The sequence below is a fragment of the Corvus kubaryi genome, unplaced genomic scaffold (assembly GCF_017639235.1).
Source record: "Corvus kubaryi isolate FWS band 111438036 unplaced genomic scaffold, C.kubaryi_AGA036_p1.0 37249, whole genome shotgun sequence".
Taxonomy (NCBI): Eukaryota; Metazoa; Chordata; class Aves; order Passeriformes; family Corvidae; genus Corvus; species Corvus kubaryi.
In genome coordinates, this window is record NW_024581072.1 from 5,981,480 (window position 1) to 6,106,152 (window position 124,673).

General features: G+C 45.7%; 6 protein-coding genes and 1 long non-coding RNA gene across 15 annotated transcripts in view; 5 read left to right on the forward strand and 2 right to left on the reverse strand.

Annotated features, from left to right (window-relative positions):
• The window catches only part of LOC121662441 (beta-1,4-galactosyltransferase 1-like), a 28,197-nt gene extending 26,685 nt beyond the window's left edge, over positions 1-1,512 (forward strand). The window contains exon 6 of the mRNA XM_042023587.1: positions 1-1,512. This exon is cut by the window's left edge and continues 1,772 nt beyond it. The gene's annotated coding sequence lies outside the window, so the exon portion shown is untranslated.
• A 14,767-nt stretch (positions 1,513-16,279) lies between these two features.
• On the forward strand, positions 16,280-22,784 carry LOC121662442. The gene is made up of 2 exons (XR_006015293.1): positions 16,280-16,727; positions 18,879-22,784. It is a non-coding gene; the product is annotated as an uncharacterized LOC121662442 (long non-coding RNA).
• A 4,552-nt stretch (positions 22,785-27,336) lies between these two features.
• Positions 27,337-35,228, forward strand: SMU1 (SMU1 DNA replication regulator and spliceosomal factor). Its single transcript, XM_042023588.1, has 12 exons — positions 27,337-27,463; positions 27,698-27,908; positions 28,016-28,168; positions 28,798-28,908; positions 29,285-29,413; positions 30,423-30,542; positions 30,939-31,055; positions 31,252-31,379; positions 32,158-32,284; positions 32,669-32,836; positions 33,123-33,275; positions 33,918-35,228. Exons 1-12 carry the CDS (start codon positions 27,438-27,440, stop codon positions 34,014-34,016), a joined length of 1,542 nt encoding a protein of 513 aa, XP_041879522.1. The 5' UTR covers positions 27,337-27,437; the 3' UTR covers positions 34,017-35,228.
• Positions 35,229-42,635: 7,407 nt separating this feature from the next.
• DNAJA1 (DnaJ heat shock protein family (Hsp40) member A1) lies at positions 42,636-50,353 on the reverse strand. Its single transcript, XM_042023596.1, has 8 exons — positions 50,031-50,353; positions 49,734-49,911; positions 48,547-48,651; positions 48,218-48,445; positions 46,723-46,837; positions 44,668-44,783; positions 44,006-44,106; positions 42,636-43,234 (listed from the first exon to the last, which is right to left on the reverse strand). The coding sequence occupies exons 1-8, from the start codon at positions 50,160-50,162 to the stop codon at positions 43,019-43,021; spliced, it is 1,191 nt and encodes a 396-aa protein (XP_041879530.1). The 5' UTR covers positions 50,163-50,353; the 3' UTR covers positions 42,636-43,018.
• Positions 50,354-50,460: 107 nt separating this feature from the next.
• On the forward strand, positions 50,461-60,541 carry APTX (aprataxin). Of its 4 annotated transcripts, none has more exons than XM_042023592.1 (8): positions 50,461-50,821; positions 51,528-51,664; positions 52,383-52,429; positions 54,089-54,400; positions 55,783-55,842; positions 58,722-58,948; positions 59,762-59,865; positions 60,168-60,541. In XM_042023592.1, exons 2-8 carry the CDS (start codon positions 51,535-51,537, stop codon positions 60,320-60,322), a joined length of 1,035 nt encoding a protein of 344 aa, XP_041879526.1. In that variant the 5' UTR covers positions 50,461-50,821; positions 51,528-51,534; the 3' UTR covers positions 60,323-60,541. The 4 variants fall into 4 exon arrangements, with proteins under 4 accessions (XP_041879526.1, XP_041879528.1, XP_041879527.1 ...); XM_042023594.1 differs by lacking the exon at positions 50,461-50,821 and adding an exon at positions 50,877-51,021; XM_042023593.1 differs by lacking the exon at positions 50,461-50,821 and adding an exon at positions 50,877-51,014 and having other exon boundaries at positions 51,527-51,664.
• A 2,058-nt stretch (positions 60,542-62,599) lies between these two features.
• ELP1 (elongator acetyltransferase complex subunit 1) lies at positions 62,600-95,570 on the reverse strand. Of its 3 annotated transcripts, none has more exons than XM_042023591.1 (36): positions 95,340-95,570; positions 94,088-94,240; positions 92,389-92,470; positions 90,399-90,479; positions 89,961-90,046; positions 89,289-89,388; positions 88,316-88,406; positions 87,707-87,830; positions 87,001-87,091; positions 85,732-85,962; positions 85,271-85,441; positions 84,579-84,678; positions 83,752-83,934; positions 82,835-82,941; positions 82,243-82,346; positions 81,365-81,418; positions 81,162-81,267; positions 80,363-80,478; positions 79,558-79,631; positions 78,867-78,945; positions 78,517-78,596; positions 77,531-77,671; positions 76,350-76,435; positions 75,131-75,279; positions 74,175-74,298; positions 73,643-73,740; positions 72,279-72,480; positions 71,256-71,317; positions 70,668-70,730; positions 70,488-70,548; positions 69,583-69,696; positions 68,821-68,932; positions 67,559-67,686; positions 67,004-67,158; positions 65,947-66,025; positions 62,600-64,946 (listed from the first exon to the last, which is right to left on the reverse strand). In XM_042023591.1, exons 1-36 carry the CDS (start codon positions 95,487-95,489, stop codon positions 64,879-64,881), a joined length of 4,005 nt encoding a protein of 1,334 aa, XP_041879525.1. In that variant the 5' UTR covers positions 95,490-95,570; the 3' UTR covers positions 62,600-64,878. The 3 variants fall into 3 exon arrangements, with proteins under 3 accessions (XP_041879525.1, XP_041879524.1, XP_041879523.1); XM_042023590.1 differs by having other exon boundaries at positions 75,131-75,330; XM_042023589.1 differs by having other exon boundaries at positions 75,131-75,333.
• Positions 95,571-97,933: 2,363 nt separating this feature from the next.
• Positions 97,934-121,373, forward strand: TBC1D2 (TBC1 domain family member 2). 4 transcript variants are annotated; one of them, XM_042023599.1, is made up of 15 exons: positions 97,934-97,976; positions 98,326-98,495; positions 100,169-100,656; positions 101,293-101,425; positions 102,332-102,473; positions 104,141-104,277; positions 104,866-105,050; positions 106,122-106,508; positions 107,352-107,462; positions 110,157-110,344; positions 111,299-111,769; positions 112,913-113,033; positions 115,026-115,211; positions 115,839-115,960; positions 116,648-121,373. In XM_042023599.1, the coding sequence occupies exons 3-15, from the start codon at positions 100,249-100,251 to the stop codon at positions 116,847-116,849; spliced, it is 2,793 nt and encodes a 930-aa protein (XP_041879533.1). In that variant the 5' UTR covers positions 97,934-97,976; positions 98,326-98,495; positions 100,169-100,248; the 3' UTR covers positions 116,850-121,373. The 4 variants fall into 4 exon arrangements, with proteins under 4 accessions (XP_041879533.1, XP_041879532.1, XP_041879534.1 ...); XM_042023598.1 differs by lacking the exon at positions 97,934-97,976 and adding an exon at positions 98,024-98,246; XM_042023600.1 differs by lacking the exons at positions 97,934-97,976; positions 98,326-98,495 and adding an exon at positions 98,024-98,281.
• The last annotated feature ends 3,300 nt before the right edge of the window (positions 121,374-124,673 follow it).

The following is a 124,673-nucleotide window of genomic DNA, read 5'->3' on the forward strand; positions in this document are numbered from 1 at the left end:
TGGTTTAGTTTGGTTTTTTGTTGCATTTTTTGAGACCTGAAGGTTTTGCTGAGCCCTTGCACTGCAGGGGTGGGATCCTGCAGGGACCAGGGAACAGTGCATTTTTTCTTGGGCCAGCAGTGCCTCACAGGCTGCATAGAGACTTTAAATACTAGATGCCTTTTCAGTCTCACTTTGGAAAAGTCTTCCCCTCCTTTGGTTGAAAGCTCGCTCTGGCTAGCCTTGCTGCTCCAGTCATGCTGGGAGCTGAGCAAAGATGGGCTTGCATGGAGCAGGAGCAAAGTGCAAGGAAGGAGGCTTGTGATTAAGAGCTTATCCTTTGTGCTTATCATTGCATTAAAAAAAAAAATACAGTATAGTAGTCCTTTTGGCAGATCGGGCTCCAGGTCTTAAAAATGCAAGGGAGTACAAGATGTGTTTTACAGAAATTAGGTCAAATGTCTACCTGTAAAACAGTGCCATGGGTGTAGTCTATAACAGTAATGGAGACACAGGAGAGCACTATTTTTTTTTTTCCAAAGCTGCCTTACAAGGAGGGCCCCATTCCCACAGATAGGAGCAGATCACCACCAAAAATTTATCAAGGCTGTACTTGAAAATGCCATGTCTTTGCCGAGAGCACCTCAATTTTGTGCTGAGCCTTTTGTAAGTTGAAGAATTGGGACCTTCAGCTGTAGTGGTGTCTGCCTGCTACCAGGCGGGTGGGGGAGACGCTGGGAGCATTCCTTGCAGTGGGATTTTTTGACCATTAGAAAAAAGTTGGTCCAACAACTCATTGTTTGGCTGTATGCTGAAATTATTGAATGTTATGGAGGTGGGATGGCTGTTGTGATCAAAGGTTTCTACAACATGTGCCTTGAAAGAGGGAAGAAATGGAAACTGGAAAATCAGGCAACCTGAAAACCCTTTTCAGCAGAGAGATACTAGCAGTGCAAGAAGCTGCTGTGCAGTTTCTCTTCCAGTGCTAAAGCCACAAGCCATGTAAAGAAATGAAGCCACCTTTTGTACTCATATTGCCCTTTGGTGCTGACCTGTGATTTCTAGATCTCATTGTCTCTCTGTAAACTGTATCAGTCAAACTCATTAAATGCTCTTGACTCGACCTGGCCATGAAATTTCTCTCCCTGGGATTTTCAGGGGCTGCATCTACAAACACCTTGCACAGAAGCCAATTCTGACTGTGTCCCAGGGTGGGTGGTGTTTTTTCCTCTCCCCTACTGGTGAAAACACTCAAAGTGATACTGATGTAACTAACGGTTGGAACCCAGAAAAAACAGCTCCAAAGGAAACACTAATGCTTGGATTCTTTGAGATGACTGTCTGCATGTTGGCATGAGAGAGTGTCGTGATACGCTGCTTTTCCCCAGGATGCTACTTGTATACTGGACTGCTTCTGGGTTTCCTATAGGTGGTTTTGCTTTTGCATTCTTATCATTTATATATCAAGGGATGTGTAATCCAATGTTCCTTCTTTACTATTAATGTCAAATAAAAGTATTTTCATTTACAACATTTGGCAGCAATTGCTCTGGATTACCCTCTGTCTGGGTGGGTTTCTGGCTCAAAGGGTGGACTAGACCATGCCTTAATCTCCTTGCATTAACTTTCTCCAGCTTTTCCTCCCTCTGGCTGCCCCCTGAATTAATTTCTCTGTGCTGCAAAATTTTTCCCCATTACAGAAAGAGACCTAAGAGTCCCCAGATCTCACCAGAAAACTGTAGGGTAGGGTGGTTCCTTTACCTCTGGGTAGGGGGACAGCATGCAATCCATCCTGAAACCAGGCAGGGGATGAAACTCTCACTCAGGCTGTGACTGCTTGGGGGAGCAGGCCACTGCTTGCTCCCTGAGTGCTTGTGGGTTTGGCTACAGTGTGGAAATGGAGAAGTAATTCCTGGGAAACTGATGTAAATATTTGCCTGTGTTCCTTGGCAATTTCTCACAAAAACAGTTTCTGTGGGAGAGATCTTTCTGGCCAGACTGTGGCTAAGGCTAGCCATGAGCTCCCCAGTGCTCTCCAGGGAAAGGTGGGCTTGTTTCCAGCTGAGACCAACTACCAGCCTCTGGGCCCAGGCTGGCACAGTGGGCAGGACAGCCCCAAGCCCCTGCAGTTGCTTGTGGGTGTGCTCTGTATTGACAGAGAGCTCTGGAAGAGGGCAGCCGCCTCTGCCTGCTTTGTCCCTTCACAACTGCTTCCAAGGGCTTTGGGAACAATGCAGGACCATCAACACACGGAAGTTGCCAGCAAAGTGGGGTACTGCAGCAGGCTTGGGTGGTCCCTGTAGCATCTTCTGTTGACTCTCGAACTCTGAAATGTTGCACAGGAATCATGGGTGTTACCTTCTCACGCTTCCAAGTTTGACATCTACTGTGGGGATTTGTTAATCCATTGCTTTTCATATTTCACATGTTCCCCCTGTTCCCTCCCTAGCCCTGGCCACTCCCTCGGTTTCTCCGTATTTGCTCCTGTATCCCAACCCCACCCAGGGACCGCCCCTGGGCCCCTGACAAAACCACCCTGCACTCAGACCGCGCTGTCTCTCTACCTCTGAACATCGCAGGGATGAGGTATGATTAAAGCCATCTCAAACCCTCATGAGAGACCCTTCTCTACCTTCTTTACCACCACTGCGTTGTAACGCTGCTGGCTGCCAGAGCCAGATCGCAGGGCTGTCCGAAATGGACTCCGGGATGCGACTGATCACACAGCCCTAGGAAACCCTCGCTGAGCTTTCAGGCCACAGCAGCCTGCTAGGCATAGTCCAGCAGTTACAACAATCTACAGGCAGAAAAATAGTCTGAGAGCAACCTTCCACTTCCTCCTGCAAAAGGGAGGAGTATTCTGTGAGCAGAATACTAATGCCCTCAGAGTATTGAGCTATTCCTCCTCTCTACTGCCTGAGTGGGTGAGGAGTACTCAGTGGCTGGGAGAAACTGTGTGTGGAAATTTTGTCCCTTGCTGAAACCATGAGCTGAGAAGTGTCAGCAGGATTTCACCATTCTCCCCACTAGTTACCAAGGCTTCCCTGGATCAGATCAGCATGTGGCTGGTAAAGGATCCCATGACTCTTGCTGTGAGACTGTATTTGCTCTAGCAGAGCTTTTTCCTCCTTATACTCCACCTGCCTGCCAAGAGCCAGGATGGGAGAGCAGAGGTTTCTTACATTTATGCCACATGTTTACCCTACACTTTCTGTTCTGCAGCCGACAGGGGAAAAAAAGAGCCAAAAACCCACAACAAAAAAGAAGCTGTTGTTAGAAGGCAGAAAAATTCTAAGCTGGAGTTTGCTAAACCTTTTCACCCTCTTGGAAGGAGTCTGAAGTGGGTGTGCTTGTACTTTGTTCTTGCTTTCTGTCTTAGCACAGCAGTGTTGATGCTGGATCTGTTCTTATTTGACTACATCCCATGTGCGTGTCTATATACTCAGGGACAATGCAGTCACGAGACCTCTGTCTACCCAAGGCAGCAACCCCACTCCTGAAGCCCATTTTCCTTTTCTATCCACTGCTCTAAATATAACTACCAGCAATGCAGATGAGTGCACAAAGATCTCTGTAGAGTCAGAGGTGACTGACTTCCCAAGTCTGCACTAGATCTTGCAGTGATGAGCTAAGTGTGGGAAATAAGGGATTTGGGTTAAGTCCAAAGGCTGGACCGGTGGACTTCTTCTTGACTACTTTCCTGCCTTTCACATGCATGAAATTATTTCCAAGAATTCTTGCTCCTTGATTTTTCCAAGGATGGAGGTATTGCTTATCATAATTTTTGTAATTACTATACAAGGACAGAGGTACTACTGCTGTTTCACATATCTTTCTCCTCGCCCTCCCTAAAGGTGGGCATCATTATTAGGTTTTTCATTCAGCCTTTTCCCAGTTGCCATGATATTCCACCATGCCTGATAGCAGCTTCATTGACATGAACTGATAACTCGTCTGGGTTAGTCATTCTCTAAGCAGTCCTTAAACCCCACATTTGGTCTTCCCACCTACTTCCAAAACCAAGCTGGTGAATACAGAGATCTGGGAGCAGGCTTTGCCTCTGAAGATGCTACAAAAATCCATTGATCACTGTATTTTTTTCCATATTGTCCAGTACCACAGTGTTTTCTCTATCTGTCAGTGGATGTGCATTTTCCCCAATTTCTAGAAAGCCTGTAGGGTCCTGTTGTACTACCTTTGATGATGCTTTCTAGTCTGAGTTGTAGGTGGAACTTGGGCATGCTCAATACCACCTCTAACTGCACAAGCAAGCAATGTTTACTACGTTCTTTTGTTTTCTATTTTATTTCCCATTCTTACATGCTGCTTTTTTGTTGGTGGTGGTGTTTTTTGGGGGGGTTGGTGGGTTTGTTTTCTTTTCTTTTGTTTTGCTACAAGAAGTGCCCTTTTTAGTCAAGCAGGACTTCTAGTTAAATTCCCAATCTTCCTAGAGGGGAAGGCTTGGGATATTCAGGATGGACACTGTAAAAAACCCCTTCCCAAGGAGGGTGATGTAGCCCTGGGACAGCATACCGATGTCCTGGGGGTCTTGACACCTTGGGAGGTTTCAAGGGTTGATCAGTGGTTCCCAGGCTGTGTGACTGACACAGCAATAAACCAGCCCCTCAGGAGCTCCAAGCCAGAGCCAGTGGAGCAGCAGGACTGCAGTCCCTGTGTGAAGGGACACTGCTGCACCAGGGTCATGGACAATGCCAACAAGCCTGGAGAAGCCTGCAGGGTACTTCCAGGGAAAGAGCAGGGAGTCACACGGTTGCCTGTGCTTTCCAAACCTTCTTTACACTGCATTTTAATAACCAGAACTTGGCATGGTGTTTACACTGTGACCATCTGCCATGCTGCAAGAGAGAAAGGGAGGAGCTGTGAAGCTTTCCAAGGTTGTGTCCAACTCATCCAGAGCTGGCAGACAGATGCTAAGCCCATGTCTAGGAGCATGTGGAGGTGCTGCTGACTGTTGGCACATAAGACATCACATTAAGAGCTCACTGACCGTTTTTTTTTTAATCTTCCAACTTTCTAAGCCCCATCCAACCTGACAACAACTTAGTCAAAAAATGCAAAACGTTGGTAGATTCATATGTGAAGAAGAGGCTGAAAAGTCATCCCTCCAGCAGCACCCGACCCAGCAAATGCCTGTTTTCTTTTACCAAACCACAATCTGGAAAGAAACAAAACAAACAAACAAACAAACAAAACAAACAAACAAACAAAAAAAAACCCAAAAAAACAAAAAAAACAAAAAAACAAAAAAAAAAACCCCAAAACCACCACCACCACCAACAACAAAAACCAAAGAAAAACCAACAAAAAACCAAGAAGGCATAGCCACCATTTCTCTTTCCCATGGGATCTAGTGACGCCTTTAAGGGTAATGTGCTGACAAGTATTCACAGGGAAGAGCAGCACTGATGAAGGGGCTCTGGGATCTGAGGTCACAACACTCCAGAGCAGCATGTGTTCCAGCATTGTGGGAGAAGATGTCTCTGCAGTGTAATTGTTCTCCCCACTTCCAGAAATACTGTCAAAGATACACAGGCCCAAGGAAGAGTGAGATGTGCTGGAGACGAGACCAGGACTGGAGAAAATCTGCATTGAAGGGAAAAGAGATTATTCTTCTGCTCATGGTCCAAATTTCTTTGTCTTTCTGCCTGTAGTATGACCAGGGCTGATGTGTTCTTACAGAGGAGGCAGTGCTATGGTCAGCCCTGGCACTGGAGTCTTTATGAATTTAATGCATTCACTCACTAATCAGCAGTGCCTGGGGATGTGCTTGACCTAAGGAAGAGCAAAGGCTGTGTAAGGAGATCAATGGCACAGGTGAGTGGGGTGTCAAGTGGTGGTGAAACAAGTCCACAGACACAGCCTCAGAATGTCACAGAAGCATAGAATGGGTGGGGTTGAAAGGGACCTTTAAAGACCTTCCAACTTACCTGCCATGGGCAGGGACACCTTCCCCTAGACCAGATTGCTCAAAGCTCCATCCAACCTGACTGTGAACACTTCCAGGACTGGGGCATCCATGTGTCTCCAGGTTTTAGAGGCATCATGTGAAACAGTGTCAAACTCTTTGTAACAAGTTCAGGTAGATGATATCTGGTGCTCTGCAGAATAACCAAGTTTTGCTCATTGCGGGTGGAAAACACTGACTTTCTGCCTGTGTTTCTAAAACTTGCTTTCTCACCCCGCTGCTAGAAATTTGCCTCACATATTTACCAGGCCTGGGTGGTTTTCCAAACTTCGGTCTAAGTAGGAGTTTTACAAGGGAGCATGAAGCTAAGGGGACGAGTTGGATGTCTCTGAAGCAATAGGAGGAGGAAGACTACAGCTTCCACTTCAACTGGGCAAATCCCTGAGTGATGATAGAGTGTGAATTCAGATTTACACTAGCTTTGAGTAAAGGGATCGAGCAAGACCCCTCAAGAGATCCTTCCCTGCCATAATCATTCTAAACCACCATCATACCCTTAGAAAACACAATTACAGAGGCAGCAATTGACTGTGTTTTGGTGACCTCTAACTTACATGAACATCGTGGTACTCAGCAAGAATCCTGTAGAAACAAGGCCTCAGCACACCTTGTTGATGTAACAAGGATTGCCCAGACAACATAGAGAACAGGAGTGGAAAGTGGGATTTCTCAGAGAGATCTACTTAGCTGTCCTTGAAGTTGTGATCTCACTGCAGTGAGAGTTTCTGGTGGACAAGATGCCATCTGATTGCAGAGGTGGTGAGGGCCTTTAACATGTAAAGGGCTGCTGACTATCACAGTCAATGTTGGCTACTGCAAGCAGCAGGGCTGTGACTGGCTGATGTGGGTCTCTGCAAAATTGCTGCTTTTTAAATCAGCATGTCTAAACCACTGCCACTGGCCCACCTTTGAAGCATTTTGCTAGGAAGTGCTCTGTCCCACGTGCACTAATTATAATACTGCCCAAAATCATGATTAGACACATTGACACATACATATTAAAGCTTCATTGAGAACTGGAGCATTAGATGGGCTCAAAAAGCCATGCTCAGACACACTCATGGCACCATGCACCTGCTACTACCAGCTCAAAAGCATTTTGCAACCAGGGAGATGATGAGAATATCCATCCTTAGAGATGTTCAAATGCCATCTGGACATGTCCTGGGTGACTGGTTCTGTGTGGCCTTGCTTGAGCAGAGGGCTCGGACCAGATGACCTCCAAACTTCCCTTCCAACCTCAGCTGCATGTGGTCCCCAGAAGAGCAGAGCTGTGTGGAGCAGAGGTGCCCACAGCTGTGGCACAGAACCCCCCAGAATCACACCACATTCAGCATCCTGGCACTTCTTCAAGGTGTCTGAGTTTCTAGACAGCTCTTCGCCCTTGTCCTCCACCCCCTTTCCTGCGCAGCACTGGCAGGTGTTGCTTTCCCACATCACAGCAGGTGCCTGACCCTGTTGCTCAGATGTGTTTCTCATTGCTCAGCTGCCGCTGCTTTTCTTTGGAACACTAAACACAGGCTCTTGCCCAGCTTTTGAGGCTGCACACCTAACCTGCTGCCAGTGAATTATTTATAGTCCTGGAGCCTCTGCTTCTGGCCTGTTCCAAAACTCTCAAGGCCCCTGCTGCTATCGTGCTTACATCACACATTAATAACAAGAGACACCTGGCACCAGAGGCCAGTTCACACACCAGGCACTCATAAGGAGCTGGCAACATGTATAACAGGCCACAACAGGGTCTTGGTATGCTGAGCATACACTGTTTTAGTGTAAAGGCTGGGACTGTTACCAGCAGCAGCAATGTCCTTCCTCGTGGAGCCCCAGGTGACAGCAGCAGATGGCAAAAAGCAAATCAGAAATCTCAGAGCAAAAGCTCATCTTACAACAACACAGCAAAGCTCACTGTGGGACTCTATGGGAAGAGGGCATACTTATTTTGAAACTAAGCCAGTTTCTCCTTTTTCACAAGGATATTCAAGACGAGAGCATCTGAGCGGTCTGTCCAGGATGCAAGCACCAAAATGCAAGCAGCCTGTCCAAGGACACTGAATGGTGATGCAGAATAAAAGGGACACTCACTACTGAGGGCTTATGATGGCTCCTGTGTTGTTACCTCAGGAAATGTGTGCTGCTTTTGAGTCTTGACTTTTGGTATCTGTTAGGAGCTGATGGTGATTGTGGTCTCTTGTGTCTCCATTTTCTTCATCTCTGCTCCTCTTCTGGGAACCATTAAGAAATACTTGCTGCTCTTTGTCTCCTTATCAGGATGCTTCATGTCTCGTCTTCCAAACACTATTTTTAATGGCTTCAGTATATCCTCCTTTAGGCTGTCACATATTTGAGAGCATCCCTGTTTTGGAGTGGTCTGGAAAGCAGCTGGAACTCGTAGACAGCTAATGCAGATGCCATCCATGACTGCCCACCCTATGGCTGCTCCTGCCACTTGTTCCTGCAGGTGCTCCTGCACCCACATACTCTCCATTCACACCAGTCAACGTTTTCCTTGAAGAATAAAGAAAACCAGCATAGGATTTCCATGAAGATAAAAGAAGTAAGGGCAAGAGAACAGTTTGCCCCTTACACAAATGTCAATACTCAGGATCAACAAAGAGGCTGAAGATTGCTACCACAGTCACCCATGAGGCACAGTACTGTCAAATAAACTTGTTTTCTTCTATTTTTCTTCCTTAAAACAAATACACAAACCCCCCCAACAAAACAAAACAACCAACACAAAAGAATAAAAAGCAAGCAGCACAGGATTACTGCTTCAATCCTATAAAGGGAACGGTGTTTCTGTTATATAACCGGATTTCCTCAAAGCATTTTTTTCAATATCACATGATGCTTCGGTAAGACCCATGTCTTATACAAAAGAAACAGGAGTTTAAAAATGGTCTGGTGACCTTTCAAAAAGTAGCTGTTACAAAACCTTTAAGAAGTTTGCAGATGGCAGAAACATAGTGGCATGGCAAATAATGTCTCTGTGTTCCGGGAGGCTCTGGATTGAACCAAATCATTACAGTTTGTGAAATAAACTTTAATAAATTACAGAAATGTAACCCGGAGACAAATAACGTCAGATGTGAGATCTGCCTTGGAAAGCAGTGTTGCCGAGAGATTGAAGTGTATCTGTGGGTAACACCATGAGCTCTTTGTGCTGCAGTTAATAAGGATAACGCAACCTCCAGCTGTAAAAGTGGGTAACAGCATTAGAAACAGACAGCTTTTGCTTCTGTGCACAGCCCTGGTAGGAAAAGCAGTTGGTTGCTGTCTGTATTTCCAGAGGAACAAGGGCACATGCATATTCAAAGAACTGCAGAAATGAGCAAGGAGCGCTACAAAAGTTCACCTTATGCTGCACGTGCAAGAGGGAAAGAGTGTCTCCAACCCCTGTTCAGAGGTGCAGCGCAGCAAAAGGGAGAAGGCTGTAACAGTCCCCTCTAGCCTTAGGTCAATAAAGTCTCTGCTGTGCTCCTCCCTCACACGGGGTATGTCTCTGGGGAGCAGGCATTGACAACTCTTCAGGAAACTTCTGTGTCTCTTATGTTGCAGCAAGACTATAAACCAGGGCTCAGGCTACAGAGCTGGACACTAGGAGGAGTCAGGAAGAATGACCTCTGGCCAACTGCATTTTGTATTTTAGATTCTTACCAATGTTTTGTCAGAGATGAAAGTGCTGAGCAAGTTTGAAAAGCAGTGAGTTAAAATGACCAGTGTGAGCAGTATGCTTGAATGGCACAGGGTGGACAAGCAAAGCTGAGCATACCTATGAGCCGAGATAGAACTGCAGATCTGAAGCCATTCCTTTGGGCGGATAATTTCACTTCAAAGGGCTGAAATTATTAATTCCTAATGTTGTCTCAATACTCAAGGCATTTCCTTAGTTTCTGTGTGTAGAGTATGAGCCCCATCACTTGAGTGTGTTGGGGAAAGCCAGGTGAATGCCATGCATCCGCCTGCCTGAGCACTATCTGTCCGTCTTCCCTTCTGCAGGTTGTCCAGCCAGTTAACCTTTTTTTTAACATAATTTATTTTCCAAGCTACAGATATGCACAGTCCTGGGATATCAACCTTGGCTCTGACAAATCCCTTGCCACCTGTCAGTGAGAGAACAGCCCCTCTGCAAGTGTCAGGTGCAAAAGCCCCAGTGTGGGGTCAGCAAAAGTGGATGCAAACATTTGGTTTTAGCAAACAAATTCTTCCTGAACTCCAAGCCAAGATCAATGCAGCTTTTTCTCTGTCCCTGGGAGGAGGGGACAAGACCTTGGAGCCCAGATGTTTTATAGCAGACCACTTATACAAAGCCTTCAGTAGTCTGCCAGAGGAGTGCCACGTGGCCAGATAGATGTTAAGCAGAGCTGGTCCCTGAGGGGATTGGTGGTGAAACGGAGAATCTTGGCAGCTGAGAGCAACATAGCCCAGGACCAGGAGAAAAGCAGATAAGCCCCCAAAATCCCTGCAAGAGTGCAGTACAACTACTTGGCTTTCCACAGAAATGCCTGAAACCTGCACGTGCTCTTAGTGAAAGAGCCTTGTGACCAAAAAGCCAGAGGAAGCCCAGTGGATGGCTCCAAAGGAGAGGAGCTCGGCTAGCTCATTTGCAGAGGGGAATGAGAACAGATGCCCCTCTACTGCCCTGACCCCTCTAAGCTGTATTTCATCTTCCCTTGCATCTGCCTCAGAGCTGCCTCCCCAGCCCCACCAGCAAAGCTGATGTTACGGCAGCACTGTGTCACCTGGGGCAGAGGGAGATGGGCTGAAGTCTCATCCTAAACAAGCCAGGAGCCACAGGAACTTGCACAGTTGTCAAATCAACCAACTTCTCCTTATCTCTGTTGTGATTATTTCCTCCCCCTGCTGCATTCCTTGAATAGCAATACTTGTTTTGGAAATTCCTCTCCCCAACAGTTTCTGGCTGGAAATCTTGGAGGATGCAGGAGCAGCCTGGTGTCAGAAGTCGCACTTACCCTGGATCTGTGTGACAGGCTGCCCTGCCCATGTGGACCCACAGGGGTGTCTGGGGGAAGCAATACCACAGTCTGGCAGCTGCTGAGGATGTCGGTTTTGTTTTTGTTGTCTCATAACTTACAGCCCCTCTATGATTGAGCACCTTGCTGCGCAGCAGTGGTGGCACAGCAAAGCAGCTCACTCCTTCCAACCCTGCTGCTCCAACTCCAAGCCTCTGCCTTGGCTTCAGGACTGTGCAAACCAAAGGAGAAACTACCTCCTAAGTACTGCAGCTCAGCAGAAGGGATCTGGCAGTACTGCTGCCAAGCCCTTTGGCATGTTTTGCTCTCTCTGGTGGCCACCATATGGTATTTCATGTTTTGCCCACTAAAATATTCATATCTGTACTGGTTGAGAGGAGACATGCAGTTACAGGTGAGTCTGTGAGCATGGGTGTTTTGGAAAACAGACAAGGGGGGGCTCCTGGCCTGTGTTTGAATATGCTGGCAGGAAGAGAAGACTAGTCTTTGGGCTGAAAACTGCCTTCTCGGAAGTCAAATATCAAGGGAGGGAAAGGAGCTGTGGCATAGTTGTATGCTTTTCAGCCCTGGACAGCTGCTTGGTGTCCGGGTCTCCTCAAGAGACAGTTGCAAGCCAAGTACACAGGGAACATCCTGACCCAAATAGGACTCAATAGGGAAAGGGGTTTTGGCACTGAACTGGGCAGATGTGCTCTTAACCTTAGCCTGATGCCAGCAATAGCTTGCATGACTAGAAAGCAGATCAGTTTCACAGATCAGGGGCTTGTCTGACATGTTTCTGGGGAGCAGAAGACCCAAAATGTGCTGAGGCACAGGACAGAGCCATGCTGCAGCACATACAGAACTCATCCCCACCTCTGAAACCCTGGACAGGCTGAAGGAGGGACACCCAGGTCCGTCACTATGCACACACAATGAACGCACACCTCATGCCAGCAAAGACCATGCAGATGTCTACAGGCCAGACTGCCTGGGGGCACTGCTGTCAGGACCCCCAAAATCTGCCTGCTACAAAGCTGTACTGCTACCAGCAGACTGTGGACTTCTGCTTCAGCCAGAAACAGGCACTTCATCCACATGGAAGATCCCTAAAGTAAGAGAGCAAGTCCTTTGAACTGCAAACTGACCCAAATGGGTGAGCAAAAAGAGATGGGAAACAGCCTGCAGAGCACCCAGAAAGCCAGACAGCATGGAATTGGATCAGAAGCTGAAAACCTTTGGCCATACCTACACTCTCTCTCACCTGCCCAAACACTGCGTTGTGCTGTGGGTCCACACTGCGTATGGAACATCTCTGTGTATCTTACCCTGGGCCTACTGTACCTGGTAAAACATCATCCTGAGGATCCTGTGTGTCTCTGTTCATACAGGTGGTTCTGCAAGGTCCTTGTGCATAAGAAGGCAGCGGAGACATCTTGCACTGGAACACAGGACAAAGAATAAGGCTGCTGGGCTAGGGATGTACCCTGGCTCCAGGCAAATCTGGGTAGTTTTGGAGGTGAAAACCCCATTACAGGAGTGTCAGTCCTGTGCATCAGTGTGTACAGACAGACAAGGCAGGGGTTTGGGGATGGACATGAGCCCTGAGGGATGGACATGGGACAGGTTTTTCCACACTGTGCTTAATTTGAGCTGGTTCCTGCTAGCAATGCTGTGATGCATCCAGAGGCAGCAAATGACCTTTCTCAGAGGAGTTTCATGTTTCAAGCACAGCTTGCTTCCCAGCACACCAGTATTTACAAAGTGCTTACTGGTCTCAAAATAGAGCACATAGAGAAACACTGGGGGCTTTCCCACATCCTTATAGTGCCATTTCACACTGGTTGTGCTGTACGGGGGGACACAGTGAGCTGGTAATTTGAATCTGTTCCCCCATTCATCGGAAGAATGCCCCATCAGAAGAAAACATGTTCTGCTGCACAGGTAAGACTGACCTTTATTTTGAATGCCAGAAAGGTTGATAGTGCTCAAATGACTAGTTATGTCTTTTCTCAGACCAGGGAGGGGGAGTTACCTCTCCATTTCTAATTGGATTGGTTTTGGCCATCCTAGCAGAGATACCGAATCTCTTCTCACTGTGTTTGCTCTCAAATTGCAGCTGCAAAGACAAACACAGTTATCTCTGTGCCTAAGGGAGAACCATGCTTCAGCTCTCCTGCCAGCCAGGAAGTTTGAGCCAGTGTGTATCTGGACACAGCATTTTGCACACTTGCACAGCCCCAGCCAGAACATGGCAAGAGCGCAAGCAGATATGCTTGGAAGAAGCTGAAAGGAGCTTCATGCTAAGGAGAGCACTCATCCTTCAGGTGGGCATGGGCAACCCCCATTCTTCAAAAGGGATCCCCACATTTAACTGTGAGAAAAACTGATTTGATCCTCTCTTTGATATATTTCCTGCCCTCAGGGTAGCTCAGACCTTATACACACTACCCTTTCCTACCCCAGTGTTGTGTTTTCATGTGCCATACCTGGAACAAATCTCCCAGCCACGGCAGCAGGCAGGTGCTGACTCAGGCCTGCAGGCTGCTATGGAAACCATAGTCATCATGCCTGAAATGTCATCATACTCCCTTTGCAAACCCTTAAAACCCAGGGTAAAAGTCAGCTGTGGGCCAAACCCCTGACTGGAAGGCACAACTCCAACCCACTAGCAGCAGCTGAAACTGCAGAGAGAGACTCACCCTGGCACTGCTGCCTGTGGGAAAGTGAGAAAGCCCTATCCTTGCCACTGTCTCTCCCACCAGCCCTCTGTTGGCAGGCACAGTAAGAGGGCAGACGAGGCTGGTCTCAGCTTCAAGAAGGGCTTTTTCTGTTTCAGCTCCAGCCCCACCACAGGCTCCAGTACTGAGTTTCTTTGCTACTTCCTCACTCAGTCTGAGTCACAGATGCCTCCCCGCCCCAAGACTCCTTCCTAGTGGGCACACAGTGCTTTGTGGCCTTACGTCTCACTGCTGTCCCTGTATGCCCAGGGAACCCCAACATAAAAAGGACACGGACCTGTTGAACTGACTCCAGAGCAGGCCACCAAGATGATCAGAGGGACGCCTCTGCTATGGAGAGTCCAAGTGAGTTGGAGTGTTCTGCCTGAAGAGGAGAAGGTTCTGAGGTGACCTTGTAGCAGCCTTCCAGTACCTAAAGGGGCTACGAGAGAGCTGGAGAGGGACTTTTACAAGAGCACACAGTGATAGGTGAAGGGGAAATGGCTTTGAACTGAAAGAGGGCAGGTTCAGATTAGGTATTAGGAAGAATTTATTTACTGTGAGGGTGGTGAGGTACTGGAACACGTTGCCCAGAGAGGCTGTGGATGCCCCAGTTCTGGAAGTGTTCAGGGTCAGATTGGATGGAGCTCTGAGCAACCGGGTCTAGGGGAAGATGTTCCTGCCTAGGCGGGGCTGGGATGGGGGGAGGGGCGGCTGGACTGATTGTTAAGTTCGCTTCCAACCTAAACCATTCCATGATGCTGTGATGCCCCACCGTTAAGTCGCTCGTGCTACTTTAACACTGCAAAGATGCAGGGCTAACAGTCCTTCAAGTGACTGTTGTCTGGTGGCTGCTGAAGGTACCAGCCACAGCAAACCTACCTGGAGATGGGGGTCTCATGATTTAGCCTATTTAGATATATTTGCCTTCCCCAGAGAGATAAAAGAGGGACAACAGCTGTTGTCAGATGACATAACGTTTCACCGTTTGGGTATGTGACCCAGAAAGATAATTAGTTCACAGCGGCTGCAAAAGTCCAGCCTGCAGGTGGACTATTAACACCTGATTGATTTGGCTGCCTCTGGCAAGGGGCCCGTGAATCATCTGAAAATGTGAGGGTGCAGGGAGAAAGAAAAGGCCACATAAACATCACTTCAGGAATTGAGGCTGTGAAAAAGTAACCTGGGCACTTCCCAATACAATTAACCTCAGGTGCAGCCTTTAGGGAAGACTGAACGCATGCCGCCCCTGCCCTCACTCTCGCTGCTTCCCGATGCCTTCTGGCGGTGCTGCGTCCTGCCTGAAAACACAGGAGATAGGCAGAGGCGACTCTGGGTGAAGCCCCACGCGCGTTTTTCTGCTCCGTTTCCAGAATGACGGTAGGAGGAGAGTGGTCTGGCCCCAGGAGGGTCTGGCCCTTCACTTTGGGGCGTCTCCCGTTGCTGTGACCCAAGCTGAGCCATCCCCGGGCAGCACTCTCCACCCCTGTACCGCACCACAGCTCCAGCTCATGCACCAGACCTACGTGGGGACAGAGACCCAACCCAGCCCCTCCACCCGTCCCTGAGACCTGCTTAGCTACCATGCAATGTCTCTCTGCACCAGCATTTCTTCCTGCCACATCTCCTCAGTTCCAGCCATGCCCATGGGCAAACCGCTCTACCCCCGCTCACCACAGCTTCATTCCCCTTGGGAAGCTGACTCCTCCCGGGTCTACTCCTTCTTAGGTCTCAGTCCTAGGAATCCTGACCCAAGGATGCCCAACCTGTTGGACATCTTGAGGGTAATTAATTACCCATGCTGATTATGCATTCCTGGTTGACTAATATCCCCCAAACCAAACACCCATCTGTCTTCACATTCAAACATAGAAATGTTTCTCAGACCTGGTGTTAATAAATGTTACTGATTTGCATTTGGGAGAACAAGAGGAAGACTGAAGAAGAGAAAAGGGGAGCTGGTTCTTCTGTAAGCAAATCTTTCTGTCATAAAATGCCTAGTTAGCTCTTGAGTCCTCTTGTATCTGTGTGCAGAGAGGAGACAGATGTTGCTGATGCTCTGCTGTATTAGGTTTTGGTCCAAAATTTGTGCCTGAACCTGATTAAACTGAAATCTCATAGCTTCTCCGAAGTATTCCATCTATGGTAATGTGAATACACTAGACAAAAGGGTCCAGAGAAGAAAAAGCTTCACCATTCTGGCATTTTTGGGCTAAGAATAATTACCCACAGAAAAAACTTCAGAACAAGGCTCTTATTATAATACTGAAGAACCGTATCTTCCATCCCCTCACTGGGCTGACTTGTAAGTGAGAATAAACACAAAAACCGGGACAAAGGGATAAATTTAATTACTATGTTTGGGGGATTTTTGTTGGAAAAATAAAGCATTAAGGAGTTCCTTTGTTAGCAAAGAAACTTCTGCTTCTTTTGTGAGCAGCTTCCATGTGGTCGTTGGTTGCACATGAGTAAGTGATTATCCTGTTTCAGTAACATCCAGGAAACTCTGAAAAAGCCCAAGACATAATGCCATTGCAATGTCTTAACAAATCAAATTTCTAACCCCTGCTGTCAGAGTTATAGTAGTTCTGGGACTACAATAGAAAATAAGGGCAGAGCTATAAAGATCCCCCTTTAGGGGAAATAAGCAACTTCTGCTAGTGTTTAAAGCTGTGGCTGCTGCTGCACAAACAGCTCAGGGCAGAGACTGTTCCAGCCATTTCAGCAAGCCCTGCTTCATGCAACGCGAGATGGTATGATAGTAAGAAACCCATCCAGCAGGAACCACAGTGGTATTGGAAAGAGCGACACTGGAAACATGTTGTGGCCAAGGACCCCAGGCCTTCAGAGAAAATGCCACCTAGCAGCAGCAAAACATAAGAACAAGCTGAGGGACAGTAGACAGTGCCAAAAAAGTGCCATTTTGACTTAGAAAAGAACAGGCTGTGTTCTAAGACTCAACCTAAACTTTACATCACCAGCATACTGGAAGTGATGGCCCTGGGAGGAAGCAGAAAGTGCTGCTGGTACCCTGCACCCTGGCACAGCTCTCACAGCTGCCCCATCCAGGTAATGAGTTATTTAGGCCACGCCAGCAGGCTGTGTGTTGTTCATTCCAGTGCCTAACATACAGCAAGACATCTTGCCTGCTGTTTTCTGCTAGCATGCCTGCCTTCAGTCTCCCTGCTTAAACACTTGGGTTTCCACTGGTCTGACTGCCTGTAACCTCAGCAGTTTTGCAGAGGGCTGTTAAAGAATCTCTCTTGAACTTCGCCAGCATCATTATCCATTTCTCCTTACTGTAATGTATAATCTTGAAAAGCTTTTTGGAGTTGCAGCTACACAAGAGTCTCCAACACCCCTCCACTGGGCTGGCTGTGGTCCTCCTTGCACAGCTTAGTAAGCGGTTTGCATTATACACAATGAGAATTACTTTTGGCCCATGTTCCAGCTCTTTTAACAGTTACCTCTAAGTCCTATCCACCAGTCATTTCTCAGCCTGGACCAATGCTCAGGGTTATTCCTCCCTCACCTCTGACACTTCTGCTTGCTGAGCTCTGTAGAAGTCCTGGTGGTCCAGTCCTCCTATTTAGAGGCTTCGGACTGAGGCTCTGCCTTTCACCATGTCAGCCTCTCCCTCATAATGATTATTCCAGCACTGTAAAAAACAGAAAAAGGATATGTAAGGATATATCTGCGTATATATGTATGTGTGGTGAGAGAGAGACGTAGAACATTCCTGTCTTCTAGAACTTAATCTTTCGTCTGCACACGTGTACTGTTGCACTTCTGGTTTTTTATGGTCCCTGGCAAAGAAATACTTCCACTAAAAGCAATAAATACAAAAATACTCAACAAACAAAAAAAGTACATAACAGGAGCCAAAGTTTTCTTGAGATTCATACCTGTAGATGCCAGTAACCATCTGGGACCTTTACTGGGTCCTCTGCCAACTCCATGGCCTCTGTGTTGGAGCGGTGCTGTGATTTGGCCAACAACCACAAAAGGCCCCAGGTGATCAAAGGAGTGATACTGGATGGCAACCTGCCCTTTTGGTAAAGCTCTTCTAATAGTTAATGAAAAAGGCTCTGTACAACCTTCCCACCCCAACAGTACTCCTACTATGTCAAATTTGTTCTCAAAAAATTCTTGTTTAGAGGAAAATGAACAAAACCTTAGTGCACCTGCCATTACAGCAGAATCCTGTGAAAATTTAGGTTGGAAAGGAAGCTCTGGAGATGCCCAGCTCCAAAGCCCTGCTCATAGCAAGGACAGCTTCAAGGACTTGCATAGCCAAGCTGGGAAGTCTCAAAGGTCTCCATCAGGTCTCCTTTCCTTGTAGTGCAAGCATCAGACTCACAGCCAACACCCATTGCAAGGTGTGCCTCCTCAGATACCCTCAGCATAGGCAGGCATTGTGAGTGTGCTTATTGCCACTGTTGCAAGTACAGAAATCCACCACCCACGCTGCCACAACTTGGGTAGGCAAATGTACAGTGCACCAGGGAGGGAGAAGGTCTCCACCCCAGGGGAGTGGTTCATGGACATGGCTGCACAAAGCCACAGCTGCCCTGACCTTATTCTGAGGAGAGAGCTGCTGTATGCCAGGGCGGGAGACCTTCATAATGCCCTGCTGGTGTTTGTGCTGCTGGGCCCCATGCGACCTTACATGTCACGCTGGGCTCAGCTGCAGCCCCCGGCCATTCTGTGCAGGTGACAGTAGGAGGAGTTGTGTACGCACAGAGGTGCACCGGGGGCTGCCGCAGGTGTTCACCAGGGACATTTCCAGCCCCTGTAACCTCTGAGCTGAGCTGCTTCACATTACTCATCCCTAGTTTGAACGGAGGGGTGTGAACTGGAGACTCCCAGAGGCTCCACCACCAGCAGCACTGCTGGGGGTCTGAAAGCAGTCAGGTGAGACAAATTGGTCATAAAAGCAGTGGTGAAGGTGCTTTACTAAGTTACTCAGTGAAGCGTAAAACACGGTCTATGGTACACAACTGAAATTAAATCACTAGGTATTGCCTACAGCTTCTCACATTGCACAGATAAAAGAAAATCCTGCCTAGGTGCAAATGCCTGCAAAGTTTGTCTTTGTTCTGCGATGGGTGCAAACTGACCCCCCTGGCAGCTGTGTGTTCCCACCTTGGCTTAGAAAGTATTCTGCAGGCAACTGCTTTTTTTCTGCAGTCAAATAGCTGGCTTTCCTCCCTTTCCCAGGAGGAGCTGGGCTTCCACCACTCGGCTTCGGGTTCTGACTGTGAAAACAGCAGGAGGAGGGTGCCAGCAGATATTTCCAAGACTCTCAGACTTTGACTTCAGCCCCTTGTGAGGTCTATGTGTGTGCTTCCCAGTGACAGGGACAGGATACTCAGGGATCTCCTCCAGCCACCCTGCTGCATGATGATATTACAGGTATTGATTAAAAACCAAACAAACTGAAGAGCGGACAGAACTCCACTACTAAATAAGTAGTAAAGTAGGTATGTTTATTTCCAGCTGGGACGCACGGGGGATCGCTCCTCCAAAGCCATGCGTGTCGACAGCTGCATTCAGCTCGGTATTTATCGGGTTACAAGTTCCATATTCATTAAGTTTCGCAACACGCCTATACATATTCATCACCTAGCCCCACCCAGCCTCGCTTCGTATTATAATGAACCCAAAAGTCATTTACATCCGCGTTGCGCTTGCGCAGTGTGGTTTGGTGGCTTTGGTAGGGGTCTTCCGAGGGTCTTTTTGATGAAGTCAGGAGTCTTCATCATCCTGAACTTTTCACCTTTCTTCTCTACGCATGCTCTTTTGTACCCCTGGCCTGGGTTTAAGCTTCGAGACTGGTTTGAGCTAGTTTTGGGATGAGGCAGGATGTCTGTCTGAGACTCCCTCTGCCCTTATCAGTGGTCTCTTATCTTCCTGCCCTGGTATGCTGACCAAGCTGGATGCATTGTTCCTAACAAACTAATTCTCCTGCTTCCCATCCCCCTGATTCAAAACCACTTGGAGTTGAAGGGTTGTTCGAGTCAACCAGTTGTACCTTGTCCACTCTGAGGCTATACACAAAGCAGCAGGAGGACACCAGTTCCCATGCTGCCTTCACAGCCAAGCAGCAGTACAGGCTGCTGGTCTGTCTCTGACCCGGTGGCAGTCCCTCCTGTCAGCCCATCCTGGAAAAAATGCCAGGTGAGTTCCGCCCCACCCCGGGCCAGGCTTCTACACAAACAGGTGAGAGGAGCTGTGGTTGTTGTGCACTCCCTTAATCTGGGAGAAACTACCCTTCTCCAGTTGGACACTGCCCATCCTAAGGGACAGCAGCTGGTCTCCTGCACTGAAGCCTGCAAGAAACACCCAGAGGTAGAGACACGGCTAAATGAGGGACAAGCAGCTTGGACATTTTGAGTCACCGAGACTGCTTTTGTTTGGAGTACCAGGGACAAATGGCCTGAAGGGACAGCTCTTGTTCCCAAAAGAACAAGAAATTCCAGCCACCTGGATGCTTTCTTGTCATGGGGCACAGGGCATTGTGGTGGCCAGTGTGTGCTATCAAGCCCCAGCCCACCAAATCTGCAAACTGGGTGCAGATTCAGCCTCGCCATGCTATCAGAGAGTTTGGTTTTCTCTAAAGCCAAGCGCCATCATGGGCAAAGGCATTTCACACTGGTGACAGAGCAGCAAGACCACTGCTCCTGGAGTGCAGACTGAGTGTCTTGCTGGTGCTGACAATCTCAAGGCAAGGACTGGGACTGGGGCTAACCCTGAAGAAACGCTGCCGCCTGCCAAGCCACAAACACCATTTCCCGTCCCTTCCTTACTTCTGCTCCTCATTTTATTGCCTCTTGCCTCATTTGTAAAAGCATCCAAGGGCCCTGCCCAAGATTACAGCTTGGAAGTATAACACAGGCTGCAAGTTAAATATACTCAATCCTAGCAAATATCACCAGGGAGTGTCGTTACTCGTGATTAGTCTACAGTTACATGGAAATTAGTCTTCTCACAGTTCTCCCTTGTCTACAGTCCTTACAAATGAAAGATTAATTTCTTGAATCAATTTTTGCCTGTGAATAACAGCTTTTCAGCCTAATTTTTAATTTCACTTCTAACCTTGAAGCAGTTTTGACATGACTCACACATTAAAATCACTCAAATGGCTTGGAAAATCCAGCTTCTAAAATAAGGCTGTAATGTGGCCTCCCCCTCCAAGGTGATACAACCGAAGTACAACATGCCACATTTTGCTTTCACGAGGCCTCCTCTGCTCTCTATGCGCCCAAATCCATCCCTGTCTGTCCTCGCATCAGAAGCTGGTGTAGGACTTCAAAACCATGCAGATTAGAACCACAGCAACCACCTCTGTGAAAACTCTGCAGGGGTGCTTGTGGCTTTATAATGCATCTGTGCCCCTGCATAGCTGCATATGTGGCTTCTGCAGACATTTTCTGCTAATTGCATGTGGAAACACTACTTGGAAGCTGTCCTCTCTGGGAACCCCAGCAACTGCCTGCCATCTGCAAGCTGTGCTGGATCTCCCCTTGCCCTCACTGCAAACAGCAGAAAACCAACCTGCATGAAGCAGCCTCAGGTCAGCTAGCTGCTCCTCACAGTCTGGGCAAGGTGCCAGTGCCTCCAAGATGTCCAAGGCAGGAGTCAGCTGGGCAGATGAACTCAGGTGAAGCCAGTGGGCAGTCTGAGCACGGGCCCTTTACATGCTGGTGCAGACTCCCATATAGGCACATTGAGGATCATGAGGCAAGCTGGAGACTCCCTATCACCAGCTGTTTACCCAAACCAGAGCTCAGCCCCTGCTGCGGCCGGATCCAGTCCTCTTTCCTGCAGCTGTGGGGCGGGCTTGGTATGAAACAGGATATGAAACCTCCAGCCTAAGGACTGCAGATGGGCACTAAATGTAGGTGTAGGAAATCTCTGACCACTCTTGGGCCATCTTTTCACCCTCAAAAGGAGAAGTAAGGATGACTCCAGCTCTAAATACACTCTCTGCCATTCACCTTTTGCAGCAAGGCCACCTTCCAGGGAAATAGTAGTTCTGACTGCTCTTTCTGAATCCCTGGCCAAAAGTGGAGGAAACCCTGGGCAGTTCTCAGGACCCTTGCCAACCCATTGCACACACATCTGTTGGAAAGGGGATTTCAACCCATACCAAGGAGAGATAAGAAAAAGCCCATAACTAATACCAACTGGCTGCTGTGTTTCAGGAAGAAGGCCTGTCACCAGATGAGATCTCAGCAGGTTGAAGAAAGGGGCCAGAAGCAACTTTGCCAATTTCCACATAGGAGAGGTGATTCTTCCTCACCACTTAGTGCTGCTAAAGACTCATCTCACTACTGCATCCTGCAGTTTGGGCCTACCCAGTACAAGGAAAACACTGACGAACTGGAGAGAATTCAGCAGTGACCACCAGAGTGGTGATGAGGCTGCAGCACAGGGTCTATGAAGGACCATTGAGGGAACTGGGCTTCTCCAGCCTGGGGAAGAGACTACTGGGGATTTCTCACAGGGGTCATCCACTTCCTGAATGGTGGTCATGGAAGAAACAGACACAGACTCTTCCAGAGGCAGACAAGGACAGGACATGGGTAACAAACATGCTTCAGGATGGGGCATTCCAACTGGGCATGAAAAAATTCCTCCACTGAGGGTGGTATGACTTGGAAGTCAAGTCTCTGTCCTTGGAGGTATGCAGAAGTCAACATGGCTGAACACAACGTGATCTAGCTTTGGACTGGGGAGTTGAGCTGTAGACCTCCAGAGATGCCTTCCCACCAAGACCTCCTGGAAATTTGATATTACAGGGAATACAGCTGCCTTATTTTGGAGTGTTGGGCTTCCCCCTGCTCTGAAACATCCCTAGTGCCTAGGACAGATCTGAGACACTGTGTGCCTCTCCCTCACCATCCCTGGGCTGCTTTCCTCCTCATGCAATGTTAACATGGAAATGCGGATTTTCAGTATGGTTTCTTCACGGAATGGCAAAGGCTGGAAGCTGTGTGTCCCAGCAGGCTGGCCTGGAAAAAAGGTCTCAAAACCCAGAGCTGAGCTGGAGCAGGCACCACTGTACTGCATAGTGCTGTGCACTTCCAGCTGGCCCAGGAAATAAAATAATGCTGCAACTCAGAGCCCTCTAACATGCTTTTGGAGATCTTCTCTACTACCTCTTTGAGAAATATCTGTGTCTATGCATCTACAGTTTTACTGATGCAGAACAGTGACAGAGCAGCCAGGGGAATGAGACAAGGGTGGAAAATGACTGCAGGCATGTATTAAAGTATTCAGCTTGTCCAGCTGAAAGAGATTTTTGCCAAACAATTTTATAAGGAATGAGGCATTTTACAGGAAAAGCGGGGCCTCTCCTCTCATTTCCTTTCCCCTCTCCTCTATGAACTTCAAAGGAAAGAGGGTCAAAACAGAGGCCAGGCAAACTGGAACTGAGTTCCTGAGCCCTAAGGCCTAATTAGTCCAAGATACATTTCATTGGGTATCTTTCAGAGCCTGGCCTAAATTACCAATCTTCCCTGCTGTGCTGCTGAGGGTCGGATAAAGACACAGTGTGGTCTGCAGTTTGCAGGCCCCCAGCATCACCAGAGCTCTTGGGGGGAGGGGGAAATGTCTCAGTCCAAGCCCCACTGATGACAAAGCTCGCCTAGCCCCCTCCAGGCTTTCTGTGGCCACAACTAAAATCCTGTCTCCAGGACAGGGAATGTCTCCACAACTAAACCCCCCTCTCTCCGATGCCCCTACCTCCCTGGTGCTTGTCCCAGAGCTGCTGGTGACTGCTGCTGGCTAATAGACCCAGAGCTAGGTGGCTGCTGCCCCTCCTTGGGTCAGCTGAGGCTATCAAAGAGCCTTCAGCCATTTGGAATTACCCTTCCAGCACTTACAGGCTGATGTTAAACCTCCCTCCTGCCTCACCTTATCCAGGCAATCCAAGCCCAGCTCCTGCCAGCAGACCGTGTGCTGCTCCACGCCCTTTCCTGCCTTGCAGCTGTTTGCTGGTCCCCCTCCAGTTTGTCCATATCCTTCCCTAATGGATACCTAGAAGAAGGGATAACAATGTCCCTTTATCTGTGTGTCCTCACATGGCCCAGCACGTGGTCTGCCTCACCAGTAATGGCAAACAAAGCTTGGTTTTGCACAGGTTTAACAACTCTCTGGAACCACACATCAATCTCCCTTCACAGGTCTCTCCCTTCGAGACAGACCAGTCTTGGGGTGGGGTTTTTCTTTAGGGACCCACGAAAGTATTCTCAAGAACTGAGAAACAGAAACTATGCAGGCTGTTTCCCCTGCACATCTCTCAAGAGGCTGGCCTCAGAGGGGTGCATCTTATTTTGAGACTACAGTAAATGCACTTTGACAGAAGGACTAATTTCTGGCCTTGTGCTCTGAAAGCTGAGAAAAGCCAAACTTCACTGTAGATCACTAGAGTAAATCAGAGAACAGCGAAAGGACATCACTGTCACTGTAAGCTTACGTGGCTTCCTGGTGCCATAGCACAGCTCTGGTGCATAGGAAACACGCCTTGCAGCTTGTGAGGCAGCCGACAGTTGCACATTAAGTCAGATGTCTGACTGGCGGGGAATGTGACGTCCTCATGGATGTGGGGTGGGCTGTGATTCTGCACCCCATCTGCTTCACGGATCCTGCTCCACAGCCACTGCAGACTGGTGACCTGGTTGGCATAAGGCACACCTCATGCCTGGCTGGGTGCTCAAGCTGCTCTGCCAGAGAAGCAAGAGCAGGATGCATACAGGAGGGGAAAGAAGGAACCTGACTACTTTTGAATCAGGAGGAATCAAAAAAATATTTTATTAAATTTTCTGCCAGGAAGAAAGGTAAACATCTTGCCTTAAAAATTTTGATTTCAAGGTGCTTGCTCAGCTTCCATTTAAAGAATGGGCCTGGGACCAATGGAGGACTGGGTTCAGCTCCAGTGTACTGCAGATATCTGTGCTGCCTAACTGCATCAAGACTATTTATTTCCCTTTGCATCCACTTCCCTATGGAGCCAAAATATAAAATAGAAACCTTTCCTTCCCTTATGTAATGCACTGCCAGAGCTGGCATCCTGTGAGTGCTGGCTGGAAGGATCTTTGGAGGTCTCCAGACACTGGAGTGCTGCCAGCACCAGATCAGATTGGCCGTAGCTGTGTCCAGCCACAAAGTCAAGGTCTGATTCTTGTGTGCTTGCATAGCACTTGGAGCATTGAGACCCTTTTCTCAGATGAAGTTCATGGAGTGCACAAGAAGGCTTACCTGAGGTGTCCACCTCCCTCTGCATCTATCAGGGAAGGAGGACCAGAAGGAGGGCCTATATAAACCAGCATGCATCCAGTCTATTAGCATGTTCCTGTGCTGAATTCATCTCTCAGAAAAATGCCATCCTGAGGACGGGGATCCTGCTCCACAGCCACTGCAGACTGGTGACCTGGTTGGCATAAGGCACACCTCATGCCTGGCTGGGTGCTCAAGCTGCTCTGCCAGAGAAGCAAGAGCAGGATGCATACAGGAGGGGAAAGAAGGAACCTGACTACTTTTGAATCCAGTCTATTAGCATGTTCCTGTGCTGAATTCACCTCTCAGAAAAATGCCATCCTGAGGACGGGGACAGTTCAGGACCAGGTAGCCTGCCTGTTGGGTTTTTCCTGCTAGGGGCCATTAACACTGGAGGGAGAACAGCAAGAGAGCACCAGTTGAGTTTACTGAGGAATTTAGCCAGACTTCTATGTGCTGCCAGCACAAAAATAGCTTCCATCTTCAGATTTTACGGCTTTTCTTTGTTAAAGTCTGGATCAGACTTGTTTTCAAAACAAACTTCTAACAACATAAATATACCTGTCATTGAAAACAAATATGCCTGGAACAATTAAACAATACTTTCCTGATGTAATCCCTGCACCTGTGTAAAAGCAGTTAAAAAATTAGTTGGGCTCACAGAGAGGAAACAACAGAACACGGAATGTTAGCCGTGTGCCTCACTCACTGTTTTTTCAACTTCATGCTATTGGATTACTTTCTTAAGCACTCTGGGGACAGAGACAGCAACGAACAGCTTTCCTTGGCAAAGGGAGGCAGTTTCTCACACACGGCTCTATTTTCCATGGCTCATCTAGCAAAGCGCACACGCCTGAAAAAACAGCAAGGAAAAGTCCATCTAAGAGGGGCCAAGTACCGTGGCTTCCACATCCCCACATATATCAGTCTAGCACTGGTATCAGGCTGGGTGGTGTCACTGGATCATTGGATGCAGGTGGGAAGTGCTGCATGCCAGAAAGGCATGAGCAGCATGATCTCAGTGCTGCCCAGGGAACAAGGAGCCTCTCTTCCTGACAAGGCCAGCTAACCTTATGTGCAGCCAGGAGGGTTACAGTCATTTTTACTCATCTTGTAGCACTAGCCAGGTCTACAAGACTGTTGGCCTCAGTCAGAGACCAAGCAGGATGGATAGACTGCCAGAGCCACCTTAAGTGTGTTTAAAGGAGAGTTGTCCTCTCATGCTCATCCAGGCACCACTGGAGGGCTCTGCCCAGTAGAGCAGCATTTTTCCAATTCTTAGTCCATAATTAAAGCAACCAAGATGTGCTATTAATTTCCCTACTAGTATTGGTTTGTGCACTGTCATTCTTTCATATGTGACCACACTCTTGAGATGAAGAGCTCACAGTGGCTTTTTAAGGCGTGCAAACTGCAAGTAACACCCCAGACTTACACCTGGAAACCTGCACGTGCAAAGAAACAGATGGCCAAGGAACTGTTGAGTGTCCCTGACAGAATGCCTCACCTGCAGCCTGACATGTCTGTGTCACCACAGGAAATCTTCAGAGATCCCTATGAATTAAAGACAGCGGGTGGAATCACAGAATCAATTAGGCTGGAAAAAACTTCTGAGATCATTGAGTCCAACCTATGACTGAACACCACCTTGTCCACCAGACCATGGCACTAAGAGCCACATCCACTCTTTCCTTAAACACCTCCAGGCATGGTGACTCCACCACCTCCCTGGGCAGCCCACTTCAATGCCTAACCACCCGTTTTGTCAAGAAATCTTCCTCACGCCTGACCTGGACATCCTCTGGTGCAGCTTGAGGCTGTGTTCTCTCATCCTGTCACTGGTTGCGTGGGAGGAGAGGCCAATCCCCACCTGGCTATACCCTCCTTTCAGGGAGTTGTAGAGAGTGCTAAGGTCACCCTACAGCCTCCTTTTCTCCAGGCTAAACAACCCCAGCTCCCTCAGCTGCTCTTCCTAAGGCTTGTGCTCTACACCCTTCACCGGCTCCCTTGCCCTCTGGGGTCTCAATGTCCTTCCTGAACCGAGGGCCCCAGAACTGGACACACTGGAGGCTGTGGCCTCACCAGTGCCTAGGACAGGGGGACAATCAGTGCCCTTGTCCTGCGGGTCACTCTATTGCTGATACAAGCCAGGATGCCATTGGCCTTCTTCGCCACCCGGGCACACTGCTGGCTCACGCTCAGCCGGCGGGAGCTATACTGCGGCTCTGCGGGAAGCCGGCCGGAAAACCCGCGTTCCGCATTCCCACAGGGAAGCAGCAAGGCCGCACCCGCGGGGCCCTGCGCTGGCGCCGCTCCTCCGCCGGGGGGCGCGCGAGCCCCGCCGCCGCCGGGATGGGCGGTCCCGGCCGCGTGACGTCACCGCGCCAGGCGTGGGGGGGGGGGGGACGGGAAACGGAAGCCGAAGCCGAAGCCGTGGCGGAAGGCCTGGCGGCGACACCGACACCGCTGTGCTACCACCACTAGCGGCGGCTCAAGATGTCGATCGAAATCGAGTCCTCCGAGTACGTGTAGCGGCGGCGCGGGAGGCACGGGCGGCGGCCCCGGCGGCTGGGGGGGGTCAGGGAGGGAGCGGTTTGGCGGCCCTGGCCCAGGCGCCAGCGCCGAAGGGGAAGGGAGGCGAGACCCGGCGGCCCCGGGGCCGTGAGGGGGCGGAGGGTTGCGGACGGTGCTCGCCGCGGCCGGGGAGGGCGGCCCGTGTGTCCGGGGCTGACCGTGCGCTGTGCCGTCGCCCGCAGCGTGATCCGGCTCATCATGCAGTACCTGAAGGAGAACAGCCTCCACCGGGCGCTCGCCACCCTTCAGGAGGAGACCACCGTGTCCCTCAACACCGTGGACAGCATTGAGAGCTTCGTGGCAGATATCAACAGCGGGCACTGGGACACGGTGCTGCAGGCAATACAGTCTCTGAAACTGCCCGACAAGACCCTCATTGATCTCTATGAACAGGTGAGCGAGCGCGGGGTTCCTGTGGACTCTTCTGGTCCGTGTGGAAGCCTTTGTGTGGTGTTTTCCACTAACCCTTTGCTGAGGTAGATATTTGTCTCTTGGTGCAGGTTGTGCTGGAGTTGATCGAGCTCCGAGAACTGGGTGCTGCCAGGTCTCTTCTGAGACAAACAGATCCCATGATCATGCTGAAACAAACTCAGCCAGAGCGCTATATCCACCTCGAAAATCTTCTGGCCAGATCTTATTTTGATCCTCGTGAGGTATGTAATTCCCTTCTGTAGAGACCTCTCCTGCATGACCCTAAGCATCATTACAAGCTGCTGATGGCTCACGGCACTGGGGTTTTTTTCTTGTCTCTGGGAGTGAGAATGTGTAGTTTCAGAGTTTGATGATGTTACACCTTCTGTGAAGTGTTTGGGAAGTAGTACATGACACTTGATTGTGAGGCAGCAGAGCAGTGGTTTTGAAGTGTGCTGCAGTTGGGAGTTTGGGGATTTGTACCCGTGTCCTGCCACAGGATGGCATCTGTAGCTTGCTTTTTTCAGTGTTATATAGGCAGCAGAATAAAACATGAGTTGTGTGAACAGAAATACTGCTATTTAATAACAATAATAACAAGGCATTATTTCTGACTGGTTACATCAGCCTGATAGTTTTGGTGAGAGCATGTTAGGTTAATGGTTAACGTAGCGAAGGGACTGATTTTAGAGATCTTTTCCAACCTTGGTGATTATTTGCTTTTAAGGTTAGTATTAAAGAGAAAAAGTCTTTTGGAGGTCTAATAGAAAATTGATATGTAAGGGGTTCCAATTTCAGAACAATTGAGGTCTTTTTGGGAAAAGAAAAATAATTATTTAGAACAATAACCTCATAAAAATAACTTCTCTAGGCATACCCCGATGGAAGTAGCAAAGAGAAACGGAGAGCTGCTATCGCACAAGCTTTGGCTGGAGAAGTCAGTGTGGTACCTCCATCTCGTCTTATGGCATTGTTGGGGCAGGTGAGTCTTGAAAAGTATTTTAGGAGCCATGTCTTTATGTTGTTGGTGCATAAAACTAGTTATGATGTAGTTGAGTTTCCAGCTCTATAAAACTGAAGTTTAAATGTGGTATAGTTAGAAAGATTTTTCACGTGTCAAGGATTTTGCAGTTGTAGGAAAACGTGTCACTCCAGCAGTAGATTTCTTCCAGTAGAGTAAATACGCAGCACATAGTGTGCACTTTGAGAATAACATTCTGTAACACGTTTTCTGTTGCGTTTTCAGCCCTTTCTGATTGTCAGAATGTATTCATTGGCACTCTATGCAGACAGTGTTTCCTATGTCGTAGATCTGTGTTAACTGATAGCTAACGGTGTGGCTTTCAACTCCTCTAAAGGCACTGAAGTGGCAGCAGCACCAGGGCCTGCTTCCTCCCGGTATGACAATTGACTTGTTCAGAGGCAAAGCAGCTGTGAAAGATGTAGAAGAAGAAAAGTTCCCCACGCAGCTGAGCAGGCATATTAAGGTAGTGTTTGCTTTTGTGTTTCTGGTGCTTGTCCTTCCTGTGTTTTGCGTTGCGAGATAAGGGGAAATCTTCTGAACGTTTCTTTTCTTTGTTGTAAATCATTCCCCTCCTCCCTCGCACCCCCTCCCCCCACACACCTGTGTCTTTTCCTCCTTTTTCCATGCTTTCTTTATCTTATCAGAAGACTTCTTCCTGGGAATCTGAGAGGAGGTCTTTTAACAAGTTTGTGTGCTTATGGTATTTGTGGTTAAGATAACTGCGTAGTTTCTTTGCTTCCACAGTTCAGAATCAGTCAGTTTACAGGAATTTGCATAGTCCCCTGCTTTATATGTGCAAGGAAATCCTTGTGTTCTAAACTGTTTTTCAGAAGTCATGAGCTGGAAATTCTGAAATCAATTTGTGGTGTTCAGTAACAACTTGCTAAAAACGCTTTATTAGAACTTGTTTTTTTTGTCATTGCTGATCTTGTATTTTTGTTTGGGCTACTGAAGATTTTTTTTGTGTACTGAATTGTCATGGCCACTTGTATATAAAAATTTAGAAATTGCAAAATTGGATATTAGAAAAAATACCAAATGTTCTCTAAAAATTACCCTGGAGAAACATCACTCCAAATGAAGCAACTTCAGGAATTCATAAATTTCTGAAGTCTGCTTGGGATAAATGTGAAGTATTGGAAAAGTGTTTGTTAACAGACAATACACTGCAAAAACAAAAATATAAAGACAACCAATTTAGCTCCTGCTTGTACCATGGAGTGTTTGTTGTAAGTTTCATGGACATTAGCAGACCAAAATAAGGTTTTGGGTTTTGTTGTTCTACCGTTTTAAAAGAGTGCTACTCTGTATGTATTGACAGATTTTTTTTGTACCTCTGCATTAAATTTGTGAATACATATTTCTAGAAGATACTGTATTTTTACCATCATAATAATACTATGGTTTTGTTTTGATGAGTTGTGTCTTTTAAATTGCTTATTAAGCTTTGCTTACATTTTTCTTTTAAACAGTTCGGGCAGAAGTCACATGTGGAGTGTGCTCGATTTTCTCCAGATGGACAGTATCTGGTTACTGGCTCTGTTGATGGCTTCATTGAAGTATGGAACTTCACTACTGGAAAGATTAGGAAGGTGAGTTACTCCTTATTTCACACAGAGTAACTTTGACTTGCCAGAGCACCTGAATTTATTCTTTGAGATTGTTAGGTTCACAGTCCCTAAGAAATTGAAACAGAGAGGGTTATCTGCTTAGGTGATTCAAATATCAGTCTGGAATATTTATGTGGGTTTAGTTGTTCGGTTTGTCACAGATTTTCCTCTGTGATAACTTTGGTACCTTCCTGCATTGTTGTTGTTGCCTTTAAAATGGTGATAATGGTAGTACCCTGTATTATAAGGCTGTGAAGTCTGATTTACAATAGATTGTAAAATGTAACTGAAATTAAAACTGTTAATACTTTTGCACTTTCCCTTAAAATAAATTTCATTGATTTCACTACTTTGACTGATGAATCTGCTTTTGTTTAGGATCTGAAGTACCAGGCACAAGATAACTTCATGATGATGGATGATGCAGTGCTGTGCATGTGCTTCAGTAGAGATACAGAAATGCTGGCAACTGGAGCACAAGATGGAAAGATCAAGGTACAAATCTTTTTGTATGGTATGCTGGGAGAGGTGGTGACCAAAAGGACTAGTTTGCAATAGCAGTAATGTTCCCATTCCATAAAAACCCAAAGGAAGTTTAGCATGGCTCAGAAACAGGTGTGTGTTGGCTCTGATGCTTAAGCTCATGTGATCTCACAACAAAATAATCACTTACTTGCTGTGTCCTTTTCAGGTGTGGAAAATCCAGAGTGGTCAGTGTCTGAGAAGATTTGAACGGGCACACAGTAAAGGTGTTACGTGCCTCAGTTTCTCTAAAGACAGCAGCCAAATTCTGAGTGCTTCTTTTGATCAGACAATCCGGTAAATAAACGGAGAATGTGTGAGCTTTAGTGTGGGGAAAAAAGAAAACGGATTTTTCACATTAAGCAGTTTAACCATAAAATAGTGTAATCTAGAAGGTACCTGTAGAGGTCTCTAGTCCACTGTGCTTCTCGAAGCACAGCCAGCCTTTCAGTTAGGACAGCCTCTTCAGGGTCTTGTCCTGCTGAGTTTTCAAAATCTCCAGGGTTGTTCCGCTGCTTCTCTTGGGGAAAATCCTGTTTGGATATAGGAAAAGATATTTTGGGTTGGTTTGATACTGCTTTTTTTGTTAGGTTCTTTTTGGTGTTTTTTGGATTTTTTTTTTGGTTGGCTGGAGTTTTTTTGGTGTCTTTTTGTTGGGGTTGGGTTTCTTGTATGCTTTACCTTTTGTACTTCAGCTGTGCACCTTTTGAGGAGTGTAACTCCATTTATTCTGTAAAGACATGTTGGGTAGTGATGGTAACCCAATAGTTAGAATTTTTTAGGTGTTTAGGTGTTACAATTATTTAGGTGAATATCCCCCCTCTCTTTTCCTTTTTTTTTTTTTTTTCTTTAAATATCAGTGCAAGATAGGTTAGAAGAATAAATATGCTCAGAAAAATACTCAAACACTTTTATAATCTTAGCAGGCAATAGGAACCTCATCAAACCCATTTTCCTGTAGCTCTTAGCATCTGGAAAGTGCTGATTATTGTTTGTGTAATGCAGTAATTCTGATCCTGCACCTTGGTTACTGAGTGGAGTTTGCTCACTCATTTGCATCTATGTTGTCTGACAGGATTCATGGTTTAAAATCTGGGAAAACCCTGAAGGAATTCCGTGGTCATTCTTCCTTTGTCAATGAAGCTACTTTTACCCAGGATGGCCACTATATTATCAGTGCATCCTCTGACGGCACAGTGAAGGTAGGATGGCATTTACCCCTTGTAAGAACACCTTCAGACTCTTGCTGTGTTATAGCCCGTTTGTTACAATTGTTGCAGTCACTGGAGAAGACTGGGTTATCTGCAGTAATGGGTCTGCTTGTGACTTTACTGCAGATTTGTGTGAGAACTGATGAAATTTCTTACTCCACTTACAGTGTCTTGCAGGGCCTGTCTCTGCTGCATTCATGAAATGGGGGCATAAGTGCAGTGCTTACTGCCTGTTCTGTTTTATTCTAGACATGGAATTGATTGTGACACCTCTTCTCCTAGGATGTGGGGATTACCTTATCTGAAATAATTGCGTATCAGCTCTTTATTTTTAAACTTTTAAAGCTAATTTAGTTTTTTTATTTCTTCTACTAGGTTTGGAATGTCAAGACAACAGAGTGTTCCAACACCTTCAAGTCTCTTGGTAGCACTGCTGGGACAGACATTACTGTGAACAGTGTCATTCTGCTGCCTAAAAACCCAGAACACTTCGTTGTTTGCAACAGATCGAACACAGTCGTCATCATGAATATGCAAGGACAAGTATGTGCTCTTATTGATGTCCTTTCAAGTCTCTGTCATTTCAAGAATGCAGAAAACCTAGTTAAAAACATAGCCCTAAGCTAGCAGGGTTAAACCTGATTTCTCTGGTTTGCTTTCATGACAAACTATTTTGAACTTGAGTTTATAGAACACAGGAAAGCTCTTGCAGCTATGGACACATCTGTGTTCTAAACAAACCTAATACTTCAGTATTTTTGCCCTAAACATGGTATTGATGTGCTACTGTTTAATCCTGACAAATGTTTTTGGGGGTGTGTCTTTACAGATTGTAAGAAGTTTTAGCTCTGGTAAGAGAGAAGGTGGTGACTTTGTCTGCTGTGCACTTTCACCTCGTGGTGAATGGATCTACTGTGTTGGTGAAGATTTTGTGCTGTACTGCTTCAGCACAGTGACAGGCAAGCTGGAGAGAACTCTGACTGTAAGTTTTTAGCTCTGAGCTTTTCCAGAGTTTTAAACACAGGGATGATGTAAATGTTTATTATGAAGTCCATAAGGAGTAATCTCAGACCAAGGAATCTTTCGTCTTTAGTGGACATGATTGGTAACAAATGAATTTCAGGGCATTGGGCCATAGAATGTGTTTTGGTTTTTTAGAACAATTTAATTGTAAAAATTAGGGAAGTATTTACCCACCAAGCAAAGGGTGAATTGGTTCAGACTTCTGTGAATGAGAGCTTGTCTTGACCTGGGCTCCAGCTGGTGGAGAACCTGACCAAGCTGTCAGATTTAAAGGTGTTGGGTTTAAATTTGCTTTAGATTGAACTAAAGAGGAATACCAGCTTGAATGTCTAAATTTAATGGGGAACACTTAGGTGTTGTGGGTTTCAGTGGATGTAAGCCTTCACTGAACCTTCCTTTGCCCAACAAAAAGTAACTGCCATGTCACAAAAATTGTTGTGACTGGAATTTAATGTTGGGGCTATGTACCCCTGCTTTTGCTCTATGCACAAAGCACCTTAACCCTCAGTCCAGTTTTCTCCAGTTGTTTTTTGAAGAGAGTATTTGTCTTGAATCCGCTAAAGGAAGACTCTCCTAATGCATCTTCCTGCTTACTCTTTAGGTCCATGAAAAAGATGTCATTGGCATTGCTCATCACCCCCACCAGAACCTGATTGCCACTTACAGTGAAGACGGCCTCCTCAAGCTCTGGAAGCCATAGATGGACTTTGCAGCGAGCTCTGAAGCATGCCTGTTAGTTGCAGGTTACTAGTGTTTGTGCTTTAACACCGGTCTAAATATGCAGAGTGTGATACTTACTCAAGTTTCAGTTCAGGTTTTCAGAGAACTACATTTTTGCCTACCTAGAGTGGATTGATGCATAGATATAGCATCACTTAATTTGATATACTTTTATTTTTACTAGAGTAGTTGAAGCAGCTTCAGTGACAATGCTTTTTCTGTCTCCTGAAGTCTGTACTCCTCCTATAATGTTTGTAAAAGTTCTATGAGACAGCAACTATACACACTTCTGAGTGGTTGCTGACTTCTAGAATACTTTCTAGAGTGCTTCTTTTTGAGTGAAATGTGGAATGGGGAAGTTGTCTCTTCCCCGCTGCTGAAACAGGAATAGTTTCCTAGAGTGCAGGTGAGGATACAGTATCCTGAGCTTGAAGATGGGGTCATTTCTAGGCCATTGGGTTTTGCTGTGTTCAGTTTTCACTATCAGTTTTCCAATTATATTGGAAAGTGGTGTCACACAGCTGCCTCAGAATGAAACTATCCTTCCCCATCTGCCAGCACTTCTTACTAGAGATTGTAAACCTGCCTAATGTGGCAGTGAGATACAGTTGATTTTGTTTGGGGATTTTTTTTGTTTTGTTTGTTTTCTTTTGTTTTACTTCAAGACTAAAAGGAGTTATTACCGGGGCCCTCTTCCTGTAAGTGCAAAATGTCTTCAGACCAGCTAGAACTGAAATAGGCTCCAGGGGATCAATATTTTAAAACATGCAAAAGTTGGTTTACATAGGCTGAGTTCCTAGTGCTGTGATAATGCTTTAAATCATTATTTTTAAGTTTGTGGGGTTTTTTTTTTTAATTTCATATGCATGTGGACCTAGCTGATGCTATACTTAGGTCCCACAAGATGGTAAAAAGATACTTTCAGGCTCTTCAGTTTGGAGCACATGATTTTTTTGTTGAGAGATTCTGACTAATGTACACTGTTCTGAATGTACATCAGAATCTTCTGAAGTCTGTGTCTTTTCTAGGATGCAGAAAAATGAGGCTTTTCCTGTAATGATGACTCAAACGCCTGTAGATTTGAATCTGCTGCACCGTGTTCTGTCCTCATCTTGTAGAATGCTTTCCTATTGCAGTAATGTTTTGAACAGTAATAACTTGCCTTTGACTTAATAAATTAGTTCCACTTTAATTATTTCGTGTGTGTCTTTAGTGGTGTGGGGAAATGCAGAAGTTCAGCTGGAATTCTCACACAGCACCTTTGCTCCAAGTGTAGTGTTTTAGGTCTCTGTTTAGCTGTGTCATCTGAATTCCCAGGTTGTTTTTTACTTCCTTAGATATATCCACAGAGGGGGTTTTTATATAGTAAAAAGTGATTATTTTTCCTGCCTGAAAAAACCAGAAATATGTGATAATGATACATATTATAAGCTCCTTGGGCAGTTAGTAATTCTGTTAAGGGGGAGGATCTTGACAAAGTATTTTTACCTACTTTCCTTGCAGGGGAGATGCTCCTATCCCTTCAGCATCTTTGTGACCCTTTACTGGTCTCTCTCCAGTACAACTCTGTCCCTTTTGTATTGGAAGACCCAAAATCAGACACAGCATTCCACGTGTGTCTTCACTCCTGCTGAGTAGCTGGGAAGGATCACCTTCCTGCACTGCTGGCAACCAGAACACAATAATTGACTTCCTTCCAAAAAGGTGGCTCATGTTGAGCTTGGTGTCCACCAGGACCCCCAGGTTCCTTCTCAGCTGTTTTCAGCCGAGTGGCCCCTAGCATGTGCTGTTGCATTGGGTTGCACTTCCCCTTGAATTTCATGGTATTCTTGCCAGCCTATTTCTCCAGCCTCTCCAGGTCCCTCTGGATGGCAGCAAACCCTGCTGTTGCATCAGCTACTTCTCCCTCTTCAGTGCCATCTGCAAACTTGCTGAGGGCTGAGGCAGTACTGACCCTGGGGCACTGCCCTCCAGTCGGACTTGGTTGCACTCATCACCACCCTCTGGGCCTCGCATTCAACTGGTTTTCAATCCATTTCACTTTTCATCCATCCCATATCTCAACACCTTCTCTGTATGGATCTTACGGAAGGCGGTACCACAGGCCTTACAGAAGTCCTGGGACACAATACCCACTTCCCTCCTGTTGTGTACCAGGTCAATCATTGCATTGTAAAATTTATCAGGTTGGTTAAGCATGATTTCCTTTTGGTGAAGCCCTCCTGACAACTTCTGATGGTTTTCTTGTTCCTGATGTGCCTGGAAATGGTTTCTATGTTTAGATGCACCTTTACCTTCCAAGGGATTGAGGTGAGGTTGACAGACCTTTAGTTCTTTGGATATCGCTATCTTGCCCTTCCCAAAGACAGATATGACATTTACTTTCCACCAGTTTTTGGGCACTTTTCCCTGTCACCATGATCAATCAAAGATTATCAAGAGGGGCCTTGCAATAACATCTGTCAGCTCGCAGAGCACTTGTGGATGCATCCTATTGGGGTCCATGCTTCTCTGTATGTTCAGTTTGCCTAAGTCTTCCCTGACCTGATCATCGTTATACCAAGCGTACCTCCTTCTTGCTCCAGACTTTCTCCCTTGATCTCTGCAATTGAGAGGTCATTAAATAAGACTGAAGCAAAGAAGGTACTCAGCACCTCAACCATTTCCATGTCCCTTTCCATGTGTAACCAGATGCCCTATGTAATTCAGTAATGGCCCCACATTTTCTCTGCCCTTTCCCACTTTTGTATTTATAGAGGCCCTTGTTACCCAGTTAAGCTTTAGCTTCCATATCTTCATCCCATCTGTGTTCCTCCCAATCTACCCAGCCTTCACTACACCCTCCAGATTATTCCTTTTTGTGTTGTAGTTTAGCCAGGAGTTCCTTGTGCATCCCCACAGACCTCCTGGCCATTTTTGCCTGACTTCTTGTTCACTGAGATGGACGGCTCTTGAGCCTGGGGGAGGTGAGCCTTCAATATTAACTAGCTTTCTTGGGCCATTCTTCATCCCAGAGCCTTATCCCTTGGGGTGCTTCCAAGCAGATCCTCGAAGAGACTAATCTGCTCTTCTGAAGTCCGGAGTTGAGAACTGCCTTTTCATCCTAGTCCTTCCTCTCAAGACCCTGGACTTCACCATCTCATGATTACTGCAGCCAAGGCTGCCTTTGACAGTCCCAACAAGCTCTTTGGTTTTGAGTACAAGGTCCACCAAAGCACCTCTCCTGTTGGTTCCCCTATCAGTTGGGTCAGGAAGTTTCCATTGATGCACTCCATGAGTCTCCTGGATTGATTATCACAGAATTGTTAGGGTTGGAAGGAAATGCTGGAGATCATTTAATCCACACACCTGCCAAGGTAGGGTCACCTAGAGGAGGTGGCTTTTGAATGTCCCTGGAGAGGGAGAGTCCATGTCCAGTTCCAGTGCTTTGCCACCCTCAAAAGAAGTTCTTCCTCATGTTGAGGTAACCTCAGCTGTTCCTCATATGGCTTCCCCTCAAGGCCTTTCACCATCTTCGTTGCCCCCATTTGGACACTCTCTAAGAGCTCAATGTCTTTCTTATATTGTGGCACCCAGACCTGCCCCCAGCACTCGAGGTGAGGCCACCCCAGTGCAGAGCAGGACAATCCCCTCTCTTGCCTGGCTGGTGATGCTGTGCCTGATGCACCCCAGGACATGGGTGGCCCTCCTGGTTGCCAGGGCACATGGTGCATTTCTCACCCATAAACTCTCAGCTTGTTCATTTGTCTGTGGGTAGAGCTAGATACCATTTGCTCTTTCACGTAAAGAGAAACTCCACCACCTTGCTTCTCTGACCTTCCTCTGTTCTTTCTAAAAAGGACATACCCATCCATGACGATATTCCAGTCACGTGAGCTATCCCACCATGTCTCAGCAGGCATTGCAGTAAGATCATGGCCCTGTGATCGCACATATATTTCTAGTTCTTGTTTATTACCCATGCTGCGTCATATACAGACACTTCAGGGGTTATCAAAGAAAGGGGTTCCCTAGAAGAGGTGTGAGAGGGCTCACCATAGCCATGAGCACCAGTGAAGTGTTTTGTGCTTTGATCCTCAACTTCAGGGGCAGCCAAGGTATATCTATCTCTGCAGTGGTTGCTATGACCTGCTCCCGAGGAGGAAACAATGGCACAGTCATTGCCACCTTGGCCCTCACTCCTCGAGTCCTTCAGTTTAAAGCCCATCAGACCACACTGGCCAGCGTGCTGCCAAAGATTCTCGTGCCCTGTTTTGGCCAGGGGGATGCATTGCCCCCTAACAGGCTACAATCACAAAAACACAACCCACTGTTATAAAAGCCAAAACCTTCTCAAATGGCACCCGCCATGCAGGCAGCCACTGGTATGCACAGTGTGTCTGCCTCTGGCTGTCCCGATTTCTCTAACAGGGAGGACAGATGAGGAGATGGGCATGGGGATGTTTTTGGGATGGGACTTGGGATGTTTTTCACCTGCCTCACCAGGGCTTTATAATCTTCCTTGATCCCACCTATTTTTTGGTGTGTTGTGTCGTTTGTACCTATATGAAAAAGTGATGGAGATAGTGGTCCATGACAAGTCAGGATACCCTCTCAGCAACACCATGGATCCCAGCTCCTGGATGGCAGGATATCCCTTGTGACTGTCTATCAGGCTGGCAGATGGACAACTCAATGCCCACTAAAATTACTTGATGTTTCTTTTTACAGTAATCACCATGCACTGCTGGTGAGGTTCTCTTTGTTTGCCTTGCTCATGGACATCTAAAGCCTTTAAAGCACCAGATCTGCATTTTTTGTCTGCATGTTGAAGGGTGGAGATTGAACTGGAGCCCTGCTTTTGTGCCAGGGTGCAAGGTGCCTCAGGCTCAGTGGTATCCATTGCAGGTATGTGGTTCTGAACCCACATACCTATCTCTGCTTCAGCCTCTCTAGTACTGCATAGCCAACTGACTGTCTCTTGCCATCCAGCCACCTGCCGCAGCTGGTCATCCACCTGTGCATGCTTTGTGCAGGTACCAGCCTTTTCTTCAGAAGTATCTGGGCATCCATTGAAAGTTACCACCTGTACTGACACCTCCTTCCTCACCAGTTCTGTCTGAGTGGAAGCATCGGGCTTCCCAGGGGCTGTTTCAGTAGACACTGGCTTTGGCTCTGGAATGCCCACCATGACAGCAGAGACCAAAAGCACTTAGCACTTGTCTGAGATGTGGATCTACTTGTATTACAGCTGGTGACGGGTCTGTGGCTCTGACCCAGGAAGAGGTGACTGGTCCGGGGAGATGGTCCCAAAAGGAATCGCCTTCCCGAGGTCCGGTGTCTTCCCTCAGCTGCTGGCAGGAGGGCCCTTGCAGAAGCTGTCAGCTCTTTAGTGATACCAGCTCGTGATTCCAGCTCAGCTCTGCAGGGCAGCCTCCAGGCCAAGCCAGACCAGAGAGAGACGAGAGGCTCGTGTGGCTGGTTCCGCACAAAGGTAGCTTTATTGTGGGTCCCCTCCGGCGAAGGGGAAAGCCAGGGACGAGAACCGTCTCTCTCACAGGGGCCCATTGGGCTTGCTTTTATAGGGATACAGGGGATCAATAAAGGCCAATGGGTTACAGAGGATCTGGGATGGGAACAGACCAATGGGTTACGACGAAATCTGCATAGGGTCTCCTAAAGGATTGTGGGTCTGCCTTTCCTGGCTGTGACCAACGTGGTTGCCTTTCCAGGGAGTCCTGCTGGGCAAAATCTCTTATCTCAGCAGAAATCCCTCCAGGGCAAGGGCTGGGCATACCCCACATACTTGTATTATTAATAGTAGTATTAATAGTATTAATACTAATAGTATTAATAGTAGTATTCTGTGCTGTGTTTTCCTGACAGCACTTTACAGGGTAGTTGAAGTCCCCCCATTCTTTGGGCACTCTAACAGTGCTCATCTTACCCACTAAGAAAACAATGAGCCTGGCATTTGCTTATGTGTGGTTTTGGAAAAGAGTGGCTTAAATCAAACCTCACTTTTCTTAGTGTGCTTTCCTAATGCTCTGAGCAGGAATCAGTCACAAACATCTCTTCCCAGGTGAAGCTGCTAATGAGAAAGTCATAGGGCAAGTTGCTTGCTTGCTTGACCTTGCCTCACACTGCAAAGGCAGAGCAGATTTGGGATGACTGAGTTTACACCCCTGGGTTGAGCCAACCTCTTCCACTGCTGCTGGGTAGCACGTATTCAAAACTATGGCAAGGAGAGGACCTGTAGTCTAAGGGCTTTGAAAGCAGAAGCAAAAATCAGAGTCGGTTCTTAAATGAGTCCGCAGTGGGTGTTCTTAGTTTCACAGCCAACCTGTGCAATAGTGGAGCTGCTAGTTTTATGAGAGAAAAATAAAGTCCTAAATGCCTGGTGCATGGTGAAAAGCATAATTGTAATAGACTAAACTATAAGCTTGATCATATGAATTAGGTGGTGTTGAAACACTGGAAGTAATTGCAAACTCAGATTACAATAGGTCAGGTTACTACACCGGTACTTACAGAAACAGCCATTTTGTGCTACTGTATCCTCAATTTCTAGAGCTGTCCATTCGCTTCATTTCCCCAAATTGGAAACTGTATCCCACATACAGCAACAAGTCAGAAAAAAAATCCTCATTTTTTGGGGGCATAGAGCACCTCTGCTTTCTCTAACTGTATGATACCCAGAATATCACAGAACAAAGCAGCTTGGAAGAGGCCATACCTTGTACTTGAAGCTGTAAGGCCTGGGTCCTTCCTGCTAGCTCTTGCCATCCAGTGCTTTTTGCCAAAAGCTTACTCTACTGCTGCCAGTATTTGTTTGGGACACAGATTTTATATAAGTAACCAGCTCATTTCAAAACAGAATACTAACCTGGTGGTGTTTCTGCTGCCCTTCCTGCACTAGCAGTAGCATCTTCCCCTGGACTGCTCTGCTAAGGCTTCTAGAGGCAGCTTCTGGTCAGCCACTCTCCTCCTGGAATCTGGACCTGGCCCATCCTCTGTGGTGTCAGCAAGAATGAAGCACAATTGTCCATGGTCGCCAAAGTCAAGAATATGACCTCAACTGCGCCAATGCAGCTATGGGTGTGGTGAAAGGAAAACCAGTGTTCCTGAGAAAATAAGTCTATGGAATGGGGTTTTTTTACTATAATACGCAGTCATCTGAAGCAAAACCATTGTCATCCTCAAGGCTGTGAATGGAGTGTTGCTTGCCCTTGCTGTTTTGATCTAATAGTTAAGGAAAAAATAAACAAGGATGGGTACTGAGCTGAAAAGAAGCAGTGTATTTTACTGCTGTTTAAGTCTCAAGACAGCTGTGCAGGATTCAGCCCTTGCCAAAGGTAATTACTTTCAGTTTCTCCCTTCAACTCAGAGAAACCATCCTAGTGATAAGAGCACACAGGTGCCTGCAGGTCACATTTTTCAGCTCGTTGATGAGCTCACTCAAGTAGAATTTGGAAAAACACTTGGCCTACAGAATTTTATTTCTGTTGAGGAAGAAAACAAGAAGTAGGTGAAAGATCACAGTTCTGTAGGTATCTAAAAGGGACTATACTTGAGGTACAAAACCCATTGCATACCAGCTGTCTTCATAAAATGAAGCCTGTTAACGCTTAGATGAGCTAGAGATGTTTTTATGTAAGAGCTTCCAGATATTCAAGTTACAACACATGTACTGCCACGCAGCAGCTACTTAGACGAGTTCTCATGATACTTTTGTTTCAAAGCAGTATGAAAAGCGTAAGCTCTGTCCCAAGCCAGATGGTTGAGCAAGACTAAACTACCACACTAGAGATTAAATCTGGACCTGTCGTCTCAGCATATTTTCTGAAAGAAGATTTTTAAGATTTTTCTGTGAATAGCTGTCTAAAAAGATGGGGGTGGTGTTTTTAAACCAACATCTGGTCTAAGAAAAGAGGCAATGAACAATTTTGTAATTATATCAGAAATGCTTCATCTACAGTAATTAGAACATTCATACAGAAATTTCAAGAGTCAGCTTGAAATAATGCACACAATACATTAATTTCAGAACATCCTAGATGCATTGGTTGGTGGTACTCACTAAGCTTCTCTCCTCTGCAGGATCACATATACCCACTAAGAGGGCTAGTACTGCTTTCCGTAACACACACACACACACACACACACACACACACACCCCCCAACCAATGAGGGGTTATCTGATTTCAGTAATCAAGGTGGAAATCAGGCTTCACCTAGCAGCAGTCTGACATTCCAAGCCACCTGTGCGCTGCCAAAGCCTAGAGGATTTTACTAATGTGCAATAGCAAAGGCAGCTCCAAGCAACCACTGGCTCCACAGGCACAGGACAGCAGCCAAATGGGAGTCACCCATGAAACACAGCGAGCTCTGGGGTCAGGACCGGTGCTGGCACAGGAAAGGGCTATCTGACCTCATGTGGAATAGCTTGGAGAGCTTGGGGATGGCATGATTTAACGGGCCTGTGAAGATTGACCACATCTGTGTCAGCCTCATGTACCATGTGGTTGCATTAGAGCCGGTTTGTACTTAACAAACACCAGTACAAGCCCAAATACTGTTATCCTAATTGGTACAAAACTTAACTACATCTTACCATGGATTATAAGTACTTGTGCATACTTTATTCACAGAGTATAAGATCTAGAATTCCTAAAAAGCACACCACAGAATCTTAGTTTAAGCCTGGGCAATTGCACACATACAGGAATTACAAGGTTTGGAATAAAAGACAAGCAGGTAAGGGAGTTTTCTGGACCAAGAGGCAGGGGTGAAGTGCAGTCAACTTCATATGAGCTTGCATCCTTGATCTTTATACAAACTGCAAAGTCAGTTTAATTACTTAGTTTATTTCTTTATGCTTTTAGAAATAACTATGGCTGGATAGAACAACAAATAGCAGGAGGTGAGGGCAAACTGCTTGTAGTCCTTCACTCATCCACTACTGCATACAAAACAAGCATCACAAGTTATTCACTGGCCCATTTATGATGTCTGGCACTGAACACCACCTCTAGGCTGATGGTCATCTTCATACACTTCTCCGTTATAGTGGTGTTTTTGCTTTTGAGATGGATCAAAGTCTACTAATTCCACCTGTTCCATTTCCTCAGTTTCTTCTATCTCCTGCCTTGCAGGTAGCAGTTTTTCGAGTAAGGACAGCTTATCTGAGGAGAGGAAGCCACTCTCTGGGAAGATGACCTGAAATCATCAAGAACTAACGTTACTCAAGTCTATCAGAACTGGTCTTTTATTGGGTTAAATAGTCCTTCAGGTTAAATATCTGCCAAAGTCGGCTTTTTCATCATAGGTGACTTTAATTTAGAGCTTAAAAAAATTATCAACATTACTAAGATGTTTTTTAATGCCTGCACAAAGTTAGCTTCTAACTCTGGCAACTCGATCAACACCTTTCTTCTGCCTCAGGCTGCCCTCTGGAATCACCCACAAAAGCAAAGTATATATGTAATATAATAGCACATACAATTACATATTTATAATGGCATATACAACTATGTATTTTTATATATATAAACAAAATGTCAGCATTAGAGATGTGGTTCAATATCTTCTAAGCCATAGCAGATGGGGCCCACTGCTATAACTCCCAGCATTAGCTTCTCCCCAGGGAAGAAAATCAGCAGTTTCCAGCCTACTCTTCTGCTCCAGCACAGAAGTCAGTTACTCATCCATCCTTCCTACAGGACAATAGAAACTAAAGAATATGTCAAGCAAATGGAAATTCACAAGGTTGCTAAAGAAACTCCTCTGGTACCTAATGTACTTTGAGCACATAGTGTTCCGGAAGTTTTCTCTTTGTTCTGAACTGTAATTCTGTTTGATGGATTGCATGTTCTCACCATTGTAAAGAACAAATACCAAATCTCTTCTTGACTGAGGTAGTGTTTATTGGTAAAATTTTGGATGGATGTTCAGTCCTGAAATGCTGTGGAAGTGAGTTGATTCACTTACCCTGAATTCTATGATCAGACGGCCTTTTTCATATGGTCTGCGATAAATTGGCATACCTTCATTCAATACACACTTAATAGCCCAATGCTCAACAACCTGGCCTAAAAAACCAAAACAAAAATTACCAGAAAAGGAAGGGATCCATGCAGGCAACAGAAGCAGCTTTAGTTACAATCTCCTTCAATATTTACGTAGCTTTCTACGTTGTGTTTAGGCAGCAACACCAACATGTAGTAGTCTGATAGGAACTTACTGCCTGGTAACGTCTGAGTAGGAAAGCAGACTGATGTCTACATTACATTCCTGTAACCTTGTTATGCTTCCCAAAGGAAGCATACTTACAAATTTATTAAGTGCTCCATCGCTTCCAAGGCTGAAAAAGTGGTTTTCAGAGACCCACGGCCTTCAATTCTCATGAGATATCCTCAGGATGCAAGTATGTCCATGAGGTAAGGTCTGTTACTATGTCACGCAAAGAGAAAGTTACTGCTGACTGCTATGCAAAAATCCTTTATTATTTTAAGACTTGTACTGCAAAGACTAGGGCAAAGAACTTGACACACACCCCTTTTACATCAAGATGGGATGTTTCTGTTCCTTTAAATTTCCAGCTTAAATTACTATATGCTAGAACTTACAACAGAAAGTAAACCAACTCTTACCAGGATGGGAGGTAATAATAATAGTTCTGTTATCCAGCGTTGTGATAGGCTTTTGAAAGCCACATAGTGCTTCAACCAGTTGAATATCCATACACAGAAACAGATCTTCATCTCGTCTAAGGCAGAACCAATCAACAACAGTCACAGTGAGAGAGAAACAGTACAAGGATCATACTCAATGTCAGTATTTAACTTGGAAATGACAGTAAGTTGTAATTACAACTGAAGCCCAGGCAATTAAATAAAGAATACCAAATATTAATGTAGCTCCTCAAGCAATTACCACAATGACACCAACCCTGAGAGCCATTACGATCATGTCAAGCTATCTGAAGTGTTAGAAGTGTTTATTGAAAAGAAGTAAGTACAGCAAGGCCTACTTGCATCCAGTTTCACTTCACTGCTCCTTCCCAATTAAAAAAAAAAAAAAAAAATCTCTCAGCCTCATAAATACTGAAACAGGGACAATTAATTCCTTTCTTTGTGTAGATAAATACCTTCTTAATTGCACCACCTTGCACTACTGCTAATCTGTAAGGCTCCAAAGATTTATTACAGGGGAAGTTTGAACAGGTAATGGCCACTCTGGGTAATGATACAAGTACCTTTTAGAAAGTACCAAGAAGTATCTGGAATAGATAGTATTAATTGCTTTAACTGTATTCTGACTTCAGTATGGCAATGCTAGTGATTGTCTACATGTTCAAAAGCTACAAAATCCATCTTATTCAAGGAATGTAGAGCACTCACCCTGTTTTTAAAAGGTCTCTGGCAGGAGACTTGAAAGAAAAGATAATTTTAGACTCTGACAGGAGAGGAGGAACATCCCACTTGTGCAAGAGCATGACCTCAGAATAACCCCACAAGATCAGTAATATCAAGGGTTATTGGAGGACACCAGAACTGAAGGCAGTAGGCGAAAGATAGACAAAAATAATTGAACAGAATTGTGACTTCAAGTCCCAGGAAACCATGAGAACAGTTTGCCTATCTGATTCAGTGTCTGGTTTCACTGGAAGTTAAGAAAAATCAGCTGAGTAAGCTCATACAAAGCAAACAGAACTGATTCTTAACCTGTAAGCTCAGTGTTCCTTGGCCCAGAATTCTGACACCAGCTTAAAGTGCTCAGCACCATACACGACAGTCAGGCAGACCAGCTGCAGGTTTCCCAAGAACCTTTGGCTCGCCATTCCTATTTACAAGCACAAGGTCAGTGGTTGGTGCTGAAACAACTAAGTGCTTTCTCTACATCTACCGATTCCCTTGTAACCACTCTGAACAGTGGCAGTGAGACACCAAATGCAACACATTTCTGCAAGACCATCAGCGGTGGTTTTAATGGGACCAAAATGTAGTGGACAGGCTAAGTCCACAAACAGTAACATGAAACAGGGAGGTGTGCAACACCCAGCAGTATTGCCTGGGAACATGAAATAGTTGAGATGTGGTCAGTATTACTTGAGTCACGTTTGCTTTCACAACAAAAACCAGACAGGACCAATTATCCTGCCCCATAGCTCTCAGGCAGGAAATGAAGTGAGGGAAACCACGTTTGATCAGAAGGGTGCACGCTATACTGCGTAAATTTGTCCTAAGTAAGATCCATGAACACATGTGCACACACTCCAAGTTTTCTGTGCCTTGAGGCCAAGTGGACAACAGCTGCCTACACTAAACGGCAATTTTCTGAGCTAAGTAATTGAGAGCAAGGAAACAGTCACAAATATTCAAAACTACTAAACAAAATCTCAGTATTTCAATGAGTTCTTAAAATTAAAGATTTGTAAACTCTTAACTGTAACTACTTTTGTTTGCCTTCTATCCCCTCCTGCTGCCAAAGCTCACAGGAGATTACCCCATGCTATTAGAACACAAGTGGCCAGACTAGTTGCATCAGAATTCCCCCACCTCAGTGCTTCTCTGACCACCCAAACTCATGGCTGAGTGACAGTCCTATCTCCTGACACTCCACTACGTACAAGATGAGTGGTAACCAGGGAAGCACGTGAAAAAAACATCACAGGAGATAATGTAAGAGGATTCAGAAGTCTTTACCTTTTAAATACAGAGTGGTCATTTTGATCCAAAACAATAATAATATCCCCTGGCTCCAGACCTGGCTCTTGATCCCCTTCACCATGGAATGTTATTTTCTGACCATCCTTCATTCCTAGTGCAGAAAACAAATAAACATTTTTCTTATTTTTAAGATAAAAGCACCAACAAGAAACACTTCTATAGGCATGAGCTGGTATCAAGATATCACTGTATCTTTAAGCAAGAACATCATAATCTTCCCTTGAAGCATTTGTTTTTAATTTTTTTTTCAATCCGCTCACTAGTTCAACAGATCTTAGTGGTGCTAACCTGAATTCAGTGTTATGTCTCAAGACCATCAAGTTTAACTGTACTGCCAAAAGACCCACCAACATAAAGTCCTGAAGGGAAATACCGTCAAAACAGTTTTCATTATACATACAAATACAAAAAAGAAAGCAGAAATACTGTGTATAAACTGTATTTCAAGATAAATTGACCTCAGCTTCTTCAGTTTTATAAATATATGGCACATCTCCTTATGATCTTAGTGCCTGACAAGTCCAAGAAGCATTCCCCATGGACTGAAAACCTCCTGTAAGAAACTAATTTAATCCACACAAAAAGTCTATCTACCGAAAATACTAGCTTTCTTATGCTAGATCAGTCTCTTTTTCCTTCCTTCTAGAAGAACATTCTTCTGGTCCGACTTCCCTCTTCAAAATGTCAGTAACATATCCCTATTAGTCCTCGTATTTACTATTACTGTAGGATTTCCCCTACAAATTCAGGCCTTGCATAAGCTCTCCTTACACATGTAACAGTTGCAGGTGATAATCATGAGCAAGTCTGTAAAAACCATATATTGTCAGCTTGCTCTGTCTTACAAGCTGCACTACCCCAGAGACTTCTCCCACCAGCTTTTGGGCAGCCCTCTCAAGAGAGATGCATCTGTCATTCAAAACCATCACGTTCACGCATCCCATAGAGGGTTTGCGTATCAACTTGCATTTTGCCAGGCAAGGAGGTTATACCTGCGCTGAGTAGCACTGTCAGGGTTGTGTAGCCAACAGAGTGAGTTCTAAGCACGAGAGGCTTAGCACTGTCTCTGCACCCTATCTTATAGCAGACCTGGTTCCCCCTCACACTGAAACACAGCAGAAGTGATCGGAGTCTGCAAGGTTTTGCTGCAGGCAGTGAAAACTGATTAGACTACCTGATCACAAACTGGGCTGAGAGTGACCTGAAAAATAATTCACTGCTTATAATAATGCAGGTTTCAGAATTCATTCTTAGTTATGTGCCAGGTTTAGAAGTGAACATAGAGGTAGTCAACCTTCCCTAGAAACAAGTAAACTTTTTATAAGGCAGCAACAGACAGTTTTACTGTATGTGTATTCAGCAGTGCTACTCACCAAATCAACACCACGTATTTGCTAAAGCTTCTGTTTTAGTGCTGCAAAGTCAGTCACTACATCCAAGTTCAATATTTCACCTCAGTAAGACACCTCACCTTTGTCAATGTGAACTTCTAAGATCTTCTTCTCTCTAACAATTTTTCTGCCATTGCAGCTCTTACACCGGTCCTTGGGGCTGATACGCTCCCCATGCCCCTGACACTCCATACACACAGACTGGATTTGTTGCACCATTCCTGGCCCGATCTGGTGAATTCTGATCTGCATGCCTGTTCCCCTGCAATTAGGGCAGCACTCTACTGCACCTTTCTTACCACCACGACCTGAGAATGAAAATTGGAGATGGGTGATTATGTGCTACCAGGAAAAAAAATCCCAAAACGTGTAAAAAAAATCTTTTGTTTAGTTTCAGTTTCAAAATTACCTTCACATTTGTCACAGATAACATTTTTCTGCAGTGCAAGTTTCCTCACTGCACCATTGTACATATCTTCTAAACTTACTGACAACTGGTGGACCACGTTTTTACCTGTAAAAGAACGCAGATATTTAGTCAAGTTTGGAAGCTTGGTCTGCACATCTCCCTGTCAAGTCATGATAAACCAAGTCTGTGGGCTTTAACATCTTGTTTCAATAGAACTTTGTCTTGTTTTGCTGGTATTTGTCAAAAGCCCCCTCCCAGCTGCTGTCATAGCAGGTAACAAGTGCCATGGCTTTGACTCTGTTAAAGTCAGGAAAGACCTTCTGTGAAAGTACAAACAGTACAAGCAACAGAACACAGAGAACCTCAGACATTTAAGTTCTATAATGCAGGACTCCAGTTTTAACAAAGTCACCGAACAAGTCTCCAACAAACAAGTGAAGGGACTCTGTCTGGAATCTCCACTCCAGCACTTTCTTCCTCTCACCAGTTGACTTTCTGGAACCAGAAATGAGCAATTACATTTTTACACTCAGAAAGTCCTAAGTACTTTAGCTTCTGTAGGCTTAGTTTTGCAAAGGATGCTGAGCTCTGGGTTGTTAGGAGTACTTTGACACAACACTCATAACAATTTGATACAAAACATTTTTTCTTCCCTTTTGCACCAGATCTGCAGGTGATGGGGTCAGCACTGCTCTTAACAATTTTAAAGTTTTTCCCAGTGTGATTAAACTTGAGCTTAACTTCTGAGTAGCGTTTTACTGCAGCTTCAACTAAATTCTACTGCATGGTGTGGGAACATAGAAAGGTTTCCCAGACTGAACCGGATCTTGATCTCTTGTTTATATAGTTGCTTATAGACGCTACAGTGACGGTAGCTTAGCTAACAGGTCATTTTAAGCTAGGTTACCTTTCCATTTCCTACTCTGTTTACTAGCCGGGCTTACACTCAGATAAAGGTTTTCCAAACACAACATCTGGTTAGCGATTAACAGGGGACAATGCACAGGAGACCAAACTACCACTGTACAAACCAAACGCCTCCCTTGTAGTTTCAAGCGTCAAAGGACAACAGTGTTCTCCAGTTTTGAGATTAAACCTGTAACTTCACTTTAACTCTTTTTAAATTCTTACACCTACGGCATTCTCCTCAGAGAATCTGATCCCGTCTACCCCCGCCGACACGTTACCTCGCCTCTCCCTCTGCATCCTTCCTCCGCCGCCGAAGAACATATCGAATATGTCCATGGGGGACCCGAAGCCGCCACCAGAGCCGCCCTCCTTGATAGCCTGCTCGCCTCCTTTGTCATACAGCTCCCTCTTTTTCGGGTCCGACAGCACTTCGTAAGCTTGGGAGATTTGTTTGAACTGCAGAAAGGACAGTCACCGGCACTCAGGCATCTGCAACATCCCCGGCGGGACCCTCAGCGGGACCCCCACCTGGCCTCCTCCCGCCCGGCCCCACCGCCCCGGCCCGTCCCGCCAACCTTTTCGCCCTCATTGGGGTTCTTGTCCGGGTGGTACTTAAGCGCGAGCTTGCGGTAGGCCTTCTTAAGCTCCTCGGCGGACGCGTTGGGCTTCACGCCCAGCACGTCGTAGTAGGTGGTCTCCTTCACCATGGCGGTGGCGGCAGCGGCAGGAGGCCCCCGGGGCGGCGGGCGCAGATCCCGCTCACCGCTGCTCCGATCCCGACTCTTCTGGAAAGTTCGGGCCGGTCCCGCAGCCCGTCCGCTTTACAGCCGGCCCCACCCCGGAAGTCCTGCCCCGCCGCGCGCCGGGCCCGGGCCAGCGGCTCACCAATGGTTGTTCCGGACGGGAAGGGGTCTGGCCAATCAGCGCCCGCCCCTGCCTCCCGCATTGAGCGCGAGCCCCGCCCCGCCCCGCCCCGCCCCGCCCCGCGCGGGCGGTGGCTCCCTCCCCGCCCAGCGTGGGCCTCGCGTCGCGCCTGCGCGCCGGGCGGCTCCCGCCCTCGGAGGCACCGAGCTGCACCGGGCAGAGAGCGTCAGCCCGGCCGCCGCCTTCCCGGCACCGCTCCGCGCCTCTCCCCCTCGCACTCTACGCGAGCTTGGCCCCACCGCCGCAGAAGCCGGCCGGCGGTCCGGCCCGCTCCACCCCACTGCGCCTGTGCCAGGCCACAGCGCCCACCCCCGGGTGTGCGGGCCCAGTGCGCCTGCGCCGAGCCGCGCGCCGCGGCGGGAGTCGCTGCCTGGTCACGTGGGAGACGCCCTGCAGCAGCTGATTGGCTGCCGGAGGCGGCGGCGCGAACGTCTCGCGCGCGGTAAGGGAGAGGGGTACGTCCCGGCGTTGCCATGGGAACGAGACCCACGGGGATGGGGCCCGCGGGGACGGTGTGCCGTAGGGATGCGGGGTGTGTGGCACTGCCGGTGTTACACTGCGGACGGAGCCTTGCCTTCCGCCGAGATGAGCTCACCACCACAGAGCTGGGAGGAGCAGCGCCGAGCACTGGGCAGGCTGAGGGTGAGAGATCTTTGCTGTCCATGGTCAAATTAGTGTAAACTTGAGGGTTTCATAGCATGGTCCGTGTGCTGTTGCTGGATGAAGCTATCTCGACCCTCTCGTCCTCTCATGTCTTCTGCTGCTCTCTCATGTTTTGGTGGTTAAGTTAATCTCTCAGATGAACTCTTGATTCAGTGGGAAACAAATCACGTTTTTTTCTGGGTAGGGTCTTCTGTCAGATGGAACTATCAATCCAACTGATTTTTCCTATGTAGAGTTCATGGATATGAGAATGTATGGTAATGTAGGAAGCAAAACAGGATTACCCTTTCAACAGCAACCTGCTCTTAGATTATGCAAGTGCTAGTGACATGCTTTGCCTTGAATTTCAGAAACATGAACCCAGTTAGCAGAATTGGCTCAGCTAATGGATGGGCTGGCAGCAGAATTCATGGACCCTGTTCCACAGGAAGGTGGCCCATTGGGAAATGGTGCGTTGGTAACACACTGTTTATTTTGCTCTATAGCACAGTGATGCGTGTGTGCTGGCTCGTGGGGAAAGAGAAATGCACTCAGCGAGTGAAACTGCCACACTTGGAAGCCGTGGTAATTGGGCGTGGCCCAGAGACTGGGATAACGGATAAGAAGTGTTCACGGCAGCAAGGTAAGGTGGTTTAGCTCAAAATTTCTGCATGCAGCAGCAGCTGAGCTTGCCTCGTTCCTCTGTGTGGTCTGTAGTGTTGCCTGGTTCTTGAAGTAATCAAACCTTTTTAATAAGCACTTGCGGAGATCTCTGGGACCTAAAAAATCAGAGACATCCAATGACAGGATGTCTGCCTCTGTAAACTAAAGCAATGAACCTTAGTGTGAGTTCCCAGGCCCACAGTTGTGTTTCGCTGCCTGCATCCCTGCTTCATGAGCAGCAGTTCTTCTCCCTAGTATTCCACCGACTGACTTTTCGCATGACTTGTTATTTTATACATAAAATAACATGGTCTTGGAGAATATATGAAAATACCTGTCATCTATATCATCCTGCACACTTTCCCTGCCTTACCTTCTCTGCCTCTGAACACAGTCTTGCTCTATGCCTTATTGTCACAGAGGGCTGGTAAGAATATCAAGAATGTGTAGAAGACATCAACAGAATCCACCTTTATTCTGAATTAATTCCACCCTTGGCTCAGTGTATGGATTGGCTCTGTTTTGCCTGTTGTCCTGAAAAGAAGAGACGAGGCAGAAATATTCTTGGCATACATTCACAAAGATCAGCCTCAGAAGGAAGCAGATCCTCAGAAAGAGGAGTGTTTTCTGCACTGGGTGGTTCAGCAGAGTTCTTTTTATTTATACTGTTTTGTGACACTTTGTTGTTTCTTTTGCAGTTCAGTTAAAAGCAGACTGTAACAAGGGGTATGTCACAGTTAAGCAGGTAGGTTTTCATGTATGGATGTACAGTATTTTTGATACTTACTGAGACAGTTGTACTTAACTCCGCAAATGCTCCAAGTGATGATTCTGATCACTGGGTCTGAAGGACCTGAAGCTTTCTTATCACCAAGGGAGACTACAACTAGTGGCCCTCAGAAGTGAACTTTTTTTTTAAAATGTGTACCTCAGTGAAAGACTGCACTATTCCTTCCAGATACGCTCCAGTCTAAGCCAGACTTGCAGCATCAGAGAATGTGCTTGTGAATCCTCAGTCAGTTCTTTAAGGTGCTGTATTTGGGAGATTTTGGACTTCTTCCACTAAACTTGCTTATCTTCCTCCTGAGCCTTAAACTTCGTAAGACAAGGCAGCTCTTTGTTTAAGGTTGAAGTCCTTGTGTTAATGGGACTACACAGTTGTAGAAGGTTTTTGTTCGGTTGGCTGATAGAGCCAAAGATGTGGTTATCTGGGAAGGGATGGGATGTGAGACAGCACTGCAGGCATGTTGTGCTACCAGCTGCATGGAGGCAGGCTTTCTTCCTGACACTTATGAGGCCCAGTATCTCTGAGATAATATGAAGGGGAAAATCTCTGGTGCTGGTGTTTGTGTGTGTGTGCCCACAGCATCACCCTGTGTGGACAACACAACACCATGTTCTGCCTACCGAGGGGTAACGCCATCTCTCAAAATGCCTCCAGAGCTCACTAAGCACAGGCACTCCACTAGTATCTGATGAATCCTGCAGAGATCTCTCGGAGAGTTTTTCACAGAAATCAACACTAGTCATGATTTGAGTATTATGTTACTGGAATCTCAAAACTGGGAATACTTTCTGGTGGTGGGTGCTAGCGTGTTGTCTCTGCCTGTTGAAGAGTTGCTTCCCAGGTGAGAGATGTGTGGCACAAGGTTCCAGTGATCAGTTGTTTGATACTGTATTATTCACTGATGGGAAGCATCCTTGACCTGAGTGAAACTGCAGAACTATGGATGAAAGAGATCCTGGCTGGAATCAGGCATGTGCTTCATTGCAGTGAATACCAAGTGAGAGGTATAGTATCATCTTGTGAAGCGTGCAGGTATTGTAGTGACAAAGCTAATTAAACACTCTCTGACAGAGTTCATCAGTCACAGAAGAGAGCCGGTTTCCTAAAGCCTGTTTTATGCATAAACATTAACAAAAAGCATTTTGCTGAAGACTCCTAATTTTCCTAGGGTCACCCACATGATGAGGCAAATTCCATCTATCAAGCAATCACTGTACGTTGCCTACACCGCAGTGCTACTGCACTAAAATAATTCACTAAAACTACTGTTACTCCTCAGAAATAGTTGCTACTGTTACTAGTTGTGTAATAGGTTGCTAATTTGTGAGGGAAGTGCGGCACATGTCATGCTGTAATTCTGTAGCTGCTGCAGACGCCGGCTAGCTGTGACACCACGCCCTGAGGTTGTGTGCTGACAGCTGTGCCCGCAAGACTGGGACACAAGGAGGTGTCCACAGGTCTGGACTGCCTGGCCCACTAAAGCCGGTTGATGTGGGCAGTGAATACAAAATGCATTTGCTTTCCAGGATAGTGGTATTCCAGGAGGACGGAGCAGAAGTTGGTGATTCCACTTACAACATAATTTTCTACTATTTTTCCTTTTTCTGTCTACCAAAGATGGGGGTCAACCCAACTAGTGTTGATCTTGTGAATATTGGCAAGGATGAAGTGGTGAAAATGAAACCAGGCCAAGTTCTGCATATTGTGAATAATCTTTACCCCTACACGGTGCAATTTGCTGAAGAGTCTGGGAAAACTGTTCCACAAGCAGACAAGACGCCACATGAGGACTCCTGTGAGAATGATGATACAGAGCTTGTGCCCAGAAAAACAATGAAATTGGAGGTGGTGGATACACAAGGCAGTTCTACGAATCCCAAGCTAAGCAGTACCAGTGTATCTACACAGGAAGGAACTTCGAGCAAGCAGGCAAGTGTGTTGGTATTAATACTTGTGCTGTTTCTCCTGGACTTGTCTTCTCCATGAGGAGACATGGTCTTTTACGTTTGTGGATTCTCCTGGTGGGAGGCATCTCAGGTGAACCCACATCCTCAAAGTATACAGAGCATGAGAGGTGTTATGTACTCCTCACATTACCCAGACCCTGGGAAAGTTACTTGGGACCCATTCTAACCTGATCTGAGGGTCAGGTGTGTGTGAGGGAGCTTCCCTGTAGCAGATGAGGATTTAATCTCTGGTTTCTGCTGCAGTTTCTGGTAAAAGGACAGTCTACATGAGCTCCATTTAGCTGGAGTTACCCAAAGATGCTGTCCTGGCTCTTGAATGGTTATCTAAAAGCAAGCGCACAGAGAATGGAACAACTTGAGCCTTTCTTTTATTTGTTTGTAATTGCATGGGGTTTTTTCTCCTCCTGCTTTGTTCATTCCATGTGGCAGAACCATGTTTACATTAGTGAATGCTACTGCCCAAAATCTTTGAAAGGGAGTTTTTAGCCCTGGACATGGACAAAATAAAAGACCTTAATGCATTTGGAACAAGTGCAGTGCTGGAGGAGAAGGCACAGAAATGAAACCCCTCAAGACAAAATTCTAGTCTCAGGTTGCCTTGAGTTAACCACTTATTTCATTTGTGGACTTGGCCTAGTTATATTAGGGCCAGACTTGTGGTGGAATGAGCAGGGAGACAACGACTCACATTGTTTCCCTGCCAGCTTATACTTACGTTCAACTTAAATAGCTTGAATATCTTCCTCTATAAGTATATGATTAATGTCATTGCTGATCTGAACAGCTAAAAATCTGTTTTGAAAAAGGTGCACTCGAGGCACACCTTCTATGAGGTGTTCAGTAACCAAGTTAAGAAACAGCTTGTATTGGTTTGATCCTCCTGTACCTTTCTTGTTTTCTCTACAAGCCACTGCACAATATAAAAAAATCAGTATGTCTAAGGATAAGGCCACATAGCACAACTACTTTGTGCTGTGCAGAGCAGTATGGGATAGGACAGTTAATGGAGATTTTTGTTCTTTCTTTGGCCCTTGCGATCCCTGAAGCAGAGGGCCTTATGCCATGACATGTGCAGGCAAATTATTAAATTTAAACACATTTATAGCTCCCTGTTGTTAAATTTTGAACATTTGGAATATTGAACTTTTCATCTTCATAGTATCTTGTTAAAAGTTTTCAAAAGTAGCTGGTGTGTTGGCATTTTACAGAAGGGAAATAATTCAGCTGTCATTCAGCTGTTATTATACTTCTGTATACTAATGAATGTTCTTAACTGAATCCTTTAAAATACATAATTGGATGCTTAATTGTCTTATAATTTATTTTTCCCGTTCTGTGCTATAGGAACATTTAGGACACTGGAGTCAGGGTCTAAAGAGTTCCATGCAAGATCCAAAAATGCAGGTGAGAGCTGTATACTTGTACGTTACAGCAGATCCTGTCTAGCAAAGCCAAATGAGCTTTCTTTCTTCCTTCTGCAATTTGCTTTAACAATGTGGTTAATCAGTGGAGTCCTGCATAAGGGCTGAAATGTACTTGCATCTCTCTGTAGTAACATTAACTTGGGAGTTTCTACTGTACTGATTTTGCAGAGTGTCATTGTCTTAAGTACTTTGAGCCCTCTGTACTGTGAGATTTGGCCAACAGATTTCAAAACGGTTGATGGGAGAGCAGGCGAGCCATGCAGTTGCTTTGTTTCCTCAGGGAAACCAGCTAAAACAGGGTTGTCATTTGAAGCTGAGCAAGTCACAGAGATTCCCATTTTCCAGCAGTCAGCATTGCTTTGTTTCTTAGTGCAGTTTCCTGGTTCCCAGCAAACTCTTAACTTTCACACCTTTGTTGACAGGACCTCACCCCTGGTCTCACTGGGCCCCTTCAGGTGATGATCACTGTCAGGCTGAAAATAATTTAGAATCACAGAATATGTTGAGTTGGAAGACATCCATCAGGATCATTGAATCCAACTCTTAGCCCTGCACAGGACACCCCCAAAAATCCCACCATGTACCTGAGAGCATTGTCCAAGTGCTTCTTGGACTCTGTCAGACGTGGTGCTGTGACCACTTCCCTGGGGAGCCTCTCCAGTGCCCAAACACCCTCTGGGTGAAAAACCTTCTCCTGATATCCAACCTAAACCTCCCCTGATACAACTTCAGGCCCATTCCCTTGGGTCCTCTAACTGGTCACAAGAGTCTAGATGTCAGTGTCTGGTCCTCCTCCTCACAAGGAAGTTGTAACTGCTGTGAAGTCTCTCCTCAGTCTCCTCCAGGCTGAACAGACCAAGTGACCTCAGCTGTTCCTCATATGGCTTCCCCTCAAGGCCCTTCACCATCTTCATTGCCCTCCTCTGGACACTCTCTAAGAGCTCAATGTCTTTTTTATATTGTGGCACACAGAACTGCCCCCAGCACTCGAGGTGAGGCCACCCCAGTGCAGAGCAGGACAATCCCCTCCCTTACCCTCCTGGCAATCCTGTGCACCCCAGGACATGGGTGGCCCTCCTGGCTGCCAGGGCACTGCTGGCTCATGTTCAACTTGCCACTGACCAGGACCCCCAGGTCCCTTTCCATGGAGCTGCTCTCCAGCCTCTCATTCCCCAGTGTGTATGTCCAGGGCTGCCCCATCCACATGCAGAATCCAGCACTTTTCTTTGTTAGACTTCTGCCCAGCCCTCTAATTTGTCCAGGTCTCTCTGCAGGGCCTCCCTGCCTTCAAAGGAGTTGACAGTTTCTCCCAGTTTAGTGTCATTGGCAAACTTGTTTTCTACTCATTCCAGTTCTGCGTCCAGGTCATTTATGAAGATGTTGAAGAGCACAGGGCTGAGGATGGAGCCCTGTGACAGGTCACCAGTCTGATGTCACCCCATTCACTGTAACCCTTTGTGCCCAACCTGTGAGCCAGTTCCTCAGTTAGCTGATAACTGAACAGAAGGCTCCAATTTCTTGATTGATTTTTTTTAAGTGTGAAGTGTTGAACTGCGTAGATTTGTAGGGTAACTGCCCATTGTCCTAGAATTGCCAGTACTTTCAAATGAGTCTATCTATAGGGGATAGTAAAACTATGGAAATTCTTGCTTACTTTTTGAAACATGAAGCTTAATTTTCATCCCTGAAGCAGAATTCCATATAGTATTTACTAAAACAAGGCTTTCTTGACCCAAAATATAAGCAGGTTTTAAAACTGTTCTTTTAATGTTAGACACAAATAACTGTTTATGACTGAAGGTCAGCTTTATTAGTTGTAGTTTCAATCTGAATACACAAACAATAGAACTCCTATCTTTGCTTTTTAATCAGTTATTAAATGGCAGTATTTCTTTCTTCTGAAAAGACTTGAAAGTGATCCTGTTCCTGCCGGCTGCAGAAGCAGACACTAACGTGTATATAAAATATCTTGCTACTGAAAGAATCAGTCCTGTGATTTGTGTACCTATAGAATTTTAATTTTCCTTCCTGTAACGACCAATCTGTATATAAACATATGAGAATAATTAGCAAAGGTGACAAAGACATCATCCATCTCTCATCAGCAGATCCACTGCTAAGAGACCAGAGACACAATACACAGTTTTTGCATCACAACCTGACAGCTTTTTATTGCTGGGTTCTCTCCACTGTTGTCCACAAACTTCCCAACCATTTCTCTTCCTCAGCTGCATTGAATTGTTGCAGGAGGCAAGACAAAATTAAAACAGGAAGAAGGGCATGATAGACAAGAATCTGTTCTCCGTCTTGTGAGTGATCTTACAAAGCAGCACGCTGAATTGAATAGCTCAGACTTGAATGTTTTTGTCTTTGTAATGTTGGTAGAGGTCTGCAGCACACTGCTGGTAGCATGTCTGAGATTTGTGTTTCACTCCAGAAATCTGTGACAGATGTGGCAGCCCAGTGCATTCCTACATGTTCTGTATTGAGCACAGTGTTTTTTGTTTGTGACTGCAGTTTGAATGTAGCCTGATGGAAGTAGAGCTCCCTAGGACTCACTAGTATCTCGGTCCAGGTGATTTTCAAGAGTTCATATCCACCTATAGCTATGGTTAACTTACTGCAAAGTAAGATTAGAAAGCTTTTTTCCTTTTTTAATAAAGTATATGAAAAAGGATGCTTGAACACTTCTCCATAGCTACCTGATATATATTATGGAAGAAGGTGCTTATCCTGGAGCAACTTAGTTCCAACAAAAGTTCTCCTTGGATAGCATCTCTCCACTAAATATAGTGCTTATAGGAATAATATGTTTAACTTTCAATCAGAAAGTAACTTAGTTATTTGGTTTTTTCCAAGGTTTACAAAGATGAAAAGACTGTAGTCATCAAGGATAAATATCCCAAAGCACGTTTCCACTGGCTTATCTTACCATGGGACCCCATTTCAAGCCTGAAGTCAGTCACCAGGGACCACCTTGAACTCCTGGAACATATGCATGCAGTTGGGCAAAAAATGATTGAGCAGTGCCCTGCCAGAGAGAGCCTGGAGTTCAGACTGGGCTACCATGCTATCCCCAGTATGAGGTAAGATCTACAGGAGTCATCTGGTGGAGGTGCTGCTTTTCCAGTTACACAGATTTGGGGCTAAATCTGTGAGGGGATTTGGCATTGCTCAAGAACAGGCAATCCTCAACACTACAGACAGCTCAGTCAGTGTGGAGGCCTTTGCTCCACACTGCTGTATAGATTCCAATGGACTTCATGGGCCTGGTGGGAAGTGCCTGTTGGGCTCCGCTAGCAGAGGCTGGTGTCTGGGACTGTGGAATGCCTGTGGTCCAGCCCCAGCAAAAGGGGCAGTGCTGCCAACACCAAGTCTTAGGGCATCCCCCTCCCAGAACACCAGTGTGGGATTAGAGACTGACTCCTAGACCTGTCGAGTCCTACCTGATACTGAGCAAGGATTTGAGTCTTGTGTAAGTCCAGACCTTAGAATGTCCAAGTGCCTTAGATGCTGCAGTCAGTTGTTCACCAGTTCTTGAATGAAGCTTTTGGATACTGATAAGTCCCATTCAATTACCCTGCAAATACTAAAACTTTGGTTAATTACTAAGCCTTTAATAAACCTTTGGTTTGTTAACACTCCTGTCTCCACCTTTTTGGAAACTAGCAGGAATATAGTAGTGAGGGGCCAGTGGAATATGCAGAATAGTGACCCTGACTGCTTGTAAGTGAAATGCTTGGCAAGAGACAGAACAGACTGTTTCTCCTGTCACAGGGTCAGGACTGACCCACAAGGCTGGCACTCTGCTGAATCATGTTTGCAACTGATACATCTGCAAAACAACTTTAGTCATTAACCTTCTTCTCTCATATCTACGTTACATTTTTTTTTTTCAGTCAGCTACATTTGCATGTAATCAGCCAGGATTTTGATTCTCCGGCCCTGAAAACAAAAAAGCACTGGAACTCTTTTACTACAGACTACTTCTTAAACTCTCAAGGTAATGATTAGAAAAAGTATTTCGTAACATATAATCCTGCTTGCAGGTTCTGGCTTTGGGCTTTTCTTCCAAATAAATGTGCAAGTCATACATTTTATTGCAGTAAGTGAAAGGTTTTATTTAATTTAAGGTATTGGGGAGTAGCACCCCCAATAAAAGGCAACAAATTTTTTGGCTGGTTTAAATTAGAAGGCAGCAATGACACACTGTGCATGTGAAACTCTGCAGAGAGATTTGCAGTGTCATGTGCTTCATGACACTGTGTGGTCCTGATACTTATGGTCTCTTATTTTTATTCCCAGATGTGATAGAGATGGTAAGAAGCAAGGGAAAAGTGATGGTGAAAGACCATACCTCTGAACTTCTCAAACTTCCCCTCAGATGCCATCGTTGTAAACAACAGCTGTCCACAATCCCACAGTTAAAGGAACATCTTAGGAAACACTGGCCAAAATGATTTTGCAAAAAAGCATCTTTCAATCTGTCTTCAGATTTCAAGCCAACACAAAGACCACCAAATGTTAATGGAAATGTATGTTTGTTAACTGGAATGACAAATGTAATGTGGGGAAAAGTAGCATGGAAACAGCAGCATACTAATTTAATAATAGCTTCAACAAAAAAACAAGCCCTCTTCTTTCTCCCTACTAAAAATATAGTGACTTCTGACCTTGAAGCTTTTTGTTTGCAGCTTTGTTGTGCTACAGCCACACTAATCTGTAAGTGAACTGAAGTCTGGACAAAGTGCTTTGTTTGGATGAAAGGATTTATTTTAATTCAGAAGCTGAACTGAGGCCAAATGTAGGTTTCTACTGAGAGGAAATAAACAATGATTTAGAAGTCTTTCTCTTGATGTTTTCTGCCTACCACTGAAGTTCCTCCTAAGTGCTAATCTAAGCTTTAGAGATGTGGTTTTCACATTATAATGAACCAAGTTCATCTAAAGGATCCTTTTTTGTCTGATTTAGTTAATTTCAGTAAAACATATGGAACGTTGCCAAATGCAGGGTCCAGTATCTAACTCAAGATTTCTGTTCACATTCTCCACTTGTTTCAAAACTGTTTTGCCAAACCTTGCCATTTCCCACTTTTCTGGGTCTTCAAAGTATTTATTGTTCTCCTATGCCTCACTGTGCAAAATCTTTTCTTAAACCGTTCATCTTTCACCAGAATGGAGTACAGTAAGGTGAAGGGTTGGCCATGGCCTAATTTAAAACACCAGTCACACTAGCTTTTTCTGACATCAGTAATATTATGCCTTATATTACAAAACAAAGCTTATAGAGTAAGGAACAATGACAAAAGCACAGCCAGTCTGTGAATTCATTCTTGACACAAACTAGGGCTTCAGCTAGCTCCAGAGGTGAAGCGCTAATGGGAACTAATTTGGACCAAGGCCAGTTGCGAATGCTGGAGAGACATGGTCTTCCTCATGGGCAGGAAGGGAAGCCATGCTTCTTCACAGTGAAATGCACTGCTTATGGCCCATGGCCCATCCCATCTGGGAGGGAGTTGTGGTTTTAGTACCTCTCAGAGCAGGTCTGAGTGAAGCACAAACTGCTGCAGTCCATCTGTATGGGAAAGGCAGCTATTCGGGTCACAATTGCCACACACTCAAATGCAGAGCACGATTCTGAGGGACAAGCCTATGTATGATGTAAATCAGTGGCGTCACCAGGAAAACCACTGCCACCAGGGCTGACTCCTGGGGGAAGGATGGCAGCATGTCCAGCGCTCACTGTGTAAGGTCATCGCTGTATGGGAAAGGTCTGCAGGAATGGCAGCAGTGGGCACGAGCTCTCTGAAGCCAAGGGTAGCCTCAAGGCCGTGAAGGAAACTAAGGCAGAGGACATAGACATTGGCACAGGTTACTTCATGTGTGGCTTTGCAGGGGGACCCACAGCCTTCCTGTATTTTTTCATCGACAGCTGGTAAGTCCATACAGGAGACTGTGAGCAACCAATACAGCATCTTTGCTGGAAGAGAGCTTCAGAATAGCAGCATAACCTGAACACTCATCAAACAGTGATAAAGCATCTCCCTTCCACCCTTGGCTGTAATTAGACCTCTGCTGGAGCTGTATTATTTTTTGTGATATCGTTACAGGAATGAGGCCTAAAGCCAAGCAAGATACGATAAAGGACTTTCCATGAGATTTGCCATGAGATACGTGGTGAAGGGATTAACATGGGCTGCTGGTAAACTGATGGGGTGACAGGTTATCAGGTGGAGGGCAAGATGACCCTGGCCACTGCACCCATCCAGGTGGAAAAGAGAGTGGTGCAAGAGTTCTGTTCCACCCTTATGAAAACTCCACTGCCTCTGTCCTCTTTACAACTCTCAATACTCAATTACACCTAAAGCGGTTGTCTCCCCCTCCACCCCATTTACAACTGCAGTAACAAAGTATTTGACTAGAGTCTCATCTCTGCTTCTCCCAAAAAGAATAAATTTATCCTTTGAAAGCCTCCAAGGCAGAGGATGAGAACATGACCACCTTGCAGACAAGTCAAGGGACTTGCTCCTCTCCTCCCAAAGAGCAGGGATGACTCTTTGGAAAGATCTGTGCCTCCGACTCCATTGGAGTATACCGAGGAACACTTGTACATAGCACTGTACACTTGTATTTTGCAGGTGCATTTATCATTGACAATCTAACAGGAGCCGATAATCTGTTGCTCTAGTGAACCACACTATTTGTGGATCTGTTAATGAAAGCTCCTGCTGAACTTGATGGATTTCTTTTCCTTTTGTGTTTAATGAAGCTAATCAGCAGACAGGTGAAAAATATCTAACAAGAGAAACAGGCTTCCATACAGCCACATTTGCTCAGAGGTTGAGACATTTTTAAAGTTAACTCCATATTTCTGCATTAATGTCTTACTTCCACTCCTGGTAACTCCATCTGTTTGTAGGAGCCTCCACAGAATTTGTAAGAGCAAATTCAGTATGTCTGTAATGACAGTAACTAAAGCTGAGTACATTTCAAGATTACATGCATCACTAAGAAAGCAAAAGAACATGCCAGCAGAAATCAAGGGAAAGCAGACTCTGAGCTGCTGCTGAGAAGAAACTAAGGTTCAGCAACGGCAGAAGTTGTAAGCAGGACATCCCCCCTTGAGGCTCACAGACACTAGGTGCTGCTCCCAGCTTTACTGCTCCTTACTTGAAGTTCAGTTGGGAGGGAAAGGTGTAGGGGAAGACAAGAGCTCAGTGATGAATGATTTAGAAGATGGGTCTTTCACTTGGATGGCAGATTTAAAGGGGTTTTGCCGTGGTGGCAGAACGAGAAAGTATGCCTGAGACAAAAGGGTCTTTGACTTTCACCATCACCACAATGGAAAAGCAAAAGCAGAAGAAATCATACACATATGTAGGCACAAACACGAATCCTCAGTAAGCCAGCAGCAATTTTACCTTCTCTTGTGTTCTCTTTCTAGACAATAGATTAGGTTGTGCAAGACCTCAGCATTTCCTGGCATCAGATTTAGGAATGTTAAGAATTACTGGTGTCAGTGTCACATTTCAGTTGCAGGACCAGAGCATTCTGTAGAGGAGCACAGACTCCCTCATCAACCCTTTCTCCAGATCTGGTAGATGGCTTCTGTATTTCACCATGGACTATGCTCTGCTACCCTTTTGAAGACCAAGATCCTGTGAAACACTCTTACCCTGTAAAGTCTTTCATGTGTTTTGCCGTCTCAAAAGACTTTATTTACTCTTGGAGAATCTCTTTCCAGTGTAGTCACAGTACCTGACAACAGGCTTAAGCCATCCCCACACCATCCAGAACAGGCCATGTAACCCAGAACAGCTGGAAACGAGATCTGCTCCAATGCTTCACACTGACAAAGGACTTCTACCACTCCACTCCAGCAAGCCCAAGCCAGCACAACACATCTGGTGCAAGACCAAATGGCCACCCCAATCTGATGGCGCTCTTGTCACACAAAAACAGCAATCTGCAGCACTGGACACACGCATGCTGTGCAGTCAGAACACAGCTTGCTGTTGTGCTATTAAACACCTCCAACAGACAGGAAGCACCTTGTTTGTATGTTGTTTTTCTGCAGCACCCATTGGAAATGGCCGGCACTGAACACTGCAGCTGCTGGGCCAAAATTAACCAAGAAGGCAATGCTACCACTGAAAGGGTTTCCAGCCTTGTCACCTTCCTCTGCTCCCAGAACTGCTGCTGTTCTCGCATCAGATTGCAGAAGTATTCTGGGGTAAAACCTAATTCTCAGTATGAGACCAGTTTCCAGATGACAGCTCTGCAATAGTGCACAGCATTATCAGGGTACAGCTGCTGATCTGTCAGTGCCATAGAGCAGCATTAGTTGATCTTTGAACTCAGATAATTAGAGTAGTATTACCCAGCAGAGTGTGACACCAGCACCTCCGCCCTGCATTTATTAATGTTTTTCTCTGTCCAAGACCTCCGTGGTGTGAATGGGCCCAGTTTCAGGACAGCAATGGCTGCTGGCACTGAAGGACTCATTCTGAGGTAACAAAGCAATGATGAAAATCTGGTATCAGCAACATCCAGCTTCAGCAGGGAAAACACAAAGCTTAGCAATTACAGCAATTTGCTATTCGTACAATCTTACAGGCGAGTTCTCTAAAACAGGCTGAAGTGCTTAAAATGTGGCCTGTCATCGTGGCAGGTAACAACTCTGGGAGGGAGTGATGGCAGAGAAGATAACCCATCCAATACTGGTGGGATTGCTTCATCCAGAAGGGGGGAAAGTAGCAGGAGCTTTCAGAGCCACACACCCTTTTGTTCCCCAGCCTCACAAGACACTTCTGCAATGGGACGTGAGTGGCTGTGCTTGTAAGCTTGTCACCATACAGGTCACAGTCACAGATGCATGAGGTGGAGGGACCCTTCACTAGCACAGCCCTAAGAACAGTGTATCAGAAACACCAGAACAACAACAGCTTCTGTAAAGATATAATGAAATTACATGAAAAGTTGGAGTTCAGAGTCCACAAGGATTCCTTGGCTTTCAGTTACTGGAGAAGATGCAGTTTCCACTGTAGATTTTTACTGAACTTTGGTGGAGTCAGTACTTCTGGATCTGAAAGGCAAATGGAGCAAGTGTCAGAACAGGGGGTAACAGCAATATAGTTCCTTCAAGAGCTGTCAACTACTCTGTTCACTTTTCTTACATCAAAGGATGCTGAGAGAGCTCTTGACATCTATAATTTCCCTGAAGTGACTGATCACCAGCCTGCACAAAAGAGTGTCCTCAGAAGACCTGCCTATACCAGGAAACCTCTGGGCACACCAAGTCCCCTCTCAATTGTTAAGTGTTACTGTTCAGAACAAGGAGGCACAGGCACAAAGCCACAACCCCATTAGAGGCACAAAGCAGAACTCAAATCATTCACCTGTCACTGGCCCATCATGCACCACAGTGACCTGGCTCCGTTTGGTGTGAGTAAGAGGCACAAGGCTTTTCTGAAGCCAGCCCTGGCAAGTGGCAATAGGCAGGTTGCATCTATAGATTCAATTGAAGATTTCCCCAAGCAATTCCAGGACTAGCAGGGAAAGAGAACACAGGACTAGTGGGCAGAGGGAAGACTGGGGAGTTGGGACCACCCTTTGCTAGGTCTCTCAGCCCTAATTTTGTATTCACTGTAAGGACTTCAAAATGGCAAAGCAACATGACAGATTCTAGCCTGGCCTGGTCAAGAGCCTGGCCTGACTGCCAAAGCCAGAGAGAAAAATTCAGCAGGTAAGTTACAAGAAGAATTATCTAACACATTCCTTAAGAAATCACATTTTCAATTTCCTCACAACAGATTGACATTAAACACACAGGAAGCAGTTGAGACATTTTAGCACAGGAGACAGTTTTAAACTGAGGCAGTTTTAGCACACGAATTCAGAGCAAAATAAACTTTGTTGAGAAAGCTGCTCACTTGCCACAAGGCAGGATGGTACACCATGAAGAAAAGCAAGGAACCACCACAGCTGAGTAACTGGTACAAGTGTTGGCAGGTAGCAGTGCTTGGAGAGCCTTGAAGCCCACTAACCTCCCTGACATCCAAAACTAACTCAGAGCCTCAACTAACCTTGTACAGCAGGAGGCACCATCCTCTTCTGCTGATACGCAGCCATAATGCTGTTTGCAGTTGAATTGGGTCCCAGGACCTGTAAGAAGCAATAGCCATGTTCCAACCTGAACAAAGCAAAGCACAAGCAGGGATACTCTCAAAGGAAACTCTGCTATTGTTGTCCAAAACCAGGAGACCTCACAGTACAAAGCGAACAGGAATGTGTGATCAAAGCCCAGTAATGTCTCAGAAAAGTTAACACAGAGGCAGGAAGAGACAACTCCTTTCACACAGCTTCTCAGGACACAGAACTCTTCTCCCAGCACCTACTTCTTCACAGCGCCATAAATGTAATGATTCAGCAGGACTAATTTCATTACAGCACCATCAATATTTGAAGTTCATCTGGGAGTCTCTGTTCCTTGTCACACAGAACAATTTTAATCTGTCTTTAAGAGTCCTGCTATCAACAGTTAGGGAGAAGATACTGGGGAACATCTTGTGTTCACCATAAATGCTCAGAAACCACTTATTAGAAATAAAGACTTTTTTAACTCTGGAAGGGAACTAACTAAAGTCCTTGTGATTTCCTTATTCTGCATTAAGCTGAAGCTTAGAAGCCTGACACAACCCTTTTTTTTGGTAATATACACCTTACGATATATGGTTCAGACTAAATTGACCAGTCCCAGGCTGGACAACAACTACTCTAGTACACTTCTACCATTAGGCCTAGAAAAGAAGAGAGTGTTTCTATATTCTAGAAATTGCTTAAGATGGAGCTTACAAAAACAAGTCACCACTAGTACAAGGCAACACAAGCCTCAGGAGACCTCATCACATCCAGTGGGGCATTCAGTGCAAGGCACACAGTAGGCTAAACATGTACACATCTACAGTGTACTGACTCGGCAGGTCCTGCATGGAATGAATGTCTACTGAACCTCTAACAGAAAAAAACCCCAGATTTTGAAAGCCAGGGAAGGATTCTGGGTTCTCTGCTGAGAAGGCAAAATACTGCTAAACACTTGATACTGTCTAGTGAGTGTGACACGTATTGCAGATGAGCACAGACCAGGCTGACAGAGCTCTGTTGCAGGTCTGGAGTCCAGATTTCTGGGACTGAGGTCTCCATCAACTGCAAAACCTCTTCCAGGACTTGCTGCAGTGCCCCAGCTTGCTCATCATAACCAAACAGCACAAGCTGCTTCAGAAGGATGTGTATCTCTCCTGCAGGAGGGAACAGAAGCACAGCAATAAATAGCAATTAACACAGGTATACTAAATAAACAGTTGCACTTTTTTGCTATCAGCACACAGGAAGGAGAGCAGAACTCAGAACCGGTTCTGTTCCTACTGAGTCCCTACAGCATTCAAGAACAAAAGACAAAATCTGCAGTGGCACTGCGAAGGCCTCTTTTCTCTGCTCCCAAACTTCAAATGCAGAGCGCTCACACATTATTCTGAGCACAGAGGCAGATGAACTAAACCAAGGTCCAACACAGATGGCTGTATGGACCAGGCAGCTTTTCTCCCCAGCACACAGAGTAAGGACAAGAGGGGGCACACTACCTTAGCTGTCCTCATCCTCACAAGCTGCAGCATGGATTAAGATCACCAATTGTCCTACCTTTCACAGTCTCAACAGCACGAACACTCTCTCCCAGGACTTCCAGAAGGGCAATATCCTCAAAAGGACTCCCCTCCTTCAGGCTGTATCTCTTACGCTCCGCCTTGCGTCGGTTCTTTGAGGATCGCCTGAAAAGAGCGTGTTCAATTACAATGTGCACAACAAAATTAACTCCTAACAGGGTAAGTGTGAAGGAACATCAACAGTGCACATGACACCTGTCACTCAAGTGCTTGCTCTCTTCAGTGACAGAGGACTGCATGTAACCTTAAGCACTGTGACAATGTTTTCAGTGCTACTCAACCCTTAATCCTTTGTGGTCTGAAACACAAGACAGGAGTCAGGCTGTTTCTCTGCTCCAAAAAAGACTGCTCCATGTTTCAGCAAGGTTAAAGCATGTCTACAACACAACGCAGGAGCTGCTCCAAGCACAAAGCAGTAGTCACTATCAGGCAAAGCTGATGTTCACTTAAAACACGGGTGGCCAGGGTCTGTGCTTGGCTGTGAACATTTTAATTTCTGCCATCTCCAGAGCCTGCTCAGCTCCTACCCATGATCACAGGAAAGCAAATTCATTCATAGGCCAGACCTACTTGCATGATGTTCCCAAGTGATCCACACACTCTGACGCTGAATACTAAGGCTGCGTTCTCTTTCTGCTTACATCCGGTCCACAAAAAAAAAGTGTCTAAAAAGTCCACATTTTTCCCACAACTGTATTCTTCCACAGTTCAGCCAGGGAATTCAGAAGTGGTCCCACAGACTACACCAGCCTGTTACACACCCCACCCCACACTGCAGCTCATATGCTTGAGAGCACTCAGTGCAGACAACCACTGTGGGAAGACATTGGTTTGAGATTTAGTAGCAACCCCCACACACCAAGTGCAAAACCTGGGCCAAAGAACAGAAGACATGCGCACATGCTGTTAATATTTGAGAAGCTCTGCCTGTATTCTGTGTCTAGCTCTCTACAGCCAGCTATTCTGGCCACATGCCCAACACCCATGGAGCCAGAACCCGCCCAGAGTCTGTGTTCACAGCTCCTCTGCCGGGCTCTCAGTTCCTGTTGCACTAGTAGCTTCTGGCATTTTCTGCTCTTTCCCTTCCAATGAGAGTTAAAATAACCATGAAATGCCTGTAATTAAAGCAGCTCCAAGGCACACACAGCTGCAAGGAGGAGCATGCCAAGCATGAGCAAGCTGACCTCCTGAATGCTGACGCCCGAACACTCACTACCTGATTTGAAGGCAGATACCTACGCCGATATTCTTGAATTGCTGTGTGAATATTTGCTGTTCATGTCACTGGCTGTCACAACACTGCTGGTTTCAGAGAAAAGCTCCAATTCTGGGCAATTTGGCACTTCATAATCTGCAAAACATGGTCACAACTGTCACAGTATGGAAAAAGGTCAGTTATTTCAGACTTTCTCTCTGGTTGATCTGTGTTGCTTGCTGGGCAGATTTATTCTACCTGCTGGTGTTCTGGAGCCTTGTGGCTCCCAACCCCACTGAGCCAGCACACAAGAAGAAACAGTAATTGTGAGACCCTGTTCCTCTGCTCTGGTGGGGATCATGACACTGAACAGCACCATCAGAGGGATGACAATCTCAGTGCAACAGATCTGCACTAGGACACAGCATTCTGCTTTTGGAAAAATTCCCTGAGCCTATGTGAGCTGGCAGGTGAATATGCCCATAGATATTTGGCACAAAGGATATGCTGAGCACTATCTCACCCAGCCAAGATGGTACTGTGGAGACAATGCTGTGTCATTTTGAAGAGCTTTCAGGTGCATTTTCATTCCAGGAAAGCTGTGACCCAAGGTAGAGGTGAAAATACAGAATAACCACACTCCAAGTACGAAGTGAGGAGGGGTTGAGAAGGGTGCTGTTTCACTGCTGTAGATTCCACTCGAGCTAGAGGAGAGCACAGCTCCATCAGAGCAAATAGAAACCACAGACACAAATATGATCACAGCTACTTATGCAGGAGAAAGTCATATGCACTTCAATACCAACCCTGCAGGTTCTCACAGGCCTTCTCCTTCAGCTCTCGGACCACTTGCAGGCGACTCTTATGGCGAAGAAATGCTGTTTTCTGGGAATCTAGGAAGATCAGCTGGCTTTTCTGAGCTGCTCATTAAGAAAATCAAAACATAAACATTTTTTGCAAGAGAAACAGAAAAGCATTTTTTACACAAGCATAGTCCTTCAACAAGCTCAGAAATCAGGTGCAAAGCACACAAAAGGACTCAAGTGGAAGGAAATTCAAAGCTTATAATACAGGAGCCCACCAAGCAAGATACACCTGGATGTGGAGTGAATTAACCTGCCAGACAAATATGTTCTAGAACAAGAGTCTTGTTTCTGATACAGTAAGAACAGAAAGTTCTATGGCTAAGTCTCTCTCCATTAATTAGGTTTAAATTAAAGAAAAAAAATCCCTCAACTCATCAAGCATGAGAAGGAAGAACAAGGAATAGTAACAGAAGATCCTTCCTGTGTGGAAGGGAGAATACAGCTATCAAATAATTTTTTATTTCCAAAAACTACTTATCAAAGCTTACAGGACAGCTAGCCATTTTCCTGATCCATAGGTCTGCTGCCACATGTGCTCTGGAACAAGGACTGTCCTGCTTGTTATGGACATGCAGACACAGACCCCTTTGCAGCTTTTGACTGTGAGGTCTGGAAAAGCTCCAAAGGAGCCTGACTAAGCTAAAAAGATACCATGACACTGCAGGGCTTCAAGATGCACCAAGGAGAGGCAAATGCAGGTAACTGAGCAGCATCAATTAGATGGAAGCAAAGTATCCTTCCATACACTTTCCAATACTGGAATGCTGTGACTTCCCATAGACCCAGCAAAGATCTTCTTTAGCCTCTATAGCACAGAAAAATCTTAGATTCTTGCACAGATTCACCTTCCAAAATAGCAGGTTTCAAGTTGGTCTCCAAGATATCCAGTCTATCATACTTGTGAATCTGGATCAAGGAAAAGAAAAGAAGGTATCATTTAAGGACCTAACCCAGATCATATCCCTCTGTTCTTGCACTCTGAAGATGTATTACCACTTCTGTTCTTATGATTTGAAGTATCTTACCAGTCTTAAAGCCTCTTCCCAAAGAGCCCCTTCTAAGAGCAGGAGAACAGCCTCCTCATAGTCCTAGAAGGAAAAGAGCAACCATGGCCTGCTGCTGATGTTAGTATTACACATTGAGGTAGAAGCTATTCAGACGGGTATTTCTATGCAGCAGTACCACAGTCAAGAGAGGACAACACTACTATGCCAGCTACTTTGATCTGTTGACATAAAAAACCAAACAAGCAAACAAAAACCACAAACCAACCCAGCGAAACTATGTTACTTCTCCCACACTAAGGGGAAATCCCTCTGGAACTCTCTTCCTTATTCCAGCCCTGATGTTTCAGCTGAGACAAAAGCTTTTCATACCAAAGCACGGGCAGCTTCACAAGTGGAAAAACTCAGGGACGCCACATTTATCCCCACCCTGCTCATTGCATCACCCGGACCTGCTCTGCCCTCCCCAAGAGGGCCCATGGCATGGACTGTTTTGCTGTCAGCATGCATGGAGCCACAGGTGGTGCAGGAGAAGAGAGGAAACATGGATGGTGTATCTGTTTGACAGAGGGCATTACTGGGACACAGGCAGGAGGGTGACTACATTACCTGAGTGTACTGCTCCAGGAGTATGGCTGCCTCTGCATGCTTTCTCTGTTCAACCAGTTTTCCTACCAGAAAAAGTGGAGTTTCAGCTTTTAAGAAACAGCTGGATTTTGTGCCACAAAAATACAAAGTAGAGGAAAATCCCACTCGCTAAGACACTTTCTATCTGCTCACGCATGTACTCAATTGCTAAATTAAAATTGTGATTTAAAAGGGGCACCATGTAAAACCATTAAAGGCATGAAGGATTTAAATCATATTAAGTGACAGGAAAAGCAAATACTGGAGTATCCAACTCTGGAAGACTAGCCTTCCAGAAGCCATATTCCCTCTGTGTTAAGTGGCCCTTCACAAACTCCACCTCTGAGTAAGGCTGAATTCAGGACAATGCTCCATTTCTCTTGCTGAAATAGGTGAAATTTCTCTTGTTGAAATATTTACCAGGTCCACAACACATCTCAGGTCTGATATGTGCTAGTGAGCACAAATTCTGTGACCAGCTACCTTTTTCTCCTTAGGACAGCACACAGCTTTACATGTACCAGCTGGTCCTAGCTGCTAGCTGGCTTCAAGGAGAAAACAAGATGCAGCTCCAAATTATCCAACAGCCTTTAAGGTTGGTGAATAGGCACAGTGCTTGCACCAATTAATGCCTAGAGGCCTCAGTAATGTCAGACACTTCAGTGCATGTCCATTCCTGGAGGTTAACCAACGGGGCAATTTGGAAGAGCAGTCTGGCAACCAGCTGCAAGGGGACAAGGCAAGAAGCAGTCAGCACTGGGCAGCAGCCAAGGCCACAGCTTGCTTGGCAGCTCCTGTGTTGCCTACCAATTCAGCTTCAACATCTTTTGGTTCCTTTGGGAAACAAATGCACAAACCCTTGGGGAAACATTGGATCTTTGTTCTCACTTAAGAAAAACGCTGCTGAATACTGAGGTTTTCATTGAATTTTAGGAAAAACCAAAGTGAACCATAAATAACAGCAGCCACTCCTGCTCTGCACATTTCCATCTCTTCAAGGCCTACCTGCCATGCTCCGTGCCAGGCTGGACAGCTTATCCTTTGTGTAGCCAAGCCGTGATGCCATGCACAGGGCTTGCTGCCAGCTGCCACTGCTCTGAAAAGCACCAAGTGCTTTTGCAAAGATTCCAGCACGAGCAAGTATCAATGCAGCCTGTTCATACAGCTGCTTCTGAATCAAGTACTCCCCATATGCATCACTGATATCCTGAAAGAAAGGGACAAAAAAAAATTAAAAAAAATTACTAACATCAGTAGCAGTCCTCCATTAGTAAAAATTAACATCAACATCTCATCAACAAAAGCCTACTATCCAACTTCTACAAGGAGTTTCTAGGCACAAAGTTTCAACCCCATTTCAAACTGTATCAAGCTAAGGGCTGATGATCAGCACACGGAGACACTTCACAAAGCTACAGCAAATGACACAGGGAGGTACCTAACTCTCCAAACCAAATGCTGGGTAAACTAGATACTGCAGGAAACCAGACCCTTCCTCCCCACCCACATGAACAGTTTTTGTTAGAATGTCTCTCTGAACCAACCTACTTTAGGAAACTGTGGCACAAGGGAACATGCGAGCCCTGTAACTCTATAGGCACAGGCTACTCAAAGCTCACTATCTCCATGAAGAAGGGGCAAGTGGATTTGACTGGAAGGATACAGGGGGAATAATAAAACACTCCCAATGAATCATTTGGAAACAGACCTCCCTCATGAGTAAAGACTCCTTTCTGCTTTCACTGTGTTGCAAACAGATCGATTTTCTCTATTTCCCCCCTCACTCAACTCCTCCTTGTACAAAGGCTTGTGTATTGTGTATTTACAATATCTACATTAGATTACATTTAGATTTACGTTTTATCTCAACCTTGGACAAGCTAAAGTTCTTCAGTACTACTGAAACCAATAAGGGACACTAGGTACTAGGAAACAGCACATCTAAAAGCATCCAAGCTCTCTAGCACTTTTCAGAATACTTTAAGGATAACAAATTGTTCCCACACAATCTGCAAGCCACACAGAGGTCAAGACAGGAAGAAGTCTTTCTGAGGTTATGGGAGTTATTCAGCACACTCCAAGACAGTGCAGCAGAAGAAACAGGACTTCCAGGTGCTCTCTGAGTCACAGGACTGAAGGAATAACAACCATTGATGACCAGGCCCGCAGGGTTAGTGCTGAGTGAGAGTCATTCCAGCCCTTACCTCAGAGGAGGGTCTCAGACAACACTGCAATAGCAATGACCTACAGAACTTGAACACCAGGAACTGCGGCTTCATTCCTGCCCTCACGCAAGGTGCTGAGGGTATCCGAACACATGCATAAAGGAATAAAGACCTTTGACACTGCACTGTCACGAGCTTACGCACCTTGTACTCCTGAGTGCTAGAAGGGTACAGTTTCAAGGCCTCAGAATATAGATTCTGATCCTTCACCAAGTTCAGAAATTCAGAGAAGTGTTCAGGACCTGCAGAAATAATTTAGTTTTTTTAAAAATAAAAGAGAAAGTACATGGCCCTCCCAGCTCCCAGACAGTCTGGGTTCACACCATCAAGAAGCAACTAGAGGTGCGTGGGTGAAACAGCACCCATTCTACTACTGTAAAATCAAGGCATTCACTTCTTTGAGGTTTGCTCTGCTTTTGCCAGAGATATTAACCAAGGACAAATTACTTAAACAGGAACAACATGAGACTTCATGTACTTCATGACCACAGAGCAGTAAACATTTCTTTCTCCCTGCACCAAGCTACAGTACAAAAAGCACGTAGTAGAAGATCACCAGACATTACCAAATGGGAAGATAGTCTTGCACAATCCTTCTCTTTCTTCAGCTATTTCCCCCCAGAGCACCTCCAAAATGGAAATGTTACACTGCAGAAATCCTCCTTAGGACACCTACCACATTTGCTGAGGTGGCCAAGAGCTTTTGTGTATCTCTTCAAGTGTCTGTCTATTGTGTATCGCTGATAATTGGTTTCCATTTTCTGGAGGGCATTTAAGAAGGGCAAGTATTCCTTTGGGTCCTGCAAAGAACAATAAAAACTGCAGTTGAGCTAATCTGCTAAAATCCTTATTTGCACCCATCTTCACCAACACACAGTCCCATTTTGAAAATATATGATAATATGCTAAAAAAAGGCTTTTTTTTTCCAAATGTAAGCCATCTTGAAAAATCGATTTGTGCATATACTGTTGCCAAAAATTACTAACTTAAATTACCAGGCTCCCACATGGACTTCAGCAGTATCTAAAGGCTGGTAACACTTAAAATTCAAGCCTATGTGTCATATCAAATGCTGTTTTCAATTATCTGTGATTACGTATAAATTTGCAGCCAGATCAACTTCCCCACACCAAAGGTCATAAAACCCATTAACATGAATAGGGTGTTCTAACTGATGGGCAGCAGAATTTGCTGTAACATTAGGAAACTCCGAAGATGCAGATGGGCACTTCACATTAAACCCACATGAAGACACATGCTATTATCATGGGCACCACTACACAAGCAAGAATCAAGAGCACAGAACTGAGACTGGAAGGCATGCACTCACAATGCTCCAGATACTAGTGCCTCCCTTCCCCAGAGCTACTTCGCCTTGCTGCTCTAGAAAAGCACTGTTTCACCATGAACACTAATAAATTTCCAAAGCTGTGCTCAGGAAGTACCAAAGGATGCAGAGACATGACATCTTCCCAGCATCAGCCCAAGCACACACAGGGCTCCTGAGCAACTGGAATCCTGCCTGGGTAGAGAGCCATTACTAAGAAAACATGCATGCTGATCTGCAGACTCCAAAGAACCTTTGAGAAAGTAAACAAATAAGTTCCTTAGCTGGAACTATAAGCCAAGACCTTTTGAGACTTCTCTGCCACCATGACGACTAAATCAAAGTCGTATGTCCCCAAGGAATAATCATACAATTCATTGACATCCACAAGGAAAAGCAGGTACTTCAGTGCTTCTTCTGCACTCACAGCTTGGACATCTGGCGTAACGCTTTCTGCAACAAGGTAAAGTGGCATATGGTCTGTTACACCACCAGCAGTGGAACCTGCTGTGAGGAAAGGATGCATCATCAAGCACAACCCTGACATCAGAGAGGGACCATCAGACTAACAGCTTGTTCTACCTTGCAGAAGGGTTACTTTGCCTTTACTGGGCAACTTCAAGGACCATCCCAAGCACAGCACTGAGCGTGCAACTGTGACAAGCTAGAAGCATCAGCACAGAATAAAGGCGAAGTTTGCTAGCTTGAGACAGCACGATCCAGAATAAGAACCTCCTATTCCATGCGGAGAGAAGTAGAGCTCCAACTGGAAAGTGAAAACAGGTCCAACTCTGGGGTATCTGCCAGCAAACTTAGGTAAAAGGGTGAGCTGAGGGCATATCTTAACTGATATGCTGCTGTACCTAAACACACAGCTAGTTTCAAGTACATTTCTGTTTTGTGGCTTGCTCCATTAACAGTCACCTTAAAATAATTTTCTTGGTGAACCATGCTAACAATCAAAGTTTTGAGGAACACATTCAGTGCAGTAGCTCAGGGTGCAGCTGCAGCGGAAGCTGCAGGTTGAGCTCTGGGTGGTGAGAGCTCCAGTGTGAACTCCCAACCCCTTGCATAACAAAGGAGACAGAGACCTGTGAGACACTGAGACACAGCAGGAGCTGAGGACCTCCACATTTTTGCAGGGATAGACTATGAAGGTATAGAAGTTCTCAGAGGCCCAGGGGTTCCTTTGTTCAGGGTCCCTCCTCAGAGGCACCAGCTGGACCTCTATTTTGTTACTTAGTTATTGTGCCAAGACTAAGTTAAATTAAGGCTGGGGATGTCTGAGACTCTGCTGTGGGAAAGAAACCTGGGGTTGAGCTGGTAAGGAATCCTGGTCTGAGTGTGGGGGGTGGTCCCAGCTCCAGTGGTGCGAACGTGACTGCCAGTGTGGCTCCTGGATGGTCAGACAGGGAGGCTTCCTCCTTAACAGTTTTTTTTTTTCCCCAGACAGCAAAGTTTCCTTAACACAAAGCCCCTGCAAACCACCCATTTTCAAAACTTTTGAGTTCCTGATACAAAACCTCGAAGATCATGGACCTTCTGGAGAGCAATTTCCAGTTCTGGAGGACTCTTTTTTACATGTGCTGTCAGTATCGATAGGCAGTACCTGAAGAAAAGAGAAGTGGTGAATGAAAAAGTGAGATGGCAGAAACACAGCTTATTCCTTTTTTAGCAGTTTGTGGAAGTTCTAGTTTATGTCTTAGTAAACAAAAAAAAAAAAAAAAAAGAAACTGCTCAGGTATTTTGATCCTCCTAAAGGAAGGCAGCAAACATGGGAAAAGAACAGAATATATCAGAAAGGTTTTTCTACTCAGCATGTCTTCCCAAATATGTCACAAAGCTGGAGATGAGTTTTGAGTAGAATGAGCTTCCTTACCATGCCAGCCAGCATGAAGAGGACATACCTCTCTCTGACATTTCAGATAGCTGGACACAGTTTTCCAAATGAAATTTGGCATGAAAATAGCCTTTTTTTATAAAAGGAAAGTTTTCTAGGGTGTAATTTATACTTTCATACCATTCACAGTTACTACTTCAAAATAGGTTTCCCAGCCAAGCAGATACTTTATTTTCTGAAATTGTTTGCTAGAAAGTGTCTAAATTCTCAGGGCTCAGCAGCTACCCACCACCTGTCGCTCCTCTCTCCACTGTTAAATATTAAGCAGCCAATAGTTTAGCACCATTTCACCAGGCACTGTTATTATCCTATTTTCCCAGCTTTTATTCTTGTCTGGTGTTAATTCATTCAAGGAGGATGGTTACCAAAAAGGTAATCAATCAGGAATATGGAGCTCATCATTTACACAGTAATTCAGTGTCAAATGGAACAGCTGATACCTTTCCAAAGGGCCAGCTGCTTCAGTCAGCAACTCACCAAGATGAAAATCTTGCTCATGTCTCCATTTGCACATGGACTGATCCTAAATTGAGGTTGTATCCCAAACCTTCACAAGCATCCTGCATCTACTATTTTAATTCTGGTAGTAAAATGTTGGTATGTTATCTGTGGAATTATTAGATGTTTCCAGGACAGCATCCTCAGCAGAAGCAAGGCATGGTTTAGCTAGTTTTGTGAAGCACAAGCTCACCTCAGAGAACCTAGAGCAAATTGACTGATGTGAAGGACAGCTTCACTTCCTGCCAATGACTTATTAGAAATCTCTCTAATGGTTTCTTCACCTACAGTTAACAAAGTGCTCACTTTTGAGGGTCAATGTGTTCCATGGCAGCTCTCATCACGTCACATATGAGGTTTACTTTTTTCTGATCAGGATGCTGGCGTGGATGGGTACTGCTGCTACCATTCAGAGATGGGTACATACTCTTTGTGAAATCTTCTTCTCTAGATAAAAACAGGTAATGTGAATAAGAGCACTGTCCGTCACGTAGCCCAGAACAAAGACAATAAGGTTAAGGAACTCAAATGCATCCAGAAAATAACTACTCATCAGCTGCCATACCAACAGAAAGCTCTCCAAAATCTGTCGGTCCCAACTGATTGCCAGCCAAGAGAGGCATTAAAAAAACACCCCTAAAACTGGTCAAACAACGACTTCAGTAGCGCAAAAAAATAAGGAAGGCAAGATTTACAAGATACAGCTGTCTTCTACTAAATCCACTGTGGATTTATCCACTGAATAATTCAGAAAAATAAGCCATTTGCTATTATTTCTGGTCAGGTTAAAACTGAAAATCAAACCAAACACCTAAGTGATAGCACCAGTTCCTACACAATTACTTACTTTAGCAAGCTTGAGAAGTCCTGAAATTACCATCATCATAAAGCTTCCTCACTGAGCATTTAAGAAAGAAGTCAGGGGACTTGATTTGAGGATCCAAGCAAGTATCTTGGCCTCAGACTCTAGATATGCAGTGCCACCTTCCTCCTCTTTATAAGGGAACAAAATTTTCTCTGTTCTCATTTACTGCTCTACAGCAAATGAGCAGAAAAGTCAAAGTACTCAGATAACGTACTAATTAGTTGCTGCAAAAATCTAATGGCTGCCTGTAAGCTGGAATTCCCAACAAGACACACTATCCCTGAAACTATTAAGCTTACTCAAGCCTTTATGACTCAACAAGCCAGATTTCTGATTCCTTGCACCCACATCAAAGAGTTGCCAATGTTTTGACAAAATAATTTACCACCAATTACATGCATGCTTCCATTTGCAGACTTATACTCACTTCAGTTCTGTGAAAAACAAGTTGATGTAATTTACAGAATCTATCTGCCTGATGAAGGTTTCTGTGTTTTCCAGAAATACCTGAAATGAACAAGAATATTACCACTGTTATTCTAAACACTAAGAACATGTACATCAAGTACAACAGTAAATTCAGAGGCCTTGTCTGAAAGTATAGGATGAAATGCTAAATTGGATCTGTCTGCATGATTATGTTACAGTACAGAACAGCCATCACTGCTGAAAGCAGAATCAAAGCACCACCTACAGTTTTGAGCCCACTGTTCAGTGGTGATGGATTCCAGGGTAGATTAGTATGGCGAACAACACAAGAGAACTGGGGAGACTTGCCTTGGGATTGTGGTCATAGAGAAGATTTAGGTTGATTCGCAGCTTCCTCATACACTGAAAAGCTTCCCTGAACATAAGCCTGGGGAAATGAGTCAAGTGAGACAGTTTACATAGTGGATGAGATGCAATACCCGCAAATAAAGGCAAGTGACTAGAGCTAAGCACAGAACCAGGTGGAAGAGAACAGCCTACACAATAAGCTGTGTAGACTGCCTTCCACAAAAATGCGCAAGGTCAGTACTGTTCATTGCTGCCCCCTGCAGTGGGACACACCAGCATGCAAGGTTGATGAAGCAATACAGAACTTATATTATTTTTACTTCCATTAAAAGAGAGTGTTACAATTTGGATCAATTTCCCTTTCAGAAAATTTAACTGTAAATGAATTCAGTAAAAAATGGAAAACAGCTAGCTTAATCCTGAAGTGACTGAGATGTCTGGAGAATGGAGCAGATGAAGATTTCTCCCACCCACCCAATCTCAGAACACACAGTAAGCCCTTCGGTGGGGAAGTGAGAAGCACCTGGCACCGCTGAAAGCTAGACTTCTAGGTGGTCACCCCAGAAACAGTTTTGTTCCCCCTAACACGGGCAATTCCTCTTAGTTTAGCTTCCCTCTCTTTTCCAGGTCAGTCAACCTCTAACAATTCAGACTGGTGGAGGGAAGACAAGAATACACCAGTGCCATCTACCTGTCCAGCCACTTCCGAATCTGGGCAAGAACCAGAGCACGGTGATGAATGGTCTCCAAATTTCCTCTTGGCATCTATAACACAAGATCCACACAATCACTTACTTGTAGTTACTCTGCCTACATTGTAGACAAAGTGGCCAATTTCTTAGGCCTGTCTGCTACTTGCAAGCACATGGGCCTCGTTGCCCACTCGAGGACGTGCAATTTCAACAACTGTGGAAAAATATCTGGAAATATATTCTCTCAGTTCAGAAACATTCCTTCCTCAGAACGCTGGACTTTACCCGACCAAGCACGACCCGGAGCAATCCTATCAAGTTTTCATGTTAGTCCTGCTCTGAGGAGGATGTTGAGCTCCACACTTCCAAAAGTGCCTCTCAAACGACATCATTCTCCATTCTGTGAATCTCTGCCAGCTCTGAAGAGTGAGCTCAGCAAAAAACTAAGTGCCAAGGCTAAGGGAGGGCTGCTAGTAAGTACTAGGAAGTGAGTCTTGAGATTCATGGGGAGAAACCACAATACTAGCACTGCACTACCTCAGCCATTAGGAACTTGAATAGTCCTTCCCAGTTCTGCACTGGGTATCTCTCTGCCTATACTGAACCTAACTCCCACTGGCATGCTCAAAATCCCTCTGCATCCAGCCGGGCAGCTGGAGATTTGTGAGGCGGTGTGCTGCAGCACTAGAGGGCATCAGCTTTGTAGCACGGCACACACTGTTTGCAGGATGGCCAGCAACCCACTGTGACAGGCCCCTGTACACCCTGAAAGCAGATGCCAGCAGACATGGGCAGAGCACTGACCTGCAGCACCACCTTTGTGTCCTGGGGAACAACGGTGACGATACGTGAGCCTCGCTCCACCTTGCGCAGGGTCTCACTGTTGGGTGCAGCAGCACTGCTCAGGCCAGCCTGGAGGGCTGAAGACAACATTTATCAGCACACATGGCACATGCAGCACAGTGCCCCAGTAAGGACCTCCTATGTTGCAGGAGCCCGGCAACGTTGTACTAGACCAACCAAGCCACCAATACAGCAGCGATCTTCAGCAATTCCGGACAGGATGAGAACTTGCTCAGTGCTAGTCACTGTTGTACCTGTACACAAAGCAGAGGTGTGTCCTCTGTACAACAGGATGACAGAACTCAACAGACCAGGCAAGAGTAGCACTAAAACATGCAGAGGACCAGTAAGCTGTCATTCTGCCTCTACCAAGGTCATCACACTTCTCATAGCCAGGCACCACCAGAAACTCTTTCTACAGTGATCCCCTCTCTACCACACATCCTCAAATAGCACAGACTTCTTCTTTTGGACATGGAGGGAAGGGAGAGAATGCAGGGCTAGGCTGTTGAAAACAGTGTAAGGGTCAACTACACCACAAATTCTCTTTCCTGTAAAAAGCACATGATATATAGTCAGTTTCTTGAGCTTCTTGCTTTTTGGTAGGTTTCTGAAAGCAGCTCTCTTATTCTCGTCTCTTAAACAGTTCCTCTGAGGAACCCAAACACAGCAGGTTTGGATGTGAAAAATGGGGACATCTTGTGCTTCCAAGACAAATGCTAAGAGTTACCAGCAGCAGGCAGCCATTGCTGATATTTACCTTTCACTGATAAGTTCTTCAAGCAGAAGCACTGACAGGTGTGGGAGTTGGTTGTCACCAACAAAAACTCGTTGTATGTTGCGAATGATGTGATGTTAGAAGCAACCTGTAAAAAAATGAAGTTTATCACAGTTTAGACCAGAATAGGAAAGCTGCCTTTGGCAGAGGAAAAGGGGATGGAATGAGGAGCAAAAGCTTTGTACCTCAATGTCATTAACAAAAAACCGGCATCGATCTGTGAGGCCCAAGATCACCTCCTGTAATTAAAATGATGACAACTATGATCTATCAGCATCAAAACCTCCAGTATTTCACAACACTGATAAGTTGATTGAAGTACCTTACAATTAGGTACCAAGTACCTCATGTGAATTACTTAAGAGAAGCTGGACAGCAAGTCATCCAACCTCTCTTCCAGGAGTGCTTAAACTTAAGCATCTTTAAACACTGCTGGCTGAAAATCCAGCTTGGCCTAACCTGTAACTGCACAGTCACAAAATGGAAGCAGAAGCCACATTAGAAATCTAGGTTTTTCTATTCCAGCAGCACTTGGTCTAGGATACCAGAGGAAAAGGACCACTACAGAGCAGAGCAAGGCAGGTTCTTACAGCTGGATGCACACTGAAGAACAGAAACCTCTCAAATATCAGCAAAACATCTAGTCATTCTTTAAGCTGTTGTAACTATCAAGAAACCATCTCCAATAGGAAAAACCAGTAGTAGGAGATCTGCAGTAACTCAGTGCAGACATACTGGCTAATAGGTTAAGTTCATATAAAACAAAGCAAAATGGTCCTTTCAAAAAGAGCATGGCAGTAACTGCTAGAAATTTCCAATATGAAATTTCTCACTCTTTAATGAAATTACTCATTTTATTCATAGAATGGGGTGACTGGGTGTTAACTGCAATCCACCAGAAATGCTCTAGAAGGCAAGAGAAGATAAGCTCTCAGCTCTGCATAGGACCTTATGAAGAACATCACGAACAAGTATCATTGGGCCCTGGGCAGAGGACCACGGCATACTTTTGACACAGAGAACAACTGAGGAGGGAATTTAATCTGCTCACGGTCTCACTTACTTCATCACTGATCCTCGTGATGGAAATCTGCACACAACGGTAGGGGAACTGAACAGCAGAGCCACTGCTGCTCTGCCAGGGCTCAAGGACTGGAGTAGAAGCCTCTAAGGAGCAAAGAAGATCTAATTGTTTTCCAACCAATCAAAAACTCAGACATTAAAACATATCTCAAAAAAACTGGAACTGGGAATAAGCTACACTATCTGACAGAGGGGAGGAATGCTGGCACAGAAGTCCAGGATGCAGTGGACAAGAAGGTGGTAACTTCTAGGGGCTCAGTAGTGCCTTTACTCCACCGTGGAATGAGAGAGAAGTACTATGGATGTGGCAGTCAGTCAGCACTGAACTTTGTGGGTGTGCATATGTGCATTAACATATGTATGTGTATACATATAAAGTTACTGTTCATTGAATTCTGATACAAATCACTAATTTTGGCCCATTTCTGGGAGCAGAGGAAACGTGAAACACAGCACCAACTATTCAGCAAGAGTCACTCAAGTCGCTGAAAGTCAAATAATCTCATTAAACCTTTTAAGAAATATGTAATAACTACACCTAAGACCGGGTACTGTAACATGACCCAGCTTACCCCACAGGTATTTTAGGATCCGTCTATCAGTCAGCTGCAGAGCTACAGTTTTGGTCACTGGGCTGCTGTACAGGCTGATCACTTCTCCATCTACAGGCACTGACAAGCTGACATAAGACAGAAAACACAGAACATCAGTCACAGCAGATACACTGAACACCTTGTTCCTGCCTTTCTTGTAGCCAGATGAAAAGATGCAGATCTCCAGCACGGACATACTTCGCTCATGTAAGGATCTTCTGCAGTCTTCTCACACCTGTGTCAGCTGACAGTGGCACCAGAGAGCACCAGCAACTCCAGCCAACAGGCATTTGCCTAACTGTGCTGGTCACTGTCTGCACTGCAGCACTCCGCAAACACATGCCTTTTTCTGTTCTACAGTTCATATGCAAATCATTCTGTCTTTGCAGTGTAAGTGCTGCAGAAAGCTCCCCAATCTCTTTGGGAACCGTATTTCTGTACCCCAGGTGGCTTTCTTTCATGTCTGGTTTTAGCTCAACTAGCCCCACAAAGACCAGCAGGTGAGGAGGAGAAGGATGAGGAGGAGAAGGAGGACAGAAGTTTCAATGGCTACTGATCCCCTTCTGGACCTTGATAATGGTGGGCAAAGAATGGAGGAATTCAGTATCATGTGCTATCCCCCCTCCCGCAAGGGCCTCAAATTCCAAGGAACAGAGCCATCCTGTACTGATACATGTTTAGCATGCACCCTTGCCAGGCCAGGTGTAGGCATTAGGACTACAGGCAAGCGCTGACCAGTAGCCAGCCTCATGAGCTGTTTGGTTCTCCTGCAGGAAGACAGCCAAATTCCTTAAACCACAGCCTCAGGCTGCATGTCTATTAAAAGACTTAACTCCTTCTAGGCACTGTCCAAAAGCGTTCTCAGACTTCAGCCACAACTGACAGATCTCTAGTACCGTAAATTCAGGCACTCTTCTTCAGCTCCAGCCACATGAGGCACTGCAGTCAGATGGTGAAGGACAGACTGAGCAGCATGCTGACCTTGACCAACAACCAGGAAGGTGTCATCTGGCAGCCAGGTGAGAAATCGGAGCCCCAGAGGATTCATCACTTCATTGCTGCCACTGCTCACATCAACTCTGTCACAAAGTAAAAGAGGTTGGGACACAAATAGAACCTGATTTCAGTAGGCCACCTCACTAGAGAGGCAAAGGACTTCCTAAGCACAGCCCAGCTATTAAGATATACAGCATGGCTAGGAGGGCTCCAGTGCAGAAACACAGATACCCAAAGCATGAATCCTGCTGCAGGCTAGACTGGAGATAAAGGATGAGACCTAGGAAGTTCCATCTGTTTTCCCTAGGTGGTACTGCTTCCATGCCAACTACCTCTAGGAACAAAGAGAGAGAGCATGGTGGGATTTTTAACCTCGTCACTGTCTCTGCCATGCAAGCAGCTCTGTTGCTCTGTATGCCATCATCATGGGCCTCGGCACTGCACCATCATTCCTCTGTGCTCCTGCTCCCAGAGCCAAAGTGCTGCACCAGGCACAGGAAGGGATATCTCAGTGCTGTCACTGACAGTCACTGGTTCTGCCAGATAGAGACTTCAGTAAAGGGCACTTCTCAGCACTACTTGCAGACACAGTGTGAACAAAATGAAACCATGTTATCTGACAGCCTTCTAATAATCTTGAGAAAAGTGGTCAGAGCTGTGACCTCTAAAGCATCCAGCCAGGTACAACCCTCTTCTCCCCTCTACAGCTGTACTAGTTCTGCATTACCTGTAGGTTTTATCCAGGTATGGTGTTTCCACAGCTGCTCTAAACCCATTTCCTCCCACAGCTCCAAAATTGACAGTAGGGTCATTTACTGTACTCTGTCCTAGCAAACGCAAAGAAGAACAATGCAGAGTTTAGAGATCTTCCCAACAGAGCCCCTTCCATCTTCAAACTTATCAAAAAGTAGATGCTACATGAAACTATTAAAAAAGTCAGACGATGCTATCCCTACTTGTACAGCTAAAATGTAATTCTCATTAACACTCGCTCTGAGGAAGACAGTCACATTCCAACACTGCAGTACAAAACAGCTGTTTTCTCACAGCATGCTGTATATAAAACTGCTCTGGGAAGTGCTGGGTGCCCAAACAGATTCTCAGACACTTCCCGGTGCCAGTCAGCATCATACCATCAGAGCAGCTTATGCAAAATACCATGTGCTGCAGTCAAGCTGAAGCTAGGCAGGGGAATTATTACCAGCACAATTACATAGTCAAGAGACAAACACTGTCTTCTCATGAAGTCAATGCACCACCAAAATGCTTGTATGTCACTCAGTCTACTGGAAACGAGAGCAGAGCTTGAACTCACACTTAAACCAAGTACGTCTTGTGTAAAGGTTTGAGTGACCACCACCTTACTAGCCCCACACAGTACACAGGGTTTCTTTTAACAAGGTTGCAACATGCTCTCACCGTATCTGTATACAGAGATCCTGTTGTCAGCATCCAGGACAGCCATATCCCCACTATGTTTGGGATCTGTGTGAAATGCAACTTGATTAACTGCCTGTTGGAGCTGGAGCTCATAGGTACACATGGGTGGAGGCACCACAGCATGCTGGAATGCTGTGACAAGCACTTTATCTGTGGAAGAGAAGAAAATCCAAGATGCACACCAGTACAAATGTTAGTGAGGCTCTTTCTGGATTCTTTACTGAAGTAGAAATAATGTTACAGAAAATGGGTGCTGTGCTGCTAGTGGTTATCTTCAGTGAGCCACCCGTGAAGCTTCTATCAATTACATGGATCTCTCCCTAAAAGCTTTGTAGAAACAACAACTAAAAGAAAAACTATCATAATCCCATCCAGCCTGAATACAAAATGCTATACCACCTTTTCTGACCCTGGAGCTGGAAAGCTGCTCCACTGCTTACCTCCATCTATAACAGCCACATTTGCCATATGTTGACTGTTCTCCCCCAGCCCATGGTCTGTGGTCCAATGCCAGTCATAGAAGAGGTAATGCCAGCCCTGGCAGAGTATATGTAGTTTATACAGGTTCTCTCGGTCCCAGAGCAGTGACACCAACTGATTTTCCTCCAAGCTACCAAAGTGTAGACTTTGCTTCAGGTACCAGTGATAGTTCCCTGTGGTCCATAGCTGAACTATAGAGAAACAGATAGTTACTACAGCCTAGTATTTGAGACCCAGCTCAAACTCTCCCTCCCAACCACCACTGCTCTTCCAGGGGTGGGTTAACTGCAACTAAAATAAGAGTCGTAGCCTTCAGTCCACGAGCTGTGTCATACATCACACAGCACAAGAAAACACCACACTGTGAAAAAGTCAGTCCTAGAATTCATTGAGCTACCCCTGGGAGATGGTAAACCCTTGTTTAATGAAGGGCTCACACCTTTAGTATTCCATTTGTACCACTTCCAGTTACAGCAGCCTGGAAGATGCTTTCAGCTCAGGCTGACAACTGGTTCTTCCTCACCAGCTGTGCTGGTTTTGGCTGGGGTAGTTAATTTTATTCACAGTGTCAATTATGGGACTGTGTTTTGGATCTGTGCTGAACACAGGGTGGGTAAGCGATGTTTTAGTTATTGCTGAGCAGGGCTTACAGAGAGCCAAGGTCTTTTTTGCTTTTCGTACTGCCAAGCTAGCAATGAAGTTGGGGGTGCATAGGAGGTCAAGAGGGGACACAGCCAGGACAGGTGACCCCAGCTGACTAAAGGAACCATGTGACATCATGTTCATATATAAGGTGAGGGGAAGAGGGAGGAAGAGGGGGTATTTGGAGTGATGGCATTTTCCTTCCCAAGTAACGGTAGGATATATGAATATGATGGGGCCCTGCTGTCCTGGAGAGGGCTGAACACCTGCCTGCCCATGAGAAGTGGTGGCTTTGCCTTTTATGGCATGTGTGGCTTTTGCTTTCTCATATTAAACTGTTATTATCTCAACCCACAAGTTTTCCAGCTTTTACCTTCCCGATTCTCTCCCCGATCTTGCTGGTGGGGAAGTGGGCAAGAGACTCTGTGGGGCTTGGCTGCTGTCTGTGGTTAAACCATGACACCAGCACAGTGGTCTCAAAGCCACTGGTAAGCCTCCACAGTGTCTCCTAACTTGCAGGTAAGTACCCACTGCTAACCACATTTGCAGTAAAAACTATGAGCCAGAGCCTCATGGGGTGCTCTCACCGTAAGTGTTTGTGTTGGAGTTTTCCACCTTCAGGTCTTCCAGCCATATAGCCAGGATTGTAGAATCTGCATTCCAAAGCATTTCATTAACCTGCAGAAACAAACATGGCTCTTACTGATATTGTTGCTTCCAGATAGTTTACAAGACCAGGAGGTGTTCCTTATCTTCAACAATGAAAGGTGCGTGGGTTAATATAAAAACAGAGCCCTCATGTATCGCAAAGCTCCTGAGAAGGCATCCTGAAAACCCCACAGATGAAGAGGCCACAAAAATGACAGTAGCATTCTCTTTGCTTCCCCTGACACTGAGAAAGAATCTGCCAAAAGACCTCTCAGCATCCAAGCACAGAAGCTGAAGTAATGCCCTAGCAATACCTTCTCACTTACTTGGGACAATGTGAGTATATAACCTCACTCTTGCAATGGCTGACCTGCTGAAAAGTACTTTTGAATCATTTGCCTGGTAGAAAGTAAACAGAGCCCAGAAACACCCATGGGCTACAATCATCATGCACTACATGTCTTTGTACTATGGGCATGCAGAGGGCATTGCATCTTCTCCACAGGCTTCTTCATTGTTCTCTTTTCAGGTCACTTCCTCCATTAGGATAAGCACGAAGTATTAGGTTAAAACCTCTCCCTAGAATGTGGAAAAGATCTAGCCCTTTTCTCCATTACATCAAAGAAGCCCAGACAAAGAACTTACTTTGACCTGCCCTTTCTGGAAAGGGAGGGTGAACTCTCCATGAAGAAGACCATTCTTTTCCAAAAAAACCACATCATGTCTGTTGGGTTTTTCCTGTGTAGATGCTATCAGGTTTCCTGAAGGCCTTAAAAAAGACCCAAATGAAAAGTCATTATTCACACAGTCACTAACTGTCATCTTACACCCCAGTCATCCCACATTTTTTCCAGTGACATGAAGAAAAAGGCAGAGGATGTGTTTTCCTCAGCGCTGTTCAGAAAAAGTCATACATAGGTCCAGCACAGATCAGAGCTCATGATATCTACAGGTGACCAAATAAATGCCAGCACTAGGAAAGGAACCTGTAATATTCCTTTTTATACAGTTGAGCCCAAACCCACTTGACACTGACCATATGCAGAGAATCTAACCCTTCTTCCCACTTGCAATTCAAGTATTTTCAGGGTTTAAAGGCCTACTCTTCCTCATGCTGAATCAGAAGGCAGCTTTCTCAAGTTTTGGGAAAAATCAACAAAAAACTGAAGAAATGAAAATGATGCTGATCAAAGACTGTGACCAGGGAATAAAAAGCAACACTGCTGTCAGCATGCAGACTGCTGTACTACTCACTTCCAGGACAGTGCTTGTTCTAATCCGGAGATAGGCTCACTTGTTGACTGCAGCACAAGCTCTCTGCTCCACACCCGGACCTTCCGGGCACCTACAGGTTGAGAGACCAATGACACAAAGGTCTAAGAACACACTGGGAAGAGACTTTCCTAAATTTATGAGGGTAGAAAAGCAAATTTTGATGCACATGTGTTAAAAGGAGATTCCTTGTGTACACCTTAAGGGCTAACAACTTGTTCTGTCTCAGGCAGTTCTCCCTTCAGTAACCAAGTGACTGAAGGAACTGTGTTAGGAATTTCAATCTGATGTAATTCAGTCATAGTCATTTCCCCCTCTAGCTTTCGCCATGGGAATGTTAGAATCTTCCTATAAATTTATGATCCTCCCTAATCTGTAGTACTGAAGGTAAAAACCCAAACTTGTGGAAGAGCTGTGAGGTTTGGTGCAGTTCAATATGTTGACCAATACATTTGAACTCCTCAAAAAGTAGTATTTATCATGGAAAACATCAGTTGCAGTCTTAGAAGTAATGCATATGCTTATTACCTCTTTGACTTCAGGGCATAACCAAGGGAAAAGTATTACCAGTATTTTTAAAAAAGTGTGCAAGGCTAAACTCTAGTATAAGGGACAGTGGTTATATGAACCCAAACACGTTCATCCATTCAGCATTGAGAGCCTATCAGGTATTCCTTAAAACTTGAGCAGGTGAAAGAAGCAGTTCAGACAGTATCTACAAAGGAGTAATCCCTCCTGGCATCTCACTGAACTGAAAACCAAACTGCAAAGAAGGTATTCAAAATACTGCATCTATAATATGGCTCTGAGAACATGAGAGCAAAGGGCAATTAAATAGCTTAACTCACTCTTGCTTTAAGTGGCCGACAGACCACAAACAGTTCTTGCCTTACCTAGATTCTGCTTAAGAAGCCCTTTACACACGTTGGTATTGCAAAGAAGTTTGGTGCCATACCTGTCTCTGGACAGACAGCACTCACTGCAACGAACTGCCCATCTCCTCTCCACGTCACCCGAGGCCTGCCATCATCCCAGGCTGGTGTAGGTAACACTTCCTGAAGTCACACAGAAGAAAGTTGCATCAAAGCTTGGGAAGGCAACTGCGGTCTTTGTCTAAATAGACTGCTCTTTGAAGAGCCTTAGCATGAAATCCGTCCATTAAGAAGTGTCAAGGCTAGTAAGTTAAAAACTCATTATTCAAAATGTTGTTTCAGGAAATACTAGAATTAAAACTATCTAATTCAATCTGCTCCTCCTCCAAGTGCATATGACTATCTCTTCACATGATCACACCCTATCCTTCCCATGCACCCGGGTCTTTACTTATAGACCAGCAATGCATAAGCTGGACACAGAGTGAATTGAGATTGGTTCAGGATTGATGCTGGAATGCTTGCAAATCTTATTTTGAGCTCTGTTTGAAAAGCAGTAAGTACTCCCTGCTGCTTTCTTGAATTAGAAGGAAGATAAAAATGCATGATTTCAGACAACACAGACAGAAGCTGCCCATGAAGAGAACTACTAGAAAGCTGGTAGCAAATTGGCACCGCAGGAATAACAGAAGCTCTCTTTATACGTGTTTTGCCTGAGAGAGCATTGGCTTGACACAAAAAAAGCAGTATAATACCGTCTGTTTGCGATGTGCTGCCTGTTTCCCTTCTGATCCATGGAACTGCGTCTCCTTTTTACCCCAGCCAAGAGCAATAAACTTTCCTGAAGAAGAAATAATCCTTGTAGTGGAAGATTCACAGAGAATACCTTAATTACTGTGCACTTTGTACACAATCACAGCTTCAAGCAACCCGTACATTCTCCCAAAATTTTATTCTAAAAACCCACAGGGAAGTTACGTTGCCCAGAAAGTACTTTGGTACATGGAACTTACTTGAATTTATTCTGACAAGTAACAATATTGACTTTCCCCTTCAGCTGTCCAGCAGCACTACAGTCTAATTAAATGTCTCCTAGGGCCTCAAAGTGCTCAGCTCCATTTCCTTACTTTCCACATGCTTACAACATATCAATTATATCAGCTAGGGCAACTTCATTTCAGTGCACCTCTCACCTTCTCCAAACTCATCTTGGTGGATTTGCTTCTCCGTAATTGGTTCAAAATCCCTTGTCATCATGATGAGTGTTTGCTGACCTGCAAGGCAGATATTAAATACAGAATTGGTAATGGTATCTGCAGCAAATAAAAACGCACGTGTTCCCCTGTGTGCTCCTGTTGTTCTGTCATGTACCTAAATACAGAAAACATGCACTAGAGAGAACATACCCTTCAAAGCATGAAACCTCGAACTGGAACAGAACACTTGCAAGTTTTTCTCCTCAAAAATATGCTTCCTGGCCTAAGATTAGTAATTTTTTTTCACCTTCCAAACAAGTACCTGGTACCTTTTCTCTTGAGATATGAAGGACAAGAAGGCAACTGGGAACAGTCACTATGGATTTATGAAGAGGAAATCATACCATCCTGATAACCTCCTACAATGGGATAACCACCTTGTGGATATGGGGAGAACAATGGATTTAATTTATCCTGACTCTAATAAAGCTTTTGATGCTGTGTGCCACAACATCATCATAGACAAACCCATGAAGTATGGGATAGATAAAACCACAGTGAAAACCAGATGAACTGCCAAGCTCAAAAGCTTGCCAGCACTGTCAAAAAGTGCAGCTTGAGGTCAGTCACTGGCATGCCTCTGAACACTAGGGGCAATGATTAACATCTTCCTCAATGACCTGGAGCATGGGACCCTCAGCAAGTTTGTAGATGACACAGAACTGGGAGAAGCAGCAAGTAACAGCAAAAGGTTGTGCTGCTGTCCACAAGGACCTCGTCATGCAGGCAAGATGGGCTATCCAGAACTTCATAAAGCTCAACAAGAAAAAAGTCATATCCTGCATATGGAAAATAATAATCTCAAGCACTAAGACAGACTGAGAACCAAGTGTCTGGAGAGCAGCTTGGCAAAAATATAAACTATGTTTCCTGGGGCACCAAGTTGAACTAGGTGGCAGTATGCCCTGCTGCACAGGTGGACAACAGCAACCTGCCTGCATGAGGAGTGCTGCCAGCAGGTTGTGGGAAGTGATCTTGCTCCTCTACTCAGGGCTGCTGAGACACATGTGGAATGCTGACTCGATTTTTGGGCTTCCCAGTACAAAACAGACGAGGACATGCTGGAATGAGACTTGCAAAGGGTCACAACAATGATTAAGATCTTGAAAAATCTGTCACATGAGTGGAGGCTGAGACAAGCCAGACTGCTCTGGAGAGAAGGCTCCACGGGAATCTCATCAGTGTGTGTTATATTATTTACAGGGAGGTGGGGTACAGTAAAGAAGACACAGCCATGCTGTTTGTAGTGCTGAGGGACAGCACAAGAGGCAATGGGCACAAACTGAATCACAGAAAATTCCCTTTAAACCTAAGAAAAGGTTTTTTTTACTCTGACGACAATTACAGATAGGAGCAGGATGTCCATAGGGGCTGTGGGGTCTGAAACCTAACTGGGCACAACCCCCACAACTTGCTCTAGGTAACATGCTTTGAGCAAGGTGATTGGAATAGGTGATCTCCAGAGTTTCCTTTCAACCCCAAGCACTCCATAATTCTGTGTTGTCTGAGGCTAATTTAATTTTCTAGGTGAGTCACACCTGTAGCTAACCTGGGCCTGCGACACATGTATTTCCTACCAAAGGCCAAGAAACAGTTTTTGTTACTAAGAAATCAAATGGTGATATAAAGAAGTATTTATGTTTTTGAGGCAAGATCAAATATACTCCCCAGGAAGATTTTAAGGACTCATAACTCTTCTACAAAACAGCTTTTTGAGCCTAACCAATTTCTGCTTGGATCTCTGAAGCACCTTATGAATCATGATATGAAATCTAATGTATAGGATCTGACAGAGTTTTTTCCACTTTAAGTCCTAGCCCCAGTTTCATAACTTTTTCTTCTTGTCTCTCACTCTTAGTTGTTTGGTGCTTTGGCCATAGTGAGTTTCATTCCTACAGGCAGAAAGCTTACAGGCTGTTGTTGATACCTGTTGCAAGCAAAACAAGCTCTTGGTCAGGACTCCAGCTCATGACACTCAGACCGCTGTCCACACTTCCAACACATTCCACCTGTAAGACCAAAATAAGATCACAGAAATGCAGGAACATGAGTGCAGCACTATCCCAGCACAAATGCAAACAGCCACGAAGGCAAAAGAAAATTGCCTCCTGCTTAAAAAAGTCAAAAGCCTAACTTCACACTTTGTGTTGAACAAAACAAAAGAAACATTTCTGACTAAAACTGGTTCCAGAATGTTTATGAGTGAGAGCCCAGGTAATGTAGAGTCTAGCACATTCTACCATACACGGTTTTAGAAAGAGCTTTATTCTGCAACTCCCAGTCTTATGTCAGCAACGTATAGTGTCAATACTAATATTGTCTGAAAGGGCCTGTGATTACATTGGTAAATATTCTTCAGTCACAAAACACAGACATAATGATTCTTACCTAGAGAATTCCAACACACAGTTAAACTCTGATCAGCCTGTGTATGCTGAACGTGACAACTGTATATACCTGCACCAATGTCAAAATTTATGGAAAATTGGGCTAGTTTTACTGGGCCATCATGAGCAAGTAATAGCAGTGGGCAAAGAACCTTTGTTATGCATTGCTATCCTGGTTTGCAAAAGGCATAGAACAGAGCAACAAACACACCACTCGTGATAAACAGCAAGATGATGCCATTCAAGGAATTAGGCTTGGATGCCACAATCTTTTCAGGTAAGAAAAGTGGGACTGGGACCAGTCGGCAGAGTAATTATCACTCACATACAGAGGATTTCAGAATAAGCAGAGGAATCTTCCAGACCTCTCTGTTGGTGCCCAGACTGCACCAAAAGACGACAGCCTTAAAACTAGAAAGTAAGCCACAAACCCGCAAAATAAAGAATCTGAGGTTAAACCTATTCTCTGATGCATCTATCACTGCAAAAGAAGTCTCCCATATCACAGGCTTTGTTAATTTCTATTCCTTTATGACATGTAGTAAGCTGCAATAAGGACTCATTTCTCAGATACAGCTAACTGCATATTTAAGTGGTATCTGCAAATCAAGTGCAAACATGAACCAAAACAGACAAGCTGCAAATAACCACAATCTTACAGCTAACCCAGACAGACCACTGTCATCTCATGCCCACTTAAACCTGCACTGTTGGACTGGCATTGTGGGAGCTGATTCAGATTTCAGAGGGTGCTGTTGTGGTGTTTAAGTGTCTTGCTGAAGATCATATAAACCTGACACTGAGGAAGGAACAGAAAGCAAGTATCTCAGTTTCTGCCATATCTTAAGTCATGTCAACATGTATCAACTGATAACAAAACAGTAGCTACATTGTGAACTATGAATGGATTACTTTATTCTTTACCTAGTCTCAGAAATATCCTGTTTTTGTAATACTTTCTAGCAGATCCTGTACTGCTGGGAGCCCACTGAGCAAATTCAGAGGACCCAGGCTGTGGATAGACAACCCATCATTTCAATTCCAGTTCTTTTTCAGAATATATATTCTGTCTTTAGTCATTCTCAAGGTTCTGACAAAAATCAGCTTGTCTGCCCAGAGAATGGAGACTAGCCATAGCTCAGTATGCAATAAGCATACAAATGGCTCCTAAAGAAATTAGAAGTGTTATTCTTTCCTCTGAACTCCCTCAGTACTGTTGTGTCTTTCCTGCCATGGTACCTGTTTTGTGCTCAGGTTGCACAGTAGGATGTCTCCAGCTGCTGTAGCAACACACACACTCTCCTGCTCTGGAAGATCTTCGACACCCACGATGCAGCCACTTCCATCCTCAGGCAAGAACCCATCCACAGTCAGGGAAACTTCTCTTGACACCTTGATACAGAAAGGTCAATGGCTAACTAATTACACATCACCTCATTGGGATTTTTGCAGAAATAACAGACTAATATCCGTAGGTATATTTCATCCTACTGCAGTTAAACAAAACATTACACAGCAAAAGGGAGTGTGTCAATGGCACCAGAAAAAAGCCAGCTTGCAAGTACTTATCCTCACTTATCCATAGAAAACCATGAAGATCCCTTATGGTAAAAGTGATAGAAGAAAACGAGAAAACTGATATATGGAAACAAACAATACACAGCTTACAATTTGCTGTGGTAATCGTCTTTCAACACCCTTTTCATATTTCACCAGTGTAAACATTAAGAGGTGCAAGGCTAGCTGCTTTAAGAGTCCCACTACTCTCAAGGGGGCATGCACACTTCTAGACACAGCATAAAAACAATTTCTAAGGAAAACCATTTGGATGGTTAAGGTGCAGCAATCTTTGAAAATTAAATCCCTGGAAAGCCCCAAAGGTCTTTTACCAGTTAATTTCAGAACTGAATGTACTAAAGGAATTAGATGCCTCAGAATCGCATAGTGAGAAGAAAGCAACCCAGCTCTAACAGGAATTCATGACTCAACAGCACTTTATTACTTTAGCGGTATGTTGGGGTTTTTCTCCCCCTAGAGCAAAGTTTCAAAAACTTCCTCCTGTACTCTTCACTATCTCTTTGCCTGCTTGGTTCTGTTTTGTGAACCTGTCCTGATGCAACTGTTCGCCAGGTCGTGCTTATGAGAAAACCACGCGAGTGACACGTGTCTAACACAGCCACGCTCTTAAAGAAGCAGATTTAGTATTTTAGAAGCACAAGCCTCTTCAGCCACCAAGATCACGGTGCAGCGGCTTCCACGGCACCGTGAGACAGCAGCAAGCGGCGGCGGGGAGGAGTAGGAGGGTCCAAGAGCCCGCAGACACGGCCGCGAAGGGGGACCGCATCAGGAGACAGGCGAATTCCCGGCGAGCACCGGCGCGCTCCCGCTGGCGGAGGCACAAACGCTTCATTCCAGCTTTACAACCATGGCCGACCCCAACACGGCGGCAACCACCAGCACCCTGCCCCGCAGCCGCAGCCCCGGCTCTCACCGAGTCCCCGGCGGAGCGCAGCTCCACAAGCCCGTACTGGGAGCCCACGAGAACCGTGCCGGGCTCGGCGCCGAGGCAGAAGCACTGCGGGGTGCCCGTGGCGGCGGCGGAGCGGCACCCGCCGGCCCGCAGCAGCCGCAGGTTCCTCATGGCGGAGGGAAAGGGCAATGGAGGCCAGGCAGCGCCACCGCCTCACGGCGCCGCCATGTCCTGCAGCGCGGGCGGGCGGGCGCAGGCGCCGTGCGCCGGTGTCGCTCTGGCGGGGCGGAGCGCGGCCCCTCCTGCCCCTCCTCGGGCCGTGTGGGGAGCGCCGGGCCCGGAGCCGCGGGCCGTTGTGGCTGAGGCGGCAAAATCAGCGCTGCGACTCCTCAACAGCTCAGCTCCCTGTGAGGCTGCACAAAGAATAACAGAATCACCGAGGTTGGAGGAGCGCTTTAAGGTCATCCAGTCCAAGCATCCACTCAGCACTGCCACTGTAACCCTTTCACCACATCACCAGATCCAGATCGAGATGTTTATTAAACACAAGGGATGGGGACTCCCCCACCTCCCAGGGAAAACTATTCCAATGCCTGACCCCCCTGACAGTGATTTTTTTTCTAATATCTGATTCTCCCGTGTCTCAGATTAAGGCCATTTCCTCTTGTCCTCTCACTGCAGGCATGGCAGGACAGACTGACCCCCACCTCACTACACCCTCCTTTCAGGAGTTGTAGAGAGCGATGGGGTCGCCCCTAAGCCTCCTCTTCTGGAGACTAAACAACCCCAGCTCCCTCAGCCATTTCTCATATGACATGTTTTTTCTGGTCCTTTCATGAGCTCTGGACATGTCCAGCACATCAATGTTCTTTTTAAAGTGAGGGGCCCAGACTGGACAGTTGTCAATGTGCGGCCTTGCCAGTGCCAGTGTATAAGGTGACAGTGGGAGCAGGATGATTCTTTTGGAACCATTCTAGCACTAACCAGCTGAAGAACTCCAGCTGAGACTTTTAAGGCACTTACAGGCCAGCCTTCACATAGATCAGTGCTGCCCTGATGCCACTGCTTCTGTCACACTCTACCACCTGCCTCCAGGTGTGGCTGAGAGGGAGAAGGTAGTTCAGCCTTCAAGGGGAAGGACTTCATGCAATCACAGTTATAGCCTTCACATTTCCCCCTTTTCCTAGTGGAGCTAGGTTCTATCAGTCAGTACTGATGATCAGTTCAAGAAAGACAAGGAGCTATTGGGAAAGGTCCAGCTGAGGTGACAAAGATAATTTGGGGTCTGGAACTTCTCTCTTGTGAGGAGAGACTGTGGGAGCTGGGCCTGTTTAGTCCAGAGAAGACTGAGAGGGGATCTCATAAAGACATATAAATATCTCACACGCAGGTGCCAAGAGGATTATGCCAGACTCTTTTCAGTTGGGCCCACTGACAGGATGAGGAGCAATGGAAATAAACTAGAACACAAGAAATTTCAGTTCAACAGAAGGAAGAACTTCTTTATGTTGAAGTTGGCAGAACACTGGAAAAGACTGCTCAGGGAGGTTGTGCACTCTCCCTCTCTGGAGACATTAAAATCCTACCATAGTGCATTCTGCTCTAGGTGATCCATCCTCCCTTGGCAAGGAGGGATGGACTAGAGAGTCTCCAGAGATCCCTTCCAACCCTAACAATTCTGTGATGCTCTGTGATTCTATGATCCAGTCTAATGTCCAAATACCAAGACAAGACAAATTTGAGACAAATTGTTTTTGTCTACGGCAATCTGTAGATTTTGCATGCTGTAATCAGCTTAATGTGCTCTACAGTTTGGCAGTTAGGCTAGTGGAAAGATGGGCCATTAGACACCTGGACAGGTTTTGCTGTTCTGGTACTAAACTTGGCTAAAGTCAGTGATAAAACTCAGTAAAATTTGCTAAATTCAGGGCTTTTTTGAGACCAGTGGAAAAGGCACAGTTATCACTGCACAGAGGGAAAATTAAAGCCATCCAGACTCCTTATTCTTGGGATAAAGGCGTAAGAAGTGCCTTCCCAGGCCAGTAGAGCGCCTGCCAAGGCCAGCAGGGCCTGGCTGCACTGGCAGGAGGAAAGGCAGCTGTCAGAGAGCACGTGAACCTGGCCGTCCTGTACACCCTGTCCCCTCTGACACCCCAGGACCTGCACTGCTTCTTTAGGGTTGTCACCCCTATTCCTTGCAGTATCTTTTCCAGAGGCTTTTCCCTTTGGCCCAGCTTGATCCTATCAGCCTCCAGTGTCCCAAGTCACCAAGTTACCACTGTTCTTACCCTGTGAAATGTGCTTGACTGAGCTGAGTTGCCCCAGCTCTCGCAGCACGTCTGCATCTGTCACCCGGTGGTTTTGCAGCTCTGGAGAGAAGTCCCCCCATAGCAGGTGGCTGGTCCCCTCTAACCCACGAAACGTCCCCTTCTGCTTGCTTGCTAGCCGTGGGTCGCATCACCCTGATGAATCACTTTCTTCCCGACACCCGTCTGAAATGCCCTATATTACTGCTGTTGTTATTTTTCCCGCGGCTGCAGCTGACGTCCCCCGCCCCGCTGCCCTCCCGCTCCGCCGCCCCGTCCCCGCCGCTGTCCCGGGGCCCCGCCCCACCGGCACCGCCGCAGACCGGCCCGGCAGGAAGCGCGGCCGCCGCAGGTATTCCCGGCGGGGGCTGCGGGTTCCCGTGCCGCCGCTCCGCCCCCCCATCCCAAAATCCCCGACCGGCCAGCGGCGCGGATGCCCCCCCCCGCCCCAGCCGGCGCTGGTACAAGCGGTGCCAGGCTCAGGCCGTGCCAGGCTCCGGCGGCCGTCACTGGTACCCCCGCGGTGCAGCTGGGCTGGGAGGCGCTTCTGCGGCGCTGCGGGAGGCACGGGGAGGGGCGGTGGGGGCTGTCTTGTGCTGATTCCACCAGCAGCTCCGGAAAGGTTTGTGCAGGGTCCACCCTGATCCGTTTTCATTGGTGAGTCAGTGTTGGGGCAGCTTTCGGCTAAATATATCTTTCAGACAGCTACCCGGCAGCGACTGGACCGAAGAAAACCTCAGGCAGGCGCTGCTTTTCTTTTGCTGTTGGATTTGTTGGAGGCTGTGGTTACCTGCTTGGTGGTGTTTGCAGCAGTAGCTCTGTGCCAGGAGACGGTGACTTCCAGGAGCTTCTCTCTACTTCCCTCAAGGAGGTGAGGTCTTATCTAGAGGTCTTTGCAAGGCAGATCTGACATGGCTCCTTATAAATGGGTTCTTGAACCTAATGCTTACTAAACAACCTAAATTAAATTGCCTAAAATGCTTACTTGATCCTGTTCGTGGTGTGGACCCATGGACCATCATGCTGGCAAGAGGTAGAAGCGTGATGGAGTCTTCAGGCGGTACAGAAGATACTTGTACTGGTACTGACATAAAACCCCGAGGGTCTTTTTGGGAAAGTTGAGGGTGTTTCTTCCTCCTGATGATATTTGCCTTGTGCCAGGCAAAATTAGCTTGCAAATTAGGTGTTTTTGGTGTTTCAGAAATGTAGTTGAGGCAACACCTTCTCAAGGGGTGCTTGTTGTTGGCATTTGTGAATGTGTTCAGCACCAGGATCCACAGTGTCATGCGAGTGAACGAAAAGAATTTAAGTAGCTTTCCACTAAGAGTGAACATTCCTGATGGTTGTCTGTAAAGCTGATGCAGGAACAGGAGGGGGCAGCAATAAACAGGATGGGGCTTAGCCAGCGCTAGGATGGACAAACCTTCTCTCAGTCACGAGGGTAACTTGTTCCTAGAAGCAGAGGAACAAGATCAGCTTGGGAACATCTCAGTGTGCTCCATTGTACTATTTCATTGACATGTTGTCAAACAGCTGGATGTTGTGTTGAATCAGCTTTCCCAGTTTTGTGTCTGCAGTTCGATTCCCACTAACTTATCACCGCAGCCATTTATTTCCTTACATGTTTGCTTAGCTATGTTAGTGTCTGAAACCAAAGTTTCAAAAAATGCAAGAAGTTATTTATAGATACTTTTCTGGAGTGTTGTTAGCTTTCTTTATACTGGAGCTGTGGGTATCTGCAGTGCTGAGCAAAAAAATCACACCTGTCCTGTGGTTAAGCGCTTGAAGCATGGCAAAATTGCCGTCCTTGTGTATGATAAAAATTTATCTGAATGCGGACCTGGCTACAGATTTAAGTCTGAGAGAGCAGTTGAACTCGAGATTTACACAGATCCCTTCCAGCCTGAGTTTTATCTTTTTCTTTTATACTTCTGGGACACAGGTGGTCACTTTGGTCACAGAAGCAACCAAGTCGCTTTTGCAAGGACCACAGAATTACTTTCTCTGGTGCATAATCCATCATATGAATCCATCCTACTGGATGAGGAACTAACACATAGTATTTGGGCATTTTAACAATTATAGTGAGCTGACAAAAATTATTCATAAGAATGCTGCATAAGGCTGGATTTTTCTCCAGAGCCGTGGTTTAAAATATTAGTTGAACATTCAGTGGAAATACCAGGACACACTTCCCTGCAATCCCTTGACCTGACTATGTGCCTACCCCCTTGTTATCTTGCCGTGTTTTCTGCGGCTGTTTCTTAACATTAAGTACCAAATGCCCTGGTTATTGCTATTGATTTGGTATGCCCACAGGCTGTGCTTATTTTTTGCACAAGAGATTATGGCTGCTAGTCCAGGCTAATCTAGGAATTAAAAGGGGAGAAAACAGATGTATAGAGGTCGTCTGAGCAGAGGAGAGCAGGGAGCAATGACCAAAAGTAGAGTTGGAGACCTTGGCTGGGTAGTTTGAAAGCTAGGAAGTGGTTTTTTGTTGTGTGGCAGACCTGAGCTTGTTTCTTCCTTTTTTGTTGGCTGCAGGTTCTGTAACACTGATGATATAATCGAGATCGGCTTATTTACCTAGAGAACTTCCTGCTTCAATCTATTTCCTTAAAGAAATGAAGAAAGGACCAGAAAGCGGAGCATGCACCCTTGCTGCTCCAGGCAATTTAGTGGAGTCAGATCCAGACACTAAGAGCAGCAATGGAGCCTCAGCAAGAGCGAAAGACACACTTCTCTCTCCTGGAGAACTGGAAAACGTACCGCTGAAACCCAGTACAGAAACATCCAGAAAAAAACTGTGTGGCTATTTAAATAAGCTGGGCATCAAGGGGCCAATCAAGACCTGGAAGTCTCGTTGGTTCTTTTATGACGAAAACAAATGTCGCTTACTATACTACAGAACTGCCCAGGACATTAATCCTTTGGGGTCTATTGATCTCTCCAGCGCCAGCTTTGACTGTAAAATGGAAAATGGGGAAGGAGTTTTTGAGATCAGAACACCAAGCAGAGTTTTTACTTTGAAGGTAATGAAAAATTCCCAGTCAGGACATTCACACACATCTGTACTAAGGTATCTCTTAGCTTGAGTTTCACTGAAGTCCTCCTAGCTTTGATTGCTACCACTTGCACCTAAATTACTTGTATTGTTTTGGCAAGTCTGGGACTCCTTTCCTGTGAGATGGCTGTTGTTTAACAGAGTGGGAATAAAACCTGAACTATGTGCCAAATTAAAGTAATTGAGGAGGCCTGCAGTCCACATGTAATTTACTGAACAGAAATTAACTCCCCTGTCTAAAATGGTTGCTCTAGGAGGATTCTTTGCTAGGCTTTTATTTCTGTGTAAATCATTGTTAAAAAGCTCTGGGGATGATTCCTGTCTAAAACAATTGTGACATTTCTGCTTAGCCTTGGACCATAATAAACCAAAACAAATTTAAAATTAGGTCGGTGGTCCACTGAGATTCTACCACTTAGGGCCATACTAAAGATTTCCTCTGTCTTCCCAAATCAGTGTTAGGACCAGAGGATACAGATACAGCATAGGCTTGATACAGTGGGCCTTATTTTTTGCTGACTTGTGCAGCAGAGTGGTGGTCATCTCAGGATGTCTCATGTTGATGAGATTATTCCCCTCCCTTTCCTGTTTTCTGTTATGTTAGGCAATCAGCAAACAGGCAATGATGTACTGGCTGCAACAGCTGCAAATGAGACGTTGGGAATTTTGCAACACTCAGAGCAGATTTCCTGTGGGCAGCTCCCAGCTTGTGAATGAACCTCTGGCTGGAAGAACAAGTAGGTGTTGCACGTGTCAGCCTTTCTTTTGCTTTCAGCCCCCTGGTGATGAATGGTGTTCCTCATCTGGAAGTGGGTAGAAGTTTTGGCCAGATTTTTAAATGCAGGTGCCAACTATCAGTACTTCGCCAATGTTTGACACTTCTGCCTTATTATGTACGAAAGTGAGTAAGCTGCCTCGTAATCTACAGCACATGTTTGGGAATGTTCAGGTGTCTTGTGATCATGAATTCCATCTTGATTTTCCTCACACATGTGAAATGTGCACATTTGATAGGTCATTATTTTAAGGCCTGTGAAATACAGAGCAAGCAAGGTTTTTTTTCAGCAGTGGGATTAAGATGTCCATTCCTAGAAGTGGTAGTAGACAGGTCAGCAGATAAGGGGAGGCACAACCAGGGTATCCACCTGTTAAGTTATGGACTATATGCGCATTTTGTTTGAAACAAATAATCCCCTCCCTGATAAGTGTCTGCTCTCAAGAGTTCCGGGTAGCATCTTGCTGCAGCAGGCAAAAATTTGGTAACAAACTGCTTGCAGAATGTTATCTGCGCATTAAAGCTATCAAATGCGGTTTGGAATGTGGGAAGAGAATAGCAAAATTTTCCTTCCTTATATCTTTAGGCAGTTAAAGTTTGATTGTTTAAGGTTAGTCATTCTCATATATATGGTTGAAATCACTTGACTGGCCTTGAATAGATGATTCTCTTTGTACATGGAAACTTCTGTTATTTGACCTAAAACTAAGGGAGCCTACTCTGCTGTCCTTGTTCTACCTGACCACTTGAACATGCAATGTATACTTGTAGTAAATTGTTGTGGCTGTCAGGTTACATGAAGGACCCAAAGTCCAATGGAGTTCTGTCTTGGTCGTTTGCTTTTGTGTCCTGTTTTGTTTTTACGTAGATGTTCTTGACAATGAAGACTTTCTGCCTCTGGTGAAAACACCAACAGAAGCAGTGGGTTTAAAGGCAGCATCGTTGCCTGCACCTCAAACATCTACTGCTTTGCAGAACATCTCCCTTAAGCACCCTTGGACAGAGATACAGTAAGTGCATGAAGAGAACTGCAGTGTGGTTGACATGCTGGCCTACCACTGTGTGCCTTCCTTGCCTGTCATGTATGAAAGGGGACTCTTGCCTGGGTGGGAGAACTCTGAAGCACCTTTTTGGAGGCTAGTCCAGGTCAAAGTAAACTTCCTGCCAGTGGGTCTTCCACATCCCCCTGTTCTGATGCATTTCATGTGATGTAGCTCTCCTAGCAAAGATTGTGGTAGCAGACCTAGGACTTGGTAAAGCTCTCTTCAGTGTAGTCAGTTCTTTGCATGCCTAGTGTGATGCATCTGTACAGCAGTCTTGGAAGGGCACATGGTCAGGTTCAGCTGTACTCAGTAAGTAATGATAGAAGCCCATTAGCACTTTCCAGTGGTTTCAAAGGACCTTGATTGTAGTGCATTCTCTAAAACAGGAACTCCAGGGAAAAGTTGCTTAGGCCTGTAATGAGGCCTGACTGCACAGCTTGCTCCTGCTTGCTGAGTTTCAAGGATGTTAATATTCCTATTGCCTGCTTCTATCTACTGTTGCAGTAGCCCCATCAGGTTAAAAGTTACAAGCCTTGTGCAGTTACAGTTTCACAAAGACAATGCCATCAGTATCTCCTAATTGTTTTTTGTTTATCTCCTAATTGTGTTTTGTAATCACTTATTTACATATAACCAAAAATGAGTAAGTGATCAGAAGTGTGGTGGGCAGCTAGGCACCTGCCAAATACTGTTGGTGTGGAAGTTGCCTGTAGTTTTTCTACCACCAGTACTGCAGCTACAATGTGATGCTTATGTGCAGAAAGATCCCCTATGAGATCAGAGTTTCATTTACATGTTACCAGTTTCATTTACAGTTAGGAAAGCAGCAGACACTGAGTCTTTTATAGACATTAAAACAAGGGACTTGCTTTGTTTTAGCTGAAGGACAACACAGGAGGAGAAGGGAAAAGACCTGTATGCATACTTTCTGGTGTAGGTTTTACACAAACTGCTCATACATTTGTAGTTCCTCATGATTCTGTAAAGTCATCTCTTAGTGCCTCTGGCAATATCTGATAGCAACAGCCGTAACAAACTGTTTCTGGGTCTGACTGCAGTTTTCTTCCTGAAACTCTTTACTGCATTTTAGTTTATTGACTTTGTAGTGGCAAGGTTGTTTATTAAATGTTTCAGAGCACAGGACCTCTGACTGCTTCAAATGTGATCATTGTCCCAGTTTTGGCTGTGTTGTAGGTAACTGAGCTTCTCTTGGCAGCTGTTCTTGGCACCTGGGGATTTCTGCAGTGAACTAAAGATAGGGATGGATGAAGGAAGGGAAGGCGAGAGGGACAGGGAAGGATGTGGTTAGTCTACTGTTACCTTTGATCCTTCTCTTTGGTCTGATGTGTTTATGCATAGGGCTTAAGCACATGGGGAAATTCCCTGGTTTTACGTTGCTGTGCTGTACTGATTTTGTGGCATCTTCCTGGTTTACACCAGTTACAACCTTGCTCTCCTCAAATCTGCCAACACTATAAAGAGTTCATTTTTTTGGCACATGAAGGAGATAGGTTTTGGGAGGAGGGGTGGGAAGTAAGGGGGGGTAAGGCATTGAATAGTTTGAATATTCACTGGCTGGCTGCAGTGATCATGGCTTCTGTTCAGTAGGCTGTCTTGATCTCTTCTTGTTTCAGAAACACTGTCTACAATATTTGTGGCTCCAAGCAGCTCTGGGGGAACAATGGGAATGTCTTTAGCTTTGATGAATTCCAAGAGCATCCTGAGAATGTGGATGAGAAGCAAGAGGCAGAAGTGGAGGCAGGTCGTGCAGGTGATTGTTTCCGAGCTGTGTGATGCCTTCTAGGAGGGATTCAGACTTTGCAGGAACGGAAAGGAGATGATGGCAACTTGTCAAGGGATATGAAACCTCTGTTACATTGTCTCAAGTCTCTTCCTATGTTGTTGCCACAAGAGTGACTCTTTTGGCTCTGCTTCAGGTTCCATCTGTCTCTGTCTTCTACCTCTGGAACATTCTGCAGAGGCAAAAAAAGAATTAAAATCCATGGTGCCAGATTTATTTCTTTGAGGTAAAAGTGTAATTGCTGCACAGTCATAGGCTAAGTGTGGCAGCTTCACTGCATGTGTACCTTTCCATGATGGTAACTTGCATTTGCTGTGGGCCAGATACATGAGCAGGGTGCAAGGTGGGTTAACAGGTACCATAAACCATCACAGCTTTGTTTATTGTGGGCATATCAGTGTCTGGTCCCTACTATTTTGGCTTCAATCCTGTGGGTCAATTTTCCTTGTCCTGTATGTCAGCCTCCTCTGTGGAGCTGTTGTGAGTTCCCCCACAGCAAGACTTGGGAGTCCATAGTAGCAAAGCAATCCTGTGTAAATTAAATCTATCTCCCCTCAGATAAGGAGGGGACCCTGGAAGATGGGAGGATGGAGCCCAGACTGAACTGGATTAGGAAAGCCAGGTGGATGAACAGTGGCTTCCCAGGCTCTGAAGAATTGTCCAGGGAGAAGAACTCAGTGGATAAAGTGAGTGTCCTACAGCAACAGATTCTGACACTCACAGAGGAAGTCAAATCACAGAAGGTGAGTGTGGTGAAGAGACTGCTATTTCTAAGGGTCAGGGCCTTGAGGCTGGTCCCAGGGACTCCCTTACACACAGGTGTGTAGAAGCGCTGAGAAGTGCTCAGCAGGCACTACCTGGAGACCAGTTGAAGCTCCTGGTGTTAGCACCTGTTAACACCTGTGTGTGCCTGAGTGTGCCCAGCACAAAGGAGGACCTTCAGCCATTTCTAGGAAGTGCAGCTAGGTGTAAGAGGGAGATAAATCCGAGAGTGCTCTGCTGTTGTCTTGCTCCTGCATCTCTATTGCTCACTAAGTACACCTGAATAGTTACTGTGACACTGGTGAGAACTACCAGGTGGAGTCATGCTGTTAACAACAGATCATTCTTTTTGAACAGTGACCCACCATTAAGGTGTGATTTGCCTGTAGAAGTCAGGACATGGGTCACTGCAAGGGCTGTCAATCATGAATGATACTGTTCTTCAAAGCATGGAGCAATGCCGGGTTCTCTGGTAATGATGCTGGTAGCTCTTCCAGCAGAAGAGTCAGGAGAGCCAGGTCCCATATTGGGCAGTCAGTCTTGATTTGCTTCTTAAAGTGTCTGAGATGGCAGAGCCTGAATCAGCAACGTGTTGCTGGGGCAAGGTTCCATGCCTTCATGCAGGATAGAGTGAAGGAGGACTCTGGCAGAATGAAAGTTAAAATGGACAGTGCAGTTTCCTTCTGGTAGCACAGCTAGTTACAGACTGCATTATTTCCCTCTCTCCCATTTTACCACACTGCTGACCACATCTCCATGTTCTCTGCTGGGCCTCCCAAGAATAATTGTAGGAAAGCCAGAATGCAGACAGTGTGGTCAGCAGCTTTTCTGCTAGCAATCCACATCAGGTCATCTGTGACCTGCTGCAGAGATCTTTCAGCCCCAGCTCTGAGAGCAGAATGTCTCACTGTGGTATCATTGTGGTTTCAAGATTTCTGCATTGTTTTCCTTCTGGAAGGAGTAAATTTCAAGATATTTCATTGTTGAGTCTGTGCTGTCTATACTGCCATTGCCCTGGACAGCACAGTGATGGCTTTGCATTCCCTTTCCAGGAACTGGTTAAACTTCTCCACAAAGCTCTGGAGGCAGCCCAGCAGGAGAAGCGAGTATCTAGCATGTATCTCACTGCAGCAGAAGATAAGGACAGGCTGGAGCTGGTGCGCCACAAAGTGAGACAAATTGCAGATCTGACAAGTCGATTGGAAGCTCTTGAACAAGAAAAGAAGGAACTGGAGCAGATACTGGCTTTAAGAGACAGCCATATCCAGGAGCTCAAGGAACATGTGCAGCTTTTGATGGAGAAGAACCATGCCAAACAGGAAGTCATCATGGCCTTGACAGAGCAAATGGCCCGAGAGTTCTCTGACCCCTTGCAAGAAGCCAACACTATCACTGTAGAGACGTTGTATAAGCAGCAGGAGGAGATTGAACATCTGAAGGTGTGTGAGAGTGGCACAGGTCTTTCAGGCCCATTTTTATGCCCTCAGATTCAGTGGGAGGGTATTCTTTGTGGTAAGCACAGAATATACTTCTGCTGGTTGCTCCATCTGTCTCCAAACGAGAGGAAGGCTGGAAGGGACTCACCTGATGCCAATAGGGTGCTGAAAAGCATCTGGGTCAGTTTCGGCTTCAGCTTAGAGCCTGTTTTGTTTGACTTCCTGTCATCATTCAGTGCCTGCCAGTTTCTTTTCTTTCTTTTGTTTCACAGATGCAATATGACTTGCTGCCTTCACTTACTTTGTTGCTCTGTTTCTGTCTTGCAAACAGTTTCCCAAAACATGCTGGATCTTTCAGATGCAGCCCGTTGTATGTCTCTATGTGCACAGCTGTAGTTATGGGTTAATGTGAGGTGGAGAATTGCCAAAAGATCCACTTGCTATGGAGAGTGTTTGTTTTTGCTGCCAGCTGTGGGGCTGAGATTTGTTTCACTAAAAAAAAAAAGAAACAAATCAAAATCAAACCAATCAACCAAACAAAACACAAACAAAACATATACATTCTTCATCTTATTTAAGTGCATCTCTGGCTTTATATGACCATGATCTCCCTGTTTTTAAAGTACATATATACATTTAGCATTTTCAAGTGTCTTGTTGATGCATGACAATATTGTGCCTTGATTTCCTTTGTAGGCAATATTTTTACTGGGGAGTCCTGTCTGCTCCTCAGAACACAGAATTTTTGAGATATTTTATTGTCTTTAATATAATCCGACGTCCCTGAAATGGGAGGGATTTCAAGCCCCTCAAGAACTCTCATTATGTGACTGTTTTGCTTGGTAGGATGATATTGATGCATACAAAACCCAGAACCAGTTTCTCAATTCAGAGATCCACCAGGTTACTCGACTCTGGACAAGCGTTGCTGAGAATGAAAAAGCCCTTCTGATGAAGGTAAGGCCAAATGACCTTTTTTCCTTGGTGTGAACTAATTTATTTTCGAAGCTGGCACCGGAATAGATTTTGTTCCACAAGGAATAAGCTTTCTCGTGTTTTTTTAGTGTGACCTCTTTACTGCTTTGTGTTGTTTCCAAATTAGACATGACCATTTTAATTCTTCAACAGAAGTAAAATACCTGTGAAGATTAGTCTTAAAGGTGCTGAAACTTGACCCAGATTTCTGCATTTCAGCTATGCAAATAAAAGAGCAACACTGTGCAGGCAATCAGAAAAGTTTCCTTAGAGCTGACAGACTGAGTCCTGGCTCCATCTAGTCATGGTTTCTCTGATGGACTTGGCACTGCCATGTGGCAGCACTCTTCAAGTCCTGCAGTTCTATCAGAGTTCTTGTGTTTTCCTAAGTTGTATTATTATTTGTAGCTGTGTAAGTGTGCATAACCTGGTTACCCTCAGACTTGTCTAATCCTATTTTCTGGTCCTGAACTAATTCCAAGACTGGTGGTGTGTGCTGGAATTGGTTCTGTGGGTTTTGCCTAGGATTTACTTCCTTGGGTTTTAAGGTATTGTTGTGAATGAGTGTCCTAGGTTGCTTAAAGAATCACTGGCAAAAGTTAGGCAAAGCAGGTTTAATAGTATTTAAAATTGAAGTGAAAGCATAGCAAAGCTCATTGGCAAGGTTCACTCTACTACTTACTAGATGGTTAAAGCAGATGTAAAATACTAAAAAACCTTTAGTCAATCTAAAACTAAAATCAATCAAAAATCTACATGGAAGCCGGGGATGGAAAAGAGTAAGGATGGGAAAGCTTTAGCATGAAAGGAATAAGGAAGGCCCTCCAATCGATCCACAAGGTTCTGTGTGGACTCCTGTGCAAAACTTGCCTCTGGACTTGAACAGTAGTTTGGGCCTAAAGATTTTAATAGCACTTAAGCAATGGCTGAATTTAAACAATTTACAAAAGATTCCTTGGAATTTACTGTAATCACGACAGTAACTCACTTACAGGCCTAACTTACTTACCAGGCTAAAGTACTTAAGAATCTAAGATTCCAGGTACATTTTTTGTGGCATATTCACACAGACCTAGAGTATGTACAGCATGTGAAAATTCTCCTTCGGTGAAGTGCTCCTGTCAGATGTCTTTGCATCTTCTCAACAGGCAAAGGGTTGAGCCTCAAGGAGTGGGGGTATCAGCTCGGGCTCTGTCATCATTGTTCAACAGTGGTCATGCAAGTGCAGCAAATATGAGAGTTCTCTGGCTCTGAGAGGCCTCACTCAAAGGAAGGTTGCTGGTCACAGCCCACTGTGATCCAGGAGAGCTCAAAGGGTCTCACTTAGGACCACTGTTCATAGGTTCACAAGACAATTGCCTTTAGTCATAGTAGTTTGCCATCCTGTCTGCAATTGGTAACTTTCTTTGAAAATGTGATGACAAAAATGTTGTTCCATTTGGGTTTGTGAGAAAAATAAGTTTCCAATGGTGTTTGTTAAAAACAGAAGCTTGTTAGGCAGCACCAGTTCCTGGGAGCAGACAGTGTCTCTGATAAGCACAAGAGCTTAGCCCAGGTGCTAAGACTGAGCCTCATCAAGACTGAGGCCTAACAAGCATTTCTGAGATCATAGTGTGGCCTTACGTGGGGAATGCACCACCACAGGTATGTCTTCATGGTCATGGCTTCTGGAACAGGGCAAAAAGCTGCTTCTGGGGTGTTATTGCCATTCTTACATGTGTTTGCTTTATAGTTCTTTGAAACCCTGCCTTCCTCCTAACTTGCTGCCCTCTCATCCTGAGACTGCCATAACCTTCAAAAAGGAGGTAATCACACGAGCCCAGCATGCTCAGTGTAAGGCAAAATGCTAATTAAAGTGGTAGTATGAAAGAAACCATGCTCCTTTCTGTCCCCTCTATATGCAACCTAACTCTTTCTGTGGCTTCTGTTTTGTTCTTGTTTTCAACTTCTGCTTCCCACCAAATAGGAGTCTTCACTGAGTTCCTGTGAGACACTGGGTGAGTCTTATCACCTCTGTGGCCTCAGTTCCCCACTTGTGGAGTGGTCTAATAATCCTCATTCATTTTTTCTGCTTTCTATGCCCAGGACTATGGTGGTGGCAGGTATTGTCCTGCTATTTGGTCTCAGTTGGGCTTCCTGTGCATGAGAAATGATGTGTACAGTGCCATGGGACTGGGGATGCTAAGGGACATGTGGTCACCTAGTCTGTGGTGCTACTGTGTATCCTGAAATTGGTATGCTTATAGCTCAGTCATGGGAGTAGTATGTTTTATCAGGATACAGCTCAATGTGGTGTAGAGAACTTGTCTGAGGGTGAGGGAAAAAGACTGCAGAGGACTCAGATGCAGTGCTGGCTCTTTGTGTCCTCAGCTGAGCTGGTGGGATGTGGCCATCTGTTGATACAATGCAGTAGTTAAAATAGGTGATGATGTAGAAGGTCTCCCAGTCAATAAGCAACTTCTGTTGCATGCTAGCTACTGCAGCTCATGCTTGTTCATAGATTGTGGTGATTCATGGCTGCAGTTCCACTGACTGTGGAAAACTACTAAATGTGTTTCCTGGGGCTTTGCTCTTCAGAAGTGTTTACTTTATGTGCAGACCAGGCCAGTAGAGAGCAGTGGCAATGCAGAAAGAACTACCACTGAGGGAGCTCTTTCCTTCTTGTTTCCCCATCAGTGTGCCTGCCTGCAAGCAAGAAACTGCCAGATGGAGAGCAAATACCTGACAGTCTTGAGAAAGCTGCAGGAGGCTGTGCCTGGCTTGCCCAGCTCGCATGCTGAATTGGTGAAGAACCTCATCCAGGAAGCTCTCCAGTGGGATGTGAAGGAAGAAGCAGATGAAGGTTTTAACTTGAACCCTGTAAGGTAAGAGTTGAGAGCATGAGGATATTCACAGCTTTGTAGAAGCCTGTCTGCAAAGAGAAGTGTGCAGGCAAGGACATCTAAGGCCATTTTATAGCAGAGGTCTACATTTGTGTTTATGCCTTCCTGCACAGTCAGTGCCCCTGTTATGCAGCAATTACAATTTTATCTGTTTGGTCAGCCTCGCAGGTTCTCCAGGTAGCTTTGGAGATGAGACCCTGTAGGCCAGGCTTGGTCTCTCTGTCAAGAATATGATGATATCTTAAAAGTATCCCACCCTGTGGACAGATGGTGCACAAACCCTGTACAAGCTGTGCTATCAGTACTCCTGGGCTGTTCTGATGAGTAAGAGATTTGTATTGTGTACAGGGAGACATCAGAAGGGACTGTGGATCTCTGTTCTCGGATTTGATGCCCCAAAGCCTTTGCAGTCCTCTCCTACAGAACTGTCTCTGCACTAGGACATGGTAGGGAGAAGGTACACAGGGTGAGCTTGATATTCCCTTAGGGACTGATGAGAGGGGTGTGATGAGGTTGGTCTGCAGCTCAGAGAAAAGTTGTGCTTGAATTTGTGTGTGTATGCCAGTGCTGCAGGCTCTCATTTATCTTCAAGGCTCTGAGGCAGGCTGTCTACAGAAAAGTGAAGGAGGAGTACTGTTACAAATGAGTGTTTGAGATCGCTTAAAAATATCACTAGCAAGGGTATCAGCAAACCCCAGATTTAGTATTAAGCGACAGCGCGGCAAAGTGAAGTTGAGGCCTAACGAGCATTTCTCAGATCGCAGTGCAGCCTAGAAAAGGGTGGGGAGGAATGCACACCCACAAGTACTTGTGCTCTGGCATGGGTGACGGGAGCCTGGCAACAGGCTGTAGCTGGCATGACCCCAGGCAGTAAGTGTCCTTGACACAGGTACCAGCACTGTCATTTGAACTAAACACTGCCTTGTGTCCCTCCAGCGAGTATGATGAGTATGGGTTTATGACTGTACCTGACTATGAAATTGAGGACTGGAAACTCCTGGCCAAAATCCAAGCCCTTGAGATAAAGTCCAACAAACTGCGAAGCCACGAAATAGTGGAGAAGCCCCTCCGTGACAGATGGAACAGCATTGGAGAGCTGAACCCCTCTGCAGAGCTGAAGAGTCTGATCCGAAGTGGCATTCCAGTAGAGCATCGGCAGCGGGTGTGGAGGTGGATGGTCAGCCGGCACTGCAGCCCTGTGTGTGGCCACTATCAGCGACTGTTGGAGCAGAGCCGGAGCACCGAGCACCCTGCCTGCCGGCAGATTGAGCTTGACCTGCCCCGCACACTCACCAACAACAAGCATTTTTCCTCTCCCACTTCCCAGCTCATCCCCAAGCTCCGGAGGGTGTTATTGGCATTCTCCTGGCACAATCCTGCCATTGGATACTGCCAGGGATTGAACAGGTGAGGAGCCAGGTATGGTGCTTCTTCATGAGAGAGCACTGAAAAGGTGTAGACACATACTCTAGGCTGTGATTCAAGCAGGCCCAGGCTCTTGCCTCTCTAAAGTTCTGTCCTAGATCTAGGTATTTACTTGCAGAATTCTGCATTTGGTGTCTTTTCTTTCATCCAGCGTTGTTGCTGGGATCCAGTAAGCAGCAGGATGCACTTGTGTGGCATCTCTATAGTTATGGAATAGGAAGGAACAGCTATAGGAGGAAGAGAGAAGCAGTTGCAGAATAACAGCACAAGGCTGAATTTTTAAGTAGTAATGTAAAGTAGTAAAGCAGAAGAACACCCTGGTGATTCCCTTTTTTGCTGAGAACAGATTGGAGGAAGTGTTGGGAAGTGTTAACACATGAGGGAGTTGCAGCAAATGACACAAGGAGAGACTGAGGAAACTGGGTTGTTCTGTCTGGAAAAGAGAAGATTCAGAGAATATAAAAGCTTCTTTCACTTCCCAAAGAAGGCTATAGGAAAGATGAACCTAAATTTCTTAGAATTGTGCTGCCAAGTAGAAAAGGCACCAGGCATTAGCTGTAAGAAGGGAATTTCTAGTTGGACCTTTTCACATGAGGAAGGTCTGTGTAAGCTATTTATTCCTAATGATGTTTGGATGGTCTTCAAAAAGATGATAGAAACTTTTCTCCTGAGAGCCCTTAATGTAAGGTATCATCTTTCTAGTCTGTCTAAAAGGGAGTAAATCAGAGCTGAAGAAGGTCAGGGCTGTAAAAGAATGTATGGAGAGGTGAACTATATCACATAATATGGAGTACCTCTGAGTGACCTCTTTCCTGCATTGAAATAGCCCAAATCAGCACACTACTAACTTCAGCACATCTACAGAACATTACATTAGCTGGGAAACCTGACTTTGTCACACCAGTTCCGTATGTTCTGAGAGAGCCACATGGGAAAGAAAATCACATCCCTGTGGTTCCTTCAGAAACAGATCACTTGCCTCTGTCTGGCTGTCCTGTCACACGTGATTCGTTAGATGCTGATGGAGCTGGAGACATGCAAAAAGAAGTCTTGTATTCTTCAGTTCCTGTGCTGATGACTCCCCCTGAAGTATTGAATTGCCTCACCATGTCTTGTCGATCACAGATTGGCAGCTGTTGCTCTCCTGGTCCTGGAAGATGAGGAGAGTGCTTTCTGGTGTCTAGTCTATATTGTGGAGAACCTAATGCCAGCGGACTACTACAGTGACACACTAATAACATCACAGGTGAGCTGAGCACCCTCACATCTGCTTGGATTCTCATACAGTGATTTTCAGTAAAGATTAAAAAGTGAGTAGTCAACCTGCTGTGTGTTTGATTTCTCACAGGACAGTGATACCACCTTGCAATCCCTTCCGTTGCAGAGGTGTTGGAGACTTGAGAGTACAAAATTGTTACATTCACAGGAGCAGCACACACAGAGCAGCAAAGTTGGTCACCAACTCTAGGAAATCGGGTACCACTCCTAAGTAGTAACATGAAAGTCAGGTTAGTGAGAAGGAAAGTACCCATTAATTGCACAGTTACTTATTTTAAAGAAGTCTTAGTAGAGGTGAAGCTGCAAACTCTTGATATGTGTAGCCTGAGTATGAGGAGGGCACCATTTTGCAGCCCTTCAGATGATTTTTTTGGAGCTGCACTCTATCTTTGGAGTGCCATGCACATATAGATGAAAATACTGAGATTTTTATATTCACTGTATTTGCCTCAGTTCATGATAAAACGTGGTGTTGTCACCATGGGGCTCTCTGCAGATCAGAAAAAATTCTGGCCTTTTGATGTCAAATGTGCTGCAAGTAACTTACCCAGCTGATTCAAAATCACTGGATTTCAAGGTTTTCAGCATGTCTTGTGTCAGATCTGCTATGTCCTCCCAGGCAGACAAAGAGATAAGCTAACTCCCATGTTGTTCAATGGAATTGTAATGGTGTGCCCATACCACCCACACCCTTCAGTGCCCAGTCTGGTAAGCCTGGCTATCACCTTTGTGTCTCTATTGTGTGTGGTCCTTTCAGAGAGAAGAGGGTTGGTTTTATCTGTGGGCCCACAATAGAGGAGTCTTCAAGGGTCAGTAGCTGAGAGATTGTGCCACTGAATTTGTTGACTAATGTTTACTGGAACAGTGGTGTGCTGGTGGAGAGGCCAACCCACAGACGGGGGAAACAGTCAAATCACTGTGAAGATAGCAAAATGTCTATCCAGAGCAGGTTGTGTTAGCTGTGGGATTTAATAGACAGCATTCAATACTCAGCAAGTAGAGGCTGACAGAGAAAATACAACAGACTGAAGAGGCCCCCCTACATTTGGTGAGAAGACACTGTCAGCAGAGAGTCTTCTTTAGAAAGAATTTCTGACCTCGTGGTTGGTATCTGCAAGTCTAGCCAAGACCCATGTAAAAAGGAACATCTAAGGTGATGCTTTGTGGGTTGGCTTGATAAAGTGAGTTGGCTGGAAAACTTAAAAGTGCAAGTTTTAAAGACAAAGCATATCACCTATATGGTTTGTACCACTGTGCCACAGCTGAGTGGGCTGACACAGCTGGGCATTAATATGATATGGCATAGGGAAGCCCTAAACATTATCCTGCTCTTTAGCACTTACCCTCCAGAAAGCACAGCTCTGCTGAGATGAAACCTTTATAAACCTGGATCAAGGATCTTACTTGACTGCATTTCTGTGTTTTGGCTCATGCAGTCAGAAGCAATGCACAGACAACACTCAGACCACAAAGAGAAGCTTAAGTGAGAAGGTCAGGTCCTGCTTGCAAAGTCAGAGGTACTCTAGGTGTTCAGTCTGTTGGACCATGTACAGTCATTCAGACCTGGGCAAGTTTTAATTCCTGTGATTCAACTGGATGCTCGTGGTATCACAGAAAATCCCGGTAAGACCAGTGCAGGAAGATGTGTCAGATTTTCCCTTTGACTTTGAAGGGAAGGAATATGCTTCTTTGAGTGAGAAGAATGGATGTTTCTCTGCTTGTATCTTGGCCCTGTTTCAGCTCCATGCCTTGCACTGGATGCTGCATACAAGTACACTGCTCAGTGAGTTTGAAGGGTCGGGAGACAAAGGATGCTCTGCTCTTCCTGGGGTGTGGTTCACTAGGAGGCAGCACCAGTGATGACCCTGACATGCAAGGGCCATTGTCCTCTTGTGCCACTCTTCTCTTCCAGCACTGCTCTTGACTAGGACTTCATTGTTTTCTTTTTTGTCAATTTTAGGTAGATCAGAGAGTCTTCAAAGACTTCCTGTCTGAGAAGCTGCCTCGCCTCATGGCTCATTTTGAACAGTATCGCATCGATGTCTCACTCATCACCTTCAACTGGTTTCTGGTGGCCTTTGTGGACAGTCTGGTCAGCGACATCCTCTTGCGAGTGTGGGATGCTTTCCTGTATGAGGGAACTAAGGTGCGACACTCAGTCTAGGCCTTCCTCCCATCTGCACCACCTCTGTGATGTGGTGAGAGGGTGATGGGCATACACATCTATCAAAGAAATGTGAGGTTGAACCGCTGTCTTATCCTGCCTGTTCAGTGTCATGCATTGATGTCTCCAAGCCTCTGTGTTTTCTATGTACTTGCTGCTAGTAGGCAGACCTAATCCCTGATTCTGTGCACTTGGTGCTTTTCAGCAGGTAGTTGAACAAAACAGCTGTCTGATAGGCCATGGCATCTCCTGCTCTGTGACACAACTGAGAGTATTACAGACAAAGGGAGCATAAGATAGGCAGTATTTGAAAACATGCGTCCTGCATTGTCCCTGTGCATAGGGAGAACCCTTGTGAAATCGCTGTGGGGTCCTTTTGTAGAGCCTGGTATTCTCTGGGGTTGCAAATTAGTTAACAGATGGTCATTCCCGTGAGATAGCTCTGTACTCCTTTAGGCGTGCCGTACTACAGACTGTTGAGAGCAGCAGTAAGACGGGATCTAGGCTGTACTGCAGTGCTGTGTGCCTGACACCATCTTCTATGCCAGGATGGCCGGGACCTTCAGCTCCTTAAAGCCTTATCTACTCAAATACCTTTCGATCGTCCAGGTCATTTTCCGCTATGCTCTTGCAATTTTTAAATACAACGAGGAGGAAATCCTAAGGATTCATGACAGTGTGGAGATCTACCAGTACCTACGCTTTTTCACAAGAATGATCATGGATGGCAGGTAGGACTCTGAGTTGTAGACAAGCTTCCCCCATGTATTTGTATTTGACTGCCTGTTAGGTCAGCTAAACAAGAATTGTGACTAATTTATAAAGAGAGATGCATATGCATTGACAGATCTGTGGGACATGGATCTATTTGTCTTTTTTTGACTTTCCCTTTATGGTGTTACTTAAAATCTTTTTGGCTTGGGCAAAGGCATGCTACAGCAGAGCAAGACACAAAGTCTGGGTCAGCCTCTTTCTTGTAGCAGCTGGTACTTGTGCTACTGATTGCTGGATTTCTCTCAGCTGTAGTTGGGATGTTTGGGAACATTGCACAACCCGTGACCTCTAATGGCAACATGTGTCTGAGATGAAGATTTCTGTGATCAGACGAGCTCAACATCAGGAATATTCCTCCCTGAGAAGCCATCAAAATTGGCATCTGATCCATTGTCTCCTAAATGATGGCTTCACACTGGTACTTTAAAAGGTGGGATGGTATAAGTGTATGTGAAGTACTGCTTGGGTGGATGCTTGTGTGGGAAAGAATTCCTTTAAGACTCTGCCATTTGGTGACTTCTAAGCTCAGAGGGCTGAAGTCTGAGGCACTACTTTTTGCACACTCCAGAATGCTCTTAGTGTATCTATTACCATGTGTTACCAGTCAATAAATAGGTTGACCAGAGCTGTCCTTTCTGTTGTAGGAAGCTGATGAACATTGCTTTCAATGACTTAAACCCCTTCCCCATGAAACTGCTGAGGAGCCGTCGGTCAATGCACAGGGAAGAGCTGGAGGCAGAGCTGTGTGAACTTGAACAGATCAAGGCGGCCTACGTCAAAGAGCGAGCAGAGCAGGGACCTCAGGACCTGAAGGATGTCGTTAGCGAAGAGGAGGAAGAGATCTAACAAAAAGAGACTTCATCATCACTTCCCTCTCATCTTGCAGAAGGTCAGCAGCAGCAACTGTCAGTAAGAAATGGACCAGAGGGGGAAGTGTGGTTACAGGAGTTCATCTGCCCCAGTAAGCAAGGCTGTAGTTATGGGACCATTTGGAGACCAAGTCAGACTTTGTAATGGTTTGGAAGGTGTCAGAGGAATTTTATCCTCTTCTGTACTTCTCTCCATTCAGCCCATCCTGTCCTGTGCAGTTCAGGATTGCAGCTGAGGCTACAGAGGAAATACCAGCTGTGGTATAACGACAGGAACTGACATGGTGCAAAAGACCCAACCAAGCAGGGCTTTTATACATTTTCTGATGGAGGCTTGAACGAGATCTTTATGTACACGTAAAATCTCCAGAAATAATGAACCGAGAACACTCCTTCATTGGTACCTAGGGCTTCTGAATTGGTCAGGAAAAAAGCCTGCTCTTTGAGGGTATTGGTGCCTTCAGTATCTAGCTTGCCAGGAGAGCGTGTGTTTAACATTGTTACTGAGCCAAGACACTGTCTCCAGGTGAGTGTTAGGTCTGTGGGGTTCTGAAAGCTGGAGGACATCATCCAGTGGGACTCAGGCTGGGACAAGAAAATAGGTTGTGGGAGAGTAGAGTTGCTTCCCCAGTGGGAGGGTCTGATTCCTGTGGAAGTTCGTGGGAGCACAAGGTGTGTTTCCTGCTTGGCTGGGAAGTGTTGGGAGCTCTCCCTCCTCTTTGTTTAGCTTTGAGACCCTGGCAGCACTCTGTGCTGGTGAGTTTGTTTCATAGAGGAACTCTCATCTCTGCATGCAACCAACCACAGCCTGCCTGCAGGCAGAGCCTAGTGTTATGTGGACCTTTACTGGGGATGACTGGGTTTTCTGATAGCCTTACTCCTGGCCATCTCTCTGCCCCACAGTTACGGTCCTCCTGTGCTGGGTTTTTACATTGATAATCCCTGTCTCTGACTCCCATTCAGTATGGGAGGGATGAGGCCTTTTCTGTAGGAGTTTATGATATTGAAGGTATTTTACCCATGGCATATGGCTGGTAGTGAACCTGCAAATCCTGGGAACAAGGTCACAAAATATTACTTGATATTCTTTAGAAAAAACCATTAATATCCCCTGAACCAAGGAGCTAGCCTCCATGGATCTAGCATTCAGAGATGCCCTATCTGCCTCTGGGAATGGCGTTTGATAGCCTTCTCCCCTGCCTCCCAGGCTTGCCCATCCCCTGGGCTAGATACCCTGCCTGTGCAGCTCAGCCTCCGCAGACCCCGGATGAGCCAAGTATTTAGATAAATACAACTTCTTCTCCCTAACATGATGCCAGATCCTGCTGCCCCACTTTCTGGCTGAGCAGTGCATTATTCCAGGTGTGCCTGCTATAACAAGGGGTCTGCTTAATGTTTTTAGACTGACCTTGAACCTAAGTGGATTATGCCTTTGTTAAACATGTTGTGGTTGATAACCCAACCCTTCAAGTTGTCAGTGTTTGCAGAGGAAGGAAAAGGTGGCATTCATAGCCCCCAGTGTTCTCAGCCAAGATGACAGACTCTAGGGGAGATAGTGCCTGTTCACCTGAGACACATGGTCTCCCTCACTGGACAAGTCAGCCAGTTTCAATGAGTTATAGAAGACTGAGATGGGAGAGACCTGTGGAGGCCAACCACACAGTATAGAAGTAATCGAAGTGAAGTTTTGGGAAGAGTGGATAGATCCCCTGAATGTCACTGAGAGCTGCACAGATTGAAAGTGTGGGATGAGAAGAAAATGCTACTACAACCCTACTACAGTATCTCAGAAAAATGAACTTATTTTAAAACTATGCCACCTAGCTAGGGAAGTCTAAAAGGCAGGTCTTTCTTCACAGATGATATTGCTAATCTGATTTATTTATACTCTTACATTCATGGGTGCACACAGACTTTTGCTATTGTTATAGACATTATCTTTCAAATCAAGACCATGAAAATTGAAAGTTTACTTACAATTTTATTTCCTAGAGCTTTCTGCAACAGCTTAAAAATCTTCCCTCCTGACTTGCCCTTATGTTTATTAAAAAAGGCATTTGAAACATGTATTATTAGACTAAACCACAGCCTGACATATGTCTACAGTGTATAATAAACATTGGTCTATGTGATACATAAACTCTTCTGAAGCAGACATAAGGATCAAGGTATTGACCCTGATGGGGAATTCTGAAAATAATTTTTAATTGAAATCAGAAGGGAAGGACATCTGAGGGTTGCTATAAGTTTCTTTTCTTTCGTGTCTTCATCAGTTCTTTGGTCCATGTGTATTTGTTGAGGGCCATTTCTTCTAGTCATAACCAATCACTTGTGTTCATTCTTTATTAAATTGTGATGGATGAAGGAATATCTGCAAGACCTATGCAGACCTGCACCTTGCAGCCAAGCTCGCATGTCCTCATGGGCCCTCATCTACTTTCCTTCTGCTTCACAAACTTCAGCGGTACTGAAAAGCGCTGAACTCAGGTCACAAAATTCCAGTTGGGACAGAGGTTAGCTTTGCCCAATGCAAATCTCTTAGGCCCCTGCAAGACACGGAGTGACTGTCAGTCAGTGCCACAGGTGTTTTGAACCTCTTGGTTACCTCTGCATGAAGTGTTCAAGAATGATTTGTGCTGCCGCTGCCAGCTGATGTGGCTGGGAAACAGTTTGACCTGGTTATGCAGCCCAGCAAGCTCCTCCTGCCTGTGCTGGTGCCTGTGGATAAAACAGGTGTCTTTCTACCCAGAGCCGGTCTTTGCTGAGCTTTGCTGCATGCATAACATTACTTGTGAAATTAAGCTTTCTGTTTCTCCATTTATCTAAAGCTTGGGATACCAGCTCCAACCCTAAAAAGAATAGTTTTGATTTCCACACCCACCCTCCTCCATATGACGTGCAATTAATTTGTCGTTCACTTTGTTGCAGGATCTTGGGGCCACTAAAAGTTTACAGGGTTTGAGAGGATAAATTGGTGGAGGGGTGCCAAACACACATAAAGCCACTGCTGGCTCAGTAAGTCCCCGAGCTGTCAACAAGAAGAGACCATGAAGCTTCCCTTCTTCACCCCTTTTTGGCCTGGGTGGTGTTGGGCTGGCAGGATCTATACCTTTATATGCTGTGGCTAAGCCCTGTATTCTAGCATGCTGCCATGGTAAGAGGCACTACTGGGGAGGTTGTTTCTGGGTTAATGTTTAGTCTAAGCTTGAGCTTCTCATCCAGGGTGAAGGTGAGAGCTAAGGGACAAGGCATTTTCCGTGGGTGGGAAGCAACAACAGCCTGTAGCAGAAGCTGTAACGCAGTGCTGGGTTTCTCCTCCAGTTTTTGCAGGCTGGGCAACCTCCTGCCACCATCACAGACACAAGGCCTGGGGCTTGCTCTCTTCCCATTCGGGAGCTCACTTGTGGCCTGAGACAATGCTGAGACTTCTCCAGGTGTCTCCCAGTGCTAAGAGCTCCTTTACAAAACATTAGGTCTGTTTCGTCTAGGGACATGGCACCTGCAAGAAGACAAACCACTTTCCCATGACAGAGCCACAGTGCTGGAGCTGATACAATATAATGCCACCTGAGATAATTTAACCCCTTTCCTAGAGTTCAGTGAGAGGCTGTGGTCTGCACTGAGATGCTAAATCATGAGATTATCTGTGTGCTTTCTGCTCAACCTCAGGAGTCTCCAGAGGGGAAAATGGCACACCAGCTTAGTCAGTGGAAGAGAAGGTATCCCTAACCGTGACACAATTGGGGCGAGAGGTCCCCTGTCCTGCTGCAGCCAGATGTTTGCTTTGGGCACATGGTCCACTACCTTTGAGACAAAGTCCCTATTTCTCCTTGTTATTAAATGACAGCTTCCTGTGAAGTACAAACTCTGCCTTTGAGACTCCAGCCGTTGATTCAGTATCTGCTCTGGTTTTGAGCTTAATTTTCATGATACAGAACATCTGGCACATTCTGGTGTCAGGCTGTTGGAAGCTTGGAGACTTGGAGCAATATCCAGGGTAAGCAGAATTAAATTTCAAGCCCCCTTGTAATACCAAAATTGGCCAGATAAAAACTCTCTAACACAGTTTTGAGTATTAGAAAGCAGCATTCTTTATTGCAGTGCGCTGGTCACTGGGAGAATCCTCCCTCTAATTGAGTGCCCTGAGCATTGGGTAAATGCTCAAAACTTGAGGTTTTGTCATACACTGATGACACATTCATTGGCTATCCCTGCTTACTTAATGTATGTGTATTACTTTATTTTACATAGTCACACTCCTTATTGGTAGTCCTTATGTGTTTCTTTGGGGTTTGTCTTCAATGTCCTGTGTCCTTTTTAGGTGGCTGTTCCTCAACCCCCATTTTGAGTAAGTGCAATATTGTTGCTTTGCATAACTTCTGCTTTGTCAGCCTTGCAAGCTGAGCTGGCATCCTGCTTGCATTTTGCATGACTTGTTTTGTCCACTTCTCCAATGCTATATTGTTCCCTTTATTTGATAAGAGTAAAATATTGTTCTGTTCTACTGTCCTTATCATTTGGGAAAAAATACAACTCAGCCCAACATCACAATTCCCTGCTGAAAATAATGCCTATATTTTTTTCTTTTACAAAATCATTTTGTTAGTAGAAAAGTATTGTCTATTGGCAGCATTTTGCAGGGAGGAAAAGTTCCAAAACAAAATTAAAACCAATTGATATTTTTTGCTGCATCTTCCAATAACATTTTTCAACATCATAAAAGCTCTTGCAAATTGATGGGAAACACCAGTGCCACAAACTCTGAAAAGGCTTCTGGTTTTGACACTACCATTGCAATGGTGCTTTAAATCAGTCCCAAAGCTGGTGGGTGTTGTGCCCTCCATGCCACCCACCCCTGTACATAGGGCACAGTTAGTGATAGTGAACTGCAAGGGGCTGGAAATAATTACAGTAGGAAAAGTGGGAACCAGTGAAGTTTTTGTTAAAGGTGAAGCTAATTGGTGGTCATAACTAATTAGCAGCTTCCTCCACGTGTCTCCATCCAGAACTACCAGAGACATGTCAGGCCCCTTGACCTCTGCAGGCAGGGATAAAGCAGAGTTCAGTGCTTGCTGCAGCGCCTCCCCTTCAGTGCAGAAGTACTGGGCTATATGCTGGTATAACTTAGCCTTGAATTAAATATACCTGAGGATATGTGTCTGCAGACTGGTCATGCCTTTCCTAGGGTTGCAAAGCATATCACAGTACAGAAAGCAGGTTTCCTTCTGTCTCGCCTCATCCACTTCTGCAAATGCTCCATGCCAGTCAGGACCCTGCTCCCAGGGAGCTGTGCCCAGGTAGGTGAAGTGCTTCATCATTGCTGCACAGACCCTGTGAATGTGGCCATGCTGATGTAGCTCCTGCAATGCAGACCAGCCACAACAGGTGCTGGCTCTGCTCTTCCAGTGGCTTGCCACAGGTTGAGATGCTGCACATGGTTTCTGGCTAACAGTGGTGGTGTTCTGTTGCACTGGTCTCAGGCTCCCCTTCATAACCAACTCTGCTGGAGTGGGAACTTTCCACTTCTCATTATTTTGCATGGGCCAGGAAAGAGATGTCCAGGTGGGACACCAGCCTGCCTCTTGGCATGATTTCTGGCACCTAATGGTGTGGGATGGAAGAGAGTTACAGAACATGCTGCTCCAACTTCTCAACAGAAAGCACTAACATCTTGGCTGCTGGAGGCCCTTCACACAGCAGAAATGTTGTGTGGGAGTGCTCTTTGCCACAAGCCACTTCTGTGGACACAGGCTGTCAGCAGCGGTTGCTCAGCCAGGTTCTTGCTGCTGGATGACCTGTTGAAATGTCTCAGGGAAGAAAAGAGAGTAGCATTCATCCCAATCACGAAGGACACCCCAGTCCCAGCCACCCAGTTTTAGACTGCAAAGGGGACTGGGGAACAAAACCATTCACTTTGTCAGCACCTGAAACAGCTCTCAGGAATGGCATTTGCACATGAGTAGCAGAGCCAGATGCCTACAGCAGACAGGGCTGTAGGCAGAAAAAATCTTTTCCCCCAATAACCCTAAACAGAGACATTTTTTCTCCCTGTCAGTCCTGCATGCAATCTTCTACAGCTTAATCAGGGCTGGAGCACAACATGTATGAAAGGAAGCACTGGAAATCATCTGTGCATCAATACCTGACTGTCTTGTACTTCCCCATACTGAACATGTGAGCACACACTGCGAGTATCCTGAGGGGTACCAGAAATCATCTCAATTCCTGTAGGCAGGGCAGGCCCAGGACAACTGCTGCACTAGTGTCCATAATTCGTGTCCACAGGAATTTCTTCCTGTGCTCCATCCATGGACATTGCTTCTCAACAGTTGTCTGGTGGTGTATCTGGTCAAGTGCCTTAGTCTCCTGGGATGTCCTGGGCTGGCACCTGGTAGCAAAGGATGAAGATCACTCTTAGGGGTTGCTGGTTGGTTCTGAAATTCTGCTCAACACACTTGAAGAATTCAGTGGATCTGCTCTTTTCACAAGCATCATTTTTCTTCTCCAAAAGGACTTGAGGTGTCCTAACAGGCATGCTAATGATATCACATGTGCAGTTCCCTCTTTTACTAAAGTTGGGGTCTGTAGTGATGATGTGGTCACTGGGTTGGTGGTTGTGATCTCCCCTTGATGGAATTACCTTTCAGCTAAGGACACAGTTCCTGCCTCACTCTCTTGGCATTGTCAGCATTTCTTACTGCTACAGTGATTTAAATCCCTGCTAATTTGCCTGTTGTTTCCTCACTTGATTGGTTGACAGTGTTTGAGACATTTTTGGAAGGGTTCATGGGGCCTCTACCCCTTCTGTCTTTGCCTAAGTCTGCTAAGGTTGATACACAGCTTCTTGATAAATAGTACTTTGTGAGGAATTAATTGGTTACAGCATCCAAGCTATCATTTGGGCATGTTTGCTTTTCTGTTTGGTCCCTTACACTGATCTGTGGCATCTCACTTGTGAAGAACATTGAGTCTCAGAGTCTTGTCACAGCTGCTGGCTCTGCTACCCACTGAGGGGATGGGACTAAAGTATGTAGATGAGCTAGTTGTCTCAGACTCTGATTAATCAGACAGGACCAGACTGGTGTTAGCTGAGGGGGCGACCTGGCCAAAGAAACCTCCTCTGCTATTTGATCTTGGGCACTGCTGTCTACTTACCAAGTTCCCCATTCAGGGCACCGAGGAGGTTTGTAGTGCTGCCAAGGTACCAGCTGACCCCAAAGTCTGAGTGTGAGCTCTGTGAGAAGCTTTGTAAAGCCATATGCCATCAGTAAAGAGCCTGCAGCTTTGGGCCAGTGTCGCTCCATCTGCCCGGGACTGCTGAGACAGCCAGAGGCTGCCGGCTAAGGCTGGCACGTTAAAACAGGGGTTGCGGGGGTGTGTGCCGTGTTCAGGATGAGCGGCACCTGGTGGTCACACTGAGGGTATGGCACGATGCGCCTGTCTCCTCAGAAGCTCTCTGAGCCAATGCAAGGCTTGTGGTACTCTCTCTGCAAGTGATGGCAAAGTCCTGATGCTGTCAGGTCGATGTCGTAGGGGGATCACGCACCCACCCTTCAACATGCGCCTCCAGCAGACTCAGGGACTCACCGGCAGCGGGGATGGTGACGGTGAATGGCCCGGGCGGGCACTTGAGCACCTTGCTGTGGTTGCGGAGGGGCTCTCCCCGCCACAGCACCAGGGCAAACCCTCGCTAGCCACGGAAGGTTGAGCCCAGGGGCCGGGCACGGGCGCAGACTGGACCGCCCCGGGAAGGTTCTTCGGAGCTCTGCGGGGCCAGGGGCAGCCCCCGGTGCCCGCCGGC

Coding starts and splice junctions, on each gene's coding strand:
- SMU1 (XM_042023588.1), top strand. CDS start 27,438: ATGTCGATCGAAATCGAGTCCTCCGA. Junction 27,909..28,015: donor TCATTGATCTCTATGAACAG/GTGAGCGAGCGC, acceptor CTCTTGGTGCAG/GTTGTGCTGGAGTTGATCGA. Junction 33,276..33,917: donor AGCTGGAGAGAACTCTGACT/GTAAGTTTTTAG, acceptor CTTACTCTTTAG/GTCCATGAAAAAGATGTCAT.
- DNAJA1 (XM_042023596.1), bottom strand. CDS start 50,162: ATGGTGAAGGAGACCACCTACTACGACGTGCTGGGCGTGAAGCCCAAC. Junction 48,446..48,546: donor TATCTGTGACAAATGTGAAG/GTAATTTTGAAA, acceptor TTTCATTCTCAG/GTCGTGGTGGTAAGAAAGGT. Junction 43,235..44,005: donor GTCTGATCATAGAATTCAGG/GTAAGTGAATCA, acceptor TGATGATTTCAG/GTCATCTTCCCAGAGAGTGG.
- APTX (XM_042023592.1), top strand. CDS start 51,535: ATGCGTGTGTGCTGGCTCGTGGGGAAAGAGAAATGCACTCAGCGAGTG. Junction 52,430..54,088: donor GGTATGTCACAGTTAAGCAG/GTAGGTTTTCAT, acceptor TGTCTACCAAAG/ATGGGGGTCAACCCAACTAG. Junction 54,401..55,782: donor AAGGAACTTCGAGCAAGCAG/GCAAGTGTGTTG, acceptor TCTGTGCTATAG/GAACATTTAGGACACTGGAG.
- ELP1 (XM_042023589.1), bottom strand. CDS start 95,489: ATGAGGAACCTGCGGCTGCTGCGGGCCGGCGGGTGCCGCTCCGCCGCC. Junction 87,831..88,315: donor GAACAAGCACTGTCCTGGAA/GTGAGTAGTACA, acceptor GTCTTTTTTAAG/GCCTTCAGGAAACCTGATAG. Junction 70,731..71,255: donor TCCTGGAGCAGTACACTCAG/GTAATGTAGTCA, acceptor TTTTCCTTCTAG/GACTATGAGGAGGCTGTTCT.
- TBC1D2 (XM_042023599.1), top strand. CDS start 100,249: ATGAAGAAAGGACCAGAAAGCGGAGCATGCACCCTTGCTGCTCCAGGC. Junction 104,278..104,865: donor AGTGGAGGCAGGTCGTGCAG/GTGATTGTTTCC, acceptor ATCTCCCCTCAG/ATAAGGAGGGGACCCTGGAA. Junction 110,345..111,298: donor TTTAACTTGAACCCTGTAAG/GTAAGAGTTGAG, acceptor GTGTCCCTCCAG/CGAGTATGATGAGTATGGGT.